A 144,179-nucleotide genomic window follows, 5' to 3' on the forward strand; every position below is an offset into this window, starting at 1 on the left:
AATAAATTCAGGCATAAATGTTGATGAATTTTCATGAGGACTCACTTAAACAACAACAGCCCCAAAGTGGTGTGAAAATCTGGAGAACTGAACTGAAGTTTGGAAGAAGTAGAAACTGAGAGAAGCCAAAATTGACAGATTTGCCAGTACCTATTTGTGACCTAGATCTGGCTCCATCTCTTGGCAAAAAACATGGGAACCAGGAGAAACTAGGCAGATCTTATATCGGTGAAGGTGGAAATTGGTTTTACATAGTGTGCTGGACAAAAAGCCAATAGAAACCAGATTGGGGAGCCTTGCCTAGCAGATGGAAGGACTGTTCCTTTGGAGCACCAAGTCCCACCTTCACGTAGTATGAAATTCTCTTCCTCTAGTTTACAATCCCCCTAGATCAACCTAACACCTCAGACAATTAAAAGACCTGCATTATTAAACAGCTTAAACAGCTTTCCCCTTGTTGCCCCAAAGCAAAAAAGGATGGTGCCAATAGCACTACTCAAGAGAGGGAATGCAAAGAGACGGGTGCCAAAATTTAAGAAGTTCTGCCTTCAGTCATCATTTGTCTCACTGCGGGATCTGGAGCAGGTATTCAAGAGGTGGGTCTTAACAACTGAGTACACTCATAAGGCAGCAGGCTGTTCAAGTAAACTGAGCCTTATTTGTGCATTCAAAAGAACTTATGAGAGCTCAAGATGGTGAGGGAGGTGTCTAGACATACTTTCCCCATCTTTCATTTTAGGAAGTGGGAATGAAGAGGGTTTGTAAGTACCTTTAGATGAATCCACTTACAAGGTGCCCCCCCCCCCAATAAAGTAAGATTACCAGGGACACTTTTCAGCTTCAATGGATTTTGTATGGGGACTGATTTGTGGGAAACGGGGACGCCTGGTAACCTTACAATAAATAATTCTGCATTACCAGGGTTACTGTTCATGAGGAAGGCTTGTAAGCCAAATGTGCTTCCAAGCCTCTTTCAGACCCTGTCACTTAAAAATGGAAGGTGAAATGGGCACACCTGGTGCAAGTGGGAGTGGTGAAGTGGTGCACCCCAGTTTAAACTCTCATTCATTCTTTTAAATATGCATTTAATTAAATAAAGTACAATGCAAACTTGTTAAAGTAAAATACAAACCATTGATATGCTGGAGCTCTGCAGCCTTGTTCTTTTGTAGCAGCATATTGACTAAAATTAAACCATGCAGCAGAAAATTTGCCTGACTTCTAATTATGTCTCTATTCTCTCCATCTGACAGTACAATTTCCCACTGCAATTAGATCTCATATTTGTTGAAACCAAAACAAGTAAATTAGCGACAAGGGATCACCAAAACTTAGTAATGGTTAATCTTGCTGCATTGATCAGATGAATAATGTGATCTTACTAGGTAAGATATTGGGGGTTTGCATCAAATTTGGACAGAAGAGCAATTTTTGAGTCTGGGGCTATAGTTCGTTTTGCAATCAATTCTGGCTCGTGAAAGGTTTTAAAACAAAAGTCTTTGGCCCAGGGGCACCATGTCCACGCACCCTCATTGGTGGGCAGCATTGCAGCCAGGCCCCAGGCCCACAAGTGATCCAAACAAATGGTATCCTTGGTCCCCACAGTTCCTCCAACAAGCTGTGTTATTTGTTTTAGAAACCCTACTTAGCAAAAGTGGATACATCAGTTGAGTGTTTTTAGAGGATTTTCACTAATTGTAATGAGGAGAGAAATGGGGGGGGGGGGTTGTCCCAAGACCATTCCCATGAAGTATTGCATATTTTTATATCAGGATTTAAAACTAAGGAGATTTGAAGATATAAGGGAATATTATCAACTTAATGAAGTGTTGAAAAGAAGGGTTTTTCAAATAAAACCTCCCAGTTCAAAAGGGATTTGTTAGAAAATAAAATTAAATTAATTTCTAAAATGTATAAACTTTTATTAGAGTGGCAAACAAAAGACAAACAGGTTAAATTGACTATGATCCACTGGGCCAAGGATTTTGGTTATAGCATTGAATCAGCCATGTGGGAGAGACTATGGACAACAGAATTAAAATTTACAGCATTTTATACTCTGAAGGAGAATTATATGAAAATGATGCATCGCTAGCAAATTAGCTAAGATGTACAAATCAAAGTCTAAAATGTGCTGGAAATGTAAAGAAAAAGAGGGTACTTTTTATCATATGTGGTGGTCATGTAAGATGATAAAAGACTTCTGGGAAATGATATATAACGAACTGGAAAAAATGTTGAAAATAACTTTACCTAAGAAACCAGAAGCTTTTCTTTTAGATACCGTATTGGCCTGAATATAAGCCGCACCTTTAAAATTCAAAGGGGTGGGGTGGGGGAGAGAATACCTGAATATAAGCCGCGCCCTTAAAATTGGGTTACAGGCTGAAAATCGCTGAGGTTGGTAGAATTGTAACTCTGAGGCAATTTAAGCCTTTGAACTTGCAAGCCCGCAAAATTTACCGTACAATCAGTAAAATCACAAATCGCTATTGAATCGCTACAATTCCGCAGGCACTCAAGCTTGCAAATCAGCAATAAAACATTTTTTGTTCCATTTTACTGTATGTCTGTTTCAGTAATATCGTAAAAGCCAATTTTTGTAAGGTTGTGAATTTAAGCCACACTTTAACTTTTCACAGTCGGAATTTGGGGGAAAAGTGTGGCTTATATTTGGGCCAATACACTTTTATAGGACCAGAGATCCTGAAGGACCAGACGAAACTATTTTTGTATGTGACCACGGCTGTGCAGACTTAGCCGAGAAATGGAAAGATGGTACAACTCCGACCAAAGAAGAGTGGCAGACAAAATTGATGAACTATGCCGAGATAGCAAAACTTACAGGAAGAAATTGAAATCAGGAAGAGGAGGTCTTTAATAAAGCATGGGGAAAGTTTATAATTTATTTGAAAAGCTATTGTAAACAACTACATATATTGGTAGGATTGACAGAAAACTTGTAGTAAAAAATTGAAGTATGGATTGACAAAGGATTTATAAAAAATAGTTATAATAGAGTTGCAGAGGGGGAAATCATTACATTAAGGATCCACAAGGGGGGGGAGTCAGAAGGGATTATATGTTTATGGTTTTAATTCATTTGTTTATGTAAAATAGAAAATGGAAAAAAAATTATATAAAAAAGTATTGCATATTTTTCCTCCCTTAAGTCTCGAGCTTCTAAATTAAATAAGGAGCTCACTGAGGGTTGTAGCAAAATGCTATAAAACCTCTGACCCATGCTTTCTAGGTGCAGGACAAGAGTCGAAGAGGAAGAGTCTTTATAGTATCTTTTGTTTCTAAACATAATTTATCTGGAATTCAGATTATGACCCCTCCATCACACCTCCATTGGAGCATTCCTGACATAAGTCTTGAAAAATGCTATTTATGATACTTCATATTCTATTTTACCCAGGGTCTTTTTTTCAACCGGCACTTGCCGGAACTCAGTTCTAGCACCTCTCAGATGGGCACCATTGCTTTTTTAAGATAACAAGATGTTCATGGTGAGTTCTAAGAGGGACGCGGGTGGCGCAGTGGGTTAAACCACAGAGCCTAGGACTTGCTGATCAGAAGGTCGGCGGTCCGAATCCCCGCGACGGGGTGAGCTCCAGTTGCTCGGTCCCAGCTCATGCCAACCTAGCAGTTCGAAAGCACGTCAAAGTGCAAGTAGATAAATAGGTAGCGCTCTGGCGGGAAGGTAAATGCCATTTCTGTGCACTGCTCTGGTTCGCCAGAAGTGGCTTAGTCATGCTGGCCACATGACCTGGAAGCTGTATGCCAGCTCCCTCGGTCAATAAAGCGAGATGAGAGCTGCAACCCCAGAGTCGGCCACGACTGGACCTAATGGTCAGGGGTCCCTTTACCTTTACCTTTATGGTGAGTTCTGGCATCTCTTTTTCTAGAAAAATAGCACTGATTTTATCCAAAACATGCTAAACCTTTACATCAAGTCATTTTTAAACAAGTGCTTTATAACGTTTCTGGCACTTTTACCCTTCTTTGGTTTAAGACAGAGATCGCTCTGTAGCCATTCTATTTCTTCAGGCTGGAGGTTTATCTCAAGGAATAACCGATTTATCCAGGCAATAGAAGCAACTTGCAGGCTATACTCCCCAATTTTCTTTAGGTACCCCTTAGCCCTAATATTTAGGTGGCAATCCTGATCCTGAATGTTCTCCAACTGCAGTAATAGGCCAATTTGTGAAGGTTTCATTCCCTTAATGGAGGTTTTATTTTTCAAACTGAGCTCCATTGCTGCATTGGCTCTTTTAGATGTCTCCGTTATGCTGCTGGTTAATTTGACTGTCTTCCTTCAAAGAGGCATTTTGTCAAATACCGCGCCAATTCCTTGCTTATTTGAGATACCAAACCCAAATGATCATTGGATTTATACAAGATCGCTGCTTCTGAAATACGGTATGTGCCCCTGGACAGAAAATTCTACTATCAAATATGATAGGTAGATAAAGTGAGAGATTTGCAGGGCTAGATATTATTGTGCATAAGGCAATGAAACAGTAGTAAGGTCATAAAGTCCTAATGGTGGTTGCCTGGAGATATTCAATCCAAAGCAGAACACTTAGCTGGTTTGCTGTTCTTTCTTTTGTTTTGTATGATTTAATTATGTGCTTGAGTTTCTTTTCTGCTGGATGATGTATATACATTAATGTTTCCCTGGCTCAGAAATGGGGAGCTTGTGGTCTTCCAGCTGTTGTTCAACTCCAGCTCCCATCATTCCCAACCCATTGCCATACTGGCTGGGGCTGATGGGAGTTAGGATTTCAGTAACATCTAGAGGGAAGAGGTTATAGGTGATTTTCAATTATTTCTTACATCTGCTAAGACTTGCCCACCACTAGTTGTTTGCAATGATTTTATCATTCTGAGTAAGTACTCTACACATTAATCTGAACACAGATAACACAGAATGCCTTGATAATCTCACCACAAAAGCAAACCTGTAAGAGGCAACTCACCCCCCAGGTGGCTCGTTGCAACCTTTAAAATCATTAGGCATGACAACTAATCTGCAACAGTAAAAGCAGGAAGGAAAAACTCAACACACTACTGGTTATTCAATTCCAAAGGCCAGTTTTGAATAGCAACCTGCTGGAGACTTGCACTGTGATATTCAAGAAGGCGAAGTGCTTTGCTATAGTTTCCTTGTTGTCTTAGGAAGACAAAGCCCATCACAGCAGCTAGTTTAGCAAGACCAAAACTGAACTTGTTCCAGAGCTCAACAAAAGTGCAACCTATCCTTTGGAATTACTGGAGTCCATGGTAAGTGGTCAGAACTAGATTTTTTGAAGGGGAAGGAAAAAGGCACAGAAAAATGTTTGCATCATGTCATACCCTCCAACTTTCCTCAGATGAAAATTGGGACATTCTATTCTACACCAGTGTCCTTCCCTGAGCCCCCCTACATATGCACACTGTTGATGGAATGCAAGGAAAGGGCTGACAGGCTGAGCTGTCTGAACAGCTTTTTTCAAAGGAGTATGTAACAATACTATACAGGCAAATGTCTTGGTTATATGCTTCTGATTGTGGAGGTGGGATATAGTCATCATGGCTAGTAGCCTTCAATAGCCCTCTCCTCCATGAATCCGTCCAGTCCTCTTTTAAAGACAACCAATTTGATGGCCAACATTGCCTCCTGTGCAAGTGAGGTCCATAGTTTATGTGTTGAATGAAGTACCTCATGGATTTGGGAAAGGTACTCACTATGTGAAGAGACCTTGCAATGGGTCTGCACTACTATCAGTAAGCAGCTGGCACCAGGAAAACTTTAAAAGCTGTATTTATTTGTGAACCATGGACCATCAACGCAGCAGAGCAGCTAGCACTTGCTACACAGGCAAGACTAAGAGCTTATCCACACTTACCTCTCCTCTGTGCTTTTCAGGCAATTTAAAGCTCTGTGTTCAAATGCCCCCCACCCACACTTTTGCTCTGGAGCTTTCCCTGTGAAAACCTGCTCTTTAAAGCTGAATCAGAACAAACAGCAATGCACAGAAACCTCAAATTTCTGTTTGTTGTGCTTCAGCTGAAAGGAGTTTAATCACTGCCCCCAGCCAGCATGCCACCAGAACTGGCAGAAATGATTCTTCTAGCAATGGCTACTGCAGCCTCTTAACTCACAATCCCAGGAGAGACGAGACACATAGACAAAAAAAATATTCAGCCATGCTATCCAGGCCCAGCACTCTGCCTCTTAAGAAATTGCCTCTTAAGAGTGAAATGCTAGGCAGTACATATTTGTCCTGATTTGAGGCAGTCTCATACCTGCACGTATTTGCCATTCGGTTTGTGCATGGCCCCACCTACCCTGTATGAACCTGCCATGTGATTTGACATGTTTTACCTTAATGGCATGTCTTACAGCAGTAGAGGCTACTAAGTCCAGGACCTCCCTACACTGTACTTCACCCAGTCTGTTTAAAAGGGATGAAAAATTCTACATTCTGCTTAAACACTTGGCAATCCCAAGAAACCAGAGTACAATACATTTAGAACTAGTGGGAACTGCCTGACACTGCCCAAAAATTTGTAGAAAATCACCACCAAATGTGGTTTGTTAATGGATAGTGTAATTTGTGTTCAAAAAGTTGCTTTCTCCCCAGAGAGGCATTGTACTGGCATCAGTCAGGCACCTTTGTTATATCTGTTTTGGCACATACTAAAATCTCTGTTTGGGCAAACCTACCCAGACACGTAAAAGCTGCCATGAGCTTTAATTTCTAATTTTAAAAATTGGCTTTCACCTTTGCTAATTTTAATCTATACTTTTGTTTTGCCGTTTTGTCAACCACTTACAAGTTTTATTTATAGGGAAGCAATACACACATTGTGCTAAATAAATGAATAAAAATATATAACTGGCAGGAGTCACTTTATCTCAGCACAGGGTTCTTGTTGTAAAGGTATAATGGGTAGGGAGACCACACATACCACCTTTCAGAGGATAGAAATGGAATAAACATATCCCCTAGTCTAGCATTTAAATTCAATTTAAAAACAGCAACAACGCACATACATTTCATGCATTTCACCATACTCAATCTTTTATTGGAAACATTTCGGCAGTCATTTAATTATACAGAAGCAGCATCAAACCACTCTCTTCACAATAGAAACTGTAGCAAAAGTGCACTTTTAATCTATAGTATATATATCTCTTAATATTTTCTATTTCTTACAAGGCGTTTTATTTGTAAAAGGATTATCACCAATTATACAAAATAGAAGTGAGTGGTCCTATGTTCTGCCTTATGTTCTCCTACATTACTCTGCCATTTGCTGTTTAGTGCGTGCCTTCACACCTGTGACCTTCCTCCGAAGACCTACAAGATGACAGGCTTTGCTTAACGGCCCCATTTTGGGTCTTTACGGGTGGATTTCTAGCCAAGAGAACATTCACATGTAACGCATTATCAAGAGCCAGTTGTCAAAGACTTATTTTATTAGTGATGACAACCTCTGAAGAAAAGATTACTTTTGCATATTTTGGCATTAATATATTAGGCAACATCAGTTTTCTCCCTGAAGTGGTTGAAGTGTGAATACTGAAACCTGACAGTTTGTCCGTTTTTAATTGCAGAATTTGTTGCTAGCAGAATTCTGCCGGGGAGACAATTGTGTAAGAAGACATTAAGAGAATGTGACGTGATGTTTGCACATAATGGTTGGGGTTTTTTTTGGGGGGGGGAGCCAGAGCACAAGTTATGGAATTGCAATTAAGTAGATCTCCTCCTCCTTGACAGTGAGCATGATACGGAGGGCTGCTTTGGGACAAGCAGAGGTGGCTTTAATGTTACAACCAAATGGAAGGCTGAATCTCCATTTCCACTCATGTGTCCCAGTACAGAGTTCCATGTGCTCTAACGCTTACAAGGAGCTGCTGCGCATGTTTCCCATTGCTACAGTGGAGGCAATCCTGATGTTTTTAGAGGACTGCTCAAAGTGTCTCCCTCCACTTGAACATGCTGGGAAGCCATTTCAGGTGAGAATGTCAATTTAGGCACAACAAAGACTCCCCATAGCCAAAACTGGTCACTGGACCCTGGACCACCCCACCCAGGAGGCACAGTGGTGACCAATTCAGGTGGCAGGATAAACAGGGTCAGCAGATCTGGTAAACAGACACTAAGTGAAATTCAGTCTTCATGAGACAGCCTTGTTTTTCTGTTGAAGCAGCAGCCAATCAAGAACTCGGCAATTATACATGGTCCACTTAAATCCACTTAAATTGGATACTTCTCAAGGCATCGGTACATGTTGACCTCAGTTATTTCTTCTTAAACTCCCACCGTTTCCAAAACAAGGATGATTTGTTCATTAATTCTCAGAATTAGTGTTGCCTCTTAATAGGTACTTATAGAATGTAGATTCATTCCAAAAACTGCCTTTTTGTTTGTGTGGGTAGAGTTTGTTATACGCTGAAACAAACAACAAATATATCTATTTTCAGTAGAGGGCACTTTTGGCTTATATAAGAGCTCCAAGAAATACAATCAATTCAGCTTACAGGTCCTCAAAGACTTCCATCTACTTTTTGCTCCTTTAGATTCTGCAATATTGCGGCTTTGAGTAGCGAATACATTATAAAACACATAAAAATAACATTTCAATAAGATTTTGGGGGAAAACAAAGTGGGGATAAATGAAGAATAAGAATAGTGTTGTCTGAAATCAAGATGCTACCCTTTGAGGAAATTCACAACACTATAGGAACAACTTTTTCTTTTCTTTTTTGCAACACACAGAATTAAAGGCATGATATTTCCAATACAATTTAATCTGGCAGCAATCCTGTTTTGGGCCACCAATAGCAGTCAGCAACTTTCTGCAACTCACACCCTAAAACAGGTCTTGAGCTGACACTGAAGACTGAAATCATTCTGCTAGAATACAGAAAAAAAACAGGAGAAATAGAAACCAAGGGACAGTCTCAGGCCATCAACCCTGAATGATGAACTAACTGTATAATGCTACTGAAAAACAAAAAAATATTTCCTTGGTTCTTGAATGTTCAAGCAGGCATATTTCAAGTAGAGGTAACACAGATTTGGGAAGATAACAAGTATAAAATAGCCCAGAAAGAAACCCAAAGCAAGATGCCTTCTTGCTAATGGCAGTTGTCGTCCTTGAGAAAATGTCCCAGTTTATGTCCTGGTGACGTCCTGTGGTCCTATGGCAATGATGAGGTATTGATTTTACTATCACTACAATGTCCTATCTGAGCAGGGGCTTGGTTCCTTTTCTGAAAACATGCAAGATGCTTCAAAGTGCACTGACTTAGTGCCTTGATTCATAGAAGAGGATATATCCAGATTCTGAGTTTTTGGAACCGTCCGGTGTTACTCCATAGAATTCTTCAATTGCTTTAGCATCAATTTTCTGCAATTTAAGACAACAAGAAGATTAAGGAGGGGGAAATAACATCACTACCTGTTGAATCTCACTTAGTGTCTCTCCCCCCCCCCTTTAAATTCAGCAAAATATTTCTGGGAGGTGGTGGTGGTGGTCACAGAGAGACTGCATCAGAATTAAAAGACTTGGAAAATTCACTGGGATTATGCAACCAGCTATTTAATTTGGATTATTAGCCACACATTACCCCTAAGTATACTACAGAAGGACAAAAAATGTTCAAAAACAAATATTTCCTAGCCTAAAAAGGTACCACTGATTAATCAAGCAGGACTTTAATTAAAAAGGGGGCTCATTTTAAAATATAAAAGCTTTCAATTTCTATAGAAACTTAGAAAATAATCTTAGAAAAGCTACAATGGTACCTCGGGTTAAGAACTTAATTCGTTCTGGAGGTCTGTTCTTAACCTGAAACTGTTCTTAACCTGAGGTACCACTTTAGCTAATGGGGCCTCCCGCTGCTGCTGCGCCGTGGCCATGAGATTTCTGTTCTCATCCTGAGGTAAAGTTCTTAACCCAAGGTACTATTTCTGGGTTAGCGGAGTCTGTAACCTGAAGCATCTGTAACCTGAAGCGTATGTAACCCAAGGTACCACTGTATTTTGCTTTAGGCTATGGAACTCTTTGTAATTAGAGACCATGCATCCTTTCCCTCTTAAGATGGTCTATTATCAACAGTAAATTGCATTAATTCTACCTTGTAGTTACTTACTGGCATTGTGACAGCTTATCTTTTCTTTTTTAAAAAACAAACAAAAAAACTGATTTTACTTTCATATGTTTTTTTCCCCTGTAACCTGCTTGTTATTACAATTTAATTTAAAAGTATTTGAAAAAGTTAAAGGAAATGCATTCCTTTAGATTCTCCATGTCAGCGATGGGCAGGAGCCCGAGGAGTAGAGGCATGTGTGTGCAGAGGAGGCAGGTGGGAAGAATAATCTAAGGGGAGGGCCAGTGATTTGTGTGGTTCTGTGGAACCGGTGAGACAGCTGCCTGTGGCGGTAGAAGAGGAGAGTCTGGAGGAGGACACTTCGTCACAGGAGGATTTATCACCAGTGCTAAATCCATTTCATTGATAAGGCCCATACGGTAATGGAAGGTAACATTTGGATGTATAGGTAAAAAACAAGCAGACATTTAATTTATCATAGCTAGCACAGTTCTTCAGAAACCCAAAAATATAAAGAAAACTGTTAGTATTGATCTACAGTGCAAAAGTAGATTTTGGGTTTGATGGATACAATCCAACAGCCCCCCCTTTTTTTGCACTGGGGTGGGCTGGATTGGGCAAATGCATGGATGGAAACCCCAGAAACAAGGTGTGTGAAGGGCCTGAGTTAGCCTGGGATGCACAGGACCCAGAGCAGCACATGATACATCCAAGACTCATCTGGGACTAAAAAACCATGCCAGCTTCAGGTTCACAGCATTTTGTCTGCCTGCCCCGTTCCCTGCCTTCTGCCCTAGCACAAGAGGCAGACCTGTGGATGTGATGGTGGCCCCATCTTTTCATCAAGCCCCATGGTTGCCAAGCTGGGGTTTCCATTTCTGTCCAAATCTATGTTGTATTAGTAAGTACCACCAATATTGAGGTTTTATATTCTTAAAAGATGTGTTAAATAAACTTGGGAGCACTGTTTCTCATAGCCAACACTATTCTTTATTAGACATATTAGGACCCGAAGGCACAGTCGGATCTCACCAACCAGTTCTGGGCACCACAGTTTAAGGAGGATATTGACAAGCTGGAAGGTTTGCAGAGGAGGCAACCAAGATAACAAAAGGTCTGGAAACCAAGCCTTAGGAGGAACGGTTGAGGGAGTTGCGTATGTTTAGCGGGCAGGAGAGGAGATTGAGAGATGGTATGATAGCAGTCTTCAAATATCTGAAGGGTTGTAATGTGGAAGATGGAGTGAGCTGGTTTTATGCTGCTCCAGAGGGTAGGACCCAAACCAATAGATTAAAATTAACACAGAATGAGATTCTGACTAAACCTTATGAAGAAGTTTCTCACATTAAGAGCTGTTCAGTTGAACAGACTCCCTCAGAAGGTGGTGGGTTCTCCTTCCATGGAGGTTTTTAAACAAAGGTTGGATGGCCATTCTGCTAGGGATACTGTAGCTGTGATTCCTGCATTGCAGGGGTTGTGCTAGGTGACACTTCTATGATTCTTTGAAATGTTCATATATGAAGGTGAAAAGGGATATGGGCATTTGGGACTTGCAATGATTGCACCACAGGAGCAGACCTGTGATTCAGATCCTTGCCAACCTCCTGTTGGGCCAAAGCAAAAACAAGTCAAAGACTGGACAAAAACAGCAGAAGGCATAACCAGGCTCTCAATGTCCTGAGTAATGATGGAAGGCAGGCAACTGATACCAATGTCTGATTTAACAGAATCAACTGGGTAGCAGAGGATATGGTATAAGCCATCCAACAAATTCAGGAGGAATCAGACAAGTCACGTCAGGAGATACTAGCAGGTGCTGGGAGGCAAGTTACTAGGGAGAAAAAGGAGAAGATGATTAAATAAAAATTGAGAGCACTCAGAGAACATCACAAAGAAAAACAGAAAAGGCAGCTGGGAAAAGATGAGCCAACACAGGGCTCATAATACAGCAACAAGAAGTCATTACTCGAATTAGACCAATGACAGCTACTCAGATCCAGGCCCTAACCAGGGAAATAGAGCCACTGACAGAATGAACAGTCTTCTGGCTCACATGGGCAGTGAGGCTGTGGAAAAGTCATGGTAGGTCTGCTGGGACTTTAAATGCACTAGCAGAGGCTAATGGTTCAAGAGATCCATTGCACCCCTACCTGTTTGATACCAAGATAAGGATTCCTGAGAAAAGTGGTTCAGGAGCCCAGCTATAGTAGTACTGGGGGAGCTGGATACAATATATTCCAATGCAATCCAGCAGAGACCAACTCAGATCCTGGACGGATATGTAGCCATCAATAAAACAGCAGCTGCAGTTACTGATTTGGTGACACATAAATCTGGGGAGAGAAACTGGGATTCTGAGGACTCAGACAGGCAGTGGTGGGAGGATTCTTCCATCCCATCCAGGCATTTGTCACTTTCAATGTGGAGCAGGATCCAGATGGTGACCCTAGAGCACCAAGGCTTGCCAACGACACCCTAACAGAAACTATAACACTGACAAAGAATACCTGGAGACACGGAATTCCATTTCTAAAAGAAAAAGGAGCAAGAACAGCTGTCCTCCAGAGTGATCTGATGACTCACCCTAGTGGGAACCCCAGAACCAACCTAGCCCCAGGGGACCAGACTGGCAGCAACCCATGCCACAAATGTCAATGGGGAAACTCAAGATAGGTAGGCAGGTGCCACGGCAAAGGGAAGGGTACACACTGTACTTATGGCTTGATAAGGAACGTGGAAGATGTGGTCCTCGAACGATATGGAGACAGACCCATATAAGAGAAAAGAAAGAAAGAAAGGAGGCTAAGCTCTGTCTCTACGGGGTTATTGGCGTCAGATCTAGAATACACTGTGGTCCCTGGGAGCAGAGGCCTTTCCACAACCCATCAACCAACCAGCTGATTACTAATTCTGTAATAAAAATGAAGAACAGATAGGGGAAACCTGAGGGACCCATAACCCTGACCAGTGGCTAAATTGTGGAGGGCTCCCCTCCCCACCCAACAATAAGCCACTTAATTAACCACACAGCTTGGTTGCAATATCTTTTCCTTTAAACAAACAGAACTTTCCCCACACATGAAAAAATCGTTCAGACTAAGAAGTGAAAAGGAAATGGGTTCCAATTTTCATTGCCAGTCCTTTCAACAGCAGTTCTTAAGAAAAAATAGCCAGGGCATGAAAACAACTTCTTCCTGTTTCCGCAGCTATTTTTCACAATCTGATAAACACTTTGACGCTGCTGGCGAAACTATTGGCTTCTGGAAGTGAAAACACATCAGTCTCATGGCAACCAACACCCTTATGTTCCTTGCCCTAATATCAAGAATACTGCAGGATCAATACTGTATTTTTGGAAAAGTTACATCTTCATAGCCTTGAAACTTAGAAGTACAAGTTCTGTGTTGACTCAGAGTGTCTTTTCTAAATGGCCTCCTTTGTCTCTCTGGTGGAAAGCAGTGAATAGTGACAGCACTCTGACCCATTGACTGCTATGTCTAGACGTCAACAGATGTTGCTCCAATCAAACAGGGAAGAGAAAACATGATCTAGACCAGTGTTTCTCAACCTGTGGGTCCCCAGATGTTGTTGGACTACAACTCTCATCATTCCTAGCCAGCATGACCAGTGGTCAGGGATGATGGGAGTTGTAGTACAACAATATCTGGGGACCCACAGATTGAGAACCGCTGATCTCAGTGGACAGTGGACAGTAAATGGGATCAATTTTGTCAAGTGCAGATGTAACATGGGTACTCTGGTTGGCAAATCTGGAACTGGACAGGAACGAAACAGTCCCTCCCTTTCCCCCACTCCAGGGTGATCATCCTCTTTTATTCTGGATATTTAACTGGGATTTTGCACTACCTGTGCATCTATGTAAACCATTTTAAATGCAAGTCACAATTCCTTTGTAAATGAAAGATTGAACACATGCTTTGAAGTGGGTTTGCACACTATGGTTAGAAGAGACGTTTAAAATTATGCTGTTGCCTTTAACAAGGCAACCAACAGAGTCTGTAATAATTTAATCACTTTTCAATATCAACCACCTTCAAGTCAGGGCAGATGATTACCATCACCACCTGTATCACTTGACTTCAGTTGTTCCAGGACCTGCACTGAACCCCAGCCTTCAAGATGGAACTTTATTAATTTTTGCCTCCCTTCTCCTTCCCTTCCCCATCCTGCTCTTTGCTTACTTATGAAGCCCATCCAGGACTTCTGCACTTGTTGCTATGCAAAAGCACCCGGTGGCAGATCTCTTAAGACTCTTTCTCTCCCCGACTCTTTTTAACCCTTATTCTTCTGTGACCATCAGTGGAAAAGAATGAGAAAACAACAGCAAAATAACCACCCACCCAAAGTGTTTATGGGACTGGTAAAAGCAGCTCCACTTTTCACCAGTGAAGGTTAAACGCCTAAATAATGTGTCGTGACAATGACTTACATCCAAGACACCGTAAGAGTTATCACCAGAGTGTGAGAAGGTGGCATAATATATCGACATACCTCTACAATATCATCGTCAAACAGCAACCAAAAACCATGACTCTTCACAATGGTGATGTAATGTCCACGGTTTGGACCACTGGAACAAAACGAAAAAGTTGGTGCTGACCTGTAAAGCCTTTAGCCCTGTATACCTGAAGGAACATTTCCACCTCCATTGGACACTGAGGACCTTCTGATGGTTCCCACCCTGTGAGAAGTGAGGTTACAGGGAACCAGGCAGAGGGCCTTCTCAGCAGTGGCACCGGCCCTGTGGAACGCCCTCCCATCAGATGTCAAATAAAGAAGCAACTATACAACTAGAAGACATCTGAAGGCAGCCCTGTAGAGGGAAGTTTTTAATGTTTTATGTTTTACTGTGATGTTTTAATTTGTTGGAAGTCGCCCAGTGTGGCTAGGGCAACCCAGTCAGACAGGTGGTATATTAATATCATACATTAATGGTTGTCACCGAAACCTACAGGGTTTTTTTAAGTGTGTTTTAAGGATCCACACAGCAATGTAGGCCTAATTCTTAGCAACCTGGGAATCTGTGTCTATGCTCTACCACTTCAAGCAGATGGCGGTTCACAAGACTGAACAGCCCTCCAAACGAAAACATTTCATGTGCAGGGCAAACTAGTCAGGGTAGAGGTTAGGCTGCAACCCTTCTCACTGCCATTTACTGTTCTTTGGGAAAGGACTGTGTGACTCAACAGCAGCACACATGCTTCGGATGCTGCTGGCCCCTGACTCAACCCCCAGCATCTCCAGGCAGGGCTGAGAGGAACTCCTGAGCCACTGCCAGATAGTGCAGTCACGACTGAACTAGATTGACCAACATTCTGACCATGTCTAAGGTAGCCTCCTATGTGCAGGTAATGCTCCCTTTTGCCATTTTTAATTGGCTATCCTTGTTAACTCGGTGCTGATGAATTCTCACCAGGTGGCGCTGACTCCATGAAAATATAAACCTTTAAAAACATTTGGTCAAACTATACTGCTTTAAATAATTTCATTGTTCCAATAATAGATTTTATTTCAATTTCCTTTTCAGAGAAGATGGGAGCAGCCTACACCTGGCTTCTACAAATAACTCAGCATTTCTAAACGATCAGTCGAAAACATTAATTCATGTATAATTTGTGTGTGCATCAAGCAAATGTCTTAAATTACTGTAGGGGGCGGCAGGGAGTGGGGGAAATCCAACAATAGTTTTTTGCTTTTTAAAAACAAATTGAGAACTCTTCCTTGATTGTACAAATGAGATGGAACACATTAAGCTACTGTAACATATAAAATAGTTATCAGTCATCTGTCACCTGCAGTCCTGAGCAGCTATTCCCTAGTGAGCTACCCTCTGAGATGCAGACTTATTATTATTACTAGTATCACAACCACATTTATTACTTGCCCTTCACTAGCAGGGCCCGGGGTGGGTGACAACAATTTAAAAAATCAGTATTAAAAACAGTTAAAACAAACTACAAGCACAGGCTTAGTGTGCATCCTGAAAACATACATCTCAAGCCATAGCAAAGAGGTGCCTCTTTCACATTTCCTGAAATGTGAAATTCCACAACTTAGGGGTTGCCAGAGGTGATGCCCTCTGCAGGGATACAACCGCCACCCCTTCTGAGGGCAGTAGAACTACCAAGACAAACTACCAGGTACTCTGCTGATTTTACGCCCGGAGTGAGTCTGTAGGGAAGGAGAGGGTCATTTGGTGCCTAAGTCAATTAGCATTTCAAACACTAGTGTGAGCCCATTGAACTAGGCCTAGAAACAAACCTGCAGCCAATGCAGCTGTGTTAGAACAGGAGCTATATGAGTTCTATAGGGAAGCCCAGCCAGTAATCTGGCTGGAGCATTGTGAACCAGATGAAGTTTATGAGTTGTCTTTAAGGGCATATTGGAATAATCCAATCTGGAAGTTACCAGAGCATGGAGTACAGTGGTTAAGTCATCGCTGTCTAGAAGGGGCTGTAGTTGGCAAACCAGCAGCAGCTGGAAGTAGGCATTCCTAGTCACTGAGGCCATCTGAGCCTCAAGTGATAATGTTGAATCCAGCAGTACACCCAAGCTACAAACCTGCTCCTTCCACGGAAGTGCAACCCTGTCCAGAGCAAGCCATCTTCCCACGTCCTTGACTTGAGAACTTGGAACACATAACATCTCTGTCTTTTCAGGATAGTTTCTATTTCTTGGTCCACATCCAACCCACCAATACCTCCAAACACCAGTATAGCACCTCAGCCACCTCTCCTGACTCAGATGGGAGAGACAGATAGCGATGGGTGTCATCCACATATCCCTGCAAGAACCCTGCAAGACATCGCAGGAAAGCTCCCACAGTGTCAAACATAGCTTACCATAGTTACTTTGTGGAAATGCCCCTGAAGATATGAGAAAACTATTGAAGTACAGTGTGCTCAAGTCTCACTTTTTTGAGCCAATCCATCAACAATGTCACCAAACAGGGCAACTGAGGCAGTTTCAGAGCAAGACAGAAATGGATCCAGATATTCAGTCTCCTCAAAGCATGCCTGAAGCTGGACCAACACCACCCTCTCAAGTACCCTTGTCTCAAAAAGGGATATTTGTAAACAAGTACCGCCCCAGCGGGAAGGTAAACAACGTTTCCATGCACTGCTCTGGTTTTTCCAGAAGCGGCATAGTCATGCTGGCCACATGACCCGGAAAAACTGTCTGCAGACAAACGCTGGCTTCCTCAGCCAGTAAAGCGAGATGAGCGCCGCAACCCCAGAGTCGTCCGCAACTGGACTTAACTGTCAGGGGTCCTTTACCTTTTTAATGGTTGCTTAACACTTCCAGGTAGAGGGAGGTTCTAAGGAGGTTCTAAGGAAGTTCAGAGTGGGTGGTACCTCTCCCTCCTCAAATGAAGCACTGATCACTCCCTGGACCCACCCAGTCTATCTACTATGGCCAACTTTAAGAAGCCAAGATGGTCAAGGGGGTAGGTGGTCAACCACACTTCTTCAAGCTGGTCTTCATCCTCAGACATGCAGGTCACTAAAGTACAAAGACAACCTATGTGCTCCACAGCAAAAGTGAGTACACTCAGGAGAGATCATGCTGATAGCTCCACATACATCACCATTCCACAATGTGATGAGAGTCTCAACATGTCAGCTGGGAAATCCCCCAGAGCATTCAGGAATCCACCAGACTCCATAATTCTGAGGGTAGACCATCCTATGGGAAGTGCCATCAGCTGGTGAAGACAGGTAGCAAAGAGCAGAAGCAGAATGAACAAGAGGGGGACTACTTTGCACAAGAGAAGAGAGGTGAAAGCTGTAGGAAGATTTCCTTTAAAGTGTTTTGAGAGAAGACTTGTAATAGAGGACATGCAAGACACTCTTGTGTTCCTCCAGGTGTTGCTGGACCACAACTCCCAGCCAAAATGATCAGGGAACCAATTATCATAGGCGAATTATCTTGAACCTGTAGTTCTGCAACATCTGGAGGGCCACATTCTCCCCACCAATGAAGTAAGAGAAAGCTTGAACAGACCAAAGAGACATGCAGTCCAGCACCTGTTCCTACAGCGGCCAAGCAAACGCTTATGGGAAGCCCACAAGCAGAATGTCTCCAAACAGACAGAGAACAAATATTTTCCCCAAATACATAGCAAATGCTATATCACATGGTATGAATGTGATCCCTCATAGTTTACCTGCCGCAATGAATAACTACAGCCACAAGATCATACATCCTATCTGGGTTTGAAGCATCTCCTGAAGTGTTGAAGAGTCGAAGCTCCAAAGGAAAGACTACACGGTAGGAAAGTTTGGTATATCGATGCAGGTGGTCTATGTATTTGAATCTTTTCAAGTGCAGAGAAAGAATGATGGGCAACTTTTTCACTCGCATCCTAGGTCCACAAAATAAGACCAAAAGAGAATGAGATGGTGGAGGGTGGAATTCCATGTTATGAAATCACTCTGAATTCTAAGAAAGATTGTTTAAAACAGTAAACATGGTAAGTTATTCAAATAAATGGATAGCTTTTTCAATATTAGCAAATCTGAAACATTTCTCAGTGCCTCTTTTGTGCAACATTGGGAAGAATCAGTGAGGCTGTTTGCCAACCTGCTGCCCTCTAGATGTTTTGAACTACAACTCTCATCAGCCTCAGCCTACAAGCCCTCTTGTGCTGGCTGAGGTTGATGGAAGTTGGAGTGCAAAATATCTAGAGGGCACAAGGTTGGTGAAGGCTGAGAAAGAGCATTATGGAGCATCTGGACTCAAAGCAACTTCTTATATGGCCCAAAAGCATCCGTCTCTCATCACAACAAGGAAAGCAGAAGAAAGAATGAACTCTGCCTTTTGGCTCTGGCTGCTATTGACTAAGAAATAAGAACAATTGATTTTCTCCTGTATCCGTGAGAAAAGTAGGAGGCAAAAGTGGTAACACTTACTCTTACCCAACCATCCAAGTCAGATGGCTTTAATTTGTTTTTGCAGGTTATCAGTCGGCATTTTCCAAAAGGAGAAAATATTGAACAGAAGATATTTGATTGGCTCTGCTTCAAAACACAAAATATGTTCCTGCTTTGTATTGAGACATGACAGCTTTCTTTTACATAAGTCACACAGGATGAAGCTTATCAGGGTCGCAGCCTACAGATGTAAACCTTCAAACACTCTGCATCAAGAATACGAAGTTTTGTACCTGCTAAATTCTGCAACTTGCTGAGTTAAGTCTCTTATTTTGCATAAATCATTCATCACCTTTTATAAAATAGGTTTGAACAATTGATTCAGATTCTGAAAGTCATGCACAGAGCTTCTTCAGGGCACCCTCAACCAATGCCTGGCTATTGGAAACTTAGTTTAGTCATCCTTCCAGCACCTGAGATTTCAGCAGGCATAGTTTCAAGAAATCCATCACAAAAGTGGGGCACCCCACAAGCAAGCAAAAAAAGTGGGGTTCAGCAACAGAAAGTCTAGGGAATACAAATTGTTCCAAACTGCAGTTGCTTTGAAATAAGTGCTGCTTTGTAGCATGGAGAGTTCCCACCACCACCACCATCAAAGCAGTAAACATGCAATATCATGTTTGGTGTTTTTCTGTACTCATAGTATTGCAGCAGACACACCTGGCTCTCTATATAATGTATTGTCCCTAATTCAAACAAAAGAGAACTGTAACCAACATATCTTATTTTTATTGAGAACCAGGGTGGTTTAATGATTAAAGTGCTGGACAAAGGAAGACACAAGTTCGGATTCCGAATGGACTTTTCTATCACTTTTTCTTATCCTAATCTATCACACAAGGCTATTGTAAGAACAAAAGGGGATGGAGAACCATGCCTACTGCCTTGAGTAGATTGGAAGAAAAGTGACATAAAAATGCAACAACCAATAGCTTTTAGGCTTACCTCTTTTGCGCTTCCTGTTTGCTGCGACACTGCTCACAGTAGTATTTTTGATCACTGCACAGAGTCTCAGAATTACTGAATTTCCTGTAAAAATGGGAAGTTAAATCAGAGTTAGGGTAGTTAGGGCAATTAGCCAAGTACTGCGAATCCCATTTTTCAAAAGCCAAAGCCATGGATCCCCTACTTTTGAAAATGTTGGTATCTCTGTCATAGTTTTTGTTATGTGAACAGCATTCAATGAGTCCCAGTGCAAAACCAGGATGTGAGTCTTCTGCACCTTGCTCCTGTGCAAGTCATGTGACCTACACAAGAGCACAGCCGCCCAAAACAGGATGTTCCGGACAATTGACAGGTATGTGTCACAGGCCCCCTGGGTGGGTTACATGGACCACCAATTGGCAACCACTGAGTTAGCACATTCAGGCGTTTCACCACCAACCAAGAACTCCTGTTTGATCATACCTCATATTGGGGAGCAGTTTACCTATGAGAGTGCCTTACCCCATTTACGCCCACTCAACCATTTCAATTGGTGGAACTGGCACTGTTTCAGGTGCCACATTAATACCTGCTCCGCATTTGTAAGCACTTAATAATAATAATAATAATAATAATAATAATAATAATAATAATAATTTATTTATACCCCACCATCAGGCTGGGTTTCCCCAACCACTCTGTGCAGCTTCCAACAAAGATTAAAAATACATTAAAATCTTTTAATGTGGCAGCACCTCCATTTTGGAACTCCCTGCCTATTGATATCAGGCAGGCGCCTGTACCGTACTCTTTTTGGCACCTGCTAGAAACACTTTTATTTAGACAAGCCTACCTAGATATTTAGAAAGGTGGTGCAAGTTTTGTTTTCAATTTATTGATAATTTTAATTTTTTGAAAGTTTTAAATTATTGTTGTCAATTCCTTTTCATATTTTTTTGTTTTGTTTTGTAAACCACATTGTTTTGTTTTACAATCAAGCAGTGTATAAATTTTATGAGATAAATAAATCTGTTTTTTATTTATACTATAGCAAACTCAGGTTCGCGGGAGAAAACTCACATCCCATCCGGCCCACAAACTGGACACCCGGCAGGATGAGGCTGAAGCTTCCTCTGTCACATGATTTATTCTGCCACATGTTCCTAAGGCTCCATTCCTCACATTTCTGCACCACAGGGATAGGGAACTTGTAACTCAAATCCCAGCAACTCCAATGAGAGCTGAGATATAAGACCTGTGGAAAACCACTACTAGTCTGCACAGGCAATAATGTGTTGGATGAGGGTAATGCTATCAATGGCTACTAGTCACAATGCCTACACTCTGCCTCCAGTCGGAGGCAGTAATATCAGCAGCTGGAAACCACAGAGTGCTGTCACATTCATGTCCAGCCCTGTTACTCAACTCAGTAGAAGGCAGATGATTACCTGATTGACTGAACTGATATCCTGCCCTTCCTTCCAAAGGAGCCCCAGGTGACTTCCTATGTTCCCAAGGCTTCCCATTTCTAGCATAAGTGAACTTGCTCGTTTTCATCCCTTCATTGGTGTGATGTGAACAATGGGTTAAATGACAGTGCTTGGGCTCATGTCTGGAGGAAGCACATCCCCTACGTCTGGATGCTCTGAGATAAGGGTGCCGAGTCATTCACCCTCCCATTGGTACGTGTAGAGATGGGTATAATAATCTCTAGCTTTCAGTATGTCTTGTGTATGTCCTGAGGTCCATGTTCTGTCCTGATGCTGTCAGGATCCAACTCTGAATCTGTGAGAGTCAAGAAAAGAGGCTGTGGTTTTTACATGGTGGTAGTGCTAGCAGATTTATCCGTACACATGTTATCTTTACTTCAAAGCCCAGAAGAACTTTATATAGAAGATAGTACTGTTTCACCTTGCTTTGTATCTGGGGACTCTGGAAGCTGTTCTGCTGGGAGCAGGAAATCTCTGAAGACTCTGCTGGGGCTCTGTATGCTCTGCTGATACATCACACTGGCTGAGGTATGGTGAACTACCAAACTTTCTCAAGGACTGCCTCTTCCCATATGAACCTACCCGGACCCTGAGATCATCCTCTGAGGTCCTTCTTCATGTGCCTCCTCCGCAAGAGGTCAGGAGGGTGGCAACACGAGAATGGGCTTTCTCTGCAGTGGCTCCCCATCTATGGAATGCTCTCCCCAGGGAAGTTCGCCTGGTGCCTTCACTATACATCTTTAGGAGCCAGGCAAAAGTGTTCCTTTTCAACCAGGCCTTTGTCTGACTTGATCTACATCCTATACCCTTTTTTAAAATGCTGGCTCTTTGCAGTTTTTGTTTTTGATTGGGTTGTTGGTTTTGTTTTGATTTTATGTATTTGATATTTTATGTGAACCACCCTGAGACCTTCAGATATCGGGCAGTATAGAAATTAAATAAATAAAATAATAATAATAATTGACCTGCACAAGTCACCAACATGCTTGCTATGGGGACTCTGGCTTTTCTCCCCACCCCACCCATCTGTCAAAATTTAGAGGATATGTTCCTTGGGGAAGGATACAACTTTTTAATGACATCACTCAGTAAAACAGTATTCATGACGACCTCCAAACATTTTGGACTATGACTCCCATCAACTCCAGCTAGCACAACCATCGCCAAAACATCACTGGCTGTTTCTAAACAGAGGTTGGATTGTCACCTGCCAGGGATTTTTAAGTTGTAAATCCTGCACTGCAAGGGACTGGCTTAGACCCTTGGGGTCCCTTCTAACTCTTCAATTCTAGGATTCTATGATCCGGAGGTTAGCAAAAGGCTCCTGTAAAGTGTCATATATTGACAGCATTACACAAGTGCTTATCTGGGAAGCTCTTGAGGTGTTTGGGTTTTTTTAAAAAAAAAAATACCTCAAACAGTGTGTTATTGATGTATTTTGTTCCACATCAATTGAAAGGTCCAGAAAGTCCTCATCTTTGCTGCTAACCTTGAAAAGAAAAAAAGAGGCAGTGTAAGTGGAATAAAAATAAGCAAGTTTAGAAATGCTAAAACGTAAGAAAAGTCTACTGGATCAGACCACTGGTCCATCTAGTCCAGCATCCTATTCTCACAATGGCAAACCAAGTGCCTGTGGGAAATCTACAAACAGGATGCGAGCACAAAAGCACACTCCCCTCTTGCAGTTTCCGGCAACTGCTATTCAAAAGCATCACTGCTTCTGACTGTGGAGGCACAGCACAGCCACCATGGTTAGTAGTCATGTTCCAAGTTTAAGAAAGAAGACATCTTTAATACAGGCAACTTCCGGTTTAGGCATGTCAGAATAATGTGCAATCGCGCACACTGCCAAACCTGGAGGTAGCCCCCAAAAACCACAAAAACATCATGCAAAGGGACAGAGTGGGGGCAAGCGGGCTTATGCAAACTCCGCCAATGCACGCAGAACCCCCGCACAGAATGAGGATTGCCTGTACTCAAAAGGAAGTATGAGAAGGGGTGGCCACAGAAGCAATGACAAGTGGTAGGAAGGGGAGCACCAAACAGGAGTGCCCAAGAATCCTTGGCAATACTGCAGAGAATGATGGACACGGCTCTTTGATCTCATGCAGTCAAGCATCATTTGACACCCAGCATCCTCTCGCACTCATAAATCAATACCACAGCTTATAATACAAATTCATATGCTATAGATCAGCTTTCCCCAACCTGACAGCCTCCAGATACTGACTGGGGCTGACGGAAGTTGTAATCTCAAACATCTGGAGGGTATTAGACTGAGGAAGGCAGCTATGGACCACTGGCTTTCTATTAATGGGTTGCAACCCCCAAATTAGTCATCACCTGACCTCAGTAGGGGCATACCAGTTCCACTAACATTTGTTTTTTTATTAATTTTTCATCCTTATTTTTTTAAAGAGATAAACAGAAAGCCAGGGAAGAAAGGAAGGCAAGGAAGAAACAGACAACAAAATTACGTAACATAACTCTCCCTGCCCCCTGCAAACCCAGGGATTGTAGTTTGCTCCCCTGCCACCACACTACAATTCCTAGGGTTTTCCTGCAGAGAAGGAATGACTGTCAAACTGGTATGTCTGCAGTGAGAAATAAAGACAAGGAATAATTAAAAGATGCTAAAGAATCAATGTTGAGCCCCATGCTGCCTCTTATTGCCTCTCTTCATATACTGGAGAACATGTTGGATCAATTGCTGGACTTCAACTCCCTTCATCCCTGACTAGTTCCCCTCCCTGCTGTCATAAAACTTCCATGTTCAGAAGCTATTGTATTTTAAATCTGGTGCTCAAACAAACAAACAAACCAACCAACCAACCAGGAGGCGGGCTATTGCCCTCACGGCAATTGCCCTAGAGGAATCTGTGTAGCCACAATGGGAAGCTGCAAATGGCTTTCCAGTCTAAGCTTCACATTGCTGGTTGGAGTTAAAGGTTTCAGGTCTGAAAAGGTTGAAGACTGCTGAAGATAAGAGCATAAGAGGAGCTTGCTGGATCAGGCCAGGATCCCATCTAGTCCAGCATCCTATTCTCACAGTGGCCAGACAGGATTCTTGTGAGAAACCAGCAAGCAGGATCTGAGCACAAGAGCACAGTCCCTTCCTGTGGCTTTCAGCAGCTGGTATTCAGAAGCATTGCTACCTCTAACTGTGAAGGTAGAGCACAGCCATCATGGCTAATAGCCATCAATAGGCCTTTCCTCCATGAAACTGTCTATTCCTCTTTTAAACCCATCCAGGCTGGTGACGATCACCGCCTCTTGTGTGAGTGAGTTCCATAGTTTAACTATGCACTGCATAGGAATACTTCCTTTTATGTGTCCCGAATCTTCCAGATAGCTGCTCAGCCTCTTCTCAAAATAAGGGGCAGTTGCAGGCTACATGTAGTTTCATCCACTCAGAACACCTCCCCATATAAAATGACAATCTAAGCAGAACACTATTTGTCCAATCAGCAATTCCATTGGTGCAAATGGAAGCCTTCTTTCCAGTGCAAAGGCACGTGCAACTTCCCCCATCCGACCCAGACAGGGACTGCAGCTGGGCATGGTCAGGTTTAAACCCCTCCCCACTACTCCCTTGATTGGCTCTGAATTCAGCTCACCTGTGATTGCTATTTATATTTAAAAAAACAAACCATTCACATAACTGTTAATTGTGTGAGTGGGGTTATATTTAGTTTGGCCTTTGGAAAGCCTTGCATTGGCGACAGGCAATTGCCGCAGAACCAAATTTTCACAACCTGCGCCATGTCGGCTGAGAAGATCCCTTTAGAATGGAGCAGGTATCAAAACCAATGCTATTTTTAAAGCACATTAAGTTTAAAAGCCCACTCGAGATTCCCCCCTCTGCTTAGGACTTTACTTTTCCGAAATAGGTCAGGATCTAGAGAGCTATTTTAGGAGTCCCACACACGTACGCATGCGTGCGCACACACACACACTGCTTTGGAAGCTCATCTCTTGTTTTCAAAGGCAATTCACCGTATAGCAGAAGGGACTCTTTGAGAAACACATCCAAAGCAAGTCATGTAGTTCCTTGGATGCAGGACATGCTGATTGACTGGATTTGTTCCAGGAAACGATGCAAATTAATGGCTGGCTGACTTAACTGGTTCCTATTTCAATCTTCTTCAGACTGAAATGCATCTTAAGAAGAGCCCTGCTGGATCAAGTGAAGTAGATTTTCACTTCAAACCTGTTTCCAAGAGTGATAAGGCAGATGCATCAAGAAAGTCTAAAGTACGATGGCAAAAACCAGCAAAACTGATAACACTGACTGTTCCATATAGCTGCCATGGCTTACAGCCATTTGTCTACTCCAGCCTTTGCCCGCCTGGTGCCCTGCCTGGTGCCCTCCAGATATTTTGAACTACAATTCCCATCAGGGTATCGGCTGCAGCTGATAGGAGCTGCAATCCAAAACATCAACAAGGTATCAGGCTGTGGTGAAGGCTGCTCTACTCCTTCAGTCTATGGGGAACTCACCTTAAATCTCCCCTGGTTATCTTAGACAGGTGACATCCACACCACACATTAAAGCACATGGCTTTCAGTTCCCAGAATCCTGGGAGCTGTGGTTTACTCTTAACAGATCTGAAATACAAAGCACCATTAACAAATGGCATTTTCCAAGCTTCTTCGCGGGGAGTCATACGCATGAAATGTGCTTTAAATGTATGGTGTGGATTACCTTAGATTCCCCCCCCCCCCCAAAGTAGTCAACATATTCATACCTTCTTATTTGACTCATTTTTTCATTTCGTTAGCATACTAGCCATGAAGCTAAATATACAAGGCCTTTGCTGGATTACCTAAGACATGCCACCAATCACCTAGCTTGATGGTCTTGGTGTTACTGGGCTTCTGGAACCTGCTTTTTAAAAAATCACTCATCCTCCCAAGCCTTTGGAGTTATCTGATTGTTCAAGGTCTCTGTGTAGTTAATGGCCATTGCAAAGAAAGTTTGCTTGACACTTTTCTTTTAATTTTTTTGGCGGCTGCTGTGTTCCTTATTTTATTTAAACTGTGTTTTATTGGTTAGATGTAGCAATTGTTTTGTTTAAATATTATTTGTATCCCATTATGGGATCCAGAATGAATGAAGTGCACACTTAAAATGTAATAAAACAGGTAAGACCAAAGTTATCACCATACTAGACTACCCAGCATTTACCACAGGGATGGAGAATGTTTTTCAGCCTGAGGGCCACATTCTATTTGGGCAACCTTCTGGGGGCCACACGGCACTGGTGGGTGGTGCCAGAGGTGAAGAAGGCAAATAAATAAATGTGAATTTCTAGCATTCATCAGGCAAGCATGCTAGGACACATTCTAGCAAAGCAAAAACACTCAAGGATGGTGAGAAGCAAGTCTGGTAATGGATGCGGCCTAGAAAGAGTTCTAAGGACCAGATGGAGAAGCCTGGAGGGCCAGATTTGCCCCCCCCCCCTCACCCGATGAGGTTCTTCACCTCTGATCAAATACTGACACATCACACTTCTTGCAAAACCGCTTTCCTACATCATTGTGGGACCTTGTGCCCCTTCTGTCTGGTATCCCATAACAGAGTAAATTATTGCAAACAACACACACTAAAAACCCCTCCTCTGTGATCATGAGGAATCAAGAAGTGAAAAACAGGCATGCGCAGGAGGTGGTAGCATAAGTCTGAATCACACATCACCAAGGGAGAGTGGTCACTGGGTGACTTTAGTCCAGTTATAGTCTCTCAGCCTAACCTACCAGGGTTGTTGTGAGGATAAAACTGGGAAGGGGAACCACGTATACCACCTTGAGCTCATTGAAGGAAAGGCAGGACAGAAATGAACAAAAAGAAAAGAAGTCATACTCTGAGTAGGCCCACTGAAATCAATGGACCAACATACTCTAATGGCTTATTGTTGGATAAGGAAGAGCTTTGGGGGATTTAAAGAACAACAACATACAGATTCACAGGTAAGACATCTGGTTTCATTGGTTAGTGTCCCCTGGAAGATTTCATGGACCCAAGTGTGGTCCACCTTCTCCCCTTTGCTTCTATTCCGCAGCTTGCCATTTTGCTTTTCCTGCTTCTTCTCATCTCGTAGTAAGTCAGCAATCCTGTTCAGCAGGTAGTTCAGTAATTCATGTGCGTCCTGTTGCATGGTGTTGTTGAAGAGTTCTGGCAATGAAGATATGCAAGACAAACAAAAGGAAGGGCGATTAAAATGCTGTTAGGTCACTCGCAGCGTACAGTTTCAGTTACTTCTAAGATGAAGTAAGGTGGGGCAGAAGGGGGTGAAATGCACTGCGTAATACTGTTCCTCTTAATCATGCCACATGATATTGGTGCTCCACTCTGCCTCATTAAGTCTGGAGAGTTATTTAGAGACCGACAATGGACACAAGGCTTAGGTAAGACACAGCTGACTGGCTGAGGCACAGAGTGCTTTTAAACTAAGCTGGATTGATTGCTGCATGTATTTTTATATGCATATATTAGATCTAGCAGAGAAAGTGCGGATCCACTATGGAGATTCCCAGTACTAAGGCATATAAAGTCTTAAAGAACTTAGAAGCAGGATACCTAGCATACCACTTCCCCTCAGACATTCCTGGCCAATGGATAAGATCTTCAGACAAAGCCTTGCTGGCTATACTGAAGCCTCTGGGATGCTGCCCTGTGACACCTAGGGAGTGGGTCTTCTTAGTACGGGCACCAACCTTCTGGACACCCTTCCAAGGGCAGAAGGTGGTGGACACAGTAGTTACTTTTAAATGCCTCTTGAAAACACACTCCCCTGTTTCAGCATTCAATATCCAGGCTGTACGCTATTGTTCACAAAATTAGTAAAAGGGAACAAAGTATTAGAAGTTGCTATCTGTTGGCTGTTGTCTCTTAATTTAGTTAATTTTGGCATCATTTTAATTTTCCAGACTTCCAATAACCACTCTTTCAACACTGGATATGTACATTCATGCCATCCCTTCAGGATCATAAATTTCAGCACTTGTCAACAAGTGCCATATCAGCAGCTAATTTCCCATCTCAAATATCCAGGTAATGGGCAGGATCCAGGCTAAAGCAGCTGCACTCAAGTCCCATTTATTTCAACGGAGGACTAAGCCATGGCCATCTTGTCCCACTGATCTCAGCAGGATCTGAATTATAAATAGTTATAAACAGTTCTAACTTATGTTTTATTGTGGGTGTGCATTGGGAGGAGTGAATAACAAAGCAAACTGGAATGAATTGGCGAGTGGCTTCTTCTCTCCTGCAATGAGATTAGGACCCCAACAAACCTTACATCACTCTGCTGTTTTTGGCCTTTTCTGTCCCATACATGTCCCATTCTTTCTTATAGATTTCTTTTTGTTATTGTAAATTGTTTTAAACTGTTCTTACAGTTGTGCTTTAATATTGTAACCTGCTCTGCGACAATAGGGTGAAGGGCGGGTACTTAACAACAACAACAACTTGTTTGTTTGTTTGTGGCTCTCTCCTCCTTGTTTAATCGCCACAACAACCTTAAGAGGTAGGTTTGGCTGAGAGGCAGTGAATGGCCCAAGATGGGCTTCATAGTCAAATAAGGATTTGAACTCTGGTGTCCCAGATTCCAGTTCAACACTCAAACCAATACATCACCCTCTCTGCACACACACACACCCCCATCTCCATGTTCCTCTAGGAAGCAGCTCCCAAGCCACTAAAGTAACACCTGAAAGGCCCCCAAGGATGCATAACACTGAAGTGGACATGGAGATTTAAGAAGTCTAGTTACCGTTGTCTTTCCGCAGCTGGGAAATAAATTTCTTGGGGGGGATGACCCCCACCTTCATCTTTTGTGTGGCGATGTCGTTGAAAAGCTCTGAGAGGCATGTCAAAAGGGTTTCCTTTTTGTGCGGCTGGACCTTGTAAGCCAAAACCTTTTCCCGAAACGGACGACAAAAGTAAAGTGCCTGCAGAACAGAGTTGCAATAGCAGGTATTGCCAAACTAAATGAAAGAAAGCCGGGGGCGGGGGGAGAGAAAGAGAGCAAAAAAAGAAGAATTTTTATTCAAGGTCTACTAAAATGGGGGGGGGGGGGGAGGCAAAAAGTACCTGAACTAGCTGCAGTGAAAGGGCATGAGGGAAATAAGCAGAGTATGACGGAGGCTGACTGCACAATGCATGTGATTTCATGAAATGGGATGGAGGCTAGCTTTAAATTATCTGTTTACCGGATTGCCCCGAAAATAAGCCGCACTTGCCCCCCAAATTCTGACTGTGAAAAGTTAAAGTGCGGCTTATATTCAGAACCAAGCGCTGCGCTCCCAGCTTCTGGCACTACTGCCCTGAATGGGGGGGGGGGGGCAGCCGGCGCTGGCGCCGACTTGGGGAGGTAGTACCAGGAGTTGGTAGTGCTGGAAGTCAGGCATGCAGCATGCGCGGAATCGAGCACTGGCACCGGTGTGGGGAGCAGGGCGCCAAGGCCGGCCACCCCCCATTCAGGGCGGTAGTGCCAGGAGGTGGGCCACACCCGCAAATTTTAAAGGTGCGGCTTATTTGCGGGTATTATTTATATTCGGACCAATATGGTATTATAACCATTATTATAATTATATATATTATAAGGCTTAGTTCTCCAACACCTAATAGAGAAGTACTCATCTAGTAATACTGTCTCTCTCTATGTGGCCTTCATCGACTTCAGAGCAGCCTTCGACTCCATCTCCAGAATAAAGCTATGGGGAAAACTGGAGACTTCCACACTTGACAGACGCATGCTATATTTAATACGCACAGTACATGAAGGGACCTTGCTAAAAGTGCCATGTTCCCTCCAGGGACATCTATCCAACGCAATAGAGACCAAGAAGGGAGTCAAGCAAGGATGCATATTGGCCCCATCTTTTTTCAATTTTTATATAAATGATATGATTCCCCACCTCCACAATATGAATTTCCACCCTCCAAAACTCACAGGAAAGCATATTCCAGTGCTGCTTTATGCAGATGACGCAACAAGCCTCTCGAGACACTGGCAGCATATTGCAAGGAGAGTCAATTTGGAGCTCAATTACCAGAAAACCAAAATTGCATTTTTTGCCAAGAGGCTCAAACCACGTGCATGGTGCATCAATGGTCACAAGATGAGCAGGTCACCTGCTTCAAATACCTGGGTATAGCCCCACATTCATCGGGAAGCAGAAAAGCCCAATGTGACTATGTTGCAGGGAATGCCCACAGAAGCACAAATGCTATCCTCAGATATCTCAGGTGGACACAATATACCTGTAGCCCTCAAATTGTTTGAGGCTAAATTGATTGCACAGCTGTTATATGGTGTTCTACAAGTTCCTAAACATGTCTCCAATGCTACCATACGTCTTGAAACTGGATCCATAAGAATCGAGGCCAGAGTGTGGCTCACCACTCTTAATTACTGGTTGAGACTATCTTTCTTCCTGAGTGGCTTTGCTCCCCTGACTATTAAGGATGATTTCCAATCAACATGGAAACGAGCTGTGAAAAATATAATAACTACTCTAGGCTTCAACACGGAGATTTTACTTGACATGGGGCATGAACAAGCTAAAAGAAACATTAAACAGCGAACAACCTAAAAGAAACATTAAACAGCGTGTGGAAGACACAGAATGCCAAGCTGGCCTAGCCAGGTCCCCAAAATTTCTAATTAGTGAAACCAGAAGATACCTCACCTCCCAAATGCCATATAGTCATACCTCGGGTTACAGCTGCTTCAGGTTGCGTTTTTTCGGGTTGCAGACAGCCAAAACCCAGAAGTACCAGAACGGGTTACTTCCGAGTTTCAGCGGTTGCGCATGCGCAGAATCGCAACCTGCGCGTCCACTGTATATAACCAACCTTGAAATCTCAAAACAGTGAAGGGCTTTCACTCTGGCCTGTTGTCAGGCCCTCCCCTCAGCCATTCAGGAAGGCCATTATAGGAAGACACCATATGAGGAGAGGAAATGCCCATGGGGCTCCGGGCAGCAGGAAACAACAGATCATGCCCTTTTCCATTGCCAGTACTATGTAGACATACGAGCCAGGTTTATCCTGCACAAATTCCCAGGATGCACAGAACAACTCAACATCTCCCTACTACTCCAGGATGAAAACCCAGATGTTACACACTCAGTTGCTAGATTTTGCGCTGCCATGATGGATATTCGCCCAAGGATGGTTTATGCTAGAAACCAGTCCTAAACTGAAGGCCCATATTGCAAGACCGATATTCCCCTAAGCTCCACCCTTATAGTTGTTTTAACTGCGTATCTTTTAGTTTGTATCTGTTTTAATTAACAATTCTTATTCATCAACTATTTTATTCATATGTTTCTCTTATACTGGCCTGTGACTGTAATAAAGTTTATTCATTCATTCAATCTTCGTTTTTAGAAATAAAAAAACCTTATTTTGTTTATTTAGGCCATGGATCCCTTAGCAATGACAGACTATGTGTCCTCCTCCTCTTGGTACTCACTTAGTAAATCACATAACTTTATCCTATATTTTTCCCCCCTGGAAATTGTGACAACTTACTTTTAAAAAACAGTTTTTCTTTATCCCCACCCCCCGAAACCGATTCATTATTAATATTCAATAAAAATATATTTCGAAAAACGGGAGGGGGATGGGGGGGAAAGGCAGCTTTGTTTTGGCAGCAAATGTTCTTGCTACCTATTATTCCCCTCCCTGAATGCCCCTTGGAACAATGCAACATGATTGCGCAACAATATTCCGGGGGGGGGGAATGGGGGGGGGTTAAGTGTGGGTAGGAGCTCCCATAATGAAACCAGCAACAATAGAAAAGGTAAAGGGTGCAGCTGTATGTGTAGCTTCAACCCCCTCCACAATTTCAAACCAAGAATTCTCAAGAGAACTTTTGGCTCAGGTCTAAAATTAGATATCCTGTGATCTTGAAAATAGTTCCATAACAGCTGAGCAAGTGGGGAATAAACATTTTTGCTAGAATCAGGAAGGCTAACCTGATTGCACAGATTGTGGCAAAGCACCTGGTTTGTGGGCAGAAAGCCACAGGTCGCAATCTCTTCTCTCCCACCAGCTGAAGGAGGTAGAATAACAGAATCACAGAACTGGATGGGAACCCAAGGTCAACTAGTCAAATCCGCTGAAGGGGCAGGGAAAAAGGAGAGCCCTGCTAGCCAGTGTAGAAGTAACTGCTGGCTAAATGGACTTATGGCTTGACCGTATAATTCAGTCTCATATGCACACTCTCAGAGGAGGAGGAGGAGAACTCAGAAATAAATAGCACATACTGTGGAAACAAAGTCATTGGTGCAACATTTAAAATTGCTAGCTCTGTTAAACAAGTTGTGTTTCCCGTTTTGGTCAGCCTTCCTCAACCTCATCCTGATACACTTATAAGATTTAAAACGAGGAATTCTAGCGTAACTTGTAGAGGCCTGGGTGAAGACAACCCCCCCCCCCTTGTAAAGCTTTGTGATGTGGTTTGGCAGAGAAGGGGAAAAAACCAATTGTCCTGCTAGATGCCACTCAAGAGGGAGCAGACGCAATGCTCTTGCCGTGGGTTAAGACTAGTAAGCAGCTAGCTGGCTTGTGGGGAGGGCAAAGATTGTGGTTTCTGACACACAGTGGTACCACTGAGAATACCCACCTCTCGCCCCAAAACATGAAGCTGATATGATTGCTCCAAATAATCAAGCAGGCTGAGGTTTTCCCTCTGGGCCAGCTTATAGTGGGGATAGGTGGGTGGGAAACAATTCAAAGTTGCTGGTGTTTGACAGGGAAAGATGCCTTTGGGGGCAAAATGAGACATCCAGTTCACATTTCCTGTTTACAAGGATATATTGGCAATGTGCCGGAGATAGCTAGAAGCAGCTGTTTTGCATCTGTCACATTTGAAGGCTGTCTCATTTCATGGAAAAAAGGAGGACAGGGGCTGATGAGATACAGAATCTAGCAAGGAAGGATGCATCCTGGAGTGCTTGACCCTCAAGCCACTGAAGAATTAGATCCCTTTCTACATCAACAGAAGTCAGCTTGCTAGTTGTAAGAACTCTGCATACGGCACTTTCATCCCTCCCCCAAAGACACTGCCAAACATGTCACAGCATGATGGTTCCTTCACATCATCTGCTGGGCCAAGCTGAAGGAGGCCCCAACTGGAAAAACCCCACTGGACAACACTCCAAGGTCACAACAGTGGTCGAAAAATAATGTTTGCCACCATCCCTGCAAAAGAAAAGGTCTAAGACCAACAGCTCATCACAGAACCATCAGCTGCCTTAGAGAAATGTTGTGGCAGTTCCTACCCTACTGAAGGCCTGCATGCTCCAGCAGAAATGAAGGACCACAGGCCAGGGAGCACACATGGCAGCCTGTGGTCGGGGAATACACATATCACCAGCTCCCAGTTGGCATGAGAGGCCTCTGTGGGTCTTTGTTTTATATCATGTATTTGTTTTAGTGTTTTAATGTTGTGAACTGCCTTAGTTGCCTTGGAAGAAAGGTGATATGTAAAAACAACAACATACCACCGAATCTCCCCTCCATTGTCCCTGTTGGTAATAAGTGCTCTGAATGAACATAGCCAAGCGGGGCGGGCAGTTGAGCGCCCCCCCCCCCCCGCAATCAAGTGAAAATAGAAATACTTAACTGACCAATCACGTTGGTTCTGCCCCCACCCCAACAAAAGTCCTGCCCCTTCCTAACAAAAATCCTGGCTACGCCTATGGTGCTCTGTGAATCCTGTTACTGCTTCCCTACCAATCTGTTGTTTTATAATTAGGGCACCCTGGAATAAAAGTGAAAACTGCAGCATTTCTGTACTTGCGAATGAAAAACTCTAACTTACTAGATTGTGCAGCCAAATAATGTGTGCGAAATGTATTTCATTTAATTAATTAACTATTTCTGCCTGGAGTGATTTTGCTGGTGCATGATTTTCTAGCTGTGGCATCCGAGTTTTCAACTTCCAATAAGGGTCCTAGAGATATAAAAGCATGCAACTCCAATGGAAGATTCATGCTACCCAGTGCTAGGCCAACATATCTACCCTGCCCAACACTAGACATTTGTACATACATAGAGTGCCCATACATAGAGTGCACAGATCCAATAAAGCCCCTCAAACTTGGGGAGAGGGGGAAAAATCTACACTTGCCCAGTCATTTCTAGCAATGAAGAAGTTTTTGTAAATTGACAAAAATAAGGAGCTGGTTCTTTCAGACTGTCAGTGTAATACAAATATTAACATGTAATACAAATATTTTAACGCCATTAAAAGTATTTGCAGGCTAGTTAACTTATTTAGAACCTTTCTTTTCTTGTTTTTCACGTCTGAAGGCTTTCCAAACAGCGAGCAGTAATTCAAAAGCACACAAAGACAACAATAAAAGTACAGCACCTAATGTTCTATAGCATCAAGCAAACTAAAGAACATAAATATCTAAAAGGTCATAAACAGGTTTTCACTTGACGCAGAAAAGACATCAGTCCTGTTGCCAGGCAAGCCTTCCTGATTCCAAGACTGGGGAATCACAACTCATAAGGCCCTGTCATGGTTCAACTCTGAAGGTCAACACCAAGGGTGATAATAATACCTAAGTGTGTGTATAAGACCCCGTGTATAAGACTATTTTGGGGGACTACAATTTAAGAAAATGGGGGAAGATGGCTCAGAGTTGTTGAGCTTCTTTTGGGGATGATTGCCCAAAGTTATTCAGCTGGGGGGGGGGGGGATATGCCGATAATCACTCACCCAACTGACAAACACTACCAATCGCATGCGCCACAGAACACACAAAGTGTATGCCGGCTCGCCACCAGAAGCCAGCAACCGCACACCCACTTGCCACTGAGGTAGCAAATCCACAGCCCTTGATGCAAACAAACATAACCCATCCGATTTACACAGCAACAGCTAATCCAAAGCAGCCCTTGCAGCAGACACTATTTACCCACCCAATCGCCGCTAACAAACTCCTCTATGTATAAGACGACCCCCCATTTTTAACATTAATTTTGAGTAAAAGAACTCGTCATACACGGAAAAGTACAGTGGTACCTCAGGTTAAGTACTTAATTCGTTCCAGAGGTCCGTTCTTGACCTGAAACTGTTCTTAACCTGAAGCACCACCTTAGCTAATGGGGCCTCCTGCTGCTGCCGCGCCGCCGGAGCACGATTTCTGTTCTCATCCTGAATTAAAGTTCTTAACCTGAAGCACTATTTCTGGATTAGCGGAGTCTGTAACCTGAATCATATGTAACCTGAATCGTATGTAACCCGAGGTACCACTGTACGCTATCTAGATATAGATATATATCTATATAGATATATAGATATATAGATGATATATAGATATATAGATATATATTCAGTCATTCTAGGCATAATATATCTAGGCAGGTTCATGCAAGAGAACCTGCCTAGATGTATGTACACTAGTTTCAACATATTATAGGTAAAGGGACCCCTGACCATTAGGTCCAGTCGTGACCGACTCTGGGGTTGCGGCGCTCATCTCGCTTTATTGGCTGAGGGAGCCGGCGTACAGCTTCTGGGTCATGTGGCCAGCATGACTAAGCCACTTCTGGCGAATCAGAGTAGCGCACGGAAACGCCGTTTACCTTCCCACCAGAGCAATACCTATTTATCTACTTGCACTTTGACGTACTTTTGAACTGCTAGGTTGGCAGGAGCAGGGACCGAGCAATGGGACCTCACCCCATCGCGGGGATTCGAACCGCCGACCTTCTGATCGGCAAGTCCTAGGCTCTGTGGTTTAACCCACAGCGCCACCCGCATCCCTTTCAACATATTTAGGGACTTACAAAAGTAGAAGCAGTACATTAGAATGAGTTTAGAAATGGGCCTGCAGCCAGAGCAATTCTTTTGATCTGGCAAGATGTGATCCATATGACCATACCTTCTCAACAGGTGTTTCCAAAAGGCAGCCCGCAAGTGGGTGTTGAAAATTCCATAAAGGTCCATTATTACTTATTTGTTAGGCAATTTGAAGTCAGAATCACTCACATCCACAGTGACTTGGATACCACTGTTTGCAGAGTTGCCAATGAATGTGCTCAGAGCATTGCCTAGTCATGTATTGTTGGATGAGTTTCAGTCTTGAAACCTAGACACAGATGAATTGCCTGGAGCAGTGTGGATCACCTCCTGCCTGCTAGATCAGACCAGAAGTCTATCTAGTCCAGCACAAAACCGACCTCCTACCCAAAAGGAGAAAATACACAGGTACATGGACTGAATGATCCTCAGGATCCCTTCCAACCAGTGGTAGAAACTGAGATATGAAAGCTAGGACCTAAATGGCACCTTAAATCTAGGTTATGGGCACAACAATGGAATGTCTAGGTGTGCTTTTTTATAACAAGGAAACAAAGATGAAAATGAACGAACTGCAGCTAAAATATTGTGTTAATTTTTCACATGGTCTAGTCCTTCCCCTGCCCACCCCCTAATATTCTTGAGGGGGGTCTCTTCTCCAGTCTTCAGAAAGTAGCTGGAAGTGGGGAGGCAGAAAAAGGTTCTCCTTTCCTTCCACTCTGCAATTTTAATCTGAAATCTTAGGCGCAGTATTGTGCCCAGAGCTCAGAAACTGCTCACGCTAATGAAATTCCCTGTCACAAAATGCGCCTAGAACAATGGGAGTTTCGAACATTGCTTCTAAACCTACAGTTCTATGATTCTATTATATGTCTTACCTCTTTATTTCTCTGCTACAGGGCTCACAGCTTCAGAGAGGCAATTTAAATTAGGATAACATCAAAGTCAGAAAAGGTTAAATACCTCCTCTAACACTAATGCACTGATCAAAACTGGAGTGCTCTGCACCTGCTTCAAAGTTGAATGTTTAGCATTTGCTTAAATCCTGCAGATTCATGATAATATCTCCCATGTCACATCTCAGAAGCAGCCAAACAGGCAACAAAGAAGCAGGCAAAAACCTCAGCTTGCTCTAGTCTAGAGCACTTGAGAGACCTGCAAGAAGGCTTTAGCCCCGGAGCTTAAAACCTGGCTGTAAAGGAAGCAAGTCGTCACGGTGATGGGCTCTCGCAGCCATCCCATATGCGTCTACAAAGATAACAAGTGGAAATGCAGCCTTTAAAACTTGGCACACTTCCAGGAAGTAATGCTGCCTTTCAAATCATTACAAAACATGACGGAGGAACTGTAAGGATAATAAAACAGTAGGACTGAAAAAGCAACTCCTTCTGACCAAAAAAGGCAGGAGGAGGAGCAAAAAACCACTGCAGGAAATATTATGTCAAACATTTGTCCATGTGAATACTGCGGGTGGGAAGAAGCATTTTTGGGGATCCTCTTCCTGCTATCCTGCTATTTGTATTGTAACCAAAGCTTGCCTCCCATCTCCCCCAATGTCAAAGTTCTAGAATGGCTGTTGACTACCCCGAGGGAGGACAAGCCAGCTTGTAAAGTTGTTTCACACCTGAAATTGTTGTCACAAAACATGCCACCAGTTTCATCAATTTGACATGACAACTGAACAAAAGTTTTGAAGTCTACACTGCACCTTTGAGGGAATACTCAATCAAGTTATCCTTGCATGAAATGCTCTTTCCTCTCCCATGCCAAAACAACATCCATGAGTTGCTTCTGACTCCTTGCAAAGATGTAGCCTTCTGCCCAGATTTCCACTGACCCATAAGGTTAGATCCTGCTATTATTGAAATTCTGTTTTTATCTGTTCAATATTGCTTTAATGGTTTCTATGTCACATATCTGTTTTATTGATACTGTCTTACTGTTTTTATGTTACACATTTGGATACAACTTAGAGATTATTAAATATTAAACAGTTGAAAAAAGACTTTTAAATACATAAAACTACTTGGGAGGCAGCCATAGGTCAAGACTACCTCAATAAGAGGTCCAATTTGGACAATTTCCTCAACCGTGCCCACCTGCCAATCAAATAACATCACATCAGCTGATGGGCAGGAGAGTGGTTCTGAAATTTGCTTTGTTGTGGTTGCCTTTTCCCAGCAGGACTTAATCCCCACTTAACAGCTGACAGGTGAGTGGTTAAATGCCGCTCAGTCTGGCCTCTGACTGATTCAACATTTTACAGCCATTTAAGTGTGTTTTGGGGGTTATTATTGGCTTGTTGTTTTATTGTGTATTTTGTGTTCTCATTTTGTATTTTTAAGTGGTGAACCACCCTGTGATCTTTGGATGAAGGGTGGTCTATAAATTTAATAAATAATAATTACAATACATCAGCGGTAAAAAGTTTTGCTGAAATGTAATCTCTACTCTAGCATGTCTTTGTAAATACTTAGCATTTGCCCCAAAGGGAAAGCAACAGATATTTAAAAACCAACTCTCTTTAGTTTGCTTTTTTTAAGCTCATAAAATAAATATAGATAAAAAGATGGAGCTTGCCCATCACAGGATGCTAATTTAAGCCTCTTTCAATTTTGTATCAGTAGCAGCACCCACAGACTGAAGCTGCTCAGGAACAAATACTTTTCATTTTAGAACCCAAAAGGTGGAAGTAAGAAGGTATTATTAAATAGAAACCCAGACACAGAAAAGCTACTCACATTGACCAAGCCAAAGTAATGTTCATCCCCAGGAATCTGTTCTACACCTTTTACACCAATCTCTTTCTCCAAAGCAGCAGACGCACTGGTGCCCTGGAAAAAACAAAGGAAAGGAGTAGGGGGGAAAAGGCTTACATCATTTGCATCTCTAAGCAAGGAGAAATTATTAATGAATACACACAGAGATATAGAATATTCTGTTGTTATATGGGGTTCCCAGTAGTCTCTCAAACGGGGTGATATTGACTACAGCTTTCTAGTTCTGCAAATGCTGCAGACATCAGATGTTCTTAGACCATGTGCTAAACTGTGATTAAAATGCCCTTAAGATCTACTGAACAGGGCAGGTATATGGCATCACAGATGCAAAGTCAAAGCAACATATATGTTGATATGAATGTATGCATGTATATTGCAACCTTTCCACAAGGATCTCAAGGCAGCATACATGATTCTCTCTTCACTCCCACACAATAACCCTGTGAGGTAGTAAAGGCTGAAAAATAGTGACTGGCACAAGATGATCCACAGAGGAATAACATCATCATCATCATCTCACCTTTTCCGCAGACTGGGTCTCAAGGAAGCTTACATAAATTTAAAAAACATAGATAAAATACAAAAAGCTAAAAGAGAATCCAATAAACAGAATCATCAGGAAGTCAGTAAACTCCACTAGAGTCAAAACAGTATAAAAAAAAAATCTGCTAAAATACAAATAATAAAAAAGCACAGCAGAGTCCTTTCCTTAAAAATCAGTCAGCTCCAAAACACCAATCAGAATAAAATAGTCTTCACCTGCCAGCGGAAGGACACCAAGGAGGGAGGCAGTCTTCTCTAGAAAGGCAGTCTTCTCTAGAAAGGGAGTTCCAAAGTCTGGGAGCAAACATTGAGAAGGCCCTCTCAGGGTTCGCTTGGTCTCCCCAGCCCTAGCTCAACAAGAACTTTGCACCAACATGAGCACTTTTTCCCAAGAGGTACTGAAACAGAAGGGTTTCCTGTAACCCCAAAAGCTAATGGAAGACTGTGTCATTACATAAAGTGCCCCCAAACCCCGCCAATTTAATGAAATTGTCTGTAAAGCAATTTAGGTCATGGAGAGACACTTCACACACATTTTTTTCCAAGTGGGAGAAAGGGGGAAGAATGCACTCTTATATAGGAAAATAAGAAGCTGCCTAATATCTAGTTAGAACACTGTCTCCAATCTGGTGCCTTCAATATGTTTGGGCCTACAATTCCCATCACCCCTAATTATTGACCATGCTGACTGGGGCAGTTGGAACTTGCAGTCTAAGACATCTGGAGGACACAAGGTTAGGGAAGTCTGCTCTACACTGATTGGGGGGAACTCTTCAAGGTTTCAGACAGGAATCTCCTATTTGGAGATGTCAGGAATTGAACCTAGGGAAGAGGGAGTGACGTCTCATGAGCTAAATGGAAGCATGCTCTGACCCTCACCACAAATGTAGCTCCCCTAACCATGCTAAAACAACCGGAGTCACCAAACATTTCACATCCTTTGTTGGGACTACCTTGGGGGCTATTGCTCACATGCAAGAAACTCCTCACAACTTATTGTTCAGGTACTTGTCCCACTTGGAAGACTGCTATTGTGACCAAGCCAGGCCTCCAATATGACTGCCAAGGCAGGAAACCAAGAAAGCCAGAGAGAGAAAGCCTTGTGACATTGATATAAAAGGAATTTGCAGCATAGTATTTCCAGCAACTTAAGGGCTTCTCAGAAGAGCTGGTTTAATGATTAAAACATTTAAGAAATCAAACTAACTGCCTTCAAATCATTTTTGCAAGAAGTTAAAACAACTGTGTCAGAGAACCTTGACTTTGGAATTCGCCTATCTGCTCAACTTCGGCGACTCAAGGTTGCAAACTTTGATCTTCTACTCCGTATCTCCAATTTGAAGAACAAGAAGCAAAGGAAGAGTCTTTGTTCTCCCCACTTCATCGCTCCTTCTGACCTTGCATTAACATCCTTTGTTCAGTCCTACAGTAAAGGCCACTTTCTAGATTATTCACACAAGCTGGTCTCATGTAAAGATTTTTATTACAACTGATCACCTCTTATACATCAAAAACTGTCAACAAAATTTACTATGCCTAAGTTTAAATGCCTGCCTTAAGAGTAAAATATCAAGGATATAGAGGTGACTTGCAGCTTGTGCACAGATAAGACTGCGATTTCAACTTTATGCAGTTGAAGCCTGGCTAGTTGAAATCACACAAATTAAATGCACAGACAGCAGAGAGTTTAAAAGCTCTTTCTGCACCAGGTTTTCTTCAGTAAGTTTGAGAGCTTAAAAACAGTCATCATACACCAGTAAGTGCTATACTGTGCTTTTTACATGCCATTTTCCAGTTTTTAAAAAGTGGTTTTGACTATACAGGATTTCAGCCTTACATGCTATCCCAAAGCATAAGATGCCAGTCATCTGTATACAATGCTCCGAGGAGGGGTGTTCACGTCTGTTGCAAATTTACGTGCCATGTGGTAGACAGTTTTGAGAGAGAGGATTGATAAAGCATTATAGAATGCAATTTTATTCATTAAACCATTTTAACTGTATCTGCAATTATTAAGGATAACTCTTTGAAAATGGTCCACAGATGGTACTACACACCTGTGCAAACGGCATATATTCAAAGCTCGAAGAAATGTGGGGAAACTAACACATACTACCATCTCTGGTGCTCTTACCCATGTGCCCTCTTCACAACTGTAAGCTGGGCAGTGGGGTGGGGTAAGTGATGACAAGCTACAACAATTAGCTATAACATTGTTCGCTGCATTTAGGTTCCTGAAATTCATACTGATTGTGCAGCTAAAATATAACTGATAGAATTCTACAGGATTAGTGTGTGAAAACAGTCAAGATCCAAGAATACCCAGGCACGTACCTCCTGATGGTGGAGATGTCAGCTGCCATCCTGATACCTAGGCATCTTCACTTGGTCACAAGTGGCCGATAGTCAGGTGATAAATGCGCCTGATGCCTGGCTAATTTCGAACACTGGTTTCAGTGTAACAGGTGTCTATAGATAGGCTTTATTTCCATTAAAAACCAACCACCACAACCAGAAAGCTTTGCTATTTTGAAGAAGCCTGCTGCTGCTGCTCCAGCAGCTGGTATTAATGCACTCCAAGTCATTTCAGAATCCAAGGCCAATTGTTCACCCTAAGTGACAGGCGCAACTTTCTTTCACTTCTATTTTAAATGCACCTTTTTAAAGTGGTATTTTATTTGAAGAACAAGCTGTGGGCAACATGCATTTAATAAAATTAATAACCAACAGGAGGCAAGGAGCAAGCAGAAGTGACCTTTACGGGGAACATGATGGTTTCCTAGGAAAATGACAGGGCAGCGGTTAGCTAAATGTTTCAGAAAGCATCTGAAGGATTACACTGGCCACAAAACATAATGTGCTACAGGGCCTTTGGATTAGAAAATGGTTATTTAAGGCCAGAGGGTTGGGGGGGCTTGGAGCCAGCTGGTATCTAGTGCAAGTTCCTGCAAGGCCTAGCTCTTCCTGAAGTGGCTGACCTTCCTATATCTGGGCTGTACCACTTGAATCTAGAGGCAGGGGCAGGAGGACCCAGGTTGTGTGTGTGTGTGTGTGTGTGTTTCTATTTTGAAAAATATTTCTAATCTGCTTTTCCAGGTAATGCCTAAGTCATCAAAAACAGCATCCGAATAAATACAAAAATCAATAGTCCAGTAAAACATAACACAATCAACTCTACCCCAACCACAAAGGAAGACAACAACCCACAACTACTCAGTTCTCACAGACAGCAATGAGGTGGCCAAGTTAAGTCTTGGTTATACCACATGTGGCTACAGATGAGGGCCCACATGACCATGACAGAACATTCCAGTTGCAAAATGTGCCTGTCGCCTGGAGTATTTTGAATGCTGTCCTTGCAGGCCATTCTACTTATAAAGGTGAAACCAACCCACCTTTGCTACTAAACTTCATACACACCAGGTGCTTCAGCCAATTTAGGGCAAGTCTTTAATGCAAAAATTTTTATGCTTATTTGTTTCATTTACACACCGTATTTTGAGATACACACTTAAATAGATATTACATTTTGCTTAAGAAGCAGCTCCTAGGGGAGACATTCCAAAGCCCTGAAAATTGAGCAGGTAACTGGGTGTTCACATTGTTTCGTAGTGTTTTCCAACTTCATTCATACACCCATGATAAGAATGTAACTGTGGGAGGCAGCCTGCCGCAGAACCAAAACACAGTCTCTTGCTCAGGAGAACAAACAAGCATTTCCCACGCAGCTTTCGTCATACAAATCCTTGGGGCAGAAGGATCAGGTATGAAATCCAACAGACCCTAAAGAGAAAAGGCCAAGGCCAAAGACTACCAGAAAACCAGCAGGGCTGAGAAGTCAAAACAACAGCACACGATGCAGAGTCCATATATAGACTGCTGTATTTTCCAGTTTGAATTCTACAAGCACAAACTACTTCAAAAAGCAATTCAGTGACAGAGTCTAGCCCAAGCCAGCAAGCTGTTAAGAAAACCAGCAACAACCATCTTTAGCCAGACATGGAAGAATGCAGGATACTGGTTTATTTGACAAGTATGTTAGTACTCCCGAAGAGGGGGATTTAAGAATAACACTATATACAGATCGTAAAAATTGTCTATAGAATGTCCACATGAAACCAGCTTCACAGGCCCTGGAGGAGTCTTATCAGAAGCAAGTGACTCATAGCTGCACTTAAAGCTCAAAAAGGCTGGATCTAAACCAGACCCAGGTTCTTAATACAAAGCACACATTTGCCATGTTACTTTACTACTATGAGATGCAACAAAACTTCATCCAGTTATTTAAAGCCTCCTTTCCTACTTTATTTGCTGAAGAACTTCTTGTTCTCTCCCATCTTTCACAGAGTAATTGCTTTGCTACAACAGTTCATTTTACAGTGCAATGAAATCCATTCATGGGCAAAGTTAGAACTGATTTATTATCCTTGGCACATATAAAACCTTACTGTAAAGATTCTGAAGGCACATCCTCTGTTTGTGGTTCAAGGATGCAGAAGCCTTGCTCTTTTTTAAGACACTGCTCTGAGTAAAATATATAAATTGCCACTTCTTGGCCATGTTTGCAGGTAACAATAAATCATAATGTTTAGTAAGTCACACCGTGAACTGCCTATGTGCTCCCGCTTCACTCCCTTCTTTGCGCAAGCAGGTAAATGAACCACAAATGATATAGATATCAGAACCTGGGATCATGGTTTGTTTCGCCCCCAACAACAATCACTAGTGAGCAGGGCCAGAATTACAAATGTAAATGTTACTTTTGTACAGCAGACTAGTTTCTATCTAGGAAAGGAAGAGGTATGGTCAGAGTTCTGGGACATATTCCAGACAGGCAAAACCCTCAACAACATGGAGCAGGCCAGCGAGGGGTATGGCCAGGGAAGGAGTGCGGCCTGAGGAAAGTGCTGAGGGCCAGACAGAGAAGACTGAGGAGCCATTTAGTCCCCAAGCTTGAGGTTCCTTACACCTCCTTTATGGCATAGTGCTATGATTCTATGTGTGAACATGGCCTTGAGTAAAATGTTGGGTTTTGTCAGTCTATTTTCACTTCAACGATTTAAAGAGTCCCAGAAGGTATTTACAGACAAAAGTCTTCAAAAAGAAATGCATAGTTTAAAACAAAACAGCTAATTACAGCAGCAAAATTCACAGCTTAATTATTTGTATGTCTGGGAAGAAGTAAGGAAAGTGAGTATATAGGATTGCAGCCTTAGTATGTTAAGACAAAGCAATTTAAAACTTAAGACTGATGAAAAAATGCCCCAGAATTGTTTTTTAAAGCATGTTACCTTTAATTTCTATTGCTTGTATAATTACAAACACTGAAGAGAGCATGTACTATCTTAAGGAGAATGCCTCCTTTATCTCCTATGCAGGATGCAGAACACTGATATTCAACTGGTGGGCCTGATCCAAGAAGGGTTGCAACAGGAGCACTACTAGCATACAAATATATGGTTAAAGATTAATAAATGGGACCTCAAATGCATGCTTGGGTTAAAAGTGGGTCCTAGGTCTGAAAAAGTTGAAGCCTACTGTTCAAGAACAATTTCCCTATTCTCTTTCCAAAATATTGTTTTCTTCCATATGAAAATTTAATAAATACTCAACTAAAACTCATGGGATAAGTCACTTCTCCGTTTACTTAGGTGATAACCATCCTAAATATTCTGGCTTGTCCTCTCTTTCAGCACAGATGTAAATCTAGAATAAAGACTGCTAGCATGTTCTTTTTTCCAAGAGATTTTATTGAAGTTTGAAAAAAGATATACAAAAATTAATACCGTATATATAATATCTTTTTAGAATTTCAAAGATAAAAGAAACTAATCTAAATAAAAACACAAAGAAAAAAGAAAAGAAAAAAGAATAATTTCCCATTTTTGTCTGTCAGCTATATAAAGAGAATTAATCAAAGCATCCACTCCAAGTGGATCCACCCAATTATTCCACTTCCTAAAAAGGTAAAGGTAAAGGTACCCCTGCCCATACGGGCCAGTCTTGACAGACTCTAGGGTTGTGCGTCCATCTCACTCAAGAGGCCAGGGGCCAGCGCTGTCCGCAGACACTTCCGGGTCACGTGGCCAGCGTGACGAAGCTACTCTGGTGAGCCAGAGCCGCACACAGAAACGCCGTTTACCTTCCCGCTAGTAAGCGGTCCCTATTTATCTACTTGCACCCGGGGGTGCTTTCGAACTGCTAGGTTGGCAGGCGCTGGGACCGAGCAACGGGAGCGCACCCCGCCGTGGGGATTCAAACCGCTGACCATGCGATCGGCAAGTCCTAGGCGCTGAGGTTTAACCCACAGCGCCACCCGCGTCCCTTATTCCACTTCCTATAGGCCACTAATTTCTTCAATCCTCAAACCCAGATATCACATGCTCATTTTCTTTTCACGCCAAAAATCTGTAACGATCTTTAGTAAATTTCAGCAATGATTTTTCTCTAATTAAACACATCAACTTCACCATCTGAACTAAGTCCAATAGTTTTAACAACGATTCCTCCATAGTAGGTAATGATGAATCTTTGTGCATATCTCATTGCTGTAATCATATATTGAAATAATGTTTCACAGTCCTTTTCTTATTGTTTTTCCATTATTCTTAGCAGGAGAAATTCTGGCTTCAGTTGAATTTTAACCTTTAAAAACTTCTGAATTTGTATCCAATATTTCTTAGCTTTTTTACAAGCACACCAAGCATGATAATATGTCCCTTCATATTTTTCACACTTCCAGCTAACATTTGGAACAGCTTTATAGATTCTGAATAACTTTGCCAGAGTTATAGAGTCGTATAGTGGTACCTCAGTTTAAGGACAGTCCGGTTTAACGATTTGGTTTACAAACTCTGCAGAACCGGAAATAGTGTCTTGGTTTGAGAATGTTACCTCAGTCTAAGAATGGAATTTGAATGGTGGAAGGGCACTGGCGGCAGGAGGCCTCATTAGGGAAAGTGTGCCTCGGTTTAAGAACGGTTTTGGTTTAAGAATTGACTTCCAGAACGGATAAGTTCGTAAATCGAGGTACCACTGTATCTTGGTTTTCCAACAACTTAGTCCACAAACAACTCGGAACTCAAACATTGCAAACCCGGAAGTAGGTGTTCCAGTTTGCGAACTTTGCCTCGGAAGCTGAACGTCCGGCGTGGCTTCCAATTGACTGCAGGACACTCCTGCATCCAATCAGAAGCCGTGCCTTGGTTTCCAAATGTTTTGGAAGTTGGACGGATTTCCGGAAAGCATCCTGTTAGAAAATCAAGCTAGGACTGTATACCATTGATACATCATTATATTTAAAAAATCTTTAAGACCATAACACAATGTAAATCTTAGCACTTTCATCCACATATGTTCAATCTATTACAACCAAAAAAAATCCACATTTAATCAAGTGTTAGATTAAATTTCAATTTCAACCAAAGTTTATACATTTTTGCAACAACATGTTCATCATTTGTACACAACTGTATTTCAAATTTTGTTTTGTTTTGTTTTGTTCTACACCAAAGTCTTTTTATCCAGCTTGAATCTCCGTTAGTTGTAGATGAGAAAACCACTGGAAGCTATCACCTTCCAGTGCTAAAAGTTCCCTTGTTTTAATTTTACCATCTCCTTGGTTCCACTCTTAAGAAGTCTTGATAGGTTAACCATTTCTCTTTGCCTGTCACCTCTTTTCTATAAAAGGCTTCTTGTGGTGAAATCCATAACAATGTCTTTGTACATAACCTAGGTTTATATTTATTCCAGATTCTTAATAAGGCACATCTAATAAAGTTATTTTTGAAATCCACATTAACTTTTAACTTTAACATACCACAAATATCCATGGCATCCAAACCTCAACTCACATCCTTCTAGTTCCAAAAGTCTCTTATTTCTCAATGTCAGCCATTCCTTCTTCCACCCTAAGCAATAAGCTGCAAAGTACAATTTCAAATCAGCTAAACCCAATCCTTTGCATCTTGCACTACTTTGATTTTAACTTGTGATTTTTTCTCCTGCAATAAAAACTTAGATTAATCTTTCTGTCATTGTTTAAACAGAAATCATTAGTCAAATTAGGTATTGTTTGAAATAAAAACATCATTCTAGGCAAAACATTCATCTTTATCACTGAGATTCTACCCATTTTTAGCTTCCCACCTTGACATATTTTTCAAAATTTCAGCCCATGTCTTAACATAATTATTTTGCAACAACATACAATTCACATTTTACATAACAACATCCAAATATTTTACTTTTTCCAATTTGGAGCCCTGGTTTCTCCAACAAAACCTTCTGATCTTCTGTTGTCATATTCTTTATTAACATTTTCATTTTCTGGTGATTAACCTTAAAGCCTGGTAACATATCAAAATTTGTTTATCCCTAAGAATCTCTACTCCCTGTAGCAGATTTTCCAGAACTAACATCAAGTTTCCATGAATTGCCTGTTACTTATAAGTTTCTTTTTGGATCTTTACTCTCATCATTCTCTCATATTGTGTAATATCTCTAAGCAAGACTACCAAGACCAAAATGAAAAGCAGTGGGAACCATGGACACCCTTGCCTTGTCCCCTTCTATATTTTGCATGGTTTTATCAGTTCTCCATTAACAATTATCTGGGCCTTCTGTGATGTATAAATAGGTATTACCCATTTAATAACGTTATCTCCAAAGTTCATTTCTTGCTATACTCTAAACAAGAATACCCAATTCACATTGTCAAAGGCTTTTCCTGCATTCCAAAATATCAAAGCAGCTTGCTTCTCACTATCAAAGCAGCTTGCTTCTCACTGTGGCAATTCAGATATTCCAAAATACATAATGTGTTCCAGGCGACGTCTCTTGGCCATTAGCCACATTGATCATGATGAATGAAATTTTGCAAAAACTTTTTTCATCTTTGTGACAAAATCAATGTAAATAATTTATTATCATTGTTCAGTAAAGGTCAGTAGTTTTTCACTAAAGTCAAACCTTGAATGTAGCTCTGTGAGCCAATTTGCCCAGCCACTGAACCATTATCTCCCACATGTGAAGAACTGCGGGCATTCCACTCCTGTACACAGAGCATAGACTGGATCATGCTTGTCCTTCTCCTGTGAAGCAATCTTCTGAGCATCAAGAACTGTCATGATGGCTACGTTCTACCTCCATTGCTGGAGGCAGCAGTGCTCATGAATAGAAGTTGTTGGAAACCACAGGAAGGGAGAGGGCTCTTGTGCTTGCTGGTTTCCCACAAGCATCTAGCTGGTTACTGTAAGAACAGGATGCTGGACTAGAATGACAGCTTGGCCAGATCCTGCAGGACTGTTCTTAATCAACTCCTTACCTGATCATTCCTCCTTCATTCCTATCCCATAGTCAGTGGAAGAAGAGACTAGGACACTGCAATTAAGCTTCACTTCTCAAAACATCTGAATCACAGGTCTTTCTCCTTTAAAAGCTATGAGCACTAGCCAGCTTTAAAAATGGCTTGTTATTGGCTTATGAATACTCACTTTTGGAGACACCACAATCCTTGGCTCAGATGTGGTAGGGAGTCATGCTTGTTTGTCATGCTTGTTTTTTGTGCTTGTGCCAAGGGAGAAATGAAGCAAGAGCAACCGGGCAGTGTGCACAAGCATGCTGCTCATTTCCAATAAACCAGAGCTCGAGATAATCTGTCAAGGGCTACATGCTGGGTAGGACCAAAGCAAGCAGTGGTCTAGAACACCATGCAAAGTATGTGTCTGCCCCTCTTTCTTTCTTCTATCCAATCCCTTTTCTCTTTTTCTGACATCTATTTCGCTATCTCTCTCCCCCAGCTAAGCCTTCACACCGTGCAAGTTATTGGACATGGGGCAGATTACTCTTGCAAGAGATCTGAACTGACTGCTTGCTGAAGGCTTTGGAAATTAGGAACAACAGGCTGCCTACCTAAGCAAGAAATGGGGCGTTCTGTGACATCCAACTACAATTCTCTTCTCTATTTTTTTGCCTTCAGAAATGAAATTAATAGTTATTATTGTACTGTTACTTGTTCTGACACTCTGTTTTGACTCTCCTGCTGTTATTCCTATTTGACTGCTGCTATTTTTGCCAAATGATTGCTAGATTTATTTTTAAGACTGTAATTGCGTGAACTGTTTTGAAATCTCTTTCTTTTTTGTAAAACTACATTGGGGGCAGTTATGGTGGAAGGATGGTCCATAAATACAGCAAGTAAAATAATCATCAATAATGTCTTTCATTATAAAATGTAGCCAGCACAGTTATTCACTTTTCTGGTAAAATTCAAAAGGATATGGATTGAGGGGTGTGTATTTATAAAACAAAGATAACTACATTCTCTTAAGCAAAATATCCATCTGGGACCAAAAATAATAAAAAAAATATGGCAAAATCACTGAAAAGTTATGTCCAGCAAAATTGATTCATGTGACTTATTAGACATCCCAACAACAGCATATCCATATTTATATCTCAAAATTAAGAAGAAATTAAACATTCCACCCCACATTCAAGAATTCATGCATGGTGGATAAGATTTCTGGCAAGTGACCCAGTTGACAATTAATCAAGGGCAACATGGAGCTAGGCATTTCCCCTTTTAGTGGACTATTTCACAAATGTGGAAACTTTTAGATTGCAACTCTCCATCTCAGTTGGCTGGAGCCGACAGGAATTGCAGCCCAAAACATCTGGAGGGCACTATGCTGGGGAAGGTTGTCAGGCTATTGCAAGAACGGATGCAGCCAAGAGCTACAGATAGAAAGTACCAGTTACAGATAGGTAGCCGTGTTGGTCTGCCATAGTCAAAACAAAAAAAATTCCTTCCAGTAGCACCTTAAAGACCAACTAAGTTAGTTCTTGGTATGAGCTTTCGTGTGCATGCACACTTCTTCAGATACGATAGTACTTTGCTTTGGAAGCAAAGTGGGCTTCAAGAGCACATAATTAATTACACTGGAGCTGGAGAATGTTCAAAGCATGGATGGAAATGGGAGAAGATAGGTAGAGCATGACTCCTTGGGGAGGGAGTATGGAGATATGAGCATGCCACCTTTGCCCCATCTGTACCAATACTTCTTCAGATTTACTGTTCTCTCAGCCCTCCATCTGCTATGCTTAATTGTGGCAATGCATGCAAGTGCTCTGGTCATTTATATTTAAGGCAACTTAATGTCAAGTATTATTATTATTATTATTATTATTATTATTATTATTATTATTATTATTATTATATCACATTTCTATTCCACAATGGAGATAAAGATGGTTTACATGGTGTTCCTGGGTGTTCTCCCATCCCGGCACAGACCAAACCCAGACCTGATAAGCGTCCTTTCAACCATGCCTTTTCCCTTGATGTTAATAAGGTCCCACTTCATTAGAATGGATCACCTTCATAGTTTTCCATTGCCAAGCAAGGGCTTGATCTCCCACACAGGATGCTTATTGTATCTTTTTAAATTCACATTTCTCTTTTTCCTCCATGGTTCCCAACTATAAACCCATCATCTCAAGACAGCATTAGACAAATGCCGCAGCAGCATTATGCACTCCAAAGCATTTTAACAGGTGTACATATTTTTAACAAGCAACAATCACTCCCCTCATAATCTCCCTCTGCATGCTGAAGATGGAGAAAAGCTAGTGGGTGTCAGAAGGCAGAACTGCTCAGCTCAACAGCTACTTTGCTTCTGTCTCCACCCAAAATGAAGGCAGTGCCCAACCTGGCAATAATAGAATAAATGATGCAAGGTGGGGGCTGCAGCCCAAGACAGAAAAAAGGTGGTAAGGAAACATCTAACTGCCTTATATGAATTTAAATCTCCAGGACCTGATGAGATGCACCCAAGGGTACTAAAGGTGCTTGCACATGTAATCTCAGAACCTCTGGTTTATAACATTTGAGAATTCTAGGAGAAAAGGTGAGGTCCCTGCAGGGGGGGGGGGGAGTTGTCCCCATCTTCAAAAGGGAGAGGAAGAAGTCCCAGATAACTACCAACTAGTGAGCTTATTGATAGAAGGAAAGGTCCTAGAACAGCTTATTAAATAATTGATCTGTGAGCACTTAGAAAAGGAGGATGTGATTATTAAAACCCAGCATGGGTTTCTCAAAAACAAGTCAGGCCCGACAAATATCATTTCTTTATTTGATAGAGTTACAAGCTGTGAATGTGGTGTATCTTGATTTCAGTAAGGCTCTTGACAAAGTCCCCCATGATATTCTTGTGGAGAAACTGGTAAAATATAGACTGGACAAGGTAACTTTTAAGTGAATTTGTAGCTGGCTGAGTGTCTGAATCCAAAGAGTGCTTACTAGTTATTCGTTGTTATCCTGGAAAACAGGGACAAGTTGAGTATTGTAGGATTCTGTCCTGGGTCTGTTTTTGTTCAATGTCTATCTAAATGAGTTGGGTGAAATAACTGAGGCGATGCTGATCCAAATTGCAGATGACACTAAACTGGGAGGGGTAGCTAATGCTGCTGAAGAAAGAAACAGGATGCAATATGACCTTAACAGATTGGAGAACTGGGCTAAAATGAACAAAATAAATTTCAGTAGGGACATACGTCATCTTCTGCACTTAGGCAGGAATAACCAGCTGCACAAAGATAAGATGGAGGACACCTGGCTTGCCAGTAGTACATGTGAAAAGGATCTGGAGGTCTTAGTAGACCACACGTTTAACATGAGTCTACAGTGTGATGCAGCAGCAAAAAAAGCAAATGCTATTCTAGACTGCTTCAACAGAAGTCTAGTGTCTTGATGAAGAGAAGTAATAGTACCACTTTATTCTGCCTTGGTCCGACCACATCAGCTATGAAAAGCCACCTCACAGGAGGAGAAAGATCTGGAATAACTGAAGATGACACCAGCTCGAAAGAGAACCTGGAAGGAGAACTTTCAAGGGAATTGATGAGAAACCCAGCTTTTGCTGGACTCCAGCTCCCAACAGCCCCAGCCAGCATGGCCAGTTGTCAGGGATGACTGGGGATGTAATCCAGCAACATATGAATGCCCACAGGTTTCCTATGTGTTCCAGGGTATGAATACAAAGGGCTGGTGCAATAAAGTTTCTGGGAAGTATCATGAGGGCCTAATTATATGTTAAGCTGCATTACTCTGATGATGGGCCCCCCTACACCATTGCAAAAAAGAAAGATGAAACAGGAGAAACTTTGCAATAGAGAACAGCAGTTCTTTAACCCTTCTCTTTCCCTGACTTTTCCCATACCGGTTTCATCCCCAACAGGGTTCTAGAGGCAAATGTAGGTAAGAAACACATGAAAGAACAAAAGCAGTGTGGAAAGAGTCCAGGAGAATGGGTACACATTAAATAATGATGCATGGACTGAAGATGCAGGATACGGCAGCCTTGCTGGTCAATGCTTGGATTCCCTGGAAACATAACGCACAACACTGCCCCCAGTTCCACAATGGAAGCAAATTGGGATATAAATGCAATAAATAAGATTAAGACAGGTACCTAAAAAGAAGAGAACAAAAACACCAAGTAGGAACTTCTGATATTTACTGGAGAAAGTTTGGCGTGGAAAGTATCTAGGAGAAAGGAGGATGCTATACAAAACAGAGGTTGGAAAAGGGATATTGATGCAACCTAAAGGTACAATATCCTTTACGGATTGCACAGAGAAAGGGAAAGAAGGAACCAGTGAGTTCTGATTTGGCAAAAAAAAACAAAAAAAAAACCCAGCTTTCAGCAAAAGATAGGAAGATGAGGAAAAAGAAAAAAAAATGCAATCTCTTCCACTGTTTCCAGAAATTTGACCTCTACTTTCAGCTTCCTGCTTCACATATCCAGCAAGTCCCACCCAGAAAACAATTAAGTGGAGAAAAGTTATGTTAGAAACCCTTTTGCCAGTTATTTATAATTCACTGAACCTCCACATCCAGGCTGCAAACTCCCATTGCAGCTGCGCTCCACGCATAAAGCTAATTCAATGAATACATGCAAGATCCCCGTAGATGACAAATGCACAGACTTGTTTCACACCATTTCCTACACATAAATGTTTTGTACATGAAATAGCCTTGGGATAAGGGGTGATATTAACTATGGGGGGAAGGAAGTTTTACAAGAACTAGGGCAAAAAGGTGAGAGATATCTTCTTGAAGCAAACTTTCAGAGGTAAAATCTTGGCAAGCCAGTTTGATATGAAAGGTGCAGACGGGTGGTATTGCTAGGAAGAAGTAGGTAGAATTTTATTCTCAGCTGCAAAAATGGGAGGATGTAAAGCCAGAAAACAAACACAGAGATGCACACAAAAAAACCAGTTTGATAATCTTCCCTCCTATTTTCAAATGTGTCACTCTTGGGAAGGGAAACCGTTTAAACATTTTTTTTTTTTTTTTTAAAAATCAACTTCATCCTTTTGAAATGGATGCTGTCCTTCATGAGGCAGTGTGGGACAGGTGTGCCAGGAAGTGGAGGAACAACTATGCGCATGTGCTAAGAGCTACACACTTTGGGCTGCACCCAACTAAGTTCCACTCAAAACGTACCCACGGAGATTCAGAGATGACTATGATTTCAATGGGTCTACTTAATACCCACCCAACTTAGTTGGATGCACAGTCGTTTCTTTTAAAAAAAGAAAAAGCTGGTGCTTCCCTTTAGCGGGTGTCGGGAGGAAGTGGAGAAGAACTCTGCATGTGCTCAAAACACACGCGGGACAACAGAATTCGGAGGACGGGGAGTGTTTAAAAGTTGGTCGCCGTAGTCCTACAGGGCAGGGCTTTCATTTATTTTATTTGTTTACCCGCCTACTTATTGCCCTCTCCAGTTTCTATCCCGGCCAATTTGAGAAGGGGAGGCATGCTTGGAGAGGGAGGGAGAAGGGTGCTGACAGGGGGCGGGGAGGAGAAGGGGAGCTCCTATGGGGTAGAATCCCCCTGTGAGACAGGGGTGGGATTGGAGCCCATTCTCCACCCCTTACCATGGTACAGACGGAGGCGAGTTTTCGGACCGTCACCGGCATTACCATCCACCCGCCATGGTGGTTCCCGCCGTCACTAGAGCACCCGCTGAAGCGCTCCGGGCAGCCACGCGTTCTTCGCCCAAATGGCTCCGGCGTCCCTTCCACAAGTCCGAAATATAAGTTCCGGCGTCCCGTTCCCACCCCCCACCCCGCACCTCCTTGTGGGAACAGGAGAAACTCATCCTGCACCTACTTCGCTGCTTGTATTCAGCCTTTCTATTTCCACTCGCGCCTCCGTTTACAGGCGGACTGATTAGCTATTAAGCCTAAGCCATGGTCCTATATACTGTACAGGGTTGTTTGTTTTTATGTTTCTTATGTTTTTATGTTGTTTCCAACCACTCCCATCAACCACGACCGCTGGCCTTGCAGACTGGGGCTGGTGGGTGCTGAAATCCATCGGCACATGGCGGGCCACAAGTTCCCTCCTCGTGCTAGGTCCTCGCGGTTTTTAAAGGAAGCGATGTATTCGATTTCCCAGTGCACCCACGAAGCTCCCTGGGTGACCGTGGGCCATTCAGTCTTTCTTTGCCTTCCCTTTACAGGCGGTTGTTTGGGGGGGGGGGTTAAAGAAACCCACTTATATACCCAGTCAAATGGGCGATGTATAAATAATAAAATAATTTGTTATTATTATTAACTTTATCTTGAACCCCTTGGAGGAATGACAGAAGACTAAAAAAAAACTGAAGGAACTTTTGCAGTGGATCATTTATGTATGAAGGTTTTCTCTTATATTTCAGCGTACATGGCTTTACAGGTATTTAGGTTGTTCTGCTTAGGCCACTAGCTCCTTTCCTCTTAGCCCCCCAATTCAATCTGGGCTTCCCCCACTCTATTACCTGAGGACATAATCAGCATTCATCCCCCACATTCACCTCCATGCTCAACTAGTTTCTTCGGCTGCACTGAAATCAATCTGTCCATCTAAGTTTGCTAAGGAATTGCATTGTAGCCTAGGAGTTCAAATGTGTGTGCATCTGCTCAGAGGTAAGCCCCATGGACATTCCTCTGCTGGCTTACTCAGAAGTAAGTCCTTGTTCAGTGGAACTTACTCCCAAATAAGATTGCAAAAAGCCCTACAGTATAATGGGGCATATTAGTCTGAAGTATATAAAATTGGGGTTGCAACTGTGCACACGATACATTTCCGCATTGTTTTGGAAGTGGGTCACTTTCATTTCTGCAGGGATCACATTTTCATGAGACAATCCCCTTATGAGTGTCTACTCAGAAACAAATCTCAGAGACACTGTTTGCCAAAATGGAAATGAGCCGAAATGGGAATATACTACCCCCTGCCACCATTCCCCCCCCCCACACACACACTTTTACCGCTGCCAGAACACCTCCCTCTCTCCAAACTTGGTGAAAGCGGGTACATTTGCTCTTCTCTGCCCCAGGCACAGAGAAGTTGAGAATCTGTGGGTAGGGTGAGCTTCAAGGGGGGGTGGGGGTGGCAAGACCTTTCTGCCCAAATTCAAACTGTTTTTACATGCACTTAAGTAGTGTTGAGAGCAGCTGAGACTCCACGGCCATCACCCCATTTTCCAGGGAGCTTACATGGAGATAGAGACACAAAGTGAGAAGGTACGAAGAACACATGGTGGTGGTGGTGAGAGAAGGAGTAACTGGGAAAAGGCCAGATTCAGATTAAGCTCTGGCTCTCCTCACAGATTCTCCCCTTTCTCAGTCAGCTTCCCCTTCTCTCTGCCTCCTATTCCTTTCCTCCATGTCAGTGCCAGCTGCAAAATCAGCAAGAAGGAACTGTCTCCAACCACTACAAAGCCACCAGTATCTCAGGGATATGCAACAGCAAGGTGAAGTGGGGGTATCTGCAAATCCTGTTATGTTCTGGTCCACCAGAACATAACAGGGGTGATGGCGACAAAGTGTTTCTCCCCTTCATCCTGCCACCACCTCGGCCAAGTTAAGAAAACCTCAGGGATGGGAGTGGGGAATGAACAGGGATGAGCATAGATGGGACAAGCTATGAGGGGACAGGGAGTGGGGTTGTGGAAACGGCAAGGGGGTGGGAGAACGGGCTGTGCAAACTCCACAGATGGATACAGTAATGCTTCTGAAAACCAGCTACAAGAAACCACGGGGGGGGGGATGCTCTTGTGCCCTGCTTAGGGTATCTGGTTGGCCACTGTGAGAACAGGATGCTGGACCAGATGGACCAGTGGCCTGATCCAGTAGGCTCTTATATTCTTATCTAGGAGGGGAGGGGAGGGTTTCGGGGGTAAGCTGTAAGGGGAGGGCTTTGGGGCGAGGTGTACAGGGAGGGGGTTAGCAAAGGTTATGGGGCTTGGGGAGTGTGGCAGGAAGGCAGGGTTGGTGAGCAGGGGTGGCAGGCCCTACTGAGTTTTTAACAGACACAGCACTAGATATCCCCCACTTTCTCTTTGACACCTAATCCTAGCCATGTTGATATGGAAGATCAACTTAGATGGCTTCAAAATGGAGGATATGATGATCAATGGCTACTAGCCACAATGGGTGTGGTGTACCTCCACTTTTGGAGTCAATATACCTCCGACTACCAGTTGCTGGGGAATCACAGGTGCGGAGTGTGATGTTATGCTCTGGTCCTGCTTGTGTGTTTCCCATGAGCACCTGGTTGGCCACTATGAGAACAGGTTGCTGGACTAGATGGGACATGGACATGATCCAACAGGGGGCTGTTGATGTGCTTCAGAGAGTCTCATTGATTGCAGTGAGTCGGGGTTCCTAATAGCATTGCAGCCTTTCTTTAAATATCTGCATTGGTGGAAGGGGGTGGCAGCTGTGGGAGAAGTTTTTCTAGTTGTGTTTGCAGAGCATTTCATCATCATTAGAGTCTGTGTTGCTTTTGGCTGTGGATTTAAAAATGTGTTTTTAGTTATATTTTGCTTGGCACCCAGGCAGCCTCAAGCAACAATAGAACTCCAAAAATAACATTTTATACTGCTTTACACTTGAGGCTCTCAGTGTATTTTTAACAATTGCAATTAAATTGCACTGGAACAAGACTATTGTATTTGCAGAACAGAGCTGCACAGAGGCACAAGCAGGAGAACAGAGAGGCTAAAGGGATTTCTGTTAATCATGTCAGCAAGAACTAGGAGCGGAAATGTTAATCTCTCAGGCCTATCCACGCTTACCTTTCCTCTGCCCTTTCTAGGCACGGTCCACATTTAAAAGCTCCATGTGTGAGTGCTTTTGTTTTTGTATTGTTTTGTTTACCCCACAGCTTTCCCCACAAAAAGCTGCTCTTAAAAGCTCAATTGGAGCAAACAGCAATCCATGGAAAACCCAAACTGCTGTTTGGTTTCACTTCAGTTTAAAGTGTATATTTCCACAGGGAAAGCTGGAGAGGAACCCACATTTGAGCACAGAGGATTAAAGTGTGGTAAGAGTGAGGCAAAAGGTAAATGTGGATAAGTTCATCTTTGTATTCCAGCCACAGGCAATCTGCTTTTCTACTCATTAACAACTAATACTTGGAACACCCTTCAGTTCTATATTGTAGCCCTATCTGGGCATTATAACTCTGCTTAAATAATATGTGTCAGGGAAATGGGGGCAGACACCACCCCCAGCATTCATGCATATATGCCCTGCCCACTGAGCAAATACATTTGAAGGTGGGGGATATAAGACTGGAATTAAATGGAAATTGGAGTTGGTATCACAAGCGAGCACAGTTGGGCATCTGTGGATGGTTGCTCCTCAGCAGGGGGCCCACTAACAATAAGTCCCTTGACCTGCTGCCGTGAAGCAGGTCACTTCTGTGGAAATTTGATTAGATGCACGCAAAATGACCACAGTGGCAATAATTCATGATATCACAATCGTTTTAGCATTGCTGAATAAAAGTGGCACCGTACATTTGAGCCAGCCTACTCCAGCCTGATGCCCTCTAGTTTATGCTGTTGGACTCCGGCTCCCATCAGCATGCAACAATCGGAGGTGATAGGAGTTGCAATCCAACAGCATTTGAATGGTATTGGATTGAGGAAAGTTCATCTAAGCTCTAACTGAATTGTGAGACTGTGATATTTCCATTTTATTGCCATTTAACTCCATTGTCTACATCCCCCCTAACCCTACATTCATGTGTGCATAATATATCAGAAAACTGCAGATCATAGCGCAACACGAGTTTTAATCCACAGCCATCATAAAATGTGCTAGTTCTTAATGTGCCACAAGACTCTTCGTTGTGTTTTTGAGTTTTCTGCAAGCACAGAGGCTACCAGTCTCACAAGTTTAATAACCTTTGGTTAAATAACCTTTGAACCTTCCATTTTCCAAAAAGACTTTTAAGGGATATTTTTATCCCAATGTGTTGCTAGTAGAAATTGTTTTATATGTGATTTTATTGTAAAATCACTTTAGGGTGTTTTATGAGAAGCAATTCATAACTGAATTGAATTGAAATCTAATACTAATACTAATGACTAAAAAACTCCCTTCCATCAGGGTATTTCCTATGTTCTTTCAAACATTCCAAACTTGTTACTTGTTTACAATCCTACCACTTAATCAGGGAATGTTCTTTTTTTGGTTTTCACTCTGTGGCTGAAGCCTTAGACAATTCGATTCGATTTGTATTAAATACTTTGTATTTAATAATATTTATGTATCACTTGCCATTAGCAAAGTAATCTCAAAGCAGTTTACAGATATGAGAATTAAAATACATAAAAACAAGTCCAGTTTATAAACAAACAAACAAAACCCCTGAATATCACAGATATCAAAAATTATACAGGGCAATGGGATCAGTACTGATACTTTATCCCTTCTGGGCCAGCAGCTGTGTTACTGAAGCTGCACTCTGCACTTGGGGTGTGTATGTGTGAAGGCTCATGAACCAAGCACTCACTAGCTCTTCTCAAAAGAGGCTACTTGCAGACCTTTTTGCTACGGGTGCAACTCCCACTATACTTTCCTACTGCCCAGGGATAGTCAATGTAGTGCATTCCCCCCCCCCAAAAAAAATATTGTTTGATTCCAACTCCTTTCAGTCCGAGCCAGCATGCCCAATGGTCAGGGATGATAGGAGATGCAGCCAAACAACATCTAGAGGGCACCTCATTGCCTACCCCTGCTCTATCCTCTGGGTTGGTAACTGGGGAAGCAAAATTATAGCCAACTGAGTCTTAACTCAGAGTAGATCTAAGAAAATTAAGTCAGCCGTGTTCATTAATTTCAGTGGCTTGACTCTGGGTATGACTAACACTCGATACAGCTAAGCACAGGAGAGAATCTCAGTTCACATTTAAACCGAACCTGTCTAATTTACACTTGCTGAAACAAAATACAAACCCATGTGCAGCTGTCCTTCAATAACGCACACTGTATTTTGAAATGCAATGCTCCAGCCCAGTAATGTGTAGAACAACACATGTATTAGGTCAGAGAATATATAGAAATACATGCATTGTTCAAAATAACATACAAAAAATGTAGCATGTTAGACAAAATAGCTTTGCAAAAATGTGTATATTATTTATTGATTTATTGATTTATTTGCAGTGCCAGCCCGGTTTACGAAACAGAGAAAATAATAAAATCATTGCTAAAAAATTGTTTACAACCATAACTTAAAACATACAGAAAGCTAATACCACAATAGAACAGACTAAAATGAATTATACAAACCTTCTAACCATCTGGACAGGCTTGTCTAAATAAGAATGACTTCAGCAGGCATGGAAAAGAATATAATAACAGTGCCTGCCTGCTATCCATAGGCAGGGAGTCACAAAGTGCCGTTGCTGCCACAGTAAAAAATTGAGTTTTTAAAATGCTGTGCAGGTATTATGTGGCACCTGTAGTAGTGCCAATTCTGCAGATTGAAGCAGTCAAGTGGGCACATATGGGGTAAGGCGATCTCATAGTAAACTGGTTCCAAGTTGTTACACTTTTTCTCTACTAATAGTAACACCTTGAACTTGGCCTGGTGGCAGATTGGCAAGCATCACAGGTCTCTGAATACAGCTGTTACATACTGACAAGGTCTCACTCCTGTCAGCAATCGCGCTACGACAAAACTGCATATGAAATTGTATATCTTTTTGGAGAAAAATGTACTAAAAAGCTGGTGAATTTTCATGAGGGGGTTTTGTATTTATTTTTTAAATTGCAAAATGATATGTAAATGTGCAAAACTGAACTCAAGATTGGGAAAAATAAGACATTTAAAATGACAAATTCACCCATCCCTTGCTACCTACAGTCCCTTAAGGGGACCAGACCTACCTCAGAGTCCACTCATGGCCAATGTCTATTTCCGATTACTAATCGTGCTGATGAACCCCTTAAAATTTGTAGCCTCCATCCAACTTGGAAGCATTGTTCCAGAGCTCCCTCCCTCAGTGTTTGTGGTTTTGCTTATTTAACAGAAGTTTCTGCAGCACAAAACGAAGCCCCTCAGAACCCAGTGGCAAGACATCAAAGCGGATTTTATTTTCTTCTCCCTATCCCCACCCCACCCAAAATGTTATTCCTGATATAATCTCCTCCTGCTTAGTTCCAAGTTTCAACCAGTAAAATGGTCAGCAAAGAAAAAGAATGAGTGAAAATGGCAGAAAATGAGTGCAGTTTACTGTGAGGCCCGGACTTTATGTCCCAAGTAATGGAATGTCATGTTTTGACTTCTGATTGGCTGAGGAATGCAGGAGTCAGTTTTCACTGGGGATGATCAAAACGTTCCCCTCTGCCTGTCGGAGCACAATCTTTTGCGGGGAGAGGGGACTGGCGGCTGCTCTATTTTTCCTCCTCCAAAATGCTGCTTCAATGAAACTGCCGGGAGATTCCATTGTCAGGGTGGCACAAGAGAAGAGAGAGGCAAGGGGGAAGTGTGCTTTTTGCTCCGTTCTCTTCCTACCCCATCAGCAGAGCTCATCAGGTCTCCTCCACTGGCATGCCCTTCCTACCTAGGAATACTATGTCACATTACTCCACAAATTTCCTATTACTTCCCATCCCTGAACATCCTGTCCAGGACTGCGCAGCCAACAAAGTCATCAAGCTCGTTGTGTTGGGTGGCAGCGGCGTTGGCAAAACGGGTAAGTCTTCAGAAGTTGCTGTGGAGGCAGCCTGGTCTTTTCTTTCTCCCCCCCCCTCCTCCTCCCCCTCCCTCTCCTCTCTCCACATCTGCCATCTGATTTTATGTTAATATTTGATAGAAATAATGATCCGAGCCCATGTTTATCTTGCAGAATGTAAAGGTTAACCAGATCAGATTCCCACCCCCACCCCCATGCCGCTATGAAATATAATGCCTGGAGATTTTCAGGCAGATGAATTGGGGGGGGGGGAGGTCAAGGTTCGTTGGCACTGGCCTACACTAGCAAATTTTGTATTATGTTGCACGGGGTTTCACCGGAAGCTTATCAAGGTTTCATCAATGAGAGGATCCACCATGGTAGAGAAACTTTCTTGAAAGAGGGCTGGGCTACTGCTGCCAGGCTTTCCCTGCAGCATGGAGTTTGGGGTGTTGTAGATTACTCTGTCAGTTCACATGGTGAGCCTAGGGTCGGCTGGGAGGGTCCTTGGGCAAGACATCTTCCAGGGGCCCCTCTCCTTCATGACACCATTCCTTCACTGTAGCAGTGTTAGAGGGCCCCCTTCCTGCAGAGTGCAGATGCCCAACTGTGCTGTCTTGTGATACCAGCCCCAAGTGAGATGCATCTGGTCTGGCTCCTCCAGTGTTTTGCATGAAATGAATGTATGGAAGAGGGAGAGGAAGCTGTCTTATACCGGGTCAGACTAGTTGCCCATCTAGCCCAGTACTGTCAGCAGCTCTCAAGGGTGTCACCTGGTGGAAGGATTTCTCCATCACCTGCTTTAAAGAGGAGATGCCAGGACTTGAACCTGGGACCCTCTAGCATGTGCTCTACTGTTACACTGCATTCCTAGTTGAATATATGGCCCCCTGGCTCAGCGTGAGAACTAGCGGTCTTTTGCTCCACAAGTAAAGGCACTTACCCACCACTGGGGATGGGCAGAAATTAGATTCACTTCACATTTAAAGGTGAACCTACCTAATTTGCACTTTCTGGAACAAGAGACCTTAAACACAGCCACCCTTCAAAATTCACTCTTCTCTAAATTTTACAGTGCACTTCTCCACCCAAAATGCATATATCTGGGTAAAGCATGCATAAAAATGCATATATTAGGGGGGAAATCATACAAAAATATATTAAGGGAAATTTATTGGGGAAATGTGTAATAGACAGATACAAGTGTCTATCAGGAGAGATTCACATTAAAAAGCAACAAACAAACAAACAAATAAATATGACTTGAAACCAGAACATGGTGTGGCACTGTAAGAACAGGAAAAATAAGAAAATCTGAAATGGACTTACCTGACCATCCCTAAAAGGTAAAGGTACCCCTGCCCGTACGGGCCAGTCTTGCCAGACTCTAGGGTTGTGCGCTCATCTCACTCTAGAGGCTGGGAGCCAGCGCTGTCCGCAGACACTTCCGGGTCACGTGGCCAGCGTGACAAGCTGCATCTGGCGAGCCAGCGCAGCACACGGAACGCCGTTTACCTTCCCGCTGGTAAGCGGTCCCTATTTATCTACTTGCATCCGAAGGTGCTTTCGAACTGCTAGGTTGGCAGGCGCTGGGACCGAACGACAGGCGCGCACCCCGCCGCGGGGATTCAAACCGCCGACCTTTCGATCGGCAAGTCCTAGGCGCTGAGGCTTTAACCCACAGCGCCACCCGGGTCCCCTGACCATCCCTACCTACCACCAATAAGCCAACCACCCTTGAATGGGCCCTAAAATGCTCTGCAATACGCTGGGATTTCTGTACAGAGGAGTGAAAGCAGGAAAAGCCCCCCCCCCACTCCACCCCGCTGCTCCCATGAATTTGGAATGCTATCTGATTGGCTATCTGAAAGAAGAACTGGGTGCCAAGTGCCTCAGTTATTAAACTGTGCTTTGGACCCTGCCCCACAAAACAGGAAAGAGGGTCATGAGCCGGGCATTGGGGAATGACGTTCTGTTGGTGGAAGACAAGGAGCTATTGGGAATCTGCTCTCAAATCCAACAGGAGATGCATGAAAAACTTTTCAGAGAGTGGGTTGTCAGGGAAGACAGTAGGGGAGGCATGAAAAGAGCAAACAAAAATTATTATGGCTGGAGCAATTCTGCAGGGCTCTTATGTCCTTATGGTATAGCAGTCATATTACAATAATATTTCATATCCACGGATTCTCCCATGTGGTGGAGGGATGCTCTTCAGATCTGCCACAGGACCCTTACTCATTTCAGACAATTCAGGGAGACACCCTAGGTTGTTGCTGCACAAGTCATTGAGCCTCATCTTCTGCCTGAAAACCACTGAAGATGGAATTACACTTTACCCTAGCAAAGGTGAGCTCCCAAACCTACATTGACCGTGACATTGCCAACTTGGTGCCCTTCAGAAGTTTTGGGCTGCAACTCCCATTCACCCTACGGAGCATGCCTGTTGTTTGCAAAATTCTGCCTTCACCAGCCTGGTTCCTTCTTGAGGTTTGTTTTCCAATTCTGGCTGATATGGACTTGGTGTACAAAACAAAAGACAGTGTTAGGGAGCGCTGTGTTTGGGTGGCAGCATTGAGTAGTTCCACCTTTAGCTAGCTCATTGCATCAAAAAAGGTTGCATAAAAACGGTGGGTATCTGCTGTTGCTTTTCCATCCTGTGGTAAGCAATAGATGTGAAGTGTGTGTGCATGTCACATGGTTCATTTCCTCATAATAATAAGTTGGGTTGAAAGGCGCTATGGGAATTCCACTTAACGTAAGGGAGACAGTGGTGGAAAACTTAGTGTCCCAGACTCCCAAATGCAGGAACGTGAGAAAGCCATGAAAAAGACGATAAATGTGAGTGTGAAAACAAATAGATGGGAGTTTTATAGTAGACATATAGCCTTAAAAGCAGCTAGCAGAATGATGTCCTTGGCTGCCAGCCTGTTTACATGTCTATGAGAGTAACTCCCGTTGAACTTACGAGTGGGTTTGCACTACAATGCATATGGGTTACTTTTGTAAGAATGTGCTCTGTTTTGAATACAGTTAAGCTTAAATCTGAAAGTTCACGCTGTGATTGCTGTTTCCTTTGTAGATTAATTATGTGACTTTTCGTCTGGGTTAATATATCCATTTCCATGCTACACTCTGTAAATACACTTAGGGACTTAGGCTGTCTCTCTAGAAGAACTTCACGGGGGAGAGGGGGGAGTCAGAAAGAGGGACTAATACTTCATGAACAATTCCCCTCAGTCGTGAATGGCTTAATCTGCTGCATACCTGTAATGCAGTCACCAGGCCAAATTGTTAGCCACAAATAATTTATTACATGTGCTACATGGAAATTGTACTAATGGGGGCATGAGTTGATGGCCTCAGAGTCATTTTTCTGTGACAATATATGGAACCCTGAAGAGTTTGGGGTATTACTTTTCAAGTTTCTAGCTCTCATGATATTGGCAGCATCTTAGAAAATGTGTTTGCAGCGAGTGATAAAAAAAACCAGAGACAAATACTGTGATTTTTAAAGAGTCATGTCAAATATTTTTGAAGGCCACTTCACACATTAAGCATTTTTAGGGGTTACCCTTGAAAGCATAATTGTTATCCTGAGTGAGACCATCAAGCTCAATATCACCTACACTGGCTGGCAGTGATTCTCCAAGGTTTCAGAAAGTCACTGGGGCCTCTCACAGCCGTTCCTGAATATAGGCAGTGACCATTTTGTGTACGTTCGATTGATGCATGGCTGCCAACACATGGGTTGCTTTGGGCTTCAGGGGCAGGGCAGGGCAGGCTTATATGCAACTGCTGATGCGCTTAATGACCTGGAAGTCACCCTCTACACAAACAGAGAGTTGCCTGCATGCTCTTTCTGGGACCTTTTGCATGCAAAACATGTGCTCTACCGTTAAACTATGGCCTTCCCAACAAAGGAAGCTTTTCTTATACTAGGTCAGAATATTGTCTTATCTAGCTCAGTACTGTCTAAATTGCCTCTAAGGTTTCAGGCAGGTGTCTTTCCTACCTGCTAGAGTTTGAACCTTTTGCATGGAAAGCAGAACTACATCTCTTCCCTGAACATGACCAAGACATTCGCAAATGCAAATGTTACTCAAAAACACACATAGGTGTGTCTGAGTAGTATTCCCATTTGATTGCAAACCTGTTGGGAAACCAAGATTTGCTGCTGTGTAATGCATGAAATGGCCCTGGGAGAGGAGACCCAATGCAGTTTTGTTTTGGGGCAGACCCTTTGAGAATGAGAATATTAACTTATTTATTAGTAGTATTATTTATTAAATTTGTATACCGCCCTATACTGGTAGATCTCAGAGCAGTTCACAACATAAAATCACAATATAAAAAACACAATATTAAGTAATAAAAACCAAAAAACAACCCAATAATCCCACCACCACCATAGCATCGGATGTCAATCAGCCAAAAGCCTGGATGAAGAAGAATGCTTTTTTGCCTGGCACCTAAAAGTGTGTATTGAAACCACAGCTGAACCTCCCTGGGGAGAGCCTTCTACAAATGGGGAGCCACTGCAGAAAAGGTCCATTCTCATGTTGCCATTATCCAGACCTCTTGTGAAGGTGGCACATGAAGAAGAGACTCAAAGGGCCTTCTTGGTGGTGGCGCATGCCCTGTGGAACGCCGTCCCACCAGATCAGATATTAAGGAAATAAACAACTTTCTGACTTTTAGACAACATCTGAAGGCAGCCCTGTTTAGGGAAGCTGTTAATGTTTAAAGTTTTGTTCTGTTTAATATTCCTGTGTGAGCTGCCCAGAGTGGCTGGGGAAACCCAGCCAGATGGGCGGGGTATAAATAACCACCATTTTATAGTTCAAATTGGGAAAAATAAATACAGTAAATGGACAAAAGTACAAAGATTCACAAAATGTTTAGGGGTATGCATACCATTGTGTACCCCCAGGGGGGGAAAACACTGATGATGATGATGATGATGATGATGATGATGATGATGATGATGTTTGCAGGCAGTCCTTGAGGTACTGAGCCATTTAAGGCTTTATAGGTCAAAACCAGTACTTTGAATTGGGCCCAGAAATTAATTGGTAGCCGGTGGAATTGGATTAGGATCAGTGTAATATTTTCAAACCATCTTGCCCAGGTGAGCAATCTGGCTGCTGAATTCTGCTCTAGCTTCAGAGGCAGCCCTAGTATAACACATTGCGGTAATCTTAATAAATAAATAAATACAAATGTGATGCCTGTTGTGGTCACAAAACTTTGGTGCATACTGAGGAGTGGTTCTTGATTGCATTGCACATGTCTGGAGCAACGGTCTTTCATTGCTAAACATGTTCCCATCTAGCACTATTGCCAATGAAATGTGTGTAGCACATGGAATGAAAGCAGGTGTTTAATTACCACTCTGAGCCTGCGGCTGGAGTTTCTGACATTTTCTAACTCTGACTAAAAAGCGGCATTTCTTTCCTTGTTTTGCAGCCCTAATTGTACGCTTCCTCACCAAGAGATTTATTGGAGACTATGAGGCCAATACCGGTACGTCTAACCTTCTAACGCTACATCATTAAAACTAATGTATTTGTGTCTAACTGTCCTGGGGACAGAACGAAGGGTCATGTGGTCAAAATATACAGGTCGAGTCAGGTGAATGGATTGCTATTCTTCTTATGGTTGGAAAATAAAGATTTTAATTTGCCATGTGGCTTAGTTGTTGTTGTTTGCATAGGTCACCCAGCCAAAGGATTTGGGGCTGCTCCGAGTTTGAATACCTGGCTCCTTCGGTCCCTCACTCGATGGGTTGAATATGCTAATTGCTGGGTTCATGTTCTTATGTTTCTAAACCAGCCTCCCCCAGCCTGATACCCTTGAGATCCTGCAAACTACAGCTTCCATCAATCTCAGCCAGCATGGCAAATAGTCAACGATGATGGGATTTTTGCACCAGGTTGGGGAAGACTGTTCCAGAGCTAGCCTTCCTTTCTTTTAGTGCTGTGGATCACTGGCAAAAGAAAATGCTAAAACGCTGTCTAAAATGTGCATATTTACAGTGAACTGCCCCTGGCTATGAAAACAATAAATCAAAGCCCAATTATTTACAGCACCGCTCCTTTTCTTAAGCTAATACTCTATTCACTTTAATAGAATAGGATCAGAGGAATGAGTCTGGCTGACACACTTCCTATAAAGAAAAAGGATCAAAAGATCGTTGCTTCCATCGACGGACAGAGGGCCAAGCATTATCCAGCTCTCCATTTCCAACAAGCAGTGGAAATGAACACTGTGTTTAAAAAAGCACCAACCTGAAATATAGACTTTCTTTCTGTTTTTAGCGCTGTTCAAAAAGGGCAAGACTGAAATAGATGTAAGTGGGTTTGTCAGTTGACCAGCAAAATGGCAGCTTAGCCTGTCCTTGTACATTGAATAACAGCAAGGTGACTCTGGCAACTGTCCCCCCTCCCCCAGCTTTTTTTTTAAAAAAAGCATTTGATATGGGAGGCAACACTAGATCCCCTTTTTAAATGTGTTATGATTTAGTAAAAGTGAGAATTAATCAAGGTTTGATAAAACTTTGCCGATCACAGAAACCCTCTGGGTTTAGTTATGCCCATGAGCCAAGGCAGCTCAGCAGAGCTAGCTGGATGGGCTATTGGCAGGGGACAAAGGCCAGTGATGACCCAGCAAGGAAACAAAGACTAAACAGGAGCCAGTAAAAACTGCACAGAATCCAGTAAAAATAATTGGCTGCTTCGGGCTGAAGGAAGGAGGGCTCATGACAAAATCAAAAGTTTTAAGTAACTTTACTGGACATGGCAAATTCCACAGCTGAAGTCTGTTGCAGCAAAAGGAAACTTGTGGTATCCAAGAGATTGGCAGGCATCTCCCAACTGAGGATTAACTCTTTATGGATCTGATGAGGTGGCCCCTAGTCCATGAAAGCTGCTTACCTTTAAGGTGCCACAAGACACTTTGGCTGCGGTCCTATGACAGCTTTCCTGGACACACATATTCCCCCTACCCAAAATGCAGTGGGTGGGTTCTAAATCAACCTACGTAGGTTTACATCCTTTTGTTGTTTAGGTCCCACAAGACTCTTGGAGTGATCAAATGTCAATTCTCCCTCCTGACTGATTAATGAGAAACTGGAAACTTCGCCCCTCTAGCTCTGTCCCTTTCATCTGATTAAAATGCACTGCTGGGCTTTTCATTCCTCACCTTTGCTCTTAAGGCTGTCAACGGGCTGATCTTTTGCTCATGTACTTGATTTGTTGGTGCTTCTTTCTGTTTCTGTGTAACCATGCATAGGATTTGTGCTTCAAATTTCTATGTTTCCAAGATTTGGCTGCTAGAGAAGCATTGCTGGGAGCTGCATGCTTTTTCCATTAAGCAACCATCCCTTCAGCAATCCTTCAAGCAGAAGCAAATATGTTATAGATCGGAAACAGGTGGTCATATATAACTGAGGCCATGGAGAAATACTTCTTCTCCCATTGCTGGAGGGCAGGGCCAAATATGATTAGTGTCTGGAAGTACCCAGACATCTCCTTTTGATGTGCTATGGAAGTGGAATAATATGCTGTCTGGACTTTGTTTCATAAGCTACTTATAAAATGGTGTCAGCTCCAAGCCAGGTACATTTCTCCTGCCTGTGTATTCACTCTTCCAGTCAGGTCTGGTGCCAGCACTCAACATGGTGGGGCAAGTGCCGCAGCCACGGGGCTCCCAGAAGAGATGCCACATTAGAGCAAAGGGACACTGTATCACCACCTCCAGGACTTGGTTTCTCCAAACCCATCTGCCTGCTTTCTTACTTAAAACCAGTTCAGGGGGAGGCTCTGATCTGGTGATGCAGTAAAACAGTGCCTGGAGGGTACCATTTCAATCTGCAAGTACAAATCTGTGTGACTGAATGCTTCCTCCCATTGAAAAGATGAGCGATCATGACGGCTATGTACCACCACCAATATCAGAGTTAACACTACTATCACTACCAGAAAATAATTTTTTCATTCCATTATTATTATTATTATTATTATTATTATTATTATTATTATTAAATTAATTTATCCCCCAGCCCTTCAGCCAAGTTGCTCAAGATCCTGCACATGGTTCTTCCCATTTACAACAGGTATAGGGGATATCTGTGGTTCTCCAGATGTTGATGGACTCCTATCAGCCCTAGCTAGCTTGCTGATGACCAGGGATTGTGGAAGCTGCAGTGCAGCAACATCTGGAGGGCCCCAGGTTCTCCATACCTCTCTTACAACTAGCTGCATGAGGTAAGGTTAGAGGTCCTTGCAATGCTGTTTATGGGTGAGGAAGGATTTGAACCCAGTTCTCTGGAAAAAATAATCCAAACACTGTTAACCACTACACCACCAGGACCAATCAGTTAGAAGCAGAGCCACCACACACCTGGCCTGGCAGTTGGGTCACTGCCAGTTATGAGGAGAGGTGTGGGGCAGCAGGTACATTGCCACTATTTGGCTGCATCGGTGGAATCAGTTTGGTGCTCCCACTTGATGCGCCCATGCTGTGCTGACCTACCCACCTCATTGCTCCTTCCTCTCTTGGGAGGAGGTAACAGCTATGCTGCTGGGAGGCTGGGTGCATGCCAGGACCCCTTCTCACCAACCTGACCACTCCTGCACTACACTATACTGGGTCTTTTACCTAGATTAGTAGAAGTACTGTACACACATTCTTAGATTTATTTGCACAAACAATATTCTTTTAATATCAAATCCAGATGTTGGAAACTTGGCCATGGGGAATTTATCTCACTGTAAAATGCCTTGATGAGCTCGAAAAAACGTCTTCCACAGAAAAGAAACACCTCCTTCTATGAACCAAATCCTACAGCCTTATCCAACCTGGTGCCCCTCCAGACATTTTGGATTGCAACTCTCTGCACAACTGTACCAGACCTCCGGAGGGCACCAGGTTGGCAAAGGTCCATAGAAGTTATTCTCACTGGGCTAAGCTTCCCCAGTGCTTTGGTTAGTGCTCAGTGACTACATGGTGGAAACATGAGATACAACCTTTTACCAAGTACTCCAGAAAAAATATCAGATCAGAGTGGACGCACACTTGGAGCTGGAGATAGACATTTTGTGACTGAAGTTTTCATCTCAAGTGAATCTGAAAATGTACTTCCTAAAGCATAACCGTTCCAGATTTTTAACTGGTGGTACTTCTGTGCCATTAACAACAGTCTGTCTCCATAGTAGGAAATGTTACACCTGCTCAGGCTGCTGCTGAAAGCAATGACATTGGGGCACTACAAATATGTATTGGGGTGGGAAACCTGCAGCCCTGCAGCTGTTGGCTGGGCCCAACTCCCATCAGTCTCAGTCACAATGGCCAGTGGTCAGGGATAATGGGAGTTGTAGTCCAACCACACCTGGAGGGCTCCAGGTTAGCTACCCCATGTGTGGGGGTGGGTAGGTGGGTGGGGGTGGGTGTATTCCAGGACATATACTTACAACCATGTCAGCTTGTTGTAGTGATAGTGAAGACAAGGCTGCCTTGCAGCCTATCCTTTAGCAAATCTGCATTTTGCATCCATCACCACACTCAGAATAGGGGGGGGGGATTAAATATGGGGAAGTAATTTTTTTCCCTGACACTTCCCAATATATGGCAAAAGCTGAATTCTGCGTGTGGTGACAGGTTTCACACTGCCACCTCACAACCCAATGATCAAGCATGGGCTTTTATGTCCCCTGATGCAATGGTTGACTGCCCCAACCCCTTCCCTTACCAGACCTGTCTTTTCAGTCCTTCTTCCCTATTTATACCCATGCATGTGCTCTGAACAGCTTGGGGCTCACTCTCACATCTTTTAGTGCACAAAGAATTTAGCCCGGCTGATGAACTTCTAAATTCCCCCTGTGTACCATGTCCAAAAATGCAGGCACCAGCTCTCTCTGCCAATAAGCAATTGCATAGCACAAGGAGACACTCTTGGAGCATGGCTGCCCCAGGTTTTTGCTTAGTTACCAGTTGGGTTGTGCAGGCTCTGATGGGAAATATTCCATGTATCCATCCGTTTCTCATCTCTCTTTTTTGCCAGGTGCACTGTATTCCAGGAAATTCACCATCGATGGAGAGCAGCTCACTTTGCAAGTTCAGGATACACCCTTCGTTTCACTGGAGGTAAAATGGCTTTTTAATGTTGAGATGTTTAAAAAGAAGTCTTAATGTAGAAGTAGCCAATGTGATGCTCTCCAGATGTTGTTGAACTCCTCCTCCCATCAACCCCAGCCATCACAGCTAATGGTCAGAGTGCTGGAGTTCAGCAACATTGGTTGGCTTGGTGCCCCTGTTTTAAATTTCCGTTATTCTGCCATGACTACCAGTCAGAGTACAGCAGCTATGCCAAGGGTGGGAGCTCAAGTAGATGGCCACCACCCTTCCCTTATGTTTAATTTGGGAAGAAGTGACATTGGAGGGTGCAAGACAAATACCTCAAAGGGAAGGTGAAGAGAGCATCCAACTTTCCTCTGTCTCGCAATGAGCCCAACGTAGCATGCTTTTCTCTTTTGAGTCTCTCTGATACACACACGTGATGTGAAGCCAAATGGCCTAGGCATGGGGGGATGAAGTATCCCTTTAAGTCACAACACACACAATAACCCCCACAGGCAATTTTAAGGAGTTATGAAGGGCAAAGGGACAAGGAGGGGAGGTACAATGGTGCTTTAAGGAAATAAACAAAATATCCTAGAAAGCCAACTAAGTCTAGGAGTTATAGTGTGTAATTGGACAAACTAGAGTAATCCACATTGCCTAGAGCAGGTGTGGGAAACTGTTGGCCCTCCATATGTTGCTTAATTACAGCTCCCATAATCCCCAACCACTGACTATGCTTGTTGAGGCTGAATAGAGTTGTAGTTCACTTGTTCAGCAACATTTGGGGGACCAAAGTTTCTGCACCCCTGGCCTAGAGCAAAGATGGGAAAACTCCACATGTTCTTGGACTGCAACTTCCATCAGCCCTAGCATGACCGATGCTCAGGAATGATGGGAATTGTAGTCCAACAACATCTGGAGAGGCACAGGGTCCCCCATCCCTGATATAGAGAGGCAACAGAATTGTGGCTGGTAACTGAGGAACAGGAGACAACCTTCTGTCACCAGCTGGCTGTAGAAAGATCAGACTTGGGTTGGTTATAGTACTTCTGAAGGTGGAAAGAAAGAAGCATTGCTACTGCTCTTGTAGACACTCAACACACAATGATTTTTGTTCACATTTCAAAAGCCTTCGCAACCTATTTGATAAGAGGTGTGTCTGTGTGGGGTGAGTGTATGCACCAACCTCCCCAGCCTAGTACCCTTCAGAAATGGTTGAACAAAACTCCCGTCATCTTAGTCATCAGCCATGGTGGTCGGGACTGATGGGAGTTGTAGTCAGAAACATCTAGAGGGTGCCATATTGGGTAAGGCTAGAAAGTCTTGATTTGATCTAGGACTTAATTTGATCCAGGGTTTATCACAGATGTTTCAGAAGTAGGGCCAGTTTTCAGTAGCGGGGATAATAACTACAAAATCACTGGGATTAGTATGATGGGAAAGTGCCTCTGAGGATCCACAGAGTGCATTTTTCTTGGTAATGAAAATTGAGAACCAAGGATTATGGACTTCTGGGCAAATTTAAGCCTCAGCACCTTTCATCTTTATCAGCTAGAAACAGCGCCTCCCGATCATACTACCGTACTTTCAACTCTCTTAAAAATGAGCTTTTAAAGGGGCCAAATCTTTTAAAGTAGGATATTGGTTATGTAATATTACATGCAACCAGATAACTGGGCCATTTTGAGTGCAGACATGGCAGGGGAGAGGGATTCTTAAGAACAGTACCATCACACAATTTTTAAAAAAAAAATATTTGGAAAAGTTGGAGTTTGTCTCCAGCCCAAATGCTAAGTAATTTTGTTCTTCTTTGTACCCAGATTAATAGAGCTTTTATTGGCATGGATGAGGGTATCATAAGCAGAGCAGTGGTAGTTGTGCTTTCATAATTTCGAGAAGTTCCAGAGAATACTTCAGACAGGGCATCGGTTTTGCCTAATTCATTATTCTTTGAAAGAGAAAGCCAAAAGGAAAGAGATAATGTAGGTTGTTGGCTGATGAAATGCTGTCTGAAAAGTGCATGGTCAGTAACTATTTGTGTCTCTGGTTAAAATAAATGATTAAGAAGACATTTCCTTTAAAGCAAAAAATAGAAAACCCCCGCTGTCCTTTATCTTTCATTAAGCCACATTCCATTTCGATTATTGCACCAATTTCATTCTGGGCTGCTATCAGATATAACAAAAGGGAAATTTCCAGTTGCCTGTGGACATCATTTTGCTCTTTTCTGCAAATCTTTCATATATATATATATATATATATATATTCACAGGTGTATGTTTGTTTGAAAAATGATCTCCTAATGAGGATCATTTGCCAGTCAAATATAACAGATTGCCGCAGCTCACATCCTTCTCTGTAGGGTGGACAGGGGACAATATACTGGGGGGCAGGGGGGAGTCAGTACAGTGGTACCTCAGGTTAAGTACTTAATTCGTTCCGGAGGTCCATTCTTAACCTGAAACTGTTCTTAACCTGAAGCACCACTTTAGCTAATGTGGCCTCCTGCTGCTGCCGCACGATTTCTGTTCTCATCCTGAAGCAAAGTTCTTAACCCGAGGTAATATTTCTGGGTTAGTGGAGTCTGTAACCTGAAGCGTATGTAACCTGAGTTACCACTGTATATGAAAGAAGGCATTGAGTCCAGCAGGTCAGAAATCCCCAAAGGGGAAGACTCCTCTTCCAAATCATTATGGGTGATGATACTGGGCCCTAAGAATAATTTACTACTGGGAAAAAGAAACTACACTGGTTGCCAGTTCATTACCAGACTACTTCTCTTCTCGCACATGGAAGGTTATTGGGGAAGCTGGTTTAGTTTGAGCTTTTGATTCTCCCTGGCACCATTGTTCCTTCCCAACCGAAATCTTCTTTTTTCTTCTTGGTTTTGTTGACAGGACGAGAGTGACACTATCTGCTGCCAGGAACAAATAAACCGGTCCATCTACTGGGCAGATGGTTTTGTGCTTGTCTATTCCATCACGGACCATAACAGCTACCGCACCATCCGCCCCTTGCACCAGCATATCCGGAAGATCCACCCCAATGCCAACATACCTCTGCTGATCATGGCCAATAAAGGAGACCTGCTGCGAGCCAGGCAGGTGTCTGTGAAAGAAGGCCTCCAGCTGGCAAACGAGCTGGGCTGCACTAACTACGAGTTGTCTGCACGGGAGAACTTTGAGGAGGTTCACGATGCCTTTAAGCAGCTTTGCCAAGAGATGAGCAGGATGATTGGGAGCTGCAATGGCGAGAAACGCAGAGGGCTCCATCTTGTTCGGCCCAAGTCCCCCAACATGCAGGATCTGAAAAGGCGGCTGAAGCAGGCCTTGTCTTCCAAGGGGAGAACGGCCACGACACTCTGATGCATCTCAGAGTAGCAAGCCTGGCCTGGGCCTTAAGAGGAGAGATAAGACAATGGGATATTTATATCTATTTATGGCATTCTTTTGCCAGCATTTTTTGTACGAAAGAATCCCTTCATGACAAGGTGATATTGGATGGCAAGCTTTCAGAGCTGCGCCTTTTGTGTCGAAATTGTCACCGAGACTAATGGCATCTTAAAGACAGGTTCTTCATCCATGCAGTGAGCTTAGCTTCCTAACTGACATGACATGTAGCCGTACCAGCCAATCAACCTTGCTCTTCCCCCATGTTTCAGGCAGGCAGTCTATCTTTACTCCCTCATTTTTCAGTGCCACATGCATGTTTATTCAATCAAATAACACCTGCCCACATATTAAACAGAGTTGCAAAACTGATGCAGAGATGGGAGGGGTGGTTGTTGACTGCAACGGCACAAGCCAACACACACCCTTCACCATACTGAAAACCTGCACAACTAGGTTTTTAAGAGCTTACCTTAGAACAGAAAAGTACCAAAACTTCATCTCACCCCTACTGCACTGGCACATTTGAGAAAAATAGTTCTCATTTTATCTAGGACGGTACTAAAGATTGGACTGAATGACTCGCTTAGCAGTGTGATCTAACAAGGAAGCATATAATCAGAGGTCAGCAAACTTTTTCAGCAGGGGGCCAGTCCACTGTCCCTCAGACCTTGGGGGGCAGACTATTTTTTTGGGGGGGGGTAAACAGATTCCTATGCCCCACAAATAACCCAGAGATTCATTTTAAATAAAAGGACACATTCTACTCATGTAAAAACACTCTGATTCCCGGACTGTCTGCGGGCCGGATTTAGAAGGCGAATGGGCCAGATCCGGCCCCCGGGCCTTAGTTTGCCTACCCATGCATATGATGAAGCAGCACTAGGCAGTGCCCAATAGGCCTATTCCAACTCATAGTTAATGGTGCTTAAGTGCATAATGCCACTATAAAATAGTTAAGACAATGTGTGCTTAGCTCTGTATTGGATTCTGGGCATTTTGCGTACACTTAATGCCAATTTAAAGGAGCATTTGCCTTGTCCCAACTACAATTGCCATATCATAGAATTGTAGAGACCCCACCATCTACCTGAAGTAGCTATAAAAGGTTTATTAAATGGATGGAACTATATATTTGATTTTTACAGTGATGGTGATCAGGCTGCAAGTATACACAACCCAGTTTGCTGGCCTAATTTAGCCTTCTCCAACCTGGTGCCCTCTAGTTTTTGGCTACAACTCCCATCAATCCCAGTCAGCATGGTGGCCTTGGCTGATAGGTATATATCTAGAGGGCACAAAATTGAGGGAGGCTAATCCATACTGGACTCATCACTCTTATTTTGACATGCAGAGCTCGGCTGAAATTTTCAGCTGGGGTGAATTTAGAATAAAATGAAGAGCTGTGCTCAGCTTTCTCCCTCTCCCAGAGATAGAGGGCCATTTTGCTTAACATTCTCTGCCATTTGTAGGATACAAAAATGGGCCCCAGATTGCCAACACAGAGTTCTGTTGTTGCTACTTGTGTTAGCAGCAGCAAAACCAAAACAATTATAAAAAGGGGTCCTCAATCGTGCCACTGCTAGTGATGAGGTCTTATCCCCCAGTGCCTCTGAAACTGTTGGGGAATTTTCCACCTCACTTCTAATAATATTTAGAGAAATATCCCACTTACCCTAGTTTTGCCACCTCAAAAGGTGAAGAATTTTGGGAAGCCAGCTTTGTTCAGTAATCATGTTATCTCACCAGCCCACTACAACCCCAAAGGCTTGTTCCTGGTTTGTTACCACCAACATGCCATGGATGTATATATGTGAAATGAAGGTTTTTTTGTGGGGGTTTGTTTTGTTTGTTTGTTGCCTCAACATGCATCACTTTACACTTGTTTATATTGAATTTCACTTGCCATTTTGCAGCCCAGTCACCAGTTTAGAGAGATCATTCTGAAGCTCTTTGCAATCTCTTTTTGCTTTAACGACCCTGAACAATTTAGTATCATCAGCAAACCTGGCAATCTCACTGCCCACTCCTAACATTAGGTTGTTTATGAAGAAGCTAGTTTGCTTTCAGTGGAAAGTATTTTTTTGATACAATATAACTGGGTCAAACTGGACATTATGTGTTTGAATCTTGTTCTTCTGTTTCCTCAAATCCAACTGCTCCTTGCTCAGTGCTTGGGCCCCTAATTCAGTCAAGTTTGTAGAGACCAGGAATCTTATCCTAAACACACTTACTGCATGGAGCCTGCGTCAACAAGACTCACAGATTATTCTCCTGGGAAAAGAACAGAAAAAAAGTTTAAAGTTGCTTCATCCCCTCAACTGGACACATGGTCTTGGCGCTATTTTGGCACATGCCCAATAAAGCTCATGTTTTATATCTCTCATCTTTGCAAGTCTCTCAGTCATCCCATCTCCTCAGTAGGGCTGGGCGATATAGCAATATATCATCCAAAACTGGTTTCAAGTCCATATCACAGTATTGGCTTCATAATTTTTGACCTGGCAATACATTGTGAATCGTGATGTGTGTGTGTGTGTGTGCGCGCGCGCGTGTGCGCACGCGCACTATGCAAAAAAACACAATGTGGGGGAAACCATGAAGCCAGCCAAGGCTTCTACATAGCTCCATCCTTATTTCAGACATTGTGATATGTCAGTATATCGCAATGTTTAGCTGCTGATATATCACAAAGTTGGAAACCAACTCCATCCTTTTCAGACATGTTGTGATATATTGCAGTGTTTAGCTGGTGATACACTGTGATGCTGAAAACCAGATATCGCCCAGTCTTACACCTCAGAAGTGTGCCACGAAAAATGATTTCACAATATAAAAGACTCCTGTGAGGCCTCCACAAAAATATCTGGCCACAGAGGAGGCTGCCCACCACATCTCTGCATGCTCTACTGCTCTGGCCCTACCTCTGTCCATCTCCTGTGCTGATCAATCATCTCTGGATAGCACAGCCAATTCCAATGCTATATAGGTCCCAGCCCTGTCTTCAGGGGTGAAAAAATGTTTGGAGACAAATTCCTATAGGAGTGACTGAGGGAGGACAGAAGATGCCACTGAACCTTTGATTTGACTATATTTCCCTGGTAATGAACTCTAGTCAATCAGGAGTCCCTCAGAAATGACGACTGCATGGCACTATTTCATTTTATTTATACCATTTATTTGCCACTTATCTACAGTAGTCTCTAAGCAGTATACAAAGATACAGCAGTTATAGGGCAGGACTATGAGGAGCCTCCCCACCCAATCAGATGCATGCGCTTCAATCTGCCAATCGGATGCATGCAAAATCTGCAAGCTGTGCTGGCTCTTCTCCCAGCTTGCATTGCTGTTTGCTCACGTATGCAATCAGCTGGTTAAAGCAGTAGGCAGTAGCATTCTTTCTGTGACCAGCCTTCCAGCCTTTGAAGAAGCAGCAACAAAATACCAGTGTGAACAGAGCCAGCCAGTCATGAAGCACATTCAGGGCACACTGAATGCACATTCAGAGCACACTGGAGCACAGTTCTGGCACCTTTTTCCGGAGCCCCCAAATAATAACTCCTGGTGCTGAGCCCTGGCACGAACCAATTCCTGAACCAATGACCCTTCTCATCTTCCTCCTCCCCTCTCACAACACCCACCCCCAATCCTGACATGGCCTTGCTTCTCCCCATGGGCAGAGGCTGCTGTGGGCAACCTCAACGCCTACCCAAAGGACACCAAGACGTCCCTTCTTCCTCCTCCCTCTGGCTGCTCTAGCAGAAGGCAGGAAGCCCATGGTGCTGGTGGAAGAAAGCAGGGAGAGAGGGGGGATGGGAGGGGAAGCCAGGCCACAGCATGAGGGGATCACTGTGAGGAGAAGGAAGGTGAAAAAGAGGTGCTGTGGGGGAGGCTTCCCTGTCGCCCTGGCCCAGGTGCCCAGGGACACTGGGGGCAGCACGGCTGCCAGCCTATGGATGGGAGATGGGTGTGAGGGAACAGTGAGTTGGCTATTGTAGGGCAACTCCATGGCTGGGTCAGAAGTTTCATGGGAAGCAGCAGAGGGAGGGACAGACATACACATAGCTGTCAACTTTCAGATTTGAAAATAAGGGATCAGCAGCCTCACCTGTCCTGGGGACAGTCTACAGGATTTCTAACAATCCGGGATAGAAGCAGGAAGCAGCGGGAAATGGTGCTGGGATAAGGGAATTCCCCCCCCCCCAAAAAAGGGAAGGTTGACAGCTATGGACATACAACACCAACCCTCATCTTTGCCGCAGGGCACGCTTTCCTCTATCCCCCCCCCCTACTCTCAAATAGTTTCCTCAGTCTGCCTTCAAATGGATGCTCTTCGTGGGCAGAGGCTTATTTGTGGTGGCCATTTCTTCTATGGCTTGTATGCTCTGCTGCAGCATGCAAACAGGGGAGCTACCCTGGTAATCATAATTTTATCATCATCGTCACCTGCTGGGAGAAAAGTAGAACTGCAGGCACACCAGCAGCCCATTGTGGAAGGTGTTGCAGGGTGAGTAGGAGGCGCAGGGGGCAGTGAGCAGGCAATTCCGCCACCGCCTACATTAGACACCTGCCCTCAGGTGCAGTCAAGGATGCTAACTAGTCACCAGTGTCAAAACAAAATCACACTGTCAGTCTCGTGGGTCTCTGTATATGGATTAGGGATGGAGGAAGGGAGACAACCATACTGACCCAGTCTGCCTCAGGCAGCAAAATGTATTGGGCTAGCTTTGTCTTTATTGTCCAAATGTGCAATCAGGGTGGAAATGGGGGTATATATTACTGGCCCCAAAGGCCTTTGTTTGGGGCGGGGGGAGCTGACAGCAGTGTGGGTGCTATATTCATTGAAAGCCCCTTTACTAGCAGGAGTGGGGAGTGAAACAGGAGTTCTGTGGTTGGCAGCAGCAACAGAGGGCAGGTGTGTTGTTAGTGCTGATGGGGCTTTCCTAATTATTTGGGGGGGGGAGAGAATATCTTGCCCCCTCCTCAGTTCTGCACTCCATGGCATCAGCAGGCCTTCCAGACCTCAGAAGGATTGTTTTGGGGGGGAAGGGAAGGAATTGCCCTGTGTAGGTAGAAGGAGGACTTAAATTTCCATCATATACTTAGCAGACATCTCAAGCTGTCTGGGAGAATGACTTATGAGCCTTTGAGGCTGAGGCTGGGAGTTAGGCAAGGCTAAAAAGATTTTCTGGTGTTATTAGAGTTCACCTATTCTAAACAGGCCTCTTACAATCCTTCGAACTCAGAAATGCCATGCTCCGACACCATTTCAGTTAGCATTGGTAAAACAATCTGAACACTGCCAATAGCCTTAGTCAAGTTAAATTCCATGTGCTATCAGGTAAGCCAGGGTCCAAGGACATCTTGTGTGCATATGAAATCAACTAGCAGATATGTGTGGAGAGAATCATCATTCTAGCTGGTACTTTGTTTGCAGCATAGCCTCTCCTATTAAAAAGACTTGTTGTTTTTTAGTTTAGAAAATGGAGTGATTTTATTAATAATGTGTTTTCTATTATGACACAAACAAGGAGAAAGTACAACTGTGTTATATGCTATGTATTGCCTTCTCAAAAAGCTACCAAAGGCACCCTGCTAGCCTCAGGGCTGAATGAGGATTCCTAATCTTCCAGGCCCTTGCCCAATGTTCTAACATAACATTTCCAATTACAGATGCTCATTTTAACTACTTTTTTTTTTAATGCCCAAATGTATGTTTTCTCTCCTTTTACTCTTTAGTTCTTTACATGGTAGGGTTGGCAGTAGCACTTATGTGCATTTAACAGCTGTGTACGAGATGGCAGAAAATGGTATGAACTAAAGAGTGCATTTGATGAACTTGAACAGACCTATTTGCTCCTTTTTTTAAATGAACTTTCCAAAACAGTGGTGGTTACTAACACAAACCTATTCAGAAGTAAATAAACTCCACATGTTCCATGGGGTTTATTCATGAGAGCTAGCATAAGACTAGAGCAAGCATCCCCAAACTCGGCCCTCCAGATGTTTTGAGACTACAATTCCCATCATCCCTAGCTAACAGGACCAGTGGTCAGGGATGGTGGGAATTGTAGTCCCAAAACATCTGGAGGGCTGAGTTTGGGGGTACCTGCTCTAGTCTTATGCTAGCACTCATGAATAAACCCCAAAAGACTAGATTATTTTGTTGTACCTACAAAATGTGAGTTTCCAGTAACTCACTCCCCTTGAGTGTGTGGCTTTAGAAAGGACCGAGAGAGAGCATCACTTGAGGAGCTTGTCTCATTCTCCTAATGGTAGGGCCAGCCCTGGAACACAAGACCCAACTCCTACTATCAATGGCAGATCTACATTTTTGAGGCCCTGAAGCTTGAACTGTTATGGGGCCCCTACACAACCAGCAACGAGGTCTGGGTAACCATGGTTAACTTCTTCAATGGCTTTGTTCCATGACAGATCATCACCCAAAAATTTTTTAATAGCTACTACATCTCAGATTTTCATTTAAAATTGCTGTACTGGATTATTTCACACGTCAAAGTCACTGGTGTGTGGATAAAAATTTCCTATGCCTTACAGTTTTCAAGTTAGAGCTCATTTGGTAGAGTGTGAGGCTCTTAATCTGAGGATCATAGGTTCAAACCCCACATGGGTAAAATGTGGAGCTTAAACTAGATGATCCTTGTGGTCCCTTCTAACTATTCTATGGGGGAGGAATGAAAATTAGGGGAAATCAGGGAAATGTTATATGCATGCATGATGCACTTTTCACAGCAAAAAAATTAAGTAATGTGGACTTAAATAATTTCTGGGGCTCTTCCGGGATTAGAGGCCCTAAAGTAGGGGTGGCAAACTCCCAAGAGACTGTGATCTACCCTCTTTTTGGGGGTTCAGGTCAAAGTTCTTGAGCTTTTTTTAGGCAGGAGGAAAGCCCCGATTTTTGAGGATTCAAGGGAGAAAGGGGAACAACCACTCATCAACAGATCGCTGGGGAAACAAACAGCCTCACTGAGTAAACTCCGTCTTCCATTCTCCAGATTGTGCAACAATGGAGGGCAGGGCGAGGAGCCTGGGCTGGATTCTCTTTTACCAACGCTAAGGAAAGGGACCCAGTGATCGACCGCAATCTACCAAAACCTTCTGGGGATCTACCAGTAGATCGCGATAGACCTGTTGAACATCCCTGCCCTAAAGCTTAAGATTCATTCATTTCATAGGCGATCCTCACCTGCCTAGTATTTATGTACAGTCTGGTCACCAACAAGTTCCATCCTATGTTGTTGCATATTCTAAGCTTTGAGTACGTAGAAGTTTGAGGACTTCTACAGAAAAGTCTACCTCCCATCATGGGGCTCCTTGATTATACCGGAATCTCATTGTCTCCTGGAAGCAAGGCATATCCTTGTTATTCAACAATGTTTCATCATCAGAGAAATGGGACTTAAAGAAAATCAACGCAGTTGGGAATTTTGTACTGAACATATCAATATCCATTCCAAGCCTTTGTAGTGAGGCAGGATATACACTGAATTATATTTGCCGGTGGCAATGCAACCCTGGGGCTTATTCAGGCACAGGACAGCAGCAGGAGTTAATAATTTGAAGGAAATCATTAGAGTTTATCCAAGAGCCCTGTGACTCATCAGCAATTAAGCTATACAGCCATCCGCTTCCTGCTCTTTTACACTTGAATGCAGTTATGTGGAAAAGCTGCTTACCTTTGCTTTTTTTTTTTTTAACCATCCCAATGTAGCCATAAAAGCCCCACAACCTTTACAACGCTGTAACAAGAAATGATTTCACTTATGCAAAACCACCATGTAGTCTACATTTGCTGTCATTAGTTTTAGTGGGGGGCTAGATAAAACCTCCTTTACTAAGATAGTCGCAAATGACTCAGTATATGGATTTAAAATACCTCTCCCAGTTGTTGTTTTTCATGTACAATCTCATTTCTGAAGCTTTTTCCACTGACAGTCCACCAGATTTCAGGTCACGGTGACAATAAAAGCTCATTATCATGTTTTGTGAACAGAGTGGAAAAAGGGCAGGTTGCTGTGCCCAACATACATGCTATATTTTTTTTTAGACATTATTTTAAAGATGAGTGCTCTCTTGGCAATTAAAAAGAAGCAAAATGCATTAAACAGAGTGGGCTGCTCAGAAGAACTAAATTGTCCAGAAAACAAACAAGGCCCCATCCTTATGCCAGCAAATAGTACCTTGTGTTCAGATGCCTCCTTCAATGAGCCCAGCATTGCACATGCCCCCCCCCCCCGCCCCCATTTTCTGGGTGCCCTGAAACAGGATCAGGCCGTTCAGGATCAGGCCTGCCTGATCTGCTGGCTAGGTAATCACTGCTCATTGGCCAACTCCAAGCTTTAAACCAGGCATGGATCAGACCATTTTTAAACAGAGGACACATTTGAATACAATGGTACCTTGGGTTAATAACTTACGGTAATTCGTTCCAGAGGTCCGTTCTTAACCTGAAACTGTTCTTAACCTGAGGTACCACTTTAGCTAATGGGGCCTCTTGCTGCCGCCGCGCCGCCACCACGCAATTTCTGTTCTCATCCTGAAGCAAAGTTCTTAACCCATGGTACTATTTCTGGGTTAGCGGAGTCTGTAACCTGAAGCGTATGTAACCCGAGGTACCACTGTACAGGACTGTCCTCTACAGTAGTGGACCTTGGGGGGCCTTGTCGCTTAAACTGTTATGGGGCCCCCTTCAAAACCAGCAATGAGGTTTGGGTAACCACTGTTATCTTCTTCAGTGGGGTTGTTCCCACGAGATATCACTACATTATTATTTTTTAATAAGTACTACATCTCAGATTTTGCTTAAAATTGCTTAAAACCTTTACAACGTCTGTGCCACTGACTTTGGGATTGTTGAGATATATGCAAAAAATTAATCAACTACTAAATAAAACATATATATTAAGCAATGTGGACTAAAGTCACTTTTGGGGCTAATCTGGGATTAGGGAACCTTCATTAGTTTCACAGTAGATCTACCCCTGGTCCTGTAACAACACTTCAAACAGAGGAGGATTGTCCTTTGTAGACACATGGCTGCCCTAGAGCCAGGTCAACATAAGAACATGCCTTAGAGTCACCCAGACCATTGACACATTTAGCTGAGAGTTGTTTGTACCTGTCCTTCATCAGCCTGGTGCCCTCTTGATGTTTTGGACTATTGTAATCATGGGAACATAAGAATCTGCCTTATACTGAGTCAAACCACTGGTCCATCTAGTTCAGTATTGTCTACAATGACAGGCAGCAACTCTCCAGGGATTGAGACATGGGAGCATTCCCAGCCCTATCTAGAGACGCCATGGATTGATGCTGCTGGCTGGGGCCTACGGGAGTTAAAGTCCAAAACATCAGGAGAGCACCAGGTTGGGAAAGGCTGCTCTAAACCTTTTAACATGTTAATGGACATCTGTTTTCTAGAGTGTATGAGAATTACCATCAGAGGAGGCTACTTTCTTTACTTCCTCTTAAGTCAACATGGCTGTTGTGATTAAAAAAAGGAATGAAGCTGAAAGCAGTGACTCATGCAGAGACCCAACAAGCATCTGCCTCTGTGAGCAGTCACATCTGTGCATTCAGAATGATTGACTAATAATATTGTACCCAGTTCAAAGATGCAATAGAATTACCCATTGCCAGCAGAGGCCAATTGGAAGGGAGCATGGCCAGCACAGTAAGCCATGCAGAGTTACAGCAGGCAGCCTCAGCTTTCAATTGGTTATTTGATCCAATAGAAGAAACAATTAAGAAATCCCTTTCTTAGTCTCTTGTGGGTGGCACAATTTGTTAATTATTTTTCTACATCAACACCAGAGACTCAGAATAGGGCACATCCATTTATCTATACGTAATTGAGCTGGCACAGTTTTCAGACTACAGGGAGAAAAAAGTAATTAGATGTAGCAAGAACAAAAGAGGGAGGTAAGATGCTGAAATTATGGGGACAATTAAGTTTCCCTTTAGATCATAACATTTGAACTGTTAACATTAGATTGAGTATAGAATTTCCATTGTGTGTTGACCGAGAAAGACACAAATCCCCGAAAAGAGCTCCTAGGTCCTTTGGAGGTGGGCCAGTACATACCGTATACAGAAGACAATAGGAAAGAACATTTGTGCCAGCAGTGCAATGTTCCTATGCATTCAAGCATGGGGTGCGATGGGGTGAGGTTTGCTGTTTCAAATGAGCTAAACAAGGCAGGTTGGCAGAGAAAGTGACAGAGTGCAGGGCAGCAATTCCCAGTTTGATGCCCTCCAGATATGGTTGGACTCAGTGCTTTTTTGGGGGGTGATGCAGGGGTACACATACCCCTAAACATTTTGTGAATCTAAGTTTGGCCTCATTGAGGGGCAGTATTTCAATATGAGTAGGAAAATGAGAGTACCCCCTAAACATTTTTTAGGGGGGGGGAGCACTGATTGGATTACAACTCCCATCATTCCATATGGTTGGGCATTGCCAGCTAAGGCTGCTAGCAGTTTTGATTCAAAAGCACCTGGAAAGCACCAGGTTGGAGAAGGCTGGTTTGGGGGAAGAGATATAGTAGCGCCTCCAGAGGAACTGGTGCACTGAAATCTTAGTACGTAGCAGCCACAGGCCAATTTTCTTTGTAGTACAAAATAACTGGAAGGAACCAGGTTGGGAAGGGATACTTTGGGATTGCAAGTCTTGGGAGGACTAGTAACCATTTGTTAACCAATGTGGTTCCGTACGACTGCTCTTTTCAGTCATCATTATAGGTGGGCAAGCTCTCCAAAATTTATCTTAGATTAACTCAGAAGTTATCAGAATTATTCAGGGCGGGGGGGGGGGGAGTTGGTAATTTAATCCCATTTTTCTCAAACTCCCCTTTTGTAGGGTAAAGTTAAATGGCAAAGGACCCCTGGATGGTTAAGTCCTGTCAAAGGTGACTATGGGGTGTGGTGCTCATCTCGTTTTCAGGCCAAGGGAGCTGGCTTTTGTTCACAGACAGCTTTCCAGGTCATGTGGCCAGCATGACTAAACCTCTTCTGGCGCAACAGAACACCATGACAGAAACCAGAGCACATGGAAACGCTGTTTACCTTCCCACTGCAGTGGTACCTATTTAACTACTTGCACTGGCGTGCTTTCAAACTGCTAGGTTGGCAGGAGCTGGGACAGACCAATGGGAGCTCACCCCGTCACAGAGATTCGAAACGCCGACCTTCTGATCAGAATCCCAAGAGGCTCAGTGGTTTGGACCACAGCACCACCCGTGAAACCTGCCAACCCTGTGACGGGGTGAGCTCCCATTGGTCTGTCCCAGCTCCTGCCAACCTAGCAGTTCGAAAGCATGCCAGTGCAAGTAGATAAATAGGTACCACTGTGGCAGGAAGGTAAACGGCGTTTCTGTGCATTCTGGTTTCTGTCATGGTGTTCTGTTGCACCAGAAGAGGTTTAGTCATGCTGGTCACATGACCTGGAAAGCTGTCTGTGGACAAACGCCAGCTCTCTTGATCTAAAAGCAGAGATGAGTGCCGCAACTCCATAGTAGCCTTTGACTGGACTTAACCGTCTAGGAGTCCTTTACTTTTTTACCTTTTTTTAAACCCCCTAGTCTATCTCAATTAATTCCCAAACTTTTTTGAGGCACTGACCTCTTGGTTTCATAAACTCACTCTCTGTGCCCCCTGCCCTATAAAAAGCATTAGTCAGAATTGCAGTCTGCATGATTAAGGAAGGTAACAACACAATAAAAACAGTAACAATTAATTGACAGTTATTCAAAATCCTATTAAAACTATTTAGTTTCATTAATTCCACAAGATTGAAGAAGTTAATCCAGTGATACCATCTTTGCAAAGTCCGATAGTCATTTACGCTTCCAGTGTCTGCTGCCACCCCTATGCCTCTTAGTGTCTCCCTAGGTAATCCCACCCTCCATCTCCTGTCCACTTTGGGAACCACTGTCCCAGGCACCACATCAGACTGAGGCCATTGGCTAGTCCCAGGCAAGATTGTTGCTTGTCTGTTCTTTTTATAGGCCTGTCTTGTGTCCTAATCCCTTTTCCAAATCCCTTAGTCACTGCTTATTGTGGCCAGGGCTTGACATATTTCTTAAAAGTTTCCAAATCTTATTCACCGAGGACCTGCCAGGCAAAAGCTTCCCTACCACTTCTTCCTTTTTTTAAAAAAAACAAAACATTTTAAAGCATTCTCCATTTTAGACAAATTTCTCTATGGCTAGATTTCTGGAAACTATCACAGGGCACCTTACTCAATTCCCCTGCAGTCAGAAAAGCAAAGAACTCAGATCCTTTTTCTAAATTTGATGGCTGAAGGACTGCGCAGGTCTCGAGCTGTTATTATAACTGATTGCTCTCAGGCTGCTTTTCCAAATCAGGCGGTTTCCCCACCCCCTGCCCCATCACTCTGTTGAGAATCTTAGCAATCTGGGGCAGGTCATGTCGCAAAGGAAGGCTTTCACTCACTGAAGTGGGAGGACATGCTGTGCTTTTCCCTGCTAGCCAGAAAACGTGACAGATCTGTGTGGGATGGGCAGCTCTGCAGCCGTTGGAATGCTCACAGACAAGCAGCTGAATTGCATACATCTTGGCCATGATCCATACTGGTCCTTGTTCACTGGACATTAACTGAATTCCACATTGCTTGAAAATTCCCAGTATTCAACTTCATTCCCCAGGAAAGCATAAGCGTGTTTTTTATTTTACTTTTGCCCTTTGGGAACTAGGCACAGCATGCTTTCCAAAGGAAACTAGTACTGTAAGAAATGTTGTGACTCAACAACACTGTTAGGATCATACTAGGGCTGCAAACCAGAGGCATACCTGGGGGGACACGGGGGCACTGGATAATACCTGAGTGTTAGCCTGCAGTTAAAAACACAGCTACAGAAGCTAGTTGTGTTGTTGTTGTTTTTTAATGGTTTATCAAATATTTTCTTGGGTTACAAAAGTACATACAGTGTCTGTGCTTTCAGTTCATAGAATCCTTTCCACAGATCAGTTATATTCAATGTGAGACACTAATGTTATATAGACAGTATAAGGTTGGGGGAGAAGAGAGGTGGGGAGAGAAAGTGGGGGGGGGGAGAGAAGTGGGGGGAGATAAACTTTCATTGTGTCAGTGTCACATGGGTAGGTTCTATTCTATTATTATTTTCTTTCTTTTTTTAGTTTTTGTTGGCAGTGAGAGAGATTGGGGGGTCCAGGTTGGTTGCCTTCAGTTGATTGCAGTGAGTTTTGTTTGTGTATATATGAGGGGGAAGCTACAGATGCTAGTTGAAAAGTTGGCAACTTTACCAATAATCATCTAATCCACTGGCCACTTACTGGTAGGATGGGAGTCAAAACTGATCCAAGATGGATCTCAACAATGGTACCATAACATAGATATGGTCAATCTACAATACCATAGATAAGATAGATAGATAGATAGATAGATAGATAGATGATAGATAGATAGATAGATAGATAGATGATAGATAGATAGATAGATAGATAGATAGATAGATAGATGATAGATAGATAGATAGATAGATAGATAGATATAGATAGATGATAGATAGATAGATGATAGATGATACATAGATAGATGATAGATAGATAGATGATAGATAGATAGATGATAGATAGATAGATAGATAGATAGATGATAGATGATAGATAGATAGATATAGATATAGATATAGATATAGATATAGATATAGATGATATAGATATAGATATAGATATAGGTAGATATAGATAGATGATAGATAGATAGATATAGATGATAGATAGATGATAGACAGATATTTGTTCCTACAGCCCACACTTCACTCAATGGTCCTAGGCAGGTTGCAAAAATATCACAATTAGACAAAAACCCAAAGTAATCAATAAGAAGTTAAGAGAACAGCAGCAATAATAGTAGCACAGGAGAAAGGAAGACACTCATTCAACCAAAGGCCTTAGTCAAGAGGCGCATCTTGATCACCTGTCAAAAATCATACACAGATGGCACAAGAATTGAACTCAGTGAGGTGGTCACTTTTTCTTGGGCCAGTGCCCTTCATACTGTTGCAGGGGTGGGGTGGGGACAAGAGAAAGGGAGCAGGAAGGGAATGAGAGAGGAGGTGGCAGAAAGAGAAACAAGGCCTTGTGTACTTTGGCCTCTGGTCACACCCACTGCTGGATTTGGTCCTGCCCACAACCAGCATGTAACCTCCAGCAGATTATAGGAGAGGGAGTGACACAGAGGTGTGGCTATCTTCTAGATGGGAGCCACCAGCAACATACCCTCCAACATTCGACAGATGACAATTGAGACAGATGTCCAAAAGCCTCCCCACCTTCCCCAAGCCCCATAAATGCTTGCCGGCTTTGGGAAGAAGTCAGGGGGACTGTAGGATCATCCCCAGAACTTCACCTCTACCCAGGCAGCTCAGGTCCTGCTCCATTTTTGGGACATTTCTAGATTAAATCAGAGGCCATCATGGCATCCGTATTTCTGGGAATGCCACAATGAAATCATGGCAGTTGGAAGGTATGCAGCAGTCTTCCCCCACTTGTCTGCTGTGATAACAAGTTTGCAGAGGTTTAGAGTATTACGGTATTTTACAAGCTAGTTAGCAGGAAGTTCCTTCTTCAAATCTTGCCTTTGCCATGAACCCAATATGTGCAAGCCAGTCTTTCACAGCCATCAGCATTTTAGTGTACATTTCTCCTAATATACACAATTTTGCTTGCAGTTTCCCCTTATTTTGTATTTTATTTTCACTGATATATGTGTTTTTATGCACAGTTTCTCCTACTATGTGCATATTTGTTTACATTAGTTTGTTGAAGAACTGTATCACAACATTTGGAGAGGTGCAATTCCTCCCCAAAAACTGGTTTTTGGTTCTCATATTGCCTCAGGAAGTGCAAATTAGGTAATTTTGCATAAAAATGTGATCCAACCCCAATATCTTCCTTTCATCCCTACTTAACCAGCATGATTGCTGTATGGATAATGCAACTGGATAATGTGTGTGAACAATCTGAATGCTAATAATAATAATAATAATAAAATTTTATTTGTATCCCGCCCTCCCCTGCTTAGAGCAGCTAACATCATATTAACAGCACAATATACATAAAAACAAGCAAGCAAGCAATTAAAATGCATCCCAAAATTAATTCAAATAAATTAAAATTAAAATTAAACTAAACAAATGGCAGTCCTCAGGTTGAATTGAAAGCGATTAATACTTGCCAGGACCAACTGTTTTCACTAATATTATGAGGACCTGTGAGCAGGCTGGGAAACCTTCTTCGTGCTTGTTCTTATACAAAGAGAAAATGCTTGAAAGCATGGTGCAAATGTCCAGTATAGTTTGAATTTTCAGGGTTACCAGTTGACCTGTTCAATCAGGAATGACAAAGTAAGGTATGGAAGCCGCTGCTAATATTGTGACATGCTTCACCACATTATGATAGCCAACTAGGGAAATGGCCAAGAGAAAAATAAATAAGACAGGCTGGGGGTTGGGGGAGAACTGTGTACAAAATTAGTAAGCTAGCTTCCCAGAAAAAAAAACTCCAGCTCTGCTGGAAGGGTGAAGAGAGTGTGGCTGACCCTGAAGCATTTCCTGCTCTGAAGATGGGAGTGCAGCTTTTGCTCTAAATATGGTTCCCACGCTTGCCTGCAACATACTCCTCGCCGGGTTCCTCCCACCCAGCTAGCCAACGCTTCCTTTCTTCTGGATCCTGTTCCTCTCCGAAGACTAAGTGGCCTCTTGCTATCGCGTAAAGCACGTCCAGCCATTTGGGATGCCATTTAGGGTCAATAATGATTGTTCCATAATAGCTAACTGCTGCTGAAGTTTGACAGACGTAAAGGGGGGGATGGGATGGTGAGCCCTCTCCGCTGTCCTTCCCCCTCCCTTAATTCTTTCTCTTCCCTCTTTTCCAACTCAGAAGCTGAGCTGGAGGACAAAAAGAGAGGCACTGCTCTGCTCGTCAATGCCTTCTTCCTTCCTCCTATCCTTCCCAAACCCATCACCTATGTTATGGGGGGGGCAGGGGAGAGGAGAGCTGTTATTGCACATGGCGCTGCCACCCCTGCTCACATTGGCTACCTACCCCCCTTGCCGACACCCCACACCTCACCCAATGACCCCATCCCCTCCCAGCTCTCTCAACTGCCACAACTCTGCCTACCCTCACTCCACTGCCAACCCCTTACCCCTCGCACAACTGGTCCTCCCTCCCCTCCCAGCTCACCCTAATCCCAATATCCTGCTGCCACTTGCAGAGGAGAACAGAATGAAGAGAGAAGGTTTGTCTCCCCTTTGCTCTGCGTCACCAACAGAAGGAAGTGGACAGCAGCACAGGGCAAAGGGAAGAAAGAGATGAAAAGGAGGAAGTCTCTATACACGTCTGTAACTGAACTACAGTCTGCTTAGTACACTGTAAAACAGTGGCTCAGATCTTGCAAATATAGATAGATTCACTGTTTAACCTGTGGTTCCTGAAATTTTGCAGACCACCGCCCCCTTGGTTCCATAAACTCATCCCCAGTGCTCCCTACCGCACCCTATAAAAAGCATTCGCATAACCCTCTAAGGAAGACACAATAAAATTCAAAGCAGTAACAATTAATTGCACATTTATTCAAAACCCAGTCAAAACTATTCAGTTCAATTAATTCAACAAAATCTATGGTGATTCAGTGATACCAGCTTTCCAAAATCTGATCATCATTTACATCTCTGGTGCCCCCTGCTACCCCCTTGCCTCTTAGCACATACTCCTAAGTAACCCCATTTTGGGAACCACTGCTTTGTAGTATTCTAAAGAAGGGTCTGGCTGCAATGGAAGCCTGGTGATGAACACTCCTGTTGGGAGCATAAGGAAGGTATGCTGCAACATTTGATATGTATACAAGGTAAGGATCTACAACACACTGTTGTAGTATATCTAAATACAGTGGTACCTTGAGTTAAGAACTTAATTCGTTCCGTAGGTCCGTACTTAACCTGAAACTATTCTTAACCTGAGGTACCACTTTAGAGGAGGAGGAGGAGGAGGAGGAGGAGGAGGAGGAGGAGGAGGAGTTTGGATTTGATATCCCGCTTTATCACTACCCGAAGGAGTCTCAAAGCAGCTAACAATCTCCTTTCCCTTCCTCCCCCACAACAAACACTCTGTGAGGTGAGTGGGCTGAGAGACTTCAAAGAAGCGTGACTGGCCCAAGGTCACCCAGCAGCTGCATGTGGAGGAGCAGGGAAGCAAACCCGGTTCACCAGATTACGAGTCTACCGCTCTTAACCACTACACCACACTGGCTTTAAAATTATGCATCATTTTAGTAGGCAGCAAGAACTAAAAGAGTTCAAGTCAATCCCACTAGACTTTCACCACCTTTCAAATACCTGATGGCTTACTGGTGGGCTTTGGAATTTTCTTTTTCTCCAAAAGCCTACCCGTGAGGCTGTTTTTGCGCCACTCAGTAACTGCCAAGAGACACTGGGCGGTTTGTAAATAAGATGTAGAGCAATTCATAAATATCTAAGCAAGTATGCAAGTAAAATGATTTTTGTCATACCTAGAAACCTTGCAACTCTTCTCTGATTTGGACAGACCCATTTCCACTTGCATGGGGCCTCCTGCTGTCGCCGTGCTGCTGGAGCACGATTTCTGTTCTCATCCTGAAGCAAAGTTCTTAACCCGAGGTACTATTTCTGGGTTAGCAGAGTCTGTAACCCGAAGCGTCTGTAACCTGAAGCGTCTGTAACCAGAGGTACCACTGCAGTGCTTCTCTTCAGAGCTCAAGCCAAATGCCATTTGGGGTAATCACAGAAGGAAGCGGCACAGGCCTACACAGAGATCCAAGTCAGTAACTTGCTCCAGCCAAGGTTAAGAGCAAGCTGAGGTCACATCTGGACCACATATTTAAAGCACATTGCTTCCCCAAAAGAAAACTGGTAGCTGTAGTGACCTCAGTCTTCTAAAACCTCTGCCCCCAGGCTTCAGCACCTTGCAGATTCTTAAAGGGCCAAACCACTGTTGTGAAGACTCCTCCTCTATTCCAAAGTCTTGTGCCTGGCAAGCTCATGCACTGGTGGACCGGTAATATCTTATGGGAGGCATTGGATATCTCAGGAGAAGGCTCTGCAGGGCATTGGCATTTTCTTCTACGGGCTCATGTTAATCAGGCCCAGCGACCTCCTGATCCCCAGCAGCAGGCTAAGACCCCTGGCTCCTTCGCTGGAGACTCTGCACCCTCTGACTTGATTGCTTCTGATGATCTAGCCCAGGCACCCCCAACCTGCGGCCTTCCAGATGTTTTGGCCTACAACTCCCATGATCCCTAGATAACAGAACCAGTGGTCAGGGATGATGGTAGTTGTAGTCCAAAACATCTGGAGGGCCAAAGGTTGGAGATGCATGATCTAGCCCAATCCCCTGATGCAGGAACCACAGCTAAAGTTGGTCTTCCAACTTCTGTTTAAAAACCTCCAATGAAGGCAAGTCCAACACTTTCCAAAGTAGTCTGTCCCACAATTCTTTTAATCTGAAAGTTCTTCCTAATGTTTAGTTGGGATCTCCTTTCTTGTCATTTGAATCCATTGATTTGGGTCCTACCCTCTGGAGCAGCAGAAAACAAACTTCCTTTATCATCCATAAAATACAGGTTTCGTTCCTTGGGGTTCAATGTGAATAATTACAGCTATGGAATAGGTAGCAGTCAGGAGAGAAGATCAAAATCAGGAGGAGCTGAAGGGTTAACTTTCCAAGAAGGCAACCTGCAACCACATAAACCCATTATTGCATAAACAGTACATTGCACAGAAATGGATTTTGATAAATAATCTGCTTGTTGTGCCAACAAATTTGAAGGAACATTTGGCTCACTTTTCCCTTGAAGTGTGTGGGTGGGGATTTGCATCAAGGAAACAGTCCAGGGGGGATTTAACCTTTCCCCAGCAAAGAATTACAGATTCAAAACAAAGTAGCTGCGTTTACACATTCAAAAATGGTGGGTGGTTCCATTGTAGATCTCACCCTCTGCTTTGTCTGGGTATGCCTTAAAAGACTTGAGGGTTTTATAAGCAAATCTTGATGATAGTTTTATTGCGCTGATGGTATGGCTTATTGTCTTATCAGTGGTCCTTAACCTTAGATGTTGAACTCCAACACCCATCAACCCTGACCATTGGGCTAAGATGGTTGGGAATTAAAGTGTTGCAGTTCAGCAACATCATGAGACCCAAGCTTGGAGACCATTAGTACACAGTTCATTAATGCTGCAATCCCACCCCTGCTTACCTGGGAGTAAGGTCCAGCGAATATGGTGAGACTTAGTTTCTGACTAAATATTCATAGGATTCCCATGGAAGTTACTGTTGTCTGGTGTTGGTGATTGCCTGTATGCCTGTGGTTGCATGTTGTTTGATATCTTGTTTTCCTCATTCCCATTCTTCATGATGCTGAAGTAGGTTCCTAGTTCCCAGTTCCACATAGAGATCATCAGCACACCCCACATCACACACTCTGCAAGCACCCCAAAGACATTCACACAGGCTGCCACTGCCACTGCCACCACCCCCTGCCCTCCTGAACACACAGCACACATGGGGAGAAGTGCAATGACAGTTTATTGAAAGCACTCATAAGATAGGGGTGCAATCTGGGTATTTTTGTACTGGTTCAGTTGTCGATTAGCCAAACTTGTTGCTTGTCCCATCTCGTCACAGTTCTACTAATATTCCCATTCTGATCTTTTCCATTGTTGAAAAATAGCTTGTCATTTTTTTCCTGAAGATTGTAACCATTGTTAATTTCAAAAAAACAACAACAATGAACCAGTAATTGCCCAGGCTAGTATGCATCTTGCCTCAGAGTTGATGCAGTTGTTGATGTTGTTACAGGTATGTAATGTTGAAAAACTGAAACCTGAACAGAATGTAGCTGCAAGCAGTGCACTCTGTTAGAAGTTAAACAAGGATTGATAAAGCTTAAAGAATGGAATGTATTTTTAATTATTTGGCTCACTCACTCAGATGGCCAGTGCATTCTTTCCATGCCGCTTCCTCCCCCCCCTCCCCAAACAACACAACTTTACAAAGCAACTTTCTATTCACAAGATTACCATCTTCTGCAGATGGCAGGGGAAATGGTAATAATCACCCACTTTACAAAGCGGTAAATGGAATGACCTAAAGACATGCCTACGTTAAAAGTGGTATTCCATTGTCTCTGTGTGTGCGCAAACTGCATTGACTGTTTGCAAGGCAGAGTTGGCCACCAGCCCAAATCAAGGTGTAAAGGAGACCCTGTTTTAGTTGTGTGAGTCAGTCTTTCCTATCTTAAAGAAGGCAAACTGAAGTGGTACACTGGGTGTTTGTCTGCAAGACAGCTGAATGTATTGGGTTAGACCAGACTAAAATCTGGTATAATAATGTAGCCCGGTGGTGCTAATACCCTCCCCATGTTGCACACACTAAACTTGGGCATGGCCTGCAAGTTGCAGTGGATGCATTGTGCATCCCTTGCAGTCATTTACCCACCTGTTCTTACAATATGGAGAGGCTGCTGCTAAAGGTGGAGGCTTCATTGTTCAAGACAAGTGTTAGGGATGGACCTCTGGGAACCATTATTCTTTTTTTAAAGTGGATGTTTTAGAATTATAATGAATTGGGATGGGGACTGCCTTAAGTTCCTCGGTAGGAATTTAATGGGGGATGAGTGGGACATTAGCCAACTTTATATAGAAATGATTGTGGGTGAAGGAGAATCCCTGAAAGGAAATCAAATTGATTTGGAGCCTGAACTGGTGGGAAATGGGTAGTGATGGTAAAATGAATTGTAGAGGGGTGCTGAACGGGGCAGGTTGCAAAATCCCAGGGGGATAATGTGACAGTATAGTACGAGTAATATGACTTGCAGTAAGTGACTTCTATAAAGCTATTAAGTAACACTGTGTTATTAATTTACAGTTCAGACTGCTCTGCCTCCTTTCTTTTAGCAAATGTTTTGTGCCACTGGGGAAGTGGTAATTCTGTATTGATTTGTTTTGGATGTTTGTATGTGATGCCAATAAAAGGTTTGATGATGATGAATTTACAGTTCAAGATTTCCGCCCGCCCCAAAAAAGAATCCACTCTCTTAGTTCTAGAATGGCACAGCTTTCAGGGTCCTGTGTGTTTTAAATTTTCCTCTAACAACCCACTTTTCACAGAAAAAAGGACAAAAAATACAATTTGCATGGATTGAAAAAAATAGTAATTAATAAGCATAAATGGGGTGATAGAGAAGTCAACTGTTTATTAAAATATTATTTATAAAAAATACATGCATCAGGCTCACGTGCATCAGGCTCACTAACAAAATACAAGTAAAGCCCAATTTATTTCTTTAAATCATGGAAGTATGAATAAAATAATTTCCTTTAAAAATAGATTTTTAAAGAAATAAAATGGCTTAATCCACTGAAAGCTATAAAACAAATATTAAGAGGAGCAATGCCCATTGCTGAACAAGGTTGCTAAAGTAACAGTGACATATCCCTACTTGTTATATATTGCTGCAGGATGACTTGCCAGGGAATTGGAACGCTTTGAGGGAAGCAAAGTGATAGAAAGGTAGAAAGTGACAAAAGGGGAGTCAGAAAGAGCTAACGTGAGAGAGTAAGCTAGAGGGAGTTGGTACTTAATACTACATGCAAACATGCCTCAGAAAAGGCATCCATGACCAGTATTGGTCCCAGGAATATTTGTGAGACCATTGCTTCCTCTGGTGCTCCTATCCACTCTCATCAAAGTTCAGCTGCTTAAAACATGATAATTCCTTTTAAGTCCCATTTTCTTTTTTTTTCTTTTTTTAAAGATATTTATTAAGGTTTTTAAAGTGTTACAAAATGAAAAAAGGGAAAAAAAGAAAAATACAAAAATAAAAATAGTTAAAAACAATTCCATCTTTCCTTTGCTTATCTTTCATTTGCTTATTTCCCAGACCTCCTCACACCTCCCTCTTTTGTATTCCAATTCAATTTATTAATTCAGCAAATCCTTTCCCTCTTTATTTATCCTAATCTTTCATTGCATTACCTTAATCTATTATCATCTTATCTTGTAGAAAACCTTAAAACTTAAAGCTTAAGTCTTATTTTTACCAACTTCTGATAACCATAATATTCTTTCCTAATTCTTTAAACATTTTTGCTATGGCCAAGCCATTTCATTTCAACATCCTTCTAACATTCATCAATTTTATAAAACAGTCATAGTATCAAAAAAAGAAATAAAGACAATCCAATCTTCATCCAGCGTCCCTTCCTCCTGGTCCCGGGTTTTGTCATTCTTTTTTATCCCATTGATCTAGCGCATTAACCTGGTAACCTTATATCCGAGGCCCTTAAGTCTCTTCCATGTCCCTTCCGCGGCTCGTCTTCATATTCTCCTTTCACTTGTAGGAACTCCAGCTTAGTAATGTTTTTGACCCTTTTCAACAAATCAGCCCCTTTTCTATAGTCCAAACTAAACTCCGTGTGGTATTTAAAAACATGTTTCAAAATCCTTCCAGAATTGAGAGCCCCCACAGCTCCACACCTCTCACGGCCCATTACCAGACTCGGGAAGTCCAAACATCCCTGCACATTTCCAAGCCCCCCATTTCCAAGCCAGTCCAAGCTTTATCTTCCCAAGTCTGGTTTTTTCCAAGTTCATTTGTCAAGTCCAAAAGCTCATGTTCCTGCAGGTCCGCAGGTCCCTCCATCTCTGGCGCCCAGGATTCAGCAGCATCCTCTTCTCTCATCTGTTCTGTCAGGACACACTCCTGATTTAATTCCTGGGTGGGCTCCATATATTTTCCCACTGTCTGATCAAAATTTCCCACTGCCTGTTTAAAATTTCCCACTGCCTGATTAAAATTTCTGATCAAGTCAGTCATCAAATTCGTCTTCTCATGTAATTGTTCCAGTAGGGCATTTGTTTTATAAAAAGCGCACAACAGAGCTTCTGAATACATTGTCCTACAAGGCCACAAGTCTATTCCCATGATTGTAATCTGTGACAGCTGTAAGCTCCCTGGAATTGGTTACAGTTTCACAGTCTCCCTCTAGGGGGAAAACTTCTATTTCTTCTTTCTTTTAAGGACAAATCTAACAACAAAGTTCCTCTTTTTTGGAGATATTTTGTCGAAATTTGTTCCTTTAAAATGCGGAAGGAAACAATGGAATCACTATGTTTCTTTTCTTTTGGCTATCTGTCAAAAATTTTTTGTCTCTGGTCAATGAGCTTCAAATGTCAGTCCTGACACCCCCGCTCCAGGATCAGGACGATGGAAAGTTACTTTACTTTAAACTCACTTCTGCAGGTTCTCCTGCTACCGAAGGGGAGTTCAACAATTTTAGATGATGAAAACCAATCCTTTAGAGATGATTTTCTGAGCTCTAGTTTACGTTGTCTTTGCTTTATTCAGTCTACAAAGAAACGGAAGGCTGACTTCCTGTTTAGACCTTCCCGTCTCAGTACCAAATTGAAATAAATTTTCAAGACCGATTCCTTTCTGCTCGCAAGTCCTTATTTAAAGTCCAATTGTTCCAAGTTTAAGTACTCACGGGTGATTATTTTAGAAGCCAAATTGTCCCAAGAAGAAGGCAGCGCTCTCCGGCAACGGCTATGCGGCTTCATTCCACGGAAATAGCAGTTGACTCACAGCACCGCGCCGCTTCCCCCTCTTCACTTCGGAGCCTGTTAATGGGTTCCTTTGAGGGTTGGGGGGGCGCTAAAGGTGCCCGCCGAGTCCCATGGTCACAGGCTTCATCCGCCTGTGATTTTTAAAGGGTCCCCACTTCGCCGTAGCGGGAAAGACCCGTTTCGCGCGGAGCTAGTCCCTCCAGTTCAGAGGGAGTCCGCCATTGCCGATGGTGCCACCCCGGAAGTTAAGTCCCATTTTCAAAGTCTTAGAAAGGCTGGGGGTAACTTAAGTGCCAGTTGACATACTGCTGCTCTTTGTGTCAATGTTAACGTTCCCACTATGGCCTGGGTAGTGAACCCAAAATCTTCTTCACCCCCAGATCTCCTTTTTTCTACTCTAGATCTTCAGTGATGAAAGCAAGAACTTCTGAATGGAAAAGAAGAGAAGCAGCACTTAAGGGAAGGGAAACTATTGTAGTTACCACACCCCACTACAAACTGTTGGCTACAATAGGATGCTTGTTTGAAGCCTAATTTCAAAGAGGGGAGGGAACGCTGTGGGCCCAGAAGAGGCACCTCTCTAATCACATGTGTGCCCATGAGTGGCACATTCACACCCCTGACCTAACTACTGCACCACATGAACTCCCAGAATTAGGCTTTCACTTCAAAAACGGTGAGGAAGTTGGGGGTGGTACCTTTTGCCCACTCTTCTGGTCACAGGAAAACTTCCATGGTTGATGGTTCGTTCTTGAAGTTCTTAAGTGAGTAAATCAAAACTGGTGGACTCAGTAATTCTATTGATGGAAATATAAGGTCAGAGAAGAACTTAAATGGTTATCACCCTTCCTCAAATGTGACCCCTCCCAATTCTTATTAAATCAGAGACTATTTATTTATTATTTATTATTTATTAAATTTATTAGTCACTTGTAACCCAAAGGTCTCCAAGTAACTTACATTAACACACACACATACACAAAATGCCATTAGGGAGGGGGGAAAGAAGGGATCATATAATACATTAATATATCGTCTAACATAACACTTATGAAAAAACAAAAAATCACGCTCTCCATATAAATAATAACAGCTGTTCCAATGTGTTCTAAAAAATGTCCTTTTTTAAAAGCATTTCTCAAGCTGTCCTACATCCCTAGCACAGAGCTAGACATTTGGTAAGTCATAAAATAGTTTACTTAACAAAACTCTTCAAAGGTCAGATTCATGTGCTTTCTTTAATTTACTAACAACTTACCATCAAATGACAGTATTATTAAACAGTTAAGTAAATAATAACTAATAGGAAATGACTAAATAAGTAGCCATGTAAATAAATAAGCATGTAACTAAGTAGGTAAATATTGGCTTTGTGGTTTCATTTCAATTGATAGTAAAATGCAGTGAGATCTAGATATTGTTGGACTCTATTTCTCATGATCTTCCGCCAACATGACTAAACGTCAGGGATGGAGTTGTAGGTGAGCAACTTCTGGAGGGCCATGCATGGGATGAGGAACCTGTGGCCTTTCACGTGGGGCTAGACAGTATCTCCCATCATGCCAACTATTGGACTTGCTCTCAGGACTAGGGAAACCCCACACCCGCCCGCCCCCTGTCCCCCCAAAACAGTACTTCTGTCTTGTCAGGATTCAACCTCAATCTTTTAGCCACCATCTATCCTCCAACAGCCTCCAGGCACTCACACAGGACCTTCACCGCCTTCACTGGTTCTGATTTAAAGGAGAGGTAGAGCTGGGTGTCATCTGCATACTGATGAACACCCAGCCCAAACCCCCTGATCAACTCTCCCAGCGGCTTCATATAGATATTAAAAAGCATGGGGGAGAGGACAGAACCCTGAGGCACCCCACAAGTGAGAGCCCAGGGGTCTGAACACTCATCCCCCAACATCACTTTCTGGACACAGCCCAGGAGAAAGGAGCGGAACCACCGTATAACAGTGCTCCCACCTCCCAGCCCCTCTAGACGGTCCAGAAGGATGTTATGGTCGATGGTATCAAACGCCGCTGAGAGATCCAGCAGAACTAGGAAACAGCTCTCACCTTTGTCCCTAGCCCGCCGGAGATCATCAACCAGCGCAACCAAGGCAGTTTGAGTCCCATGGTGAGGCCTGAATCCTGACTGGAAGGGAACCAAATGGTCCGCATCCTCCAGGCATGCTTGGAGTTGTTCAGCAACCACCCACTGAACAACTGAAATGGTTTTGTATTGGACTATTCTTATAATAATGTGTTGATTTTCATTTCTGTTCTCATGTGAGCTGCTTTGAATCCTTTTTAAAGTGGCATAAAACTCTAAATAATAAATAATGATAATATTAAAAAGCAGGACATGAATACAATTGTTCTCCTCCTGTGTGGAATTACCATCAGCTGGTAATCAGAGGCATACTGCCACTGAATCCAGAACGTAACCATTGTGGCTAGTAGCCTTATCCTCCATGGATGTGCCAAATCCTCTTTTAAAGCCATTCAAGTTAGTGGCCATCACTATCTCCTGTGGAAGCGAATTCCACAGTTTAACTATGTGCTGCATAAAGAAGTATGTTCTTTTATTTGTCCTGAATTCTCTAATGCTCAGCTTCATTGGATGACCCTCAGTTCTTGTATTACATTTTCTCCATACCACACACAATTTTATATACCTCTCTCCTCTCTAAAAGAGATGTTCTGCCTAAGGCAGAAAAACAGAATAGATTGGTGAGAGGGCTGATAGTCGAGGAGCTCACAAAAAACCTGAAGCTGCAACTTCCACCTCACCCCATCCCATGGAGGTATACATGATGATGCCATTGTGAGTCACATAGTTGACGGGTCAATGTAATGGTGAGAAAAGTCAACTGTATCTTTCTAACAGCAGTAGGCACAAACGGAAAAGAAGGGATCTGCGGCTGAGCTCTAGTTGAACATTACATGCCACCCACTCTTAACATTTTGCTCTGTGAAGAAAACAGACACCCATCCAGCCAGAAATGCTCATGACCTCTGAATGGGGCCATTTGGTTACCAGGAGACTGGATGCAGTATCTAAAGCTACCTTTAACTGATTAACCACTTGATGATCTGCTTACAAGTTTTTCACTGACAGTGGTTAGTAGCTAGAGGCTAAATAAGCTTTTCCCAGCCTGGTGCCCCCCTCAATGTTTTGGACTACATCTCCCATGGTCATGCTGGCTGGAGCTGATAGGAGTTGTCATTTAAAACATCTGGAGGACGTCAGTTTGAGGAAGGAAGAATTAGCTTAAGCTTCCACCTTCAGAAGCTGCAGTTCTGCAATGAGGGTACACAAGAGCTTGGTTCTGTGCAATGTATTGTGAGTATATACAAAAACAAAAACCTTTTTCCAGCTTGCTTTCTTTCTTTCTTTCTTTCACATAATCCTCACAAAAAAATTATCTGATACACAGGCTACCAACTTTCCCCTTGAAACTTTCCACAGGAAAATAAGGCATGCAATCCCATTCCTGCTCCCTGCCGCACAGCTAAAGAATTGCTCATGTTCAAATAAGTGAATTGTCACATAGCAAGTATTCCACTTGCAGGGCCAGTGGGATGATAAGAAACTAATAAATTTAATTAATTAATTAATATTATTTGGTCAGAAATTGTGGTCCATATTCACTTGATTCATTTCTGTTTATTGTAAAGCTTCTGGAAATCAAATATGATCATTGCATGTCATTTAACAAACATTGCTAACTGCCATTTCATGCCATCTATCAAAAGCTGTCAAATTCCATTGCATGTCAGCTATCAAATGCCAGGTGTTTGGATTCTGACATAGACTCAGATCATTAATCCTCTCATTCAAGTAGCTTTGCAGAGGAAAAATCTGGTTCACTCTCTGGTCTTTCCCGTGTGCATCCACTGGCACTGGAACCCAAATCTGATCCCTTGAACCCTAAATAGATACCTCAAACACTAGACTGATAGCTCAGGCGAACCCTGAGGAGCCTTCCTCAAAGAAACCCCTGCAGCTTGGAACTCCATTGTCTAGGAGAAGCCAAATGATTCATAAATGGCACAGTACTCTTAACTGCCCAATGCAGTACTTGGGGCAGAGTTTTCTTTTTTTCCTTTTTAATGCTTTTTATTGACTTATTATTACAATACACACACACACAACACTTAAAGAACAAACTAAAAAAAGAAAACACAAAACAAATGGTAAACATACATCCATAAATCTGCAAGTTTCTACACACGGACTTATGTTTTCCTATTTTCTATTTCCTATTCTTATTCTATTCTGATAGACTTCCTTCCTCCTCAACGTGGGTCTGATTTTATACTTGATAAACTGTTTCTTTCTCGTTTCGTCTTTTCTACCTTTCTCCATATGCTGTACTTGTAAACCCTATTTTGTTTTGCAAAAATTACTCGAAGCAAGTCCAAGTTTTAATTTGAGGACACTCTTTTTAAAAATAATCTCTGTACTTTCCCCACTCTTTTTGAAATGTTTGTTTACACTGTCCCCTAATCGCATCCATCATTTTTGCCAATTCAAGGTAATCAAACAGTCTATCTTCCCACTCTTTTTTTGTTGGTACTGTTTCACTTTTCCAATTTTTTGCAATTAGTATTGTTGCTGTCAGGGCAGTCAGGGGGCAGAGTTTTTATCTTGACTACCTAGTCCTGGTTATAAAGCTCTGCTAGCTACTCCAGGCTAGTGCTGAGATAACCTTCTCTTCTGCCTCAGCTGCAGGACTGCTAACCATGGTTCTGAACCAGTCCTTGTCCAAGGTCTGGTGTTGCCTTAAGCTTCTGGTCTGTTCCACAATGCTGAGCCTACTGTTTATTATCTTCCTTGTGTCATCTTCCCATGGTTGTAGACATCACATAAGACCAGTTCTTAACACCTAATAAATGGCTAGAAGAATGACTTGGTGTTAGTTTGTGGAGGAGTTGCACTGGGGCCCAGTCTCTATTCTCTCTCTCTCTCTTTTTTAAATGGCTTTCCATTTTTAACATTAATATAACATCTTATTTCCTTTTACAAATTTTTGGCTCCACTCGACTTCCCTCCATTCCATCGTCTGGTTTTTGTATACCTACATCATATTTCCACACATCTATACCATCTCAATTCTACCTTTTTCCTTAATATTATTTTAGTCTTTAAGCACATGTAGAAGCTTCTTTCTATTAAATGTTGTGAAATTTATCTAGGTCCTGCTAGTGTCTTTATATGTTTACAATGATTGTCTATATATAGAATAAATTTACTCCACTCTCTCTGAACACTTGGTCACTCTGGCTTTGGATTTTCCCCACCAGCTTTGCCAATTCCACATAGTCCATCATCTTCATCTGCCATTCTTCAACCGTCGGTGATTCTTGTTGTTTCTACTTTGGGATTAATAAAGTTCTAGCTGCCGCAGTAGCATACATAAACAATTTCCAGTCAACTTTTGATATTTCCTCTCCTGTCATACCCAACAGAAATGCTTCAGGGTTGTTGTTTTTTTGGAAAAGTATACCTAAACATGTTTTTTTTTTACTCATTATAAATCTTTCCCCAAAATAATTTAACATTATCACATGTCCACCACATATGGTAAAAAATCGCCTTCTTTAGCATTACATTCCCAACAATTCTTATTTCTCATTCTATACATTTTAGCTAATTTAGTTGGAGTTAAATACCATCTATACATCCCATGCCCCTGGGACACGTGCCACACCTCTGCAGGCAGTGTGCCACGCCCCCAGGATGCGTGCTGACCACGCCCCCGCCTGCTCTCCGCCCCTGGTGCCGGAGCATGAAGCTCCACCACTGATCTTGTAATTTCAAAACCATTTTTCTTTTGTCTTTGTTAAATATATCATTTATTTGATGATATTGCAACCAACCTGTTAATACATCACCAACTTCATCAAATGGTTTCATTTCTAACTCACTATCGGCTTCCATCAAAATCTCTCTATAGGTGGGCCATTTTCCTTTCATATTTAATCTTTTAACTTTTAATCTTTTAACAGATATTGCTTCCACTGGGGATAGCCACCAAGGTGTTTTTCTTTCTAACAGGTTTTTATACCTCACCCAAACATCATATATGGATTTCCTTATTGGGGCCCAGCCTCTATTCTCACTTCAACCCAGCAACATGGGAAGGAAACTCTCAGAGTTTCAATCTGAATCTGCATCAAAGTGATTTTGCTTTGCTGCCTGAATCAGTTACTGCAATGTTTATCCTTCTGGCCAGATGAATTTCCTGTTCTGTAAATCTACACTGACATCTGCTGGCAGGCTTGAGGTAATTAAAAGCAGAAGTTTTTGATTCATCACCAAAAGTAGAGATCCGTGATTGTCTTGACTACTATCTTACCCGCCGAAACATTCTCCCCTCCTTAAACTTTCAGCTTTAATTTTTCTACCCAGGAAGCTGCTTCATACTGAGTCAGACCAATGGCCCTTTTAGATCAATACTGTCTACTCTGGCAGTTCTCTAGGTCTCAACATACTTCCCCCTGAGTTCTACCTGGAGGTAAGAGAGATAAAACCTAGTTGAGTTTATTTTAGGCTATTACATTCACACCCTGCTTTTTCTTCCATCACCGAACCCAAAGCTGTTTCCAGTCAGCCAACCATTCAGGTGCTGATCAGAGTGAGACCTCATTGGTTTCAGCCAAGTAGTGGCCTCATGTATGTAGCTTTAGACTGTACCCAGGGCCCATCTGCTAGGGAAAATAAGCAGCAATCAGTACTCTACCCAAATATTCAGAAAGAAGTAAGCATGTTCCTGATTTCTAGAATTCCAGCCAATGAGTGCAAAGATCAAGGGATAGTTGAAAAAACACACTTTGAACTTATTTTTGATTATATTTAAATGTTGATTCTATTATTGTGTCTTACATCACTTTAAAGATACACTGTAAACATTATTCAGATCATTTCACATTCATTGTGAATATTTCCCAGTACTCCCTTCATCTTGTCAGCCACATTTCTGGCCACAAGCCTGCGACTGAGACTGGCTGGCAGCTCCTTTATGGAACTATAAATAGAATAATTTTCCATGCCAGGAAAGTTGATAGCTCCAGTTTTTGTGTGGAAAAGACAGTATATAACCCTTATGTATAAAGAGATAGCAAACCCCTTTCTCACTGATGTTGCCAGGTTACACCTGTTCAGAGGGGTGATGGCTGGAACTTCCATTGCTACCAAACAGGGAACCTTTGTGATTGTAAATATAGAGAAACACTTGAGTCCAGTTTTCCTCCAGCCTGGTGTTTTGGACTCCAGTTACTACCAGCCCCAGCTAGCACAGCCAATTGTTAGAGGTGATAGGAGTCACATTTGGTAGGCACCAGGTGGTAGAATGCTCTTGATGCTCTGCTACAGAATGACCACTTTAATCTACACTGAAACTGTGCAAAGATCTCACTTGAACAAACTGGAATGCTTGTAAATTGAGTTGTTGGCACAAGTGAAAATGAACAAAGCATAAACCCAAATGTTCTATTGGCAGCTTTTTAGTTTGTGCCCAGTGTTGGCTAGCCCCCATTGAAGCTGGTAGGGCAAAAGCCAGGGAGATAAATATTAGGTAGAGGTAGAGGCAGAGGCAATGGTGGGCAGAAAAAAAATGATTCTAATGTTTTCCCCTATCCTCCTCCCCAGTGAATTCTACGAGGGCAACACTGAAGCTACATACTCACATGTTTGTAGCAAAAAATGCATTATTTCTCAATATGGAATTGTTCATGCTCATCCTCAATTAATCAATCTAGATTTATTCTAGATCCTGACATCCACAAGGGTGGGTGTACATGTTCCCTTATCCCAAAGAAGTCCAATAAAGAAGACAACTTTCATTGTGCAGCCTTAATTTGCAGCTGTGTGATTGAATTGCATTTTGAAATAGTGACAGTCTAGAAGTGCCCTAAGCTTCTGCTGGCATGTTTTCTCTTCTTTGTACTGGTGTGAGTCTTCCCAAATGTCCTTTTTTGATTAATTTGTCTCTGAACTTTTGTATGCATGCTAAAATCTAATGTAGAAACTATTTTAAAAGAGCAGATTAACCTTGATTTAACAGCAAGCAAATTTATTTTAAAAAAATTCCATTGACCTTAAATGGGTAAAAAGTCAGGTCAAGTTCTGCTTTGGGAAACTGCTGTCATCTTCAGCATTAAGCATGCCATATACCATGATAACACTGCAAACTGACCACTGACTTGCAGACACTACTTCCTGAGTTTCATTAAAAAATGAAAAAGACCTGTTTTAACCTTCTCTGCCTACTTGAGTTGTGTTCACCTGGCCCCCTTAGACTATCATAAAGGGTTTTTTCCCTTGGTGCATTACACAGTTTTCCTCTCATCCTGTTCACATCAGCACGACTTCATTCATTTCTGTTTTTGTTCATACAGCAGAGGGTATCTTTACTCTGTGCAAAAGTGCTCACCCTGGCTAGAGAAAAATTCAGAGTGGTTTAGGGACTCCAATCGATGACACTCTTGCTACAACATGGCTTTGTCACTGTAAGTCTCCATCTTTTTCCATTTCCAAAAGTAGTGATGCAGGCCTTACAAATCCCAACTGGATATTCAGTTTAAGAGAAAAATGTGCAAAACAGCAGGGCTTTTTACAACAAATATGGGCATTTTCCCCACAACACGAAACTTGCAGAGGAGAAAAATACAGATGTGGTGGTAACCCTTTATGTATATTTTTAAGACCTACTTTTCCTCTCCCCATTTTTATTAGATTTGATTTGATACAATTTTATAAAGCTAAAAATGAAAACAATAAGTAAGGCATAATAACAGAAATGGAACATCCCATATTCCCCATCCTACCACCTCCCTCGCCCTCACAGTGTTTCTCACACTTAAGTCCACTGACCACTGATGGGAGTTATAGTCCAACAACAGCTAGGACTCAAGTTAGAGAAACACTATGTGATTCAGTTGCATTACAAATTAATTAAGAATTCTGATGCTTATGGGTAAGGACAGGCTCTGGCGTAAGGACACTAGCATCCTCTAAAATATTTTATCCTATACATCTCCACTGTGCAACTTGGAGTGATTGGAAGGAGTCTGGGTGGAGTTTCGTTTGTCCACTGTAGTGGAGATGAAAAAGACAACCATTAACCTCTCTAGAATTGCTATCGGATGTTCAGATGTTGATGTTATGATAGTATATGTTGTTGAATGGGTGATACAGTGGTACCCCGGGTTACATACGCTTCAGGTTACAGACTCTGCTAACCCAGAAATAGTACCTCAGGTTAAGAACTTTGCTTCAGGATGAGAACGGAAATCGTATTCCGGCAGTGCAGCGGCAGCAGGAGGCCCTATTAGCTAAAGTGGTGCTTCAGGTTAACAACAGTTTCAGGTTAAGAATGGACCTCTGGAACGAATTAAGTACTTAACCCGAGGTACCACTGTAATTAGGGACGCGGGTGGCGCTGTGGGTAAAAGCCTCAGCACCTAGGGCTTGCCGATCGAAAGGTCGGCGGTTCGAATCCCCGTGGCGGGGTGCGCTCCCGTTGCTCGGTCCCAGCGCCTACCAACCTAGCAGTTCGAAAGCACCCCCGGGTGCAAGTAGATAAATAGGGACCGCTTTCTAGCGGGAAGGTAAACGGCGTTTCCGTGTGCGGCTCTGGCTCGCCAGAGCAGCGATGTCACGCTGGCCACGTGACCCAGAAGTGTCTTTGGACAGCGCTGGCCCCCGGCCTCTTGAGTGAGATGGGCGCACAACCCCAGAGTCTGGCAAGACTGGCCCGTACGGGCAGGGGTACCTTTACCTTACCTTTTACCACTGTAATTGGTCTGTTCTGTGATTGTCATTAATATATGGAATAAGCCTTCAAATTGTAAAGAAAGTGTCTAGTTTCTCTTTGCTTTGAGCAACATGGAATTTGTGTTATCTTTTTGGCAATAGCCAATTCCATTTTTTATATATATAACATAGGTCTATACAGTGGTACCTCGGGTTACAGACTCTTTAAGTTACAGATGCTTCAGGTTACAGACTCCACTAACCCAGAAATAGTACCTTGGATTAAGGATGAGAACAGAAATTGCATGGCGGTGGCGCGGCAGGCCCCATTAGCTAAAGTGGTACCTCAGGTTAAGAACAGTTTCAGGTTAAGAACGGACCTCCAGAAGGAATTAAGTTCTTAACCCGAGGTACCACTGTATGTAAGTCTTTCCATTTTGGGGCAACAGATAGATCTCAAGTCACGGTGTGGTGTGGTGTGGTGTGGTGTGAGGTAATCTCTTCCTTAAAGACTGAGGTATTGGCATTAAAGCTGTTTATGTTTCAGAAAGCAGACTTGCTGGACAAAGACTTGTTTGACAGAGTGCAAACCATATACGCTTCAAAAGTGAGACATCTCATCTCCAGTCTACAACTGATTCCACCTAGCTCAAGTCCCCTCATTTGTGCACATGATTCATACATCTGAGGCTCTATGCTCACTGACCCTATTTGAGGATCTCTCTAATTCTGGCACAAAAAAGCAATCGGGTCTCAATTCTACACTATTTAAATTCCTAGTGGACCTCAAGTATGAAAGTGGAGGCAAAGCATATCAAGCATGGGAAAGAGATATTGGGTTTAAATTTATGAATTACCGTATTTTTCCATGTATAAGACTAGGTTTTTCCCCTAAAAAAATAATGTCAAAAATTAGGGGGCGTCTTATACTCTGGGCCATCTCCCCCTATTTTCTTAAATCTGAGTCCCCAAAATAAAGGGCATCTTATACATGGGGGTATCTTATAGATGGAAAAATACAGTATGCCTAGGAAAGTATGTGGTCTAGTGCTTACTTTGACTGCTACTTCCATAGTCCTACACAAGGCACTTTAAAATTAGTATATCGTTGGCACTTGATTCAGGTGAAGTGCCATGGTCATGGTCATACTGTACCTTGTTTTCTCTGTTTTACCAGAGGGGTTGTGAAGTCACTGGTTCATATATGCACCTATGGTGGAACTGTTGAAAATGAAGGGGTTTGGTAAAAGATAAGCAGAAAAATGAATTTTAGCTTACAAGTTTAGCCTTTTTAGGTGAAATATAACTAACACTGAAGAAAGTAATAATATGCTTAGAAAATCCCCTTTAAAAGCACAACTGCTCTTCTAGATACACATTTTTTTTGTACTGCGTCATTACAAAATGAAGTTTAATGGATACTTGTCCTTATATATATTATATTCATGTTTATTGAATATGTATTTCAACAAGGCAACAATTTGGCAACAATTTGTTAGCTAATTGCTCATTTTATATGATGCAGCCATTTATTTGGGAATCTCAGTTGCGGCACATAATAATTATTCAGACATTTAGATTTATCCCCTGCCCTTTCACTCTTACGATGTTGCAACATGAACAGAACCTTGTTGGAAACATTTTGTCCCTTCACTTAAGCAGTGACAGAAACGTAGGTGGAACCAGCCAAGTGCCTCTTCATTATCTCCCTGTATCCTTTTTGTGTCCTCTCCAAGTTTTTCTCAAATTTGTTCTGCTGTCCATTACGGTACTATGTTATTTATTACAATTAACATATAATTTCCCCGCAGATATGGCAGGCAGGCACTTATGTTGCCTGCTGAAATTGCTTTAAATGCCACTGTTGTCTTTACATCCAACCTACTTAATGTTCCCGGTGACAAAGTAAGCAAATATGAGGTTTTATGGAAACAATTACAGGCAAATGAGGCTTTTACATCAGTCATGATGTATAACAACACCTCTCCATAGAATATTACTCTAATCTAGCCATCAAATAGATAATACTTATTCATAATATCTCAGCCCACATGATCAGCATGCATTTGCTGCCTTAAAAACCTCTATCAACTTGCTCACTCGCTGGATCATCACCTTGTCATGGTGCATGGGCTTGGACGTCCCTGTGATCCTTGTGAGCGAAGCCATTGGGAGTCTCGTACTTCCAGCAGGGTCACCCAAGGCAGTAAGGTCCAAGGAGAGGAGCTAGAGCAGTGGTTTTCAACCAGGGTGTCATGGCATCCTGGGGTGCATTGAATCATGGTCGGGGTGTTGCAGGCAACACTGGCCTCTGCCCCTCTTTCCTTCCCTCCCTCCTCTGACATCCTCTCGCGTCTCTGCCCCCCAAAGGCTTGAACAGCTGTTTATTGCAGCAGCCATGGCTATAAGTTCCGCAGGTGAATAGTGCCTCTAGGAGGCACCTCTCTTTGGGAGGAGGGGCAGCTCAGAGACCAGGGATGGAAGCAACAGCTGCCTGGAGGAGAGGGAAGAGGAAAGGAGGCTGAGGGAACACTCCACAAGGGAGGGTGTTTGAAAAAGGATGAGAGACTGCCAGCTCTGCAGGCAAGGGGTGACATTACCGGGCTTCTAAGCCCCACAGGGGTGCTACAGAAAGACTGTAGTTAAGGGAGCCATGGACTCAAAAAGGTTGAACATCTCTGAGCTAGACAAAGAATGATCTAAGAAGTCCTCAACTTCAGAACAGGCAGAAAATAATTAGTATGTTACAATGGCTGTGAAGGTGGATGAAGGCTACAGCAGATAAGAATCTACTAGTTGTCGTGATGCTCATGCTATCAGAATAGAGCCTTACTGCATGAACTGATCTCGACTCATAAAAAATATTCGCACACAAGCATCTTCCAAAAACCCACCCCAAAACCCACCCACCCCAAATGAACTTACTAGGGGCTGACACCCCAGGTTGCTTTGCTCACCAATCCCCTAGCCCCACCAATCCCCTTCCAACCCTCATCACCAAAGTCCATCCTTCCTTACTCCTTGCCCAAGCCCCCTCCCCTAATCCCCTCCCTTTACTCAACAAACCTCTACAGCTTCCCCGTGATGCTGCACCGCCTCTCTCAAGCCAACTACCACTGCAAGCCCAGCTTCCTCACCCACTTCAACCTCCTGCTACAATCCCAGGTCTCTTGTCTGCTGCCTCTCTTCCTTACCTGTTCCTTGCCTATACAGTATAAAGAGAAACTAACATACCTATTCCAAACTCTTCCCAACGAGATCCTCCTTAGTCATAACTGTAAGTGGAAAAGGAAACCATTTGTAAAAACCATGGTCCTGTAAAAAAACACAAACCAGGATAAATTCCAAATTCTTGTACCTTTCTTCATCAGGCTGGGGAGTCCCTAACTTGAAACAATATTATATTGCTCATCAAGTCAAACATGTGGTTCTCTTAATCTTGGAAGATGACTCTGAGCAATGGGTACAATTAGAAACATATATAATTGATAATATCCCAACCACAGTCTACCACTTCTTTAAAACTAGAATTTAGAACACTACTACTATCAAAAATAGATTTACGCAAACTATGTTTAATGTATGGAAGGAGAAAATAGGAACATTGTCTCCAGGTTCGTTCCCCCCCCCGCCCCCGCTCCCTCTAGCTTTCCATCTATTCTTTTGTAAATCTCTTCACCAACTCTCTGTGACAAGATGGAAAGCCAAGAGTCTATGCTGCTTAATGAACATCTATGAGGCCTAGACAGCATCTTGAGAAGTAGAGACGTCACCTTGCCAACAAAGGTCCGTATAGTTAAAGCCATGGTTTTCCCAGTAGTGATGTATGGAAGTGAGAGCTGGACCATGATCGCCGAAGAATTGAGGCTTTTGAATTATGGTGCTGGAGAAGACTCTTGAGAGTCCCATGGACTGCAAGAAGATCAAACGCATCCATTCTTAAGGAAATCAGCCCTGAGTGCTCACTGGAAGGACAGATCGTGAAGCTGAGGCTCCAGTACTTTGGCCACCTCATGAGAAGAGAAGACTCCCTGGAGAAGACACTGATGCTGGGAAAGATGGAGGGCACAAGGAGAAGGGGACAACAGAGGACGAGATGGTTGGACAGTGTTCTCGGAGCTACCAGCATGAGTTTGACCAAACTGCGGGAGGCAGTGGAAGACAGGAGTGCCTGGCGTGCTCTGGTCCATGGGGTCAAGAAGAGGCGGACACGACTAAATGACTAAACAACAACAACAATGAGAGCAATACCCCACTAAGGGTACAAGAACTGCAAACTAAATGGGAGAAATTCATATATCATGGCTACTGTCTACCAACTGGAAGTTTTTCTTCCAGGTTGTCTTGTGTGCCCCCCCCCCCCGGTACAGGGACAGGGGAGCACAAAAATCTCACCATTCCACCCTGGCTCGGAGTGGCTAGGAGCCTGCCTGCCCATTCACAAGCTCCCCAGACCACTCCTTTGCTGCTTTACAAGGAGGGAGGCACGAATACATCTCATTGCCAAGTGAGTAAGGGATTGGGGTGGGGGCGGGGGGTTGCCATGATACAGTTCCTTGCCAAGGGCACAAGGGAGCCTAGGTATGCCTCTGTCCTTGCATGCTACTCTGTCCTGATTTTTACTAGTTGAGCTGACCATCCTACCTCTATAGCAGGCTGGGATTTTTTAAAGCAGATTTCTAGCTGCACAAATGCCCTTCCCTATAAAAGTGGGAGAGCCAAACAAACAGAAAAAGTACTTTGTCCCTTGGTTGCACTCTGTATCAATGGAGGTTTCTCCATAGGACTCAGTGGCTCCTATCTACTTCACAACAATGATTCATACATTTATCTACTCCAGTAACTAACAGGTGCAAAAACAGGAAGATACGATGAAGCGTTACTTGCACAGCTGTAAAGAAAATGAAGTTCTTATCAAAAAGTAGAGGATGTTTTCATCTAGCTTGGGGAGTTCGTTTTAGGTATGGCAATTGAGCTTAAGTAATTTATTGCAAGTTCTGTTGCTTTACTCTCAAAACAATGCAAGTGTGAAATTTAAATGAGAGTCTACCATCAATTCCTTAGCAACTATATCATAGTGGCTCCCTATTTTAAAGAAGTGAATAATGTTTCATAGTGCAACAAAATGAGAGGAAATTAAATATTAATTTAAAATAATTGCCATATTTCCAGAATTAAATTTAAGCTTGCCATGATATCATGATGACTGCATAACTACAGCAATTATAGCATCGGGTTTCATTTAAAAGATTATTAAGTGGACATGAATATTATTAAACTGAATAACCTTAAAAAAGCCTGGTACATTATTAATCTTATGCAATTTTCTTTTTTGTAAAGTTTTCTATTATTATATGTTATGATGTATATAAAACAGAGAGAACAATTATTATAACAGATAAAAATTAAAAAGATGAAAAACAAAGTTATAAAACAGGCATGAAGAATGAGTATGGTTGCAAATGGGTTAAAAAAACAAAGTCCAAGTTTGTTGTTGTTTAGTTGTTTAGTCGTGTCCGACTCTTCGTGACCCCATGGACCAGAGCACGCCAGGCACTTCTTTCTTCCACTGCCTCCAGTAGTTTGATCAGACTCATGCTGGTAGTTTCAAAAACACTATCCAACCATCTATCAAAGTTATCATACTATCAAATCTGCTTCCAGATTTGCCAGAATTGCAATGAGGGCTGCCTTAAAAATGATGGTTCCACTGTATATGCCATAAAGGAATGCCAAATCACAGAAAAAGTGTGTGGCGGTTCTAGCTCTTGTCAAAATCTCAAATTATTGTATTTGTAATTTTTTCCATTATAGCTATATTCCAGAGTGATTGATACCAAGCATCCAATGTAAGATTTGGGGCAGTATTCCACTGAGTTGCAATTACCTTATACTACTAATCTTTATACTTGGCATGCAAGCCTCAGTATTACGGGTTACTTTCCTATTGAGAAAAAGTATTAAGCTTTCCTCCTAGATATGAATATTTGCCTTTCTAAAAACAAAGCACTGAGAAGGAAACATACTATATCCATATTATGTTCAGCACTTTTAAAAGTATATAAATTATAAATTATTTCCTACCAGACGTAACATATTGGAAAGAACATGAATCATAACCAGTTCCCTCAAAGATATATAGCTGATCTGAAAGGTCTTTAGTTTCACGAAGTTCCATAAAATACACAAAACACCCCTAATTCTAGTGGCCCTGGATGTATAAAAAGTTTTTGACCCTGTTAATTGTAATTTTTCATTAAGCTCTCTTTCTTGTTATAGGTTTGGCCTCAAATTTACTGCCACATGCTATTTATTCAACCTACCACTGCATAGATATGAGCTAATGATCTAGATTTTTGTGGGGGGGGGGGAGAGAGAGGGAGGGGGGGTACCAAACAGGGCTGCCCACTGTCCCCCAGCTTTTCATATTAGTCTTTGAATTTTTGGCTAACACTCTTTGGTCCAACCTTACTATCACAGGCATGAATGCTAATGGCACAGAACAGCTGTTAAACTTTTATGCTGATGACATTCTGCTCATCCTGCAAGGCCTCCAGACAGTTGTTCCCCTACCTCATATCTGAGTTGGAAACTTGTAATGAGAGCAGGCTTTTGAGTGAATTTTGGAAAGACATAGGATGTCAGATGATGTCTTTGAATATATACCCAGGTACCCAAATCTCCTTATTCCAGATATTAGGTATTCTTCTCTCTATAATTAATACTTTTGGGTATATAAACATCTGCATAAATCTTTTAGAGCAAATTATTGTGTCATATGGCAGAAAATATTTCCAGTGGAACAGGCCATGGGTGCAGCCAGGGTTTTTGGGGAGAGGAGGACTTTTGTTTCGGGGGCAGAACTGAGCTATCTGTGACTCAGTCGGTCAGCTTAAGGTTTTTTTTTAATTAACTTGTTTGAGGGGGTCAGCTGCCCCTCCTACGCCCATGGAACAGACTAAATTAAAAAAATTCCAGCTGTCTGGCAGCTATAAAGAAAGTAATCTTCCCGAGCTGTCCTGCCTGTATATTTTTGTTTTTAACAACAGTGATTCTGTCCTTGATACTAAGCTGCTGGCAGAGTATAGTTGAATTCTTAACTTTTAAAAGTAGAGATCAAGAACCTCTAACGTTCATAGATACGGACCTGCCTCTGAAGAAGGCTGGGACATTCCTCTATTTAAGATTTATTATGAGTCAAACCAGATTCAACATCCAATTTATTTCATGGCAAGAAGGCAAATAAATCAGTAGGTGTAGGTGGAAAAGGGAATCTTAGGTTGGATTATACAGACAGCATTCATTTTGTTAAAATGGTGTTATGTCACTTCTCTGAAAAGAAACAGACTGCACTTTGGCAGGGACTCTACAACTTTGGAAACACAGAAAATAAAGGCTTTTACCTAACATAACCTTCTAAATCATGCTACGCTATTACCTCATGTGATAGGCAATTTAATATTATAAACTTTGAACAGGGAGGTCTTTACAGATTTAGATATTTCATCTAAATTTCACTTGCCTTAGCTAGGGATTTGCCCAAATCTTTAAATTACGGTATATAATTTAAAGGAGATTGTAAGCAAATGCCGGGTCTTTGAGCCACTATCCTTAGTAGGGTAACAACTGATCAATAAAGACTTTGGCACAGTGGACAAACTGAAGGAAGTGTGGGAATCTGATTGGTCTATTAATCTTGAAAATACCCATTGGTCTTCTATTTTTGGAACCTTTATTTTTAAGTCAACACCTGTATCCATCAAACAGACAATGCTAAAAAAAAATGTTGTTCTTTTGCAGCAAATACGTCAATCCTTCTGCTACTCCCCTGTGTTGGAAAGGATACAGAGAAGTTGGCTTGTGCTAATATATGTGGTGTCTCTGTTGTAAGGTTTCCAAATGTGGGGATTTTTAATGAAATAAATAGAAGAAATAACAGGGCAAAAAACTGTAAAATCCTTTGATTTGGCATACTTTTGGCCTTTTCCAGGGAACAAATGTGGGACTGCTGTTTAAACCTCTTATTGGACACTTATTTGTGCCAGCTCAGTTGGTTATCGCTTGATACTTGAAGGATGACACTGGAGCCACCAAGGACAACTGGCATAATAAGGTTGGGCAAATTGCATTATTGGAGGACTTAACTAACCAACAGCATGGAAAAGTGTTGGTTGGCCCAGCATTGGCCTACTTCTCCTGCAGTACCCCTCCTTAGTGGCTCAGATGTGCCTGGGTATGGAGCCCACCCATATCCTGGTGTGGGGACATACCCTGGATTCAAAACTATTCCACCCAGTTAGGACTCCTCCTGTAGCTCTTGGTGTATGTTGCTATGTCTTGAGGATGGAGGCAAAAGAAAATGCCCCATGTTGCGTCTGCATATTATCTGCTGCTGTGGCTGAATAATTAGGGAATTGCTCTGTGGTGCAATGAGCTGAAGCTTCTCCAAAACTATCCATGCATTCTTAAGAAGAACAAGTAACACAGTTCTAGTGGAAAAGAACCTCTTAGCTCTTATCCTGATAAGAAGGGAAATATTCTTTAGGTATTCTTTAAAACAAAACAAAAAACACAACTGTGAGGTTGTACAGGTACAGTTTTATCTGTAGGTATATTTCTAATTTCAAAAACAAACAGTATCTTATGAATAAAGCTTAATTTAGAAACCATTATTGTACTCTACCAACATAAGTATCTTAGTGAACCTGGGGGGATTTTTTAATTTGGCTCTGTATCCTGTGGTTTTAGCTCAGAGCAAACTGTTTCATAAACAGTGCAGGTGTCTCATCTTATTCAGTAGGGTGTGTCCATTTGTTTCAGACATATAGAGACATATGACACCACAGAACGGGAAGAAAAATGAAAGACAAACCTACCCACCTACATGTAAAGAGATGCAGAGACACAGGATCTAATGCTGAGAAATGGGCAGGTACTGAAGAAAAGCAGAGGGTAAGGGCTTCTGCTGAGGTTTTCAGCTGAGTAGAATTTTGAAAGTTGTCTGTGAGGTTTTGAGGAATTTAAAATATTATGTCAAAATGAATTAACAAAATGAATTGGATTGTTATATGTTTTGAAATGAAGTGACTGTACTTGTATTGATGTTATTTTTATCCATTTTTCTATTATGCTGTAGGACATCTTGGATATATTTATGTGGGGAAATGGTGAGCAAATTGAGGAAGGAGGAGGAGGAGGAGGAGGAGGAGGAGGAGGAGAAAATTCTAGAGAACCTATTTGAAGGATTTCAGTTGCAGTGATGTTTTATGGTAAATTTTGAAGTGCAGCAGTTCATCATGACAGCTCCAATAGCAATTTCCCTTGGGAGAGTTAAAAATGCAGATGTATTGATCTAATATTTACACACAAACATGCACACACAATAAAGACCAGTTCTATGTGGCATAATACTCCATTTATTAGAAAAAAGCATGACTGCCATCATGCATAGCCAGTCACCAGGGAGTAAGCTCCAATAAACTCAGTATTATGTATTTATGACTGCAGAGGAGGAGGAGGAGGAGGAAGAAGAAGAAGAAGAAGAAGAAGAAGAAGAAGAAGAAGAAGAAGAAGAAGAAGAAGAGGAGGAGGAGGAGGAGGAGGAGGAGGAAGAGGAGGAGGAGTTTGGACTTGATATCCCGCCTTTCACCCCCCTTAAGGAGTCTCAAAGCGGCTAACAATCTGCTTTCCCTTCCTCCCCCACAACAAACACTCTGTGAGGTGAGGCTGAGAGACTTCAGAGAAGTGTGACTAGCCCAAGGTCACCCAGCAGCTGCACATGGAGGAGCGGAGAATCAAACCCGGTTCACCAGATTATGAGTCCACTGCTCTAAACCACTACACCACACTGCACTCATTAATGCCAGCATGGACTTCTGACAAGAGCTTCACAAGATCATTTTTGATAGCAAAGCCTACTCCATGTATTCAACGTTCTTGTTCATGTATTCCAGAAGAATGTGTAGCCTCCTTTTTCTTCCTTCAGTTGTCCCTCTCCTGCTCTTCGAGTTTCTTGAAGCGCTGCAATATCGATGTTAAAACGTTGCAACTCTCTTGCAATGATGGCAGTTCTGTGTTCGGGATGTTTGTTATCTGTGTTATCCAACAAAGTCCGTATATTCCATCTTCCAAAGTTCAATTGTCTTACGACCACTGGGTGGTAACCCCACTGGGCGTGGTAATCCATTCAGGGGGAAAGGAGGGTAGACTATGTTTAGGGAACCTTTTCTAGCCCCTCCGCCTTTTTGGGATGAGCAGAGTAGATCCTAAATAGGGCTGCTCAGTCATGGATACAGCTGCCGAGCTGCTCAACTGCCTCATTCCTTGGGTCAGAGTGACTGAATATGTATCCACCGCCCATGTGCTGGTTCATAACTAGGGGCTTTCAGATTTCACGGTCCTGCCCCCGTTACCATTTGCCAATCATCATGGGACTTTTTTGGGTTTGGGATTTGGTTTTGGAAGACACCAATGCACAATCTCCGATGGCATGAGTATCATGAAGACTGGTAGATTCTTCTGCCTGTTCTGCCGTTGAGGACTTCTTGGATCCTTCTTTGTCTAGCTCCTCCCCTTTGACCTTACTGCCTTGCGTGACGCTACTGGGAATATAAGACTCCTGGCAGCTTCGCTCACAAGGGTCATAGGAGCATGCAAGCCCACTCACCACAATGAGGTGATGATCCAGCAAGTGAGTCTGAAAATCACAATACCAGTTACTGCATAGGGTAAGATGAATTCTAGATGATAGCTATAAGAATGAATGATATTGATCAATATGTCTAAAGTAACGAAGATCATTTTTAATTATATGATTGATCTTGTATCTTTTATTTTTAAATAAACTACCAAGAATGAGGGATAGCTGGGACATGGACTGAATGGCATAAAAGGAATATTTGGGTATCCTTAACTGGGGCCCTTGTGCATCAAGGGGAAGATAGTGTGGGATATTGTGCAAATAAATGATAGGCAGAGAGAAATGCCAGTTGTTGGGGAGGATGACATACAAATGTTATACATGGGTTAAAAGGGGAACAGAGTAGTGCTAGGTAATGGGTATGCATCCAATATATTGCTAGAGGCTGGTGAGGTAATGAAACTATGAAATGCCAAATGTTTTCTGCAGTACAGTGCCTGGGGTAGTGAACAGATATGTTTGCCAACAAGAATAGCACAAGGATCCTAAAAAAACCCCTACAAAATATGAAATTACTGGCAAGAAAAGGGCTAGAAAGTTTTAAGAATTCCTCTCAGGTAGCATCTCATAGAAGATGTTGAAATTGGTTTTTGTATTTCTTAAGACTGTGGTTTACTCCTCTAAGTTGGTCAGAATGTGCATTCATTTTAAATTGTTTTTCTCCGTGACACGAGCAATGACTCTGAAGCTCTCTCACATTATCTCTGCCAAGAATGAGCATTGCTAAGCAAGAATGAACAGAGCCATGTGTCAATCAAAGGTAAATATATGACCTAATGTAAGTTCAACATTATTGTTATATGTTCTTGAGCAATTCAAAGTCCAATGGGCTAAAAAAAGGTTAAAACTCCTTTTCATCCTTTCTGATAGGGGCTTTGTTTCATCACACTCTTCGCCTGGGAGTTTCATTTTCTCTTAGTTTGCTGTTCTTGTTATAACAGCACTATGAATTTTGTTTGCTCCTTGGATTTATGCTAATTCTTTTTATGTATATTGGCTTATATTTTAATCTTACTGTAATATTACTGCTCAGAGACCTCTTGACGAAAAGGCAGCCAGAGGAAAAATGGAAATCTAGATAAGCTTGCAAATCTGAACACCATAAAACACTGGCTGGACAGTTTGACTTCAAGGTCAGTTCTCTGAACGTGGACCAGCTGCTGTTTTTCTCCGTTTAGGTCACCTCACAGAATACTTTTATGAGTTTGGTGCAGAGGAGTAGGCTGTATGCCAAGACCCAAGTGTTAAAATATAAACAAGGATTCAAATTCCTGGTGAGATGAAAGCCTAATTAATGGGCCATTAAGTGAACAAAAGAAGTGAATCTGTGCCAGACAATAAATGGGTTGAGCCCTTCCCTCAACTGGCTGGTAGTTAGAAAGACAAAGGCTAGAGAGTTGGGAGATGTGAGCTAGGAGCTATGAGCAGAAAGCAACAGGTTGGAAAGCCAGAGAGTTGTGTGATTTATGTTTAAATCCAAGACTGTGGCTATGGGGGAAGCAAAGTCCTCTTGGAGTGTTAATGCTGTGAACCCCTCCATCCAATGCCAGGTGGCCTTTTAAGAGCCCCACGACAATGGATCAAAATGGGTTTATTAGAATTATTGGTTGGTAAAATAAAAAACGTATTAGGAGATAATCTGCAAGAGGGGCCTGGATATTTGGACAGCCTAGGGGCTTCAATAGGCTTTAATCCGACACTGCCTCCATTGTTGTACAGTGGTACCTCAGGTTACAGACGCTTCAGGTTACAGACTCTGCTAACCCAGAAATAGTACCTCAGGTTAAGAACTTTGCTTCAGGATGAGAACAGAAATTGTGTGGCGGCGGCATGGCAGCAGCAGGAGGCCCCATTAGCTAAAGTGGTACCTCAGGTTAAGAACAGTTTCAGGTTAAGAACGGACCTCCAGAATGAATTAAGTTCTTAACCTGAGGTACCACTGTATATACGTGTAAATAAACCATATATTACAAAGATACCAGTCTCCGCTGTGCCGCATTCTTAAGGAAGTGGTTGGAACCCATGGAATCTCACACCACTTGAAGACTGGGGTGGCATGCAACAATACTTTCTAGAGTTGCATATAAATGTGCGATGCAAACTTAATAAATGATAAAAAACAAATATAAAATGGGCACAGTTTATGTAACACCCCACCACTTTTTAGGACTGATGGAGAAACTGTGCAGACAAGAAAAACAAAAGTGCATTGTGTTCAATGGGTCTGACTCCCTAGGATGTGTGTTTAGGATTGGGCTACAAGTGTAAGTGCAGGAACCCATCAGGAGGTTTTAGTGTTTTAACTTTTGTATGTTTTAAAGTAGCGTTGCGGATTTTGCCCACCCCCACCCAATTTAATTTTTCAATCTTTTCATAAACAGTGTGTGTGTGTGTGTGTGTGTGTGTGTTACAAACAAGCGGTGTATAAAATATATGAAATAAATAACTCTCCCCCTTCACCTGCAAGGAGCATAAGGTGGCCTCACAACAGCTCTGCCAGGTAGGTTAGGTTGAGAGCAGGCAAAGACGACCCGCGGGTCATTCCCCGCAGCTTGAACCCTGATCTCCCAGGTCGCTCGAACCGCGTCTGCACCGCGCTGTAGCCTGCGATTTGGGGCTACAGTTTGGCCAAGGGCGGCGGTATCTGAGCTAGCCATTCATTTTATACATCTCTTGTGTGTGTGACACAGAGAGAAAGGAAACTTATGGGGGGGGGGGCGCACCTGGAGGACAACCAGCCAGGCGCGCGTGTGAGGCGTTGTTTTGAGGGGCGGCGGCAAAGGCAAAGGCAGGCGGGGAAAGAGGCGGCGGCAGCGGCTGTTTCGAGGGGTGGAGGCGGGCAAGCTGAGGCACCTGAGCGGCACCCGCCTCCTCTTTCTCCTCCCTCTCTCCGCCCTCTCAGTGGTTTCGTCTTTCTTTCTTTCCTCCGCCCGGAAACTCACAAGAGAAGCAGCCACGTTGCCTCAGCCCTACCGACCTGGGCCGGGTTCGGCGGCAGCGGAAGCGGCGGCAGCGGGTCCCCTGAGGAGAGCCGGGAGCCCGCGCTTTTCCTTGGCGCCTTTCCCGCCCTCCCGCGGGTCTGAGGCGCTCTCTCCCCCGCGCCTTACCTCCACCAGGTGAGTCCGCCTCCCTCCTCCTCCCTCCTCCTCCTTCTCCCGAGCTGCAGTTGGGATTGAGACCGGGTCAAGCGCGGAGGGGGAGACGTACCCAACATCGTTAATTCTTACCACAACACACACACACATAAGCACCCCGCACATTAGAGTTTAAAAGTTTCGGGGGTTGGATGGGAAGTGTTGCGGCTTCTTTCAGAGAGGATCGCCGAGTTCTCTCGCTCTCCTTTGACCACCTCAGGATGACTTCCGTGCCCTAAGAGGGGTGTGGAACCAATAATAGTAACAACAGCAGTAACAAGGCATAAAAAATGACTCATGTGGTCAGGAAGAGCTTCAAAATGTTACTTGGGTTGTGGTGAAGATGAGTTCTGTTCTGTGTTGTTGTTTTAACTATTCGCTGACTTCTGTTTTGAGAAAAATCAACCAGGCGATTTGCAAAACTCCTCGGATTAAAAATTTGGATTAGTTTGAATAGGGGGTTATGCTTGGGGGGATTATTATTTCCCTGATGTCTCCCCCCCCCCCAATAATTCCCTTCATGATACTTACGTTAATAATTGTATAGGTGAATTTATAGTTCAGAGCTCCGTGACGTGTTTGTCACCCTCAGTGTCTTTAGGAGGAGCTAAGAGTGAGCAATTGTCCCATCTCACAGGCTGGTGGTTGTGAAGATAAATTGGGGAGAGAGGTTCCATCACTTATGTGGTCCTGATCCCCCATGGAGGTAGGGCAAGATAAAAATGCAAGTAGTCAGAATTGTTCAACAGGGTTTAGAAACTGTCCTCGGTTCATGGACAAACATGAATGGGAAGGGTGGAACTCAGTAGAGCTTCAGGAGTTTTTATAATACAAATACATTATATTATTAATATTAATCTTATAGGAATGGTTGTGATCAACACAGGAACCAAACCATGTTTTGAACCACCCAGCAGCAGTGCAAGAGCAATTATTATGGATTAGTGACTTCTTAATAAGTTTTAGGTTCTCTTTTTGCCTTGTGACGTAAGAAGTGGGTTTATTCCGTCGTTTGATGCAATAGCAATAGTTTAGATTGTACAGAGCAAGGAGGCCATAGGTGTAACAACTTGTGATCTCCCAAAACTGCAAGCAACCCCACCAGTCACTGGCAAGTTATTCTCTGTTTTTTTCTTACCTGCCTATTAAATACTGGGTGATGAGGATGGGTTTGTCAGGCTAAAATAAATACATACAGGCTGGTATGGTCATATTTGGTGTCTCACAGTATGTGCAGCCTAACCCATGGCTATCACAAACACTGATGAATGTGTTTGGTATATTTCTATCCAGCTTTTTAAGACCAGCACTCACAAACATGTAAAAAAATTAGATTTAGAGCTAATTAGGCTTAACTAAGCGTTAGTCCCATTGAACTTCTGAGTTGGTATGCTGTTGCTATAGAACGAGGAGATAGCAGTTTTTAGTTATGCAGTGAGTGTTTCCGGAGAAGCAAATCACATCAAGGTCACTGGGATTTGTTTACCTTCTAGTAAGTGTTTAGTCTTTCATCCTATTTAGGAGTCATATGCAAGCCTACTCAGTGGTTTTTCCTGTTTAGAGAAATGTGTATAATATTGCAGTCTAAATCCTGATTAATTGTGATGTTATGTATTAAAATCTAACAGTTGCTTCTGAAAATGCAGTATCACAACACGCCCACCCCATGTGCTCTTCTGACTAACTCTACACGGTATATTTACTCCTGCCTAATTTACCATTTTCCCTTTTTTGTAGTGCCAAAAAAAGAAAAGAACCTAGTTGCAAAGCAAATGTAGAATAAAAAGTATTCTGAAATAATGTTGTGATTCACAATTGCCCTTTTCTATGTAAATCTTAGTTTGGACTTTGCCCTTTTTGATTAGGTAATCTTGTTTGCCTTCAGTTTCGTGAAACAGGTAATAATTGAATTGGCTCCATTGAATTGTGGAGTTCTTTGGAGCCTCTGTACAAAACTTATTGCTATGTAAGCATTACTTCACTCCAGGTACAATCCAAAACCTGGCTGCTACCCAATGGGCTTTTTGAAGTGGCCTCTCCCTGCACCTCAAAATGCCATGTTTCAGGGCTATCCACTGCAAGCAGGCAGAAGAGACTATTCTGTGCCAGCAGAGTGATGTTGGTGTCATTCCACAAGTGCAGAAGAACAGGACTGTGCCTCCACTCAATCTAACCCTCTTCTAGCCTGGCAGAAAGGGAATTTGGCGGCTTGCACAGTTTGGCTTGATTTTTAAATGAGCAATTACACATTTGTGCAATAAACACAGTGATCCAATTCACACATCATGGTAAACCATAATTAATGGTTTGCTCTGTATTCTCCTCACTAGTGCTGGGGGGAAACAAACAAGCATCCCTGGCTCTGCATTGCATCTGATCAGGGATCATGATTTGCTTACTCTGTGCCCTTTTAGGAATGAGCATGGTAAGTCATTAACCATGATGTGATGTTCAAATGGGGCCAATTTCAATGGCCTTTGTTTTCGAAATACGCAAGTGAGAAAATAAATAGTGACACAATAACAAAAAGAACAATGTGTTTTGGCACCTTAATGACATACACATTTATTATGGCATTTGCTTTTGTATAATACAGGCATTTAATCAGATGTATGAGGTGTTATCCTGAGTTGCAGGTATATATATACCCATGGGGTGGCATGTTGGAATTATAAACAGTTAGATCAAGAGTTCAGGATAAAACTTCATGCATCTGATGAATTGTATTGTGGACCATGACAGCTTATGCCATAATAAATCTGTTAGTCATTAAAGTGCCACAAGACTCATTTTGTTGTTTTTGCTGCAACAGAGGAACATGGTTATGTCTCTGGACAATGAATAACAAAGTGAAAGATGCATGAAAAATGTAAAGACAAGGAAGAAGAAATGTTTTTCTGATGCTGTTTTACTAGGGTGGAACTAATGAGATACATCCAGTCTCTTAAGTGTCATGTATTGCTTCCTTTCTTATGAACAGTTCATCAGTTTATTTTTCTGTGAGCTGCTTGAAGTTGTGATGAATATGATATCTTCTGTCCAAAGTCTACTTTTGTAACTCATAGTCAAAAGATGAGAGACATAAATATGATTCACTCATATTTCAGCTTCCAGCTAGTGATAAATGAAAGAGAAGGATTGTAGAGCTCTACATATATTGCAGATAAAGATGGCTTTGTGCTTTCAAAGACCTCATCTTCCAAAAGCCCAAGTCTTACAGAGGAAATTGCTGGTTAAACCCCTGACTTTGCCTTTTGAGGCAATATAATAACTATGTTTCTTCACTGAAAAGGATGGTTGAGGAAGAAAATTAAATAGAGCATTACCTACATATTATGTGGATTAACCACAGAGAAATACAGAATAACAGAATTGTAGAGTTGAAAGGAACCACAGGGGTCATCTAGTCCAGTCCCCTCCATTATAGGAATCTTTTTGCCAAATGTGGGACTTGAACCCATGACCCTGAGATTAAGAGTCTTGTGCTGTACTGACTGAGCTATCCTGTGGGCATCGCAGGAGCAGAGTACTGTACATAATTTTTTTAGTCACTTGGGAGGTGTCTTCTTGATGATAGCAAAGACCACTTTATATACTATCCATAGCATTTTTATTGAAATGTTAGCGTGAGAGTTCTGTAAAGATAATGTTAAGGGGAGCAATCATGCTTGCTTTTCTAACTGTATAATTCTTGGTGCTCTTTGTGTATCCTAGAACAAATAAGGGAGCGCCTAATAATCCATTGTTTGTAGAGAGAAAAAGTGAATTCTGATGTATGGGATACCAAAGTCTGGTTTGTTGGTTGATCGTCATGCCAAGCAACAGTTTGCCCAAAGCCTCATTTAAGGTTTGGTTTAACAGCTGCTCTCAGCCCATTGTTTGTCAGATGTTGTCTGTTTGGTCAAGGTTGGCTTGGTGAACAATGTCAGGACCATCTCAGTATATGGAACTATGGAGTGATCCAACATAGAACCTGAAAACTGTTGGGACTATTACTGGTACTACCTAAAAGCTCTAATATGTAGTCGCTTACACCTATGACGTAGCCAAGTTTAGGACTGTGAAATTGTGGTGATTGCTGATATTTTTTCTTTTCTTCTGCTTAGATGATGCCATGGCCTTTGGCTAATGTAATGAAAGTTTACTGATTACTGAAATTGTATAAATCCAGTAATTTTTAATACCTCGGCTTAAACCTTAGACTGGGCCTTAGGAATTCTCTTGAAACTGCTGTGGCTGTTGCAATCCACACAGTTCACCTATATAGTGGTACCTCAGTTTAAGAACTTAATTCATTCTGGAGGTCCGTTCTTAACCTGAAACTGTTCTTAACCTGAGGTATCACTTTAGCTAATGGGGCCTCCCGCCGCTGCCCCGCCATTTCTTTTCTCATCCTGAAGCAAAGTTCTTAACCCGAGGTACTATTTCTGGATTAGCGGAGTCTGTAACCTGAAGCATTTGTAACCTGAAGCGTCTGTAACCCGAGGTACCACTATATAACCATTTTTTAAGCATTTCAGCCCATAATTTTGTTCTTACACATTTACATAAGAGCCACCCTGCTGGATCAGACCACTGGCCTATCTAGTCCAGTTATTGTTTCTCACAGCAGCCAAACAGATTCTTATGAGAAGTCAACAGCCGGACATGGAGGCAAAAGTACTCTTCCAGAAAATAACATATTGCTAATATGTCTAGTAGCGATCAATCTGTCTTACTCTCTTTCGACACCATCTAAGTTGGTACCATCATCACCACATCTTATGGAACTAATGTCCATAGTACAGTGGAATGAAGACATATAATAGTGATTGTGTGAATGGTGTATGGAATTGTGCATGATAGTATAGCTGTGTATGGAGTTGTGTGGGGTGTTGAGACCTTGCCCAATTAACATGGAATTTGAGAAACTGTAAGGGGGAAGAAGAAAATTCACAGCATCATTCACAGTGTTATTTCTTCTCATTGTTCTGTTCCTGGCATGCACTATCTATTTCTGCTTTGTTACGTTAATGAATGTCTGGCTAGACGCTCTGATTAACATTTCCAAATTATATTAGATAAGGAACATTTCTTACTGTGCTGTCTTGAAGAATGATAGGTGAGGGAAGTGTACAATTATGACTGTTTGGCTAGACATTCTGATTAACATTTTCAAATTGTGTTAGATAAGGAATATTTCTTACTAGGCAGTCTTCATGAATGACTAAATGTGATAGGTGACAAAAAGTGTGTGCCTGTGATCTGTTTAAATGGACAGTTTCCCAATGCTGTTGGAAGTACACGTCTGAGGCTGCTGACGCTATCTAGTGTAGCATGATTGGACAGGAGTGAAAGAACATGCTAGAAATGTGGCTGTAGGCATTATAATTTGCTAAAGCTTCATAAGGTAAGGTAATTACTTAGCATTATCTCTCTTAAAATTAAGTAAAGTGGAATTTTCTGATAAACATATAGGATGATATGTGTTTTGAAGTGGGCTTTTCAAAGAAATTAGGTAGTAGACATACGGTCTCCATTTATTAACACTTTACCACATCCTTGGAAGGTAACCATTCTGTTGGCAACTCTTCTTTTAGCTGCAGTTACTTGGGTAAATCCTAGGTTTTAACTTTTGCTTTTAGTTTGGATTTTGTATGTTAATTGCAGGAGACATTATTTGTTCAGTCTTGGGCCTTAAGTTTGGTTGCTTTCTTTGTGAAGTCACTAATATAAATAAAAAGAATGAAGAGTCTTGACGACACTTAATGAAGTATGATATATAAAAACAGCTTGTTAGTTCAAAGCACATTTGGCAATGGAGGACAATATCTTTCAAAAGGAAAAGTTGTTTAGTTTGGAAGACAGAATAGAAACATTATTTAGCTGCTGATTGTGAAGTTTAATAGGGTCATTTTCTAATACATTCACTCAGGCTTCCATCCTATACATACATACTGTATACATACATCCTATATATACATACTGGAAAGAAGTTTCATTGAACATAGCTGTATACCTCAGTCCTTAGTCTGAAGACATTCTGAGTGTTTTACAGAATTCTTTAAAACACCATAAACAACAACATCTTTAACATTACAAAACCTAACAGTATAGTAAACGCAGCATAAAAGCCTAGAAGACTAAAAATCTGAAAGACTTGGGGAAATAAATAGTTCTTACCATGTATGCAAAAAATAAATCAGTGCTGGAAGCCTTCCCACATTAAGTGTTCCATAACTTGGGTACCTCTTCAGAAAAGGTCCTCTCATTGGCCATTTGTCATCTTACTTTTGGAGGTGTAGGGACCCAGAGAATGGTCCTTGAGGAAGACAGGTTTGTGCAGGAGAAGATTGTCCTTCACATATCTGGGTCCTAGCCTGGTAAGATGAGAACTAGCAATTTGAATTGCTCCTGGAAATGGACTGGGAATTTGTGCCAATATTTCACTGCTGCTGAGATGTGCTTCATATGCTAATCACAAATCTAGTTTCTTTGTTTTGTACCAACTGAGGTTTCCATGTTGTCTTAAAAGGCAGCCCTTGTACAATGCATTATATAGTACTCTTAAGTGAGCTTTTACCAGAGCATGTGTAAGCTAGTCACACTATCTCTTTCTGGGCATGTTTAGTATCATCATTAGTTAGTCAAATGTTCTTTATGATACAGAAACTACTTGGGTCTCTAAATTTAAGGCTGGGTATAAGGGCAGCTCAACATCTGGTTCTGATTCATTAGGGAGAGAGCAGTCTATGTAGAAAGGGATCCACCTCTGAAGCCAGATGAACCACTCACCAGAACTTCCTCCATCTTAATCCAGCTTCAGTTTATTGGTCCTCATCCAGTCCATTACCAACTCAGGGACCAGTTAAGCACTTTCACAGCTTCAATCTAAGAAAAAGCAAAATAGAGTTGTACATCTACATATTGATGACATCTCACCTCAGATATCTAGATGAGCTTGTTCAGTGGTTTCACATAGTTCAGAGAAGGAGAACCTATTGCCCTCCAAATATTACTGGATTACAACTCCCATCAGTCCCAACCAACATAGTCAGAGGTAGGGATCATGGAAATTGTTGTCTAATCGCAATTGTAGGCCACAGGATTGATCCTCACCCCCAGTGCAGATATTAAATAGCCTAGGCAACAGTATCAGAATTTGCATGTTATATAGGAAGAATGGGAATTATAAGAAGCATATGAAAAAGAAAGTTCTTAATAAGGGTGAACTCATAAAGAATATGGGAAACATTTTGACCTTCAGGGAACCATCTCTCCATAGACTCATCTTCCAAGGAAACACTTAAACATTTCAGAGCACTCTAGGTCATGATTCAGGGTAGACAGTAAATTCACAGGTAAGTTTCCCTGGGTGTCCTCATTGTACTGTATGAAGTGTGCATGCTAGAACATGTCCACAGCTTGACACAAATATTAGTAATGGTGGGCAAGCTGTCTCTCAAGAGAGCTTGTGCATTATTACTTCACACCAAGGAACTCCTCATAGACTTCCAAGGTTTTCTTGGAATAAATTCTCATAGAGTCAAAGGTTTTCTTGTAACAAATGTGCAAATCACCAGTATATGAGCAATTGTGTGCCATCTTCAGGGTGATGGCCATAGCTTGGTTGTAGAGCAGATGCAAAAAATCCCAGGCATCTCCAGATGGGTGAATAAAGCTTCCTGTCTGAAACGCTAATCAGGGTAGACAAAACTTAACGTAGGACAAATGGTCTGACTTTATAAGGCAGCTTCCATTGTGGATAGCTACTATTCTTCCTAAATTTATTCTGCTTATTATTTATTGGCTTTTTATACGCTTCCACCCACAATATGTCAGATAAGCACATGCTGAACTGCTTTAGTTCTTCCCTTTGACCTCTTTCTAAACTTATGCCATGACTACATTCCTGTGTAACCTGACTCACAAAATTCCTGTTTAGATCTTTAGGGTAGATAAATTTAGGTGGCTAGGCAGAAATTTATTTATAGGCATTAATAACTGGGAAGCGAGAAAATCCACAATATAATTTATTTCTAGGCTCAAACAACTCCTTGCTGGGAAAAGTAGAAGATCGAGACTGGGCAGATTGTTTACCTGGTTAGTAGACCATTAAAGGTTACATGATTGTGTTGTTGTGTCCTCCTATATGTGTGGTAACAAAATGTGGGTGGTTAAAACCACCTCATTTCTCAATTTGAAGCTGCACATACCTGAACAGTATTTGTCGGTACTGACATATATTTGACCATGATTGTGCAGAACAGCATTAGAGTATCTTGTTGAATCTTTCTTACTTCGAGGAAAAGTCTTCTGTAGAAATGGAGAGGCAACAAGGGACAAGAGGAACACTTACATTACTATCATTAAAGTGAATTTCCAGTGTTCAGAGTGCCCTGTGAGAGGCTGCTCAGCTTCCTCAGAATGTAGAGACTGAAGCAGCTTGGTTCAAGCTAGGCAAGAGGGGAGCCAGAAGGAGCCAACTGGTTGGTAAGCTGCCACTTGACTACCCCTTTAATAAATCGGGTAGCCAACATGGTGACCTCCAGATGTTGTTGACCATTACCCCTGACCATTGGCTGTTATGGCTGGTTGGTTATTCCTGCCATGAGGTATGCTGGACACTTGCAGTTTGAGGCTTTGAAGATAAATGCCAAGAAAATGATAATATGTGAAGCTGAAAAAATACAAGTGTTTCCTTTTGTCTTTCCTGACTCGTCCAACATTATGCTTCCTTGGATGACCCTGGGTTCTAGTATTATGACAGTGGGCAGCAAAGCCTCTCTTCATCCACACCATGTATATTTTTATACCCTGGTGTTTTGTCCAGAAAAAGGTTGAGCAAGACTTATTTTTCTTTTTACTTGATAAATTTATTATTCCCTTGAACATATGTTAATATAACTGGCCTGTAATTTCTTGGATCCTCTCTGAATGCCTTTTTAAGAGCTGATGTTACACTGACCACTTTCTCGTTCTTGGGTATGGAGGCTGATAATTTTGTTAGAAGATCTGCACTTTCACATGTCAGTTGGGTCAGTTGGGTAGAGTTAGGCAAGTGCTGGCCTGAGGGATCTCCTGTCATTATGCTTTGCCCCAGCTTCCAAGACTCTCTAGGTCTAGGACTTCCAGATAAGTTAGCTCATGCACAAGGATCTGCCCTACATCTTCCACAGTGAAGAGAAAAACAAAAGATTTCAGCTTCTTGCCAATCTCCTTTTACTCTTTTAACATTTTAAGTCCCTTCTATACCAAAAGTTCAACCACCTCCTTAGCTGGTTTCCTACTCCTAGTATATTTAAAGAATTGGTGGTGGTGTTAATTGTGGGCTTTGTGAAGGCATGCATATGGAAGACTGGCATCCACAGGAAAATAGCAGGAGGCTATAGTGAAGACTGCTTCATATGTTGCTGTAACACCTGAAACAGTGCTTCATGAATATAGTTAGACCAGGAAACTGCTTTGAAGAGTTCTGGAAAGAAAACCCTTTGAAAATAGCAGAAGAGATGGCAATGCCTTTGCTTAAAGACCCAAACACCTTGGGAGAGGTTGATTTATCAGTTTGTAACACAACTTAATAGTGAAAACAATCCAGCATGAGAGCAGTTGACAGGAAATACCCCTTCTTGTACCTTCATAGGACCACATGTTTATGTCCTTTCACAATGTAGCCATTCTGAGATAGCTAAAGTCTATGTCCTATTTTGTTTCCAAAAGAAGACTGTAAGAACTAGAGTACTGCTTCTGTTGAGGCAGGCTGGGTGACAAATTCCTACTGGAAGTTGTTAGTCTTTTCTTGCCCCACCCCCACCCCACCCCACTGTGTTCCTGGTGAGCACCCACATTTCAGGAGAGAACTGAATAGTTATTACTCTGGTATTGATTCATCTCTTAACCCACCAAAAGAAAGAGCAGAGAAATATGATTGTGTTGAGGATGGGAAATAGAATTTCTGGGAGCTAAACTCTCAGAACTGGTCGCACAAGTATTGTGGCTGAGAAACAAATTTGATTGCTGGCAGGCAAGGTTTTGCTACCCAGGAGCAAGGTAGCAGGGATGTTGTATCAAAGGGTTTTGACACCACTTAGTGTTTTAAGGCTGTGAAATGGGACAAATACCTTATGCTTCATCCAAATTTCATGGGTATTAAAAGACTCTTGGAGAGTTTGTCTGTTTTAAATGACAGTGATCAAGAAAATAGCATCTTTCCTCCACATTAACACTCCGTATAAAATCTCCTTTGTTCTTGACCTAAGGGCCTCAGCCTCAAAAAGTGTTTGGCTGGGTGGAGACTAGAGGTTGGGAAGAGTCAGCTGCACACATATGAACCATAGTTGCTGCATTCCCTCAATCATTTTGGTTGCCCTTTTCTGAACATTTTCAGTTTGGAGAAGTCCCTTTAGAGCTCTTCACAATTTTGGGCAAAAGATTCCTGCATTGCAGGAGGCTAGACTAGATAATCCTTGTGGTCCCTTCCAACTCTGCAATTCTATGATTCTATGATTCTTTTGTTTTAATGACTCTGAACACCATCAGCAGACCTGGCTGCCTCACTACTTGCACCTCATTTTAGATAGTTTATGAACAAGTTACTTTTTAAATATTGATATTACATTGACAACTTTCCAGTCCTGAAGTATGGAGGCTGATTTGAGGGGCAAGTTACATATTTTTGTTTAGAAGATCAGCAATCTCACATTTGAGTTCTTTGAGAAAACTAAGGTGGGTACCATCTGGACCCTGGCTATTTGTCAGTTTTTATTCTATCTAGGAAGATTAACAAATTCGGTGTTGTACTTAACAAGGTAGTGCTAGTCATGAACAACCAAGAATTTCATGCAGGTGGATATGTAGGAAAGTTGATGGCAGAAGGATCATACTCACATACTTCTTTACAAGACTGAACAAATGTATTATGGTGTAAGCTTTCACAGACTAGAGTCAACCGCATCAGATACAAGAAATGTTATCCTAGGCTGGCAAGTATATATATACAGTGGTACCTCGGGTTAAGTACTTAATTCATTCCGGAGGTCCATTCTTAACCTAAAACTGTTCTTAACCTGAAGCACCACTTTAGCTATTGGGGCCTCCTGCTGCCGCCGCACTGCTGCCAGAGCACGATTTCTGTTCTCATCCTGAAGCAAAGTTCTTAACCTGAGGTACTATTTCTGGGTTAACGAAGTCTGTAACCTAAAGCAGTGTTTCCCAACTGGTGTTCCGCGGCACATTAGTGTGCCGTGAGACCTTGCCTGGTGTGCCATGGGAGGGAGGCGGGAGAGGCGGGGCGGCGGCGGCATCTCCTGCTGGATGCAAATCCAAACATGGCGGGCGCCTCCCTCGCTCCTTTGTAGGCGGACCATCGAGAGAGAAAGAAAAGGAGGCGAAAGAGCGAGAGAAGGCGCCTGCGCGGAAAGAGGAGCGAGCAGTGCGCCTGCGCGCCGCGGCGCCCAAGATCGCTTCTCCCCACCGCCCCTTGCTTCAAAAGAGGTTCGGGGACAGCGGGAAGCACTTCGCGCTGCCCCCGGACCTCTTTTGAAGCAAGGGTTTGCGGGGAGAAGCGATCTCCCCGCAGCCCCTTGCTTCAAAAGAGGTCCGGGGGCAGCGGGAAGCGCAGCGCTTCTTCCCCGCTGCCCCCGGACCTCTTTTGAAGCAAGGGGCTGCGGGGAGATCGCTTCTCCCGGTGCTCCGAAGCGGGGCGGTGGGGCGGGAACCTCGCACCCCGCCGCCGGGCATCGGAACGATGCCCCGATGCCGGGCGGTGGGGCGGGAACCTCTCCCCCCGCCGCCGGGCATCGGAACGATGCCCCGATGCCGGGCGGTGGGGCGGGAACCTCTCCCCCCCGCCGCCGGGCATCGGAACGATGCCCCGATGCCGTGCGGTGGGGCGGGAACCTCTCCCCCCGCCGCCCGGCATCGGAACGAGGTCCTGGACCTCTTCTGAAGGCAGGCGGGGGCAAAAGTCTTTGCTCCCCCCACCTGCCTTCCCGGGACAGCGGAGACTTCTCCGCTGCCCCGGGCGATCTTAAAATGCCGGCGGGCGGGAGCGAAGCGTTTGCTGCCGACCCCCAGCATTTTAAAATCTCCTCGGGGCAGCGGAGACTTCGCTCCCGCCCGCCAGCATTTTAAAATCGCCCCGGGACAGCAGGGGCTTTTAAAATGCTGGCGGTCGGCAGCAAAGCCCTCCTGTCCCCGGAGCTTGCGGGGCGGGAGGTGGGAAGAAGGGCTTTTCTTCCCACCGCCAGCCTTCAGAACAGCCTTCTGAAGGCTGGCAGTGGGAAGAAAAGCCCTTGTCCCCCCCCCCCCCCAGCCTTCAGAAGAGGTCGGGGGACAGACTGTCCCCGGACCTGGTCTGAAGGCGGTTTCCCTAGGAACGCATTAATTGATTTTCAATGCATTCCTATGGGAAACCGTGCATCGCAAGACGAAAAACTCGCAAGACGAAGAGACTTGCGGAACGAATTAATTTCATCTTGCGAGGCACCACTGTACTTTTTATATAGTCAATATAGGCACAGAGTTAAATTTTTTAACATTTTCTAATGGTGGTGTGCCTCGAGATTTTTTTCATGAAACAAGTGTGCCTTTGCCCAAAAAAGGTTGGGAAACACTGACCTAAAGCATATGTAACCTGAGGTACCACTGTATATTCATATGGGTATGCATTGAAAAGCTTAAACCAAATAGCAATGAAACTGTTTTAGTAAATATTTTGCTTAACACTTTATCAGAATTTAGATAATCCTCCAAACCAAGTCTCTCAAGTCCTAGTTTTGATGATGAGGCATGAGCCACAGACTTAAGTTCTCCATCTTTCCAACCCTAGGGTTCCAAAATTTTGACTACAAATCACCAAGCTGACGTAAATAGTGACAGTGACAGTCTTGGCCTTTTGTCTGACTGTCAAAGATAGGAGTTGGCAGGTTGGCTGGAATACATTTTTTATTACTGGTAGTTAGCAATATCTGTAGGCTGGTTTTGCAAGATTGCGTGATCATGGATAGGAAAAAGTGATGGCAGAATAGTGCAGTGGTTTACTCTTTTGGGATGATGCTGATTACATTATACGCATACTTCCACTGGTTTTTCTAGTTCCTATAGGACACTGGGTTTGTTGCACATAAATTCTGTTGCCATGTCTAATCTGTTTGTCAATATTTTTGCCACCTGGACTGTGAAAAGGCTTCTCATGTTCTTATCAACTAGTTAACCCTTAACACTGGGCTTAACTTTTGATCTACTCACAAAAGCACACAAGGACTGCTACACTTGTTTATTTGCTAGGCAAGGAACTGGAATGTTGCATATCCTGTCTTCTAGGATGAGGTCCATGCAGCTTATGCAATGTACTATTCTATTATACAGTTGACTTAATTGAGGAATTAACTATGTGCAAATCTTGAAAGTTTGAGGATTCCACTTTTAGCATTTGGTGAAATTTTAGCAGTATTAACTAAAATTCTTTTATTGAATGAGTGTTTTAGTTAATTTCAAAAGTGCATGTTAACTAGTCTAATATATGTTCAGAGTTTTTCTTACCTGATTCCTGTATTAGCAACAGCATAAAAAGGAATAAATTCCAGGGTCTAAAAATGAGTCTATTGAAATTCATCTTGTTAGTTTTTGTGCACTTCTCCAATCTGTTATAAAGTCATATTGAATCCTGTCTTCTGCAGTATTAGCTACCCCTCCCAGTTTTGTGCCATCTTCAGATTTGTTGGGTATCCCCTCCGTTCCTTCATCTAAGTCATTCAGAACCCTATGACACTGCATTTGCTTTTTTCTGGGGAGGTGAGAAATTGTTAGTGAGCCACCTTGGGTTTGGTCAGTCAACCAGCTACAAATCCATGGTTCCCTAAGCATTTATTTCAAGTATAAAAAATGAGCTGCCCATTATACATGTTCCTACTAAACAGGCTTATTCTGCTTTGTAGCAGCCTAGTACTAACACCTCCCACCTTGAAATTTCTGGTTTGTTTGTTTGTTTTTACTCCCTGAGGCCAGGATTCTATTTTACTTTTCCTTGAGGTATATTATTTTGTTTGATAGGAAGAACAGAATATGATTTTGCCTGTAGGATCTTAATAGCTAGGTGTTTTACAGTTGAGCCAGCAAAAGTTGAAAAACACTGCTTTAGTCAGCATTTCATTCCTTGGATTTCTTCCTAGATTTGAAGATTAAATAAAATGCAAAATGAACTGAAAGACTCATCGTTGTCTTTATATTTGGCATAACTAAGTTATTAGTATTCTATAATGCCATAGATGTGTAAATACAAAGAGAATATGTGTGATTCAGCAAATGGTGAAAGCACTGTAATTTGACATGATTAGAGGCAAGAGCAGACAACTTGCTGCTATTGTAGGGAATAATTTTAAATTAGCAAGACTATAAAGCATAATGGGTGCCTCATTTGGCTTTTTATAGCTAGAAACCAGCAGCATGCAATTGTTCTTTTATTTCAGGCATCAGGGGTTATTAGAACAGTGGTAATGATAATGTAAACTGGCCCCTGGAGTGGGGAGAGAACCCTGCTGCTTGAAAGTAACAATATGGCTGAGGACTGAGAAGGTAAAAATGCCTGGAGTCTGCACACGGCACTCTCCACCACTGATGCATGCTTAGGGACATCCTTTAATTCCCACCACCACCCTTAAGCTCTGACTGTTGTTGGTCAGGGCTCACTGTTTAAATGTATTGCAATGCTGTGGAACTCTACTACATCAAGGTTATTGTGGAAAGTGATGGCTCCCAACTGCCTAGCACTTATCATGGCACTTCTGCCTGCCAGACAGCCTCTGCAACCACCACCAGGTAAGCCCTCTATGGAAAATCCATATAGGAGTAGCCCCAAGGGACAGGACTTTGCTGAGGAATCCTTCAAGCCTTTAACTGGTCAGGTTGGCTTCTGTAGCAGCCTTCGTATAGCCACTGTTAATGCTACTCAAAAATTTCTCTTTGCTTTTGATGTTATAGCACAGCATGGGCAGGTTTTCAAAGGTTCTTCCGTCAGGAATCCATTCCATATTGACTGGGAATCCTCAAGTGTCTGCTGTGGAATTCATGATACTGAAACAAATCTGAGGGTGTAGGTAGCTCACATGGAACACTGGCCAGTCCTGTTGGGTCTCATCAGTGTATCCTAGGATGCATCCAACACACTCTAGCTGCTGCACATTGCTTGGGAAGAACAAGTAGTGGACAAGTTTTTAGAGGAATTTCCCCCTTGTTACCAATCTTGTTATCAAACACTCAAGCTTGCATAGAATGCCAAGCTCTCTTGGAACGCAGCTTGAAAACCAGTGAGCTGAATAAAGCCTCATTTCCTCTATCAGTAATCAGGGAACTTTTAAAAGCTGAGTTTCTTTAAACTTTAGAGAAGGGTCTTCCAAACCAGTTGTTGGGACTACAACTTCCATCATCCCTAGCTAGCAGGACCAGTGGCCAAATATGGTGGGAATTTTAGTCCAAAAACAACTAGAGACCCAAATTTGGGAAACCCTGGTTTAGAGTAATAAAGTACTGCAAATACTTAAGTTCTAGCCTGGTAACTGTAGCATATATAATTTATATTGTTCTTCACATTTTTTCAAAGAAACACCTAAGCAGTTCACAAATATTACAAGCAAAGTACAAAAAATGCTATAAAATATTAGAGATAAAAATCAAAAATTATAAATACATTGCAGAACTTCCATCATTTAAAATACATTAACACCGCCAGTAACAGAACAGTTTAACTCTCCTAAACATCAAAAAACACAATGTGTGAAACATTAAGTAGATGGGGCTTCGGGAATCTCTTTTAAGAGGTTGCTCCAGAGGGTTGTTGAAGCAGCTTAAAAAGCTTGCCATGGAATTTCATGCACACTGGCCAGCATAGGCCTCCTCACTTTTGTAGACCCAGAACAAGTTGCTTTTTATTGATTATCAGCTTTATGCAACTGCATAGGAAAATGAAAGTAACCACAAGAACACTAATGGGTGGAGTCTTGGCTCCAACCTATAATACCTGGAGACAATGTTTAACTTGTATCATTACCCATTACTACAGAAACCAGTTGGGCTGCCAGAGGAGGCAAAGCCCTTCCTCATTCGTCATAGAAATTGCAGGTAGCTGCTAAAGGAGAATCAGAACTCTTTTTAGCCTAAGAAGCATTTTTTGTGGGGCAATAACTTTTGTGGGTTCATTTACAAGCCTAAAATAATGCCCAGTTTTACACATATGGTAGTAAAGAACCAATTCAGAAACTCTTATTGAATAACACCACATGGAACATCTGCTTTCTGATTCAGTCACTGAGGACTCAACAGACTAGTTCCAGCTTGCCATGCTTTGGAGGGCTTTTCACTTTACCATCGTGCAGACAGGTGTGGATTGTCTTTCATCGCTAAGGTCAGGTCTGAGTTTTTAACAGTCTGAGCAGCTTCCTTTTATGGACTTAAGAGAAGTAATGAGGTACATTCAACACTTTCTTGGATGTTAGAAATCTGAGCCTCAGTGGTTAAGAGCTACTTTGATTTGATCTCCAAGAATTTTGTGTAAAACTTGGGCAGTAATGGAGTAAAACATCAGTATTTCAAAGAAAGTTTTTTTATTTTACTCTATTTTTTTACTGTCAGGACTTCAAGGTGGCTGACAACAATGAAGAATTTAAACAGAAGCTGAAATTGTATGTTGGGCAACTTACATACAACTTACAACTTCCCACTTTTTTCTGTACATTATGATGTGCCAGCATAATTTTTACCCCATTGAATGCAGACCTTGACCAGTCTAGATGGGTTGCTCGAAGTAGTAGCAAGTTGTGATTGGCTTGATGGGTCACAATATGTAGAAATCTGAGGCCATAAAGCAGGGATCGGGAACTTGTGGCCCTCCAGAGGTTACCAGATTACAACTCCCTTTGTGCCTGACCCATAGATTGACACTGATGGGAGTTGGAGTAGTATAACAACATATGGAGAATCTTAGGCTCTACATCCCTGGCATAGAGACTGGCCTTCCATTACTCTGATATTTCATTTTGTTGTGTTGGGGAAATACTGGGGTTCCAGACCGATACCCTGGGCTGCCTGGAACAGCCAATAGAATTCATACACCTCAGTCAAACAGGAGGTCATTCTTTAGCATTGCAAGGGACACTAATTAGGCCGAGACGAAAGTGCCTCATTGGATAGAAGATACAGCAATATTTATACTTTAAGAATTCCTAAACAACAGCTATGTGTCTGGCTAAGTCATGTAGCATATCAACTGCCTTCTGACATAGCAACAGACTTCAGCCTTACCTCCTCCTTCCAGCAGTTTCTCCTGCAAACACAATATTCACATTCATTTCCTCAACCCTTCTCTCACACATGTCAATTCTATAATGTCAATTTCTCCCACAACATATTTTTAGTCCTTTTTCATTGCATCTCTGCCCTGTTGACCAGTCTCTTTCCTCATAAATTGTTATGAGTCTCTATCATAACAAATATTAAAAAGAGATGTAAAATATATCTTTATTATGTGATTATGAAATGGGCTAGGTTGGAAATGTAAAATAAAGTTACATAAATACACTAGAGTTAGATATTTTACTGAGGGTTTGTACTTTGTTTATAATTACCATCTGCAAGGGTCACAATGAATATTTGCTGAATATGACTTTAGTTACTTAATGAAGGGTGTTAACTGCTTGCAAAGTTAATAATCTTCTTGAATGTGTATTATAAGATGTTTGGGTGATAACAAAAATATTCTCTTCTAAGTTTGTATTAGAAATTGTCTAAGCAAGTGACACAAATATCTGTATCTGTTTATAGTTGCAAAACTGCTCAGCTTAAAAGCATCTCTTCTCAGACAGCTTTGTCAATGTCAAGCAATAAATCTGTCAGCAGACTGAAAATGAGTTTTGAATTGGATCACAAGTTGCAAAAGTAGCATTAATGTACCCAATGACATCAGTCTTAACTGGGTGGGTGGAGAGTGGATCAATTGCAGATAATTTTAAATGGCCTTACAAACAAATGTCTTCAGTTATCTAAAGTACATTACTTATATGTAAATATTGTATTTTTTACTACATGAAATTTGTATACATTGCAGAGTAAAGTAGTGATCTCATCTTTTTAATTAAAAATTGATTTGATGGTTTGAAATATTACCTAATTTAAAATTTTTCCTTTCTACCTTATCAAGTAGGAAGGGGCAGAATTTGTTCTGTAAAGATCCTTTGCAGCACCTCCTGTAGTTGGAAATACTGGGATAATTTGTTGACTTAACACATTTCACACAACTCCTGCCACTGTTACTGAACAGTGATTCATAGTTCTTATTCACATCAGTAAAGGTTTACCAACCCAAGCCACAAGGCAGAGAATGTAAAGTCAGACTAATTAATGACCTCACATGAAGTGCACATTGCAGGGGAAGATCTCTAACCATAGAAAAGCACTATCGTTTGCCCTCAATCATTTTCTTATTGAGGCTGCCCTGGTGAGAATTTCCTGGATAAAATTTGAAAGATAATGTCTACCACTTTTTTGTTAAACATATTGGCCCTTATATCATCAAAGATAAACTTTTAAAAGTGTACTTAAACAAAACAGGCAAGGAAAAGAGTGACCTCACAGCTTTCTCCCAGAAGACCAGACTTGGATCAGTCTGCTGGTGTAACATTCTGATAAGCATTCGTTTCTTCATTTTAGGTATCTTCTCTTCATTACTGCCAAAAGACCTGCCTTGCCCCCTGATTGTAAACACGCCAGATGTTGGGTGCCATGGCTGAGACTGCAGGAGAAGAACCAGACTTCAAACTTGGAGAACGGTGCCATGAGTGTGGGCAGCTCCACTTGTTGCTAGACAATCATCTTTATAACTTCCAGGATGAAGTGGATGATGAGCTCACTTGCCATATTTGCCTTCAGCCTTTGCTGCAGCCTATGGATACACCTTGTGGACACACATACTGTTTTAAGTGCCTTGAGAACTTCATGCAGGAGTATGACTTCTGCCCTATGGATCGGAAAAAGCTGTCCTTCCAGCAGTGCCGGAAGTCTTCCCTTTTAGTGCGGAATTTACTTGATAAGCTCATTGTCCTCTGCCCCTTTCAAGAAGATTGTAAGCACACTATGCAACGGTGTGAGTTAGAGGCTCACTTGCAAAACAGGTGTGTATATGGTTCAGTAGTGCCATTAACTATACTTGCATCTTATCCTCTCTGGCTCCTTCACCTTTATTAGTATCTTATAATTTCTGTTTATTTTTGGCCTGAATATTGTATATATTAACAATAGAGGGCAACTGGGCAGCATTCTTGGTTAAGAAATAGATCGCTTGACTGCTAAAATATGTTAATGGGCTAGTTCCCATTTTTCGAATGTATGTATTCATGTGGAAGTTTTCTGTTTCTTTTTTTATAATAATATTTATTAAATTTTCTATTTTAACAATCCAATAAAAACCACATTAATAACATTCCAAATTATACAATAATCAAACAATCCAAATTTTATGCCAAATTATAAGTCTCTGGTTAGCTTTCCATGCCCTGAGGTTTGGGGGGTGATGATGATCTCACATTTATGCTGCTTCTCTTAATTAGTCCAGATAGTTCCAATAAAACAATCCGATGTTAATCCTTCATTTATTTTTAACAGCCTCTGAGTTCGTCTGGCAAGCAGGTTAGACCAATATAGTATGTTTCTGTGTGGGTGTTTTAAATAGCGGACCAGTCTTATGAAAGTGCCATCCTTCCTCTTTCTGGAGTAATTTTAATTCCCCTTTCCTTTCCTGACATAATCATAGTCTTATGTTATGTGTATGTGCTAATGTAAGCCATCTTTCTCTGAATTAAAATTTTGACTAGTGAAGAAAGCTATATGGATAGTTTCAACAAAAATGTTTTTACATTGTCAAACATAGGAAGTTTTTTACTACAATCTTAGCCTCACTTCTGAGTAGACAAGGTTAGGATTGTACTGTTAAGTTGCAAAGCTGCTGATGACTCTCACAAGCACCTGCATGTGAAGAGCTGCTGGTCTAATTGGACTTTAATTGTTCATTTGGCAAGTATTCACACAACAAGCTGATAATTTCTATTATTTCCTATGGGAACATTTCTAATCCATGAGATGTCTCTTCTCTATCCCTCCCTGGTTTCTGCCTGAGATCGCTGCAGCCAATCAGGAAAGACCAAACAAAGGGAGAACAGCTCTCCTCCCTGATTCTCCAATCTCTCTCCCTGCCCCCTTGAAATAGTTTCCATCAACCAGCAAAACACAAGAAAGAAGTGGCAAACTCTAGCTGATTGGTTATTTGAATTCTTTGTGTTCAGATAACAGAGATTTCAGATACCGAGCTTTCCAGTAGTGGCACCTGCACGTATTACAGCCTTTCCACTGTAGGTTGTGGTATGCCTATAACATTTATTTCAGGACTAGATTCTAAACAGAACCTATCTTGGGTTTAACATACATATCATGAGCTAATAAAAAGAGCAAACATGTTTCAGTAATTTGAAGGCTACGTGTTTGTTTCTAGCAGAACAACACACTTTTTTTCTGTAGCTGTAAATATCTTTGCTCCTAGTTAACTACTGTTGATAATGGATCTGAAGACAAATCATCCTATAAGTTAGCCATTAAGGTGTAACATAGCAGACTGGTGCTGATACAGCCAGACTGACTGAAGACTGTCCAGATGGCAATTGAGTTAGAATTTGGGTATGTCTGAATGTTACTTTTTTAAAAAGTTATTTTTTTCTGATATAAGGTAAAAGGTAAAGGTACCCCTGCCCGTACAGGCCAGTCTTGCCAGACTCTAGGGTTGTGCGCTCATCTCACTCTATAGGCCGGGAGCCAGCGCTGTCCGCAGACACTTCCGGGTCACGTGGCCAGCGTGACAAGCTGCATCTGGCGAGCCAGAGCCACACACGGAAACGCCGTTTACCTTCCCGCTAGTAAGCGGTCCCTATTTATCTACTTGCACCCGGGGGTGCTTTCGAACTGCTAGGTTGGCAGGCGCTGGGACCGAGCAACGGGAGCGCACCCCGCCGCGGGGATTCGAACCGCCGACCTTTTGATCGGCAAGCCCTAGGCGCTGAGGCTTTTACCCACAGCGCCACCCGCGTCCCTACTTTTTCTGATATAGTGCACACTAAAAAATATTTATTTTTAAAAAATACCAAAAAAATTCATAATTTGTAAAACAGCATTGCAAACAAAGTCCAAAAATTTAAAATATTCTAATATTTTGTCCTCAATCTCTTAATTTTATAATGTTTTGGCGAACTAAGACCTTATTAACTGTTTCTAATTAGGCTATGTATTTAATGAGCCCTGTATCACTCCTTAACTGACCCAAAAATGATTAAGTTGTCTCCAACTAAGTTTTACTCAGAGTAGACCTAATGGACCTAAATTAGTCACGTTCATTATTTTGAGTGAGTCTACTCTGAGTAGGATGTGCATTGGGTACAACTCACCCTTCCTCAAGCTGATGTGTGGACAGCTTGTTATTCTGAAAAAACATTTTTTAGATGTTTTGATTTATTGTTTGTTTGGCTGCCACCCTAGGCACCTTTGGAAGGAAGAGCAGGATATACATCTAATAAATTAATAAACAGAAACAGTAGTTCAAGTCAGACTATCCTGGAAATGGGCCATGGATTTGTGACTTCCCTCCTTCCTTCTCAGTTGGCTTGACTCTTATCTTATTCAACACAAACAGTAGTTTGAACATTTGCCATCTCTGCAAGCTGAAAGTGAAGCCAAGAGAGAGTAGGATG

General features: G+C 42.5%; 3 protein-coding genes and 1 long non-coding RNA gene across 6 annotated transcripts in view; 2 read left to right on the plus strand and 2 right to left on the minus strand.

Moving 5' to 3' along the window:
• Window positions 1–6,884: 6,884 nt before the first annotated feature.
• Window positions 6,885–54,734, minus strand: LOC114588925 (ubiquitin carboxyl-terminal hydrolase 12-like). Of its 2 annotated transcripts, XM_028714720.2 has the most exons (9): window positions 54,577–54,734; window positions 39,052–39,144; window positions 29,255–29,468; window positions 27,440–27,654; window positions 22,892–22,968; window positions 20,011–20,094; window positions 18,300–18,497; window positions 14,624–14,702; window positions 6,885–9,408 (listed from the first exon to the last, which is right to left on the minus strand). In XM_028714720.2, the coding sequence occupies exons 1-9, from the start codon at window positions 54,622–54,624 to the stop codon at window positions 9,307–9,309; spliced, it is 1,110 nt and encodes a 369-aa protein (XP_028570553.1). In that variant the 5' UTR covers window positions 54,625–54,734; the 3' UTR covers window positions 6,885–9,306. The 2 variants fall into 2 exon arrangements, with proteins under 2 accessions (XP_028570553.1, XP_028570552.1); XM_028714719.2 differs by lacking the exon at window positions 14,624–14,702.
• Window positions 54,735–61,308: 6,574 nt separating this feature from the next.
• LOC114589328 (ras-like protein family member 11A-like) lies at window positions 61,309–77,550 on the plus strand. Its single transcript, XM_028715633.2, has 4 exons — window positions 61,309–61,679; window positions 67,125–67,181; window positions 71,719–71,801; window positions 74,675–77,550. The coding sequence occupies exons 1-4, from the start codon at window positions 61,535–61,537 to the stop codon at window positions 75,140–75,142; spliced, it is 753 nt and encodes a 250-aa protein (XP_028571466.1). The 5' UTR covers window positions 61,309–61,534; the 3' UTR covers window positions 75,143–77,550.
• A 30,759-nt stretch (window positions 77,551–108,309) lies between these two features.
• Window positions 108,310–122,336, minus strand: LOC114589151 (uncharacterized). Its single transcript, XR_003704596.2, has 3 exons — window positions 122,230–122,336; window positions 111,823–111,903; window positions 108,310–109,809 (listed from the first exon to the last, which is right to left on the minus strand). It is a non-coding gene; the product is annotated as an uncharacterized LOC114589151 (long non-coding RNA).
• Window positions 122,238–144,179, plus strand: part of LOC114589150 (ligand of Numb protein X 2-like) — a 46,236-nt gene continuing 24,294 nt past the window's right edge. For both annotated transcript variants that reach the window (XR_013391393.1, XM_028715283.2), the window contains exons 1-2: window positions 122,238–122,403; window positions 141,100–141,560. Coding sequence is in view for 1 of the 2 variants with exons in the window: in XM_028715283.2 (XP_028571116.1) it covers window positions 141,160–141,560 (401 nt within the window). In the remaining variant the exon portion in view is untranslated. The remainder of the gene's footprint in view (window positions 122,404–141,099; window positions 141,561–144,179) is intronic.

The sequence above is a fragment of the Podarcis muralis genome, chromosome Z (assembly GCF_964188315.1).
Source record: "Podarcis muralis chromosome Z, rPodMur119.hap1.1, whole genome shotgun sequence".
Classification (NCBI taxonomy): domain Eukaryota; kingdom Metazoa; phylum Chordata; class Lepidosauria; order Squamata; family Lacertidae; genus Podarcis; species Podarcis muralis.

What these genes read in the sequence shown, in the direction of transcription:
- LOC114588925 (XM_028714720.2), bottom strand. Translation starts at nt 54,624, where the DNA reads ATGGTAATGCCGGTGACGGTCCGAAAACTCGCCTCCGTCTGTACCATG. An exon ending in TCGCCTCCGTCTGTACCATG is followed by an intron (nt 39,145 to 54,576) that starts GTAAGGGGTGGA and finishes TGTTTTTTCCAG; the next exon opens with GGCACCAGTGCGTCTGCTGC. An exon ending in TTGACGATGATATTGTAGAG is followed by an intron (nt 9,409 to 14,623) that starts GTATGTCGATAT and finishes CTTAAATTGCAG; the next exon opens with AAAATTGATGCTAAAGCAAT.
- LOC114589328 (XM_028715633.2), top strand. Translation starts at nt 61,535, where the DNA reads ATGCCCTTCCTACCTAGGAATACTATGTCACATTACTCCACAAATTTC. An exon ending in CAGCGGCGTTGGCAAAACGG is followed by an intron (nt 61,680 to 67,124) that starts GTAAGTCTTCAG and finishes CTTGTTTTGCAG; the next exon opens with CCCTAATTGTACGCTTCCTC. An exon ending in AGACTATGAGGCCAATACCG is followed by an intron (nt 67,182 to 71,718) that starts GTACGTCTAACC and finishes CTTTTTTGCCAG; the next exon opens with GTGCACTGTATTCCAGGAAA.